General features: G+C 41.4%; 1 protein-coding gene across 1 annotated transcript; it reads right to left on the bottom strand.

Annotated features, from left to right (window-relative positions):
- Positions 1 to 21,564: 21,564 nt before the first annotated feature.
- On the bottom strand, positions 21,565 to 67,036 carry CREG2 (cellular repressor of E1A stimulated genes 2). The gene is made up of 4 exons (XM_089681253.1): positions 66,522 to 67,036; positions 56,043 to 56,212; positions 37,999 to 38,112; positions 21,565 to 22,323 (listed from the first exon to the last, which is right to left on the bottom strand). Exons 1-4 carry the CDS (start codon positions 66,975 to 66,977, stop codon positions 22,182 to 22,184), a joined length of 882 nt encoding a protein of 293 aa, XP_089537379.1. The 5' UTR covers positions 66,978 to 67,036; the 3' UTR covers positions 21,565 to 22,181.
- Positions 67,037 to 115,477: the final 48,441 nt, after the last annotated feature.

Genomic DNA, 115,477 nt, shown 5'->3' with positions numbered 1-115,477 from the left:
GGAGTTACACTAATGGGGGCACCTTGTTTTCTTTTTCTAGGCCAACTAGTTTCTATACCTATTATCGGAGACAACCTAAGCTAAGCTAAAGCTGTTTGCCTTCTACTCCCTAGTGAAGGATTGCATACATATTAGTCTCCATGATTGATACATCTTTTCAAGCATAGAGGTAAACTCTTCTTATGGAATTGGGCTTATGCCATAATACCCGCGTTTCAGTGGGATACTAGCCAATTTATATTTATATATTATGGTCTTTTTTAGGCCCATATTGTTTTGGCATTATCAACTCGGATGTGGCTGGACTATTATACGGAGGTTGTAGACCAGGCCTTAAAATTTCAAGACTAGACCTACTAGCCAGGCACAAACCTTACTCTCCACCAGTTGCCCCACCCAACCTTGCCCAGGTCTGCCTCCAACCCCACCCCCATCCCGTCCCCCAACCCCACCCCAAATACACCCCCTTAAAGCTTATGAAATTACATTTTTCTTTAGAAGAAAGAGTCCAAAATATAAAAAACTGCAATTATAACATAGCTTTATTATGTCAATTTAAACAACAGCAATAACGTAATAGCAATAGGGTGCAATCAAAATATCAAGTTTTACAGCTTTAAACCTGTGGTAAACAGTTTGAAAAGGGACTTTAAAAACTAAAAGATGAAAGTTTAGTTTACAGAAGTATAGCATAAGACAAAGTGCTTATTTTGATGTAAAAAAACATGGAATAATAGTTAATGTAAACATGTTGTATTTTTTATCTCCAGCAGAGACCTTAGAGAAGTGTGGCATTAAGAAAAAAGAAAAAAGTGATTATTTTGATGGCCAAAAAACATTGCATAAAATAAATAAGAATAGTAAACATTTTGCATTTTTTATCTCCACCATCTTATTAAAAGAGAGCTTAGAGAAGTAGTGCATTAAGAAAAAACAAAAAAGTGCTCATTTGGATGCCAAACAACATGGCATAACAATAGTAAACATTTTAACAAAGATGTGCAGCTATGGTTTGTGTTGTACAGCAGGACCAAGACTTGTGTAATACCCTTTTTCTGATGCAAAATACCACTTCAATGGCTGTGTGTGGATTACATTCTATTAAATTAAGAAAAACAACACCAAAAATAATTTTTTGGATGTCAAAAAGCAGTAGGAAGCCAATTTCACATCAAGATTTGCTATGGTTTTCATTGAACAGTAGAACCAAGCCTTGTGTAACATTCCCTTTCTGATGAAAAATATCACTTACCCCAGGGTGGTGCAGAGCGGGCCTCCTGTCCCCCAAGGCGGTGGAGAGCGGGCCTCGTGTCCTCCAAGGCGGTGGAGAGTGGGCCTCTGCTCATGTCCCGCAAGGTGGTGGAGAGCAGGCCTCTCGTGACCCCAGTGGCGGCGAAGAAAAAAACAGAAGTCGGCTTCACAACGAGGCTTGGAGCGCAAGTGGAATACAAATCGATCCCAGGGGCCTGCTTATAGGCGCCTTCACATTTGAAGGCACCTATAAGAACTGGCACTGAGTATGAATAGGGAGAAAAAGATGACCATGGCTGTGCATGTGTAAGCCATACATACCCAGTAGCGGTTCTTATAGACACCTACAAATATTACTGTGAATTTTTTTACAAAACTTACAGCCTTCTACAAGCATCTTACAGCCTCCTTCTGGCTCTGGGATTACAACCGAGATCAGAATGTGGGCAGGCACAACGTTTCGGAGGACTGGCCTCCTTTGTCAAGTGTACCCAAGAAGCCGGTTCATTTCTTTCTTGGGCACACTTAACAAAGGAGGCCAGTCTCAGTTGCAATCCCAGAATTATCCTTGTACTCTGGAAGCTGCTGGTTCTTTGCCTTAACATATTACTAACCCCAGGACCCTGCATTCACTATATCTGGTCTCCCACAGCACACAAAGCACGGAAATGCAATTGTTTTAGTAAATATAAACTGCTAAATACCTTTTCTCATTAGCAGTTAGAGCAGTCTTGTGACTTCTATCATTGCCCAGCTGAGCACTGGTTAAAGCTTGTAGGAGGAGTTTTCATTCTCCTCTAACTGTCCTTTGAGACTGCAGGACCCCTGACCCTCTGTCTGGACAGTGCTGATTGGCCCTGTGCTGATCACATGCACCATCCGAAGAAAATAAACTCTCTAGCAATACACACCAAATTGAGCATGTGCAGTTTGCCCCCAAGGCTCTGTTCTATCAGAGATGAGGTGGGAACAGTAACAAAGGGGAAGATCTGAGAAGACAGGATCAAACATCCTTTTTACACAATGCAGAGAATTAACCCCTTAAGTTTCACAGTGAGTATAACAAGCATGCTTTACTGCATATACAGACTGATTTTACTGTTGTGGGTTTAGTAACACTTTAATGTAAGTAAAGATATTATGTTTACAAATAAACTTTGTTACACTTTACTAATTCAGCTCTCTGGTTACTCTGTTTCCTTTACAAGCTGCTTTGGATCCTTCCCAGATCTGGTTTACAGGAGCTGCAGTTTACAGTGTAACCTTCTTTTCCTTGATGGCTTCCACTCATCATTGCTTGGACTTGCCTTAAATCCCAGTTCTTGAAAGTGTGGTTTATTCAGCCATATACTGACATTTTCAGAATGATTTATATTCACTTTGAGCTGTGGCTCCCCTACTGTGGATTTACTGTATTGCCAGTAACAAACTGACAGTTGTAGACAGATGAAACATTTACTTTGAGCTGTGGATCTCCTGCCACACATGTTCCTTCTGTACGGCATTTGTATTGTAGAGCACTGGATATATGTTCCTTTGGTTACATATTTGTATCTCAACAATATATTTTTTGTGCTATTTGTACTATTGGGAAAGTTTCCATGTAATTTCCCGCCCCAGAAACAAAACAGCAAGTTAGAGAAAATCTCACAAAATAAGGGAAACTCCCCTCTAGTCATAAACGATTCCTTTTTTTCATTCAGCCAAAAGACTGAACAGGAAAAAAAATAACAGATTCCTATATCCACACAAACAAAATGGATGGAGGAATCTCCCCGCTGGGACATTTTATTCTGACAGTGGCACCTGCCATTCTCAGAATACACTGATTGGCTCCAGCCACTGATTGTGGAAAAATTTCCAACATGTCCCTTCAACAAAGGGCAGTTAAAAGCAGGGAAAGCCACACACTGATCCAAATTTGGCTGGTCCCTGCTGAACCAGTGTATGCCCAGCTTTAGACTGTTGTCCTGTGTAGAAAATGTCCCCATTGGAGGATTTTCCTTTTCCTCTTGTGGGGACAACTCTAACATTTTGGGATTCCCTTCTTCTATTTCGGTGACAATAGCCAAAGGACAAACAAAATAATGACTCTCCCCAGTGGGGACACAGACAGCATTCAAAACTTAACAGAGGGTCAACTCTTCTTTATGCCCTCCAAAAGTAAAAAAAAATTGCTTGGAGATACAATTTAGCTCTCCCGAAATCTTTCCAAGACAACAAAAAACATCCTTCACATACACTTTAAGGTTCCATTCACTCGCGACTGGAGTGTGGCTTTGGTCCAACTTTACACTCTCATTAGGCTGCATCTATCAAAGTAGGGCAGTCACCTTTCCAGAGTCACTGTGATCTGAACAGGTGCCATTGAAAACAATGGGCTGCAACTTATCATGCAACATCAAGTGTCCAATGTCCCATGACAAGTCTCACAAGTGTGAATGGAGCCTAATTAATAAAAATGAATAAAACATTTTATAATGCAGTTTAGTAAATTACTTCAAGTTGGCATCCTTCTCCATGGACCTGGAAGCGCTGGAATAACTAGTTTAGAAACACCAAACTGCCTTTGGGAATTTGATTATTAGGGGTTTACTCAGAATGAAAACACTAGGCTGCACTAAGGGTCATGGAATCCTTTGTAAACATCACTGTGCCTGAAAGAAAATATGCAGGCAGCCCTTATAATTATAATTCCAACCTGCCTATCTGTCATCTAGACTAGAAAATCAGGTTTTCTAATGTGGTGGTGTCTGCTTCTTAGGTCATACGTGAAAACAGACAAAATAATACATAGTTATACATAAACAAAGATGAAACAGTGAGTGCAAAAATCGTAGAATCTAATATTAGCATATGAATCAACCTTTCTCAATTTTTTTAACATGGGGGAACCCTTGAATCAACCTTCTGGTCTCAGAGAACATCAACTAATAATTACTATATCTACAGCTCTGTGTGCATTAGATGGTCACTGGGAAGAATGCTTGTTACATTTGTGGCTATTGGGAAAAATCCCCCCTACAGATAGCAAAAAAAAAAAATCATAGTTGTCAGTGGTTACTCATGCAAGAGGCGGATGTTGTTCATTGCTCAAGAAACCCCCTATAAACCTCTAAAGAAACCCTGGTTCGGAAAGGCTGACATAGAGTAGGAGAACAAACCATACCAGTGCAATTTGGAAATTAACATATCAAAGTCCTTATGTGCAATTTGGACAAACTCTGCTCCTCATATGTGTTCATCCCATTGTGGGGCATACAGTACACAGTAGAGGCCCTGCAAACATGGGCATCGTAATGTGGCTTTTTATACACATTCCTAACCCACACCAAAGACTCCATAACTAATGTAACAGAAAGAATACTTACTGAACAATACACGCATGCCCTCAATTAAATGTTTGAATTGCTTTGCGCTGATCAATGCTAAATAAAATGCTTTCTGCATTTTGTGTTGAGATTCACACTGTGGCCATTGTTCTCCTAAATGCTGTAACCAAACTGAAGAATGTTGAGGCCAGGGCCAGAGGTGGGATGTTCTAACATGAGTTCTGGGTGCTCTTTAAAATGTTGTGCTTACAATACCTCATTGAGCTCTTCAGAGTCTAGTCATCTAGGAAATAAACATAGGCTTAGTCACATGAAGCACAATCTAAGGGTGTGTGGGTTAATTACGTCTGTGCTTGTGTCTGAGCTTGGTCACCCATGACTAATATGACAGACAGATGTCCTATTAAGGATGGTAGGTTTACAGCAAGTGCAGTATTGGACATTGATGGATGGACGTGCATGGAAGAATTACACTGCATTTGACCAGGACCTGGGAAAGCAAGAATAGTCAATTTTGTGTGGCTACCTTGACCATAGACTTAATCCTTGCACACACAGGCTGAATGCAACAGGTACAGTAGATACAGGCCGACATTCGGCCCATGTGCGCAGGCCCTTGTTTGGTCCAATCTATAGCCAGCTTCTGTCAAATTAGTATGCTGGAAAACCAGCAGCTGATTGAAATCTGATCAGTGCTGTCAGCCAATGGCTGCCAGCACTGACCGGTATGTTCTAGCAGGAGGGCGGTCCCACTTTCAGAACACAATAGCTCAGTGCAGAGACTGCTGTACTTACATTGCATCATTAGTACAGAGACTTCCTCGTGTACACTTACCACATGTACCAGATTTTAGTCACTTGAAGCTTGATCCCAGGGTGTATGGGTTTATTACTTCTGTGCTTGTGTATGAATTTGGTCACACATGACTATTATGGCACGCAGATGGCCTATTAAGAATGGCAAGTTTCCAGTAAGTGCCATATTGGGTTGGAAGTGCTTGCAAAACGTAACAGTCTTTGATCAGGACCTGGGGAGACAAGATTAGTCCAGGTGTGGTTTCACTAACACTGTTTTATTTGTTCAGGTGTGGTTTCACTAACACTGATTTGTTTGTTTATTTAGTCACTGTTAAGAGACCCACCACCATGAGATAATTTTTGAACTGTACAGTAAATTATAGTTGTAGCGAAAAATTGCCCTATACCAATAGGCACATTTGTACTGTTTTCAATAGCTAATCACTTTGAAGTATCAATTACACAGGCTGGATTTTCCCAGCTGGTCACTATTGTTCTCCCTATATAACAATAACACTGGGAGCACATTCTTAGGGTATAAACATGCATACTCAGCCAATACAAGTATGCATGTTTATTTCACAATCAAAACAATCATTCTGAAAGATGATTGTTGACTGCTCAGAGCAAGTGACCTTCACCTTATTTTTATGGGCACCATTGGGTTAACTAAAAGTTTTATGTAAAACAATAGGTGTTTATCATACTAGGGGTATGTTCCTACAAGCAAAAGAAAAAACACAATTTAATTTATCCAGGCTTGTTTCTTAAATGTGCATATTTAAATGGGTATAAATAAAAAATGTCATAATAACAGTATAAATGAGTATATGGTTATCATGTAATAGGACTTTGCACATGTGTCTGATCTTGCCAGCTAAATTTAGATCAGGCCTAAAATGAATTTTTGTTTGCTAGTAACTGATGATTGTATTGGGACTGAATAATTACCTTATAAACATCATTGAAAAGACACCGCATGCTTCACTCAGCATAAAGTAGTTGGAATCTGTCAAGAACAATTAGTACATTAGGGAACAGTGCCATATCCTAAACTCTCAGCTGTTCAATGTACCACTAGTGAATGAACAAAAATGCATTTACTGTTGCTTGACTGTTCTATGTATCCTTTCTTCTAGTACTGATACTTTTCAGGAGGTGTGAATTTGTGGGCAGAACAGTGGACGTTTTATCCTTGATGGTTCTGATCCTAGTTGCCCATAGGCAGTATACACCTATGTACTGTATGTCTGAAAAGTTTCAGTGCCCCTTTTCAAACAACTGGTTGATTAGTGTGCTGACAATACATTTTGAGGCCAACTTCGATATCCAATGTCAGTCATGAAAAATGTGTGTTGGGTTGTGAGCATTAACTCAGGCACTGTAACCACTGCTGTATCTAAAGCAGCCAGAGCAGAGGTCCCTCAGGAACTTATGTTGAGGATTTTGAAACTTGAATTGGGTGGTTGGAGTCCTAAAGACAAATGCTAAGTTCTTAAAAAAAAAAAGACACATTATTATTATTATACAGGATTTATAAATGCTGCAGTGTTGTCTCTGGGTCCCATAAAATGGTCTATTCTTACAGGTTTGTGTGGAGATGGGTGTATTGGGGTATATTAGTCACTTGTTAGGCAGCTCATCTGTGAAGACAAGATTGGAGAACCACACCCAAATATAAGAGTCAAAGCATTACATCTATTACATTCCATAAAAAAGTCAGATAAAATTTGTGTATTTGTGTAGGCAACATGTTTTGGGGGCATGGGAATGCCCCCCCTTATCATGGCTGAGTCAACAGAAATTATACATTTAGACGTGAGCCAACATATCAAAATGTTATAATAGACTTTATATAACAAACCCTCTTGTGATTACCTTGTGTGGGGACCAATGGGGCAATAGAGGGGAGAGCAACTACTTAGGAATCAATTCAAGTATAGTTGAAGTCAAAACTTTTTCTTAGTTTTGATAGAGTGAAGAGGGATTAGAACACCTGTCAGTTTTATTGCTGTCTGTGCCCCGTAAAGGAGATTCACCCTCTATATTTGTCCTGTTTACCATTTTGATTAAAAGTAAAATAAAACCCCCCACTTTGCATTGTTCCTAGAAAAGTAATAGAGTGAAAATCTTCCAATGGGGACACTAGTTCTGATGACCTGAGGGTCCCCAAGGAATTCCTGATCACTGATACCAATTATGGACACCCTCCAATCCACTGACATCAACAATGGGGCACCATTTCTCCCACTTACACCAATAAAGGGGCATAATTCCACCAAATTATACCAATGATTGGGCACTACTCTTCCCCCTAATACCAAATATGGTGATGTTTACTCCCACTAATGCCAGGAAAATGTTCGCTTCTGCTGGCCAAAGTAAGTCCCCCCAAAGTCTGAAGGACAATAAACTGGCCCTTTGTTTAGAAAGATTGGAGACCCTTGGTCTAGATTACAGCATGGGGATTAACAGCTGTGTAGTGCTCCTGCTGCTGATCAGACTATATTTTTACAATCTCCATTAAACAAACATACTGGAATCCATGAGACTCGCCTAGATTTCTTCTTCTGATTTTCTCTTGGGATCCCTAACCTATAAGGCATTCACAGATTACACGCAAGTGATGGTGTGTTGGATATTATACATACAGCATATCTATCTATCTATCTATCTATATTATACACACCTCTCTCCAGAAGAAGTTAAATTGTTCACACAACATGTGAAGAATACATACAGCCTTCCCATCATAGTGTTGATGTTGATGAATTTATATTGTTTCATTGTTTTGCAGGGCATCATCAGAACATATTTGATGGGTGATAGACGTGTGGATGAATACTGTACAAATACTTTTATTAATAAAAATAAACTTATTAACAAAAATAATATTATAAACAAGATAATCTTTTATTGGACAACAAAAAATAATTTTTTAACAGTATAATTAGTTTACATTACATTACATTACTTGTACTTTAAAAGTCTCATTTTGGTTTCTTGGGTTTGGCTTTTGTATACTAGACTTGCAGTACATCAATTTGAACATCTGACATCCAATTCACATTTTTGTACAAATTCTAAATGCTGTACACAATAAACTAAACCAAAACGTATAACATGCCAAGATTGTAAATGGCAAGAAGGTATATAATTCATCAGTAGATTTATAAGATAATTGTTATAAATTGAGACAGACTGATAAAAATAAACTGTAGATAGTTATAAATATGTGAAGTGGTTTTAGGGCACAATATTTAACAAAAGGTATGTGAGTACAGGAATATCAAGAAAACAATTGTCACAAGTTAACTATGTGTCACTCGGTTTCTAGATATCACTGTGCTCATAAATTTGTTTTACTAAATATAATGACAGACATACCTAACTGCAATGATACACCTAACCACTCCCTGCACGTGTATCATTGCTCACTGTGACTTTTGTGGTTTTATGTATTATTATGTATGCCCTCCCTTTTAGATTGTAAGCTCCAAGGAGCAGGGCCCTCCTAACCCTCTTGTATTGAACTGTATTGTTGCTGTATTGTCTCCCGTTATATTGTAAAGCGCTGAGCAATCTGTTGGTGCTATATAAATCCTGTATAATAATAATAATCTTTACTAAAACATTAGTACCATGTTTTAAAAGAACATTCATATAAACAGTATGGTAGGGATATTATTACAATGTGATTTGTATAAGTAGGGAAAATACTGGTAGGAGAAGTTATCATTGCCCCCAAGCTATGTTCATATATGTGCTCTGAAATCACAGAAGACAAACTCATCTTTCCAATTGCATACTTGTTCTTACTTGTTCAGCTAGGAGGCAATATTTAACACTTGTATTGAAACACATCCTAGATACAGATGCTACAGCAATGCTGCCTATACACTATGAAGCATATTTATAAGGCAGTGAATGTGACTTTCACTAAGTATTTATTGATGGTGAATCAATCATTCTCATTTAAAACACATGCACCTGGAGGATTCACCTGTAGTGAATGTTTGTTGAATGTCTGATTCACTGCTTTATAAATACGCCCCTATGGTATTTTGGCAGGAGATGCAACTAACGTAAAGACGTTTTGCAATAAGGGAGTTGGGTATGATTTTGCAAAGCACAGGCAACAAGTGCTCATTAGCAAAGCAATGTATAGCAAACATGTTCCGAGTTTATTATTGAATGATAGGTGGTATGGAAAATCACAATTTATTCTGGTATTTAAATCATCTATTTTGTCTTATATAAGCGAAAGCCAATAGCTGTTTTATTTTATGGGTTAATCCTTCTGGCCATCTATTAGGGCTCATTTACCAATATTCAATACCTTTTGTATCATTAGCATATACCCTTATAGAATGTGAACGCCATCACCTTTTATAGCATTGGCATGTACCCCTATAGACAAAGGTAATCCAATGCATTTTCTGTCATTGGCATATACCCCTATAGACTGGGAACTCCAATGTCTTTTGTATCATTAGCATATACCCCTATAGGCCGGGAACGCCAACGCCTTTTGTTTCATTGGCATATACCCCTATAGGGCGGGAACTCCAATGCATTTTCTATCATTGGCATATACTTGTAGTGAACGCCAAAACCTTTTATATAATTGGCATATACCCCTATAGACTGGGTACTCCAACACCTTTTTTTATCATTGGCATATGCCCCTATAGACTGGGAACTCCAGCACCTTTGGTATCATTGGCATATACTCCTATAGGCCAGGAACGCCAATGCCTTTTGTATCATTGGCATATACCCCTATAGGCTGGGAACTCCAACGCCTTTTGTATCTTTGGAATATACCCTTTAGACTATGAATACCAACACCTTTTATATCATTGACATATATCCCTATAGACTGGGAACTCCACACCTTTTGTATCTTTGGCATATACCCCTATAGACTGGGAAATTCAACACCCTTTGTGTATTGTTTTACGTGTGGCTAGAACACAAGAAAGTATTGTACTATTGTTTGGCCCACAGAGGAGAGACTGATAAAGCCTCAGAAAAGGGACCTAGTCTGGTAATTTTGAATGTACTCCTTGGGTGGGCAACCTCAGCATTCCAGCTGTGGTGAATATACAAATCCCATCATGCCTCTGCTTCTGGGAGTCATGTATGTGGCTGTCAAAATCTTGCAATATCTCATGGTACTTGTAGTTTCAAAAGTGCTGAGGTTGCCTATGCCTAATGAACTGTTTTCATAACACAACAAAGTGCAGCGCAGAGTTGCTTTGGGCTCTCCTTTGCATTCCAATAGACTTGTACAAGAAGGAAAACATATCTTAGACAAACAAATTCCTATGTACTCACACCTTCAGTAATTCATAAACTTGTAAATTCTAATTTGTAAAGCATGTGTTTTAAAATGTGTATAAAGCTAGTTAAACATTCAACACAGTTTAGTGCTTTTAGATCAGAGAATTCACAACTTGAATGCACTTTGCCCTGAACCAGCTAGCCACATGCTAGTATTTACAAACAAATATTTTTGGTTATTTGTGTATATGAACTAAAGAATATTCTCTCTTGGATACCCACAGAACAGATAAATATTTGCTTAAAGCTGAACTCCAGGAGTTCAGCCACTTTCTAAAATGTGCTGGCTTTCTATGGGTAAAGTCCAATTAAGTGCATGCCTCCTCCTGGACTTATCTATTTTATTTAAAATGGAAAGTTTTACTAAGCACCGGGAATACATCTATTGCTACACTCCTGGTGCTCTGACATGAGCGGTACTGCTTTCTCAAGCAGCAGTTGTTCTGTGTACCCACTCCTCTGCTGTCCATTCACAGAAGGCTTTGGGTTTTTTTTTTTGCAGGAGTTGCAGGAGCCAAAGGAGCTGCAGGAGTCAAGACCCAAAGGTCCAGTGTTATAGCACCAGAGGTATAGCAATAGTAAAACAGTAATTTATAGAGATAAGTCCATGAGGTGGCATGCACCTCATTGGACCTAATCCATAGTAATTACACAGCACAATAGCACATTTTAGTGAGTGACTGAATTTCAGGAGTTTAGCTTTAAAAACCTCTCTTTCTCCACTACTGCATGTGGACTGGTAGAGGCTGACAAGGGGCATGAAAGCATATGCTACTATGTTTAGTACAGAAAATCCACTATACATCAGTAGTGGCCAGCTTATATTATATAGATTACCTTAAAGCAGAAATCTAGTCTAATACTATCTAGTCATAAAAATGTTCCCTCTCCACTCCTGCTGATGTGTATACTTACCTGATTTTAGTCTGCTCGGGTCCAGTCACATGATTCGCAGCTCTGGATTCCTTGTGTCTGAGAGTGTTGGCAGCTGCAGGAGAGCGGAGAGAGTGCCTACAATGGCTGGGACATGGGAGCCTATGGGTGATGTCACCACCACCAGAATTTCCAGCCGTTGTTGAGTGCTCCCTCCTCTCCCCTGCAGCCACCACTTATGGGCACAGGGGATCATGTGACTGAACTGGAGCGGACTAAAATAGGTAATTATACAGATCTTTTTTTTCACAGGTTAATCAGTATAGGTAGAAGGAGGGGGAAGGGAACATTTTTTAGACTAGTTAATGTTAGGCTGGAATTCTAGGGTAAGAGTAACCCCACTTTTGTTGGAAAAAATAGTGCATATAATTTTGCAACACAAGCCATATTGTAATATGTTACAAAAATAACCTTTCCAGGAGGTGTTCTGAACACAGAAGGTGTACTGAACAATCCCAAAAATGCAATTTCCTGCTTGTGTGATTGACTCACTAATTTTACCACAAGTCTGCACTAAGAAACAAATCAGATTTTGGGCATCCTCTGAAACAAAATTTAGCTTTTGGTGAGATACTCCCAAAGAGTTAAGCATGTCTAAATTGATTCAGACCACTTTCCTCATTAGAGCCCTGCAAGTGCAGCAGCTGATCAACAATGAAAAAGTAATTCCCATTCACATTCACATTCACTTTGCACATGAACACAGACAGACAGCTATTTCTACAGAATAAAAAAGGTAGGAATTTACAAGAAAGTTTATTAAAACTCCTGCAATGCACATAGATCACCAAGAAGGGAATGTTTTTTTCGAGGGGAATGTTTTTTTCTCAACAAAAGTGGAGTTACTCTTTTAAGTACAGCCCTTGACATCACCAAAGTGCGGCATATAATATTGAGTTAAGGTTTTGCTATAGAAAGTTGACAAAAACAAAATATGCTAAAGAATATTTCTCTTTTAAAATACAAATCACCAGCGCCAAAAAAACGTGAAATTATATACCAAATAAATGCTGCTGCTCATTAGTGTAAACACCAAAAAAATACATAAAATATCAAAACAGCGCAAATATGTGAAAATTAATAAATACACACTGCAATAAAAAATATATAAAATGAAAAAAATAAAAAAGAATTATTAATAATAAGTCCCATTCCAAATCAATAGTGAAAAATAAAAAAATAAATTATATTCCTGAAAGTCCTTTTCCCCAAAAACTTTTTGACCCGTGTTTCCATCATCTCTATTTATCTTATTAACTTGTTCTACTGCGTCGATTAAAATTTCTTTCCTATAACCTTTTTCTTTAAATCTTTGTAGCACTATTTTTGATTGTACCTCAAAATCATTGTTGTCATCACGACGCAGTAGAACAAGTTAATAAGATAAATAGAGATGATTTATTACATAAAAAATGAAAGTTAAACACCAATGGGGATCTAGCCTTCATTACAAGTTTTTCCAACCAATCTAAACTAATTGGAAATATTATTAGCAGTCACTGGCCTATATTAAAAAGAGATGATGTATTAAAAAAGTTATTGCCAAAGAAACCAAAATTCATTTATAGGAAACCACCAACCCTGAGGAATAAGTTGGTAAAAAAATGTTCCAGATGCACCCTTGAAAAAACTAACTTTTTTGGATAGAGCCGTTTTTTCAAATGTAGGATATGTTTGGCATGTAGAAATATGAAGGTTGACAAGAATAAGAGTTATACGCAATTTCAGCTACGAACTAATGGGATGTCTCATAAGATTAGATAATTTATTTCATGTGATAGTACTTATGTCACATATGTAATGGAATGTCCTTGTCATCTCCAGTATATAGGTAGAACCACTAGAAAATTGTCCACAAGATTAGGGGAACACATTAGGAACATTAAAAAGGGTTACAAATATCATAGTCTATCGCATCATTATAGAATATTTCATGATAGAGATCCATCATCTTTGATGTTTTGTGGCATAGATAGAGTCAAAACCCCTTAGAGGGGGGGTGATGTGGTTAAATCTGTGTCACAGAATGAAACAAAATGGATATACCAGTTAGGTACTTTGGCACCTAAAGGGTTAAATGCAGAAATCGACATAAACTGTTTTTGGTCAAATTGGTAATAGCCTTATCTGGGTGCTTACATAGGGGTGAATGCATTCAATTTATATATATATCTTTTTATTTTAATTTATTCATTTTTATTATTTATTTTTTTTTCACCATTATCTGATGAGTGTGGTGTTTTATTTGAGCACTATCTCAGTGGAAACACGAGTAAAAAAGTTTTTTTGGGAAAAGGACTTTCAGGAATTAATTTTTTTATATTTTTTTATTTTTATTTTTCACTATTGATTTGGAGTGGGACTTTATATTAATAATTCTTTTTTATTTTTTTCATTTTATATATTTTTTATTGCAGTGTGTATTTAATATTTCTCTTTTGCTTGCTTTAGTATACAACAAAACAAACACTACTGTTGAGCGCAGTACAACTAAGTGCCAAAGGGCCCCAGTTTGAGCACCAAGGGTATCGTGATTTTCTTTTTTTTTTAACCAAAGACATACAACTCTAAGAAACTAAATACTCATTTACAGTGTTTAGGGTAAAATGGTAGTATAGAACTTTGGGGAATCACACACAATGCAGCCACCAGTTGATTAACCAGCATCAAACCTATAGGAAACTTGCGCTGAACAGGGGATGGGCATATCACTTGGAAAAGCTCTTCAGCTGGGTACTCAAGTACATTTCCTTGTGTATAATCAGTTAAATTAATCAGTCCTTAAAGTAGAATTCCAGGAAAAAACGTTTTTGTACCATGTAGTGTGGCTGTGCCTGCACTGCATGGGTTGACTGCTTGTTTTTGTCTAGGGGTGATAAGAGTGGAGATATACTCATCTAATCTGCTGATCCTCCAAGCTCACGACCGGACCCTGCCGTTTCTGCCCCCTGCAGTCTTGTGAATGGTCCAAAGACCAGCTCCGGATGTGAGGACAGCAGGAACAGTCCACTGTTGGATGTGGGAGACCACCATTTTCAGGAAGTTTGAGGGATTGGGTATCTATATCCTTTCAGAGGCCCCCTGGACAAAACAAGCAGCTAACTCATGCGGTGGGGGCTCAGTCCCACTGCATGGGCCAAAACATTTTACCCCAGAGTTCTGCTTTAAAATCTTATGGTACTTTTCCATAGCAGATGACTCGTATCCAAGCATTTGGGCTAGCACCTAAGACCAGATACTTTTTCCTGTTTCCTGCCCATCTGATGCAATCATGAAACCAAATAATTATAAAGCTAGAATAGTAAAGGATTATACTCTGGATATACCTTAATCATGTTTGAGCTTTAATTTATTTGTGCTCAGTAATAAAATATGTGATGTCAATATTAAAAGCACATTTCAGAATGTGCTTCCTGTTTGAAGTATGCTGTCAGATTTATTAATAAGATAGAAATGTGATGCCTAGTGTAAAGACATAACATTTATTCTCTAAAGGCAGCATTCAGTACAGTATGATACAAATTAAATTTACAGGCAAACGATTCACAATTTTATTAGTTCAGCTGAAAAAAATCAATCATTCATAACAATGGCACATGAAAGCAATACATACTTTTATGTATGTTTAGCAGAAAGTAAGGCTCTTGTTTAAAGCTAAAATATGTAATAAATCTTAACACATTAGTATGATTCCACAATGGGTTGTAGAAGATAGTCCAATCAAAAATGACTGGAGAGCACTATCACTAGAAATCCACTGGTATTTCAGAAAACCATCAAAAATCATACTCACCTTATGTCAACAGCTACATGTGCATATACTGTTATGCCGCCCCGAGAAAGGTTTTCAAAAGAAATGTGTTTACATTTTAAAGGGAGTATTGTAACTACCTACACTGTCAGAGCTGTACTTGCAATACTGAAAGACACAACCCCAGGACTGTCCTAAAAAACAGAAAAAAAACATAGATCCTGACATCAGAGCACTATATAGAACAACAATTTGCTGTAAACAATAGTAGAAAATTAGAAACCTACTCTCATCATTTTATCTGCAATCTAAAACGGACCACACAATCTTAGATTTTAGAATCGAACAGATTCCTCCACTAAACAGTATGGATGACCAAATCCCCCACTGCTCCTATTGTATTCTGCCATACCTCTGGTGGCTGTCAGAATACCTGAACACCTGCTGCATCTGACTGGATGCAGCCATTGTTCAGCTGACAATTTTTGATTCGGCTCCTTCCATTTTTCAGTTGATGGATGTCAGGTGGGAAGGTGGCCACAGGGTCAGCCACAGAGTGAATTCTATTCTGTTCATCAAAAACTAGTCAAAATTTGCATAGTGTATGGCCAGCCTAGGTTGATTCTTTCTAAGTTATTCCACTTTGTACATTAGTTCTACACTTTAAAAAAAATTGTAAAACTTTTCATGCCAATGTATGGGAAAGGAACGTTATGTAATAAAGTGTAAAACAAAACGTGAGTTTCATCAGGCAAGCTGCATATTTGGAGGGGGGAATGCTGTGTCAGGGGGAAAAGAGTGATTGGGTGGGCAAAAATTATCCCAGGCACACAACTATCCCCTATAAATGCTCAGCCAATGAGCTTAATGGAGAATTCAAGCCAGAAATAACAAGATAAAAACAAATAGCCTATTAATAGTTAGTCCTTAGTATGACAGCTATCATCATTCAACCCATTTTTTCTTAGACCAGATCATCCTGGATCTGCCTCAGCCAGTGACTGGACACTGAAGGGAGAAGCAGCACACTGATGAGCTCATCTCTCTGTCACTCTGTGTTGTCTTCATATCAAACAACAACAAAGAAAAATTCCAGGCTCACCTACCAGCCAGCCTGCAACAAACCGAATTGTCCTGTCTAACAGTTCACATTAAACCAGGGGTTTAGTTTGCACACATTTGCAAAAATATGCATAAGCTGCAGGGTCATTTCATGGCAACCTAGTGTACTACAGTCCTAACTCTATATCAGCAATCTTTTTGTCAGCACATTAATAGACTGTCTTTCGTCAGCTGCTACATCTTCTTACACTCGGCTGATGCCAAGCCAAACTGATGTACTTACACTGCTTGTATTTAGGAAAATACATTTCTTAACATATCAGTTATTACATATCCCCTCACCCTGCTCTATACTTACTTGGATCCTCACTCAATCCAACGCTGTGTGATTCTGCATTTGCTCCTCTCTCTCTGCTCACAGAGGCAGCAGCAGGAACCATTGGCTCCTGCTGCTGTCAATCAAATCCTGTGAACAGAGAGCAGGTGGCAGGCTGAGCTGTGCTGTGTGTGTTCAGAAACACACACAGCCTGGCTTGGGATCCAGTGGCTTGCTATAGAGGCAGGGGCCTGTAGCACCAGCGGGACCCCAGAAGGGGAGGACTGGGGCTGCTCTGTGCATTAGCATTGCACAGAGCAGGTAAGCATTCCACATTTGTTATTTTAATTAAAAAACAAAAACACTCTTGTGATTCAAAATCCAATCAACAAATCAAACAAGAAAAAAAACAAACCTTTGAAATACTTCAATCTGTGTCTATCTGCCTAGAGTTCAGCTTTGAATTTCTTTGAAAATGTAATACAAAATACATCAACTAAAACTATAGTACAGCAAATTTTGCTTTTGAGTGTTGATTTAAAAAAAAAACGTTTGTTCTGCTTGTAATATTTTTTTCATTAGCGACTTTTTGTGAAGGATGAGAGAAAATAAATGGACTTGCTACATGTATGTGTTCTCAAGACCAAGTAATACCAAGAGCTCAAACAGCCTCTTTTTGTAGAGTTGAGTTAATAATCATGGGGAAACTTGGATAGGGCTGTGTGTGGATAACTGCACAGATGTCTGCCAAAACACCTCATTTCTTGGTCTGATGTCAATAGTACAGGAAGACAGCAGAAAATCTCTCAGTAAAGATACAGTGATTAAAAAAAAGAAACTTACAAAGCTTCTAACCATCCCCCATTGTTCAGAATTGAAAAACAAAATATTTTGGCTGCAGTTTGATGTTAACAGCTACAACATAAGATAACTGTTAGAATTTCTGTTCTTAATATCATTCTAATTAATGTTATACATACAGTACATTCTGCTTAGACATTCACTTTGTCTGTTCATATAAAGATTAGAGAGAATGGGGGCTGCAGACCTACTCTATGTGCAAAAATATCAAAGGTACTACACTGCTTTATTTACAATACTGTAACATAAATGAGTTGATAGCAACATCACCAAAAGAAAACTCCCCAAATGGCAAAACTATAATAAACTCACTCCTTATGTCACACCTGAGCTGTTTGTTAACCTTTTATAATAGATAATGTACATGTAAAGTTACCGAGGGCAGACAGTCAGACGGAGCATGCAGATAAATGTTTAAAGGGACACCAGGGGTGTCAAACAGGTGGCCCTCCAGCTGTTGCAAAACTACAAGTCCCATCATGCCTCTATCTTTGGGAGTTATGCTTGTAACTGTCAATCTTGCAATGCCTCATGGGACTTGTAGTTTGGCAACAGCTGGAGGGCCACCAGTTTGACACCTGTGGTCTACACCAAAATAAATGGGATCCCAGGCAGTGAACAAAAAAAAGCAGGTCAGACTGCCATACTCCATGTTAGAGCTGTCACCTGAAGTGCAACAAAATATTCTCAGTCTTCTGAGCTGAATAACGTCCAGAGTTATTCAACCTGAAGGAATGCAGACATACTATGAATGCAAACTGTCATGGCCCAGCCCCCAAAAAGTGGCATCACCACAGTGCCTTCATTCATAGAGTATTGATGCAAAGAGCAGTGCTGACATCTCCAAGGACAGTCCACTGCTTGAAAACAACAGAACCCTGACTTGCCATGTGACCAGCAGGAAGACATCTAGAAAAGCTAAGCACATTAAATAAAAAGGGTACATACATACTGGGGAAGCCTCCATGGGAGAGACAGAACGTGAGGTCAGGCAATTGACAGGGCACAACTGTTAGATATTTGGTAACCTGTAACCACTTACCTATTAGCTGAATCAGCAGACTGACAGTACGTAAAGCTAAACAAGGAGCAAATATAGGTTTGATTTAATATCTGAGTTTGAAATTTCTGCATAAGTTAAAGTGAAACTATGGTGCTGTAGGAGAGCAGAGAAGAAGTGGTTAACGTAATATAAAACTATAATGTATGCATACTTGCACACTAAGGCAAGGGCTCTCCCATGCAGCAGTTATGCAAATCATTCTCGGTTCTTTTTAAAACATACAGTGCCCCACATGAAAGTGCTGTGCTAAGAACTGCTTTTTGTTGCTCACAGCAAACTGTCACCCTTCAAATGTATTTTTTAGGGAAAGTCTGAATTTTGACATATCCAGGGAGATTAACAAAGCAAGTGTGTTTTTTTGTGTGAATATAGGTTGATTTATACTATGCACCAAATAAAAAATGTCAGTTTTATGTCTTGGTATGCAAGCCATGCCAAATCACAATAAAGTTGCTGAGCAACTGTTTCTATAAGTATCTGATCATGTGGTCCAAAATAATGCATTTGGGCCAATATTCTAATTTAAAAACAGTTCTAATATATATACCATTACCGAAGTGGCTTAAATATTGTAATGAGGAGGAGAAGACAGTGATGATTAGCAAAAAAAAAAAATGTATGTTCAGATTTACACTAAACCTTTGGTGCATGCTAAAATAAGCACGCTCTAATCTGCCACCTAAGCACCATGCAACAAATTAACAAACTGTCGCGTGCAACTTTTAGATGGAACTAAGCCAAGGAAGCTGCCATTGTAGCTTCTGTTTGATGCAACTGCTCTAGTGCTGCACATGTGATCAGTTATGTCTGCAGCCATTTGATGATTTGACAGTTTGGTTGAGAGCACAAGCAAATGTATCAGTTAGCTTTCCCAGCATGCTGGGAATGTATCTGTTTTTTTAAACTGTTATCAATAGGTTTAGTTCCATTTTAATTTGTCACAGGAAGCACTAATTAAGCAGGTATATAGAAACTGGCAGATTTTACAGCATGCGCAAGTCTTTGTTAATCACCCCTAGCATGTATAACTATGCTCTGGAAAATGACAGTTGGAGAATGAATGTGAAAATCTGATTTGGTGTAGATGAGCAATATGAAACAGTTCCTTTTCAAAAAGGAATACAGGACAGAATGTTTTTATATGGTAATTGCATCACATACAGTGGATATAAAAAGTCTACACACCCCTGTTAAAATGTCAGGTTTCTGCGATATAAAAAAAAATTAGACAAAAATAAATAATTTCAGAACTTTTTCCACCTTTAATGTGACCTGTAAACTCTACAACTCAATTGAAAAAAAAAAACCCTGAAATCTTTTATGGGGGGAAGTAAACATAAAAAACAAAAATAATGTGTTTGCATAAGTGTGCACACCCTCTTATAACTGGGGATTCTGTGTTCAGAATTAAGCAATCAAATTCAAAATCATGCTAAATAGGAGTCAGTACACACTTGCCATCATTTAAAGTGCCTCTGATTAATCCCTACTAAAGTTAAGCTGTTCTAGTAGATCTTTCCTGACATTTTCTTAGTTGCATCCTTCAGCAAAATCCATGGTCCGCAGAGAGCTTCCAAAGCATCACAGGGATCTTTGTTGATCTATCATTGTTAAAAGGTATCAGTCCGGAGAAGCGCACAAAAAAATTTCCAAGGCATTAGATATACCATGGAATACAGTGAAGGCAGTCATCATCGAGTGGAGAAAATATGGTACAACAGTGACATTACCAAGAACTGGACGTCCCTCCAAAATTGATGAAAAGACGAGAAGAAAGACTGGTCTGGGAGGCTGCCAAGAGGCTGAAGACAGTCATCATCAAGTGGAGAAAATATGGTGCAACAGTGACATTACCAAGAACTGGACGTCCCTCCAAAATTGATGAAAATTAATGTTACATTAAAAGGTGGAAAAAGTTCTGAAATGATTTATCTTTGTCTCATTTTTTTACATCACAGAAACCTGACATTTTAACAGGTGTGTGTAGACTTTTTATATCCACTGTAGTAACCAACCAGACTCTGTATTCTGCTTGTTTTTTACTACCCTTCTCCCCCCCCCCAACCTCTAACCCAGCCTTTTTTAATTAGGGTGCCAGGTACCAAAGGGGGGGGGGCCTTCAGGTTTCTTCAGGAGTGTATTGGCAAAATGTTGGATCAAACCTGCCTTTTAGTTACACAAGGCCACAGGTTTTCATTGTGCATCATTACAACCTTCCCCTCTCTGTCAGCACAGGGACATTAGCTGAATGAGGGAAACAAACAGAGGGAGAAGAGTAACATTGGAATACTAGTCAGTACCAGTGATAAAAGGTGTATTTGCTTTGGAAGAAAAAATGAGCTCTAACTTTGGAATTCAGCATGTGTGGATGTTGCTGCAATATATAAAACTATTGCTTTAGCTTTTTTTTACATTTTAGAATGTGGTGGCTCAAGATTGTGCATAGTTTTAAAGTGTGCGTTGACTGAAAAAAGGTTAAGAAACATTGCTCTAACTCTACTAGGCAATTTTCCCCTTACCTTGTGAACCCAGATATACTCACCTCCTTATGGTCCCCACCAGGAATTGGGGGGGGGTTTAAGTTCAGCAAATGGAGCCCAAGATTGACAGTTCTCTACCGCCCCCTTCCCCATGATGATGAGGTGAAGACTCGGGCTGTGGTGCCCTGTGACCATAGCTTAAGGTAAGTAAAAAAGGGCATTTAGATAGGGATTTTGTTGTTTGATCCAATGACCAGAAAAATGATCCCGAATTAGGGCTTTAAGCTGTAAAAATGAAAGATAGAAGCTGACTGGTTGCAATTCACAGCTGTTCCAGATTCTGCTCCAGGATTAATAAATTCCCCTCTGTGTAGAACCAGACATGCTAACGTTGTAGCACCATCCTGTAATTTCAGCTGATGATCATGATAATACACGTTGAGTTGCAGACAATCTGATTTGCTACCCTGGTTAAACTATTTCCAATAATTTACATATTTCTATTGTGTAAGATTGGGTGATATTTCAAAGACTTATTACCCAGCTGGCCAGACTGGGGCTAGAAAATAGGAGGAAGCCATGTCCTTGTGTGTGTCCAGCATTGGATGAAATGGGACCGGGTAAAATAACAACCAGTCCTTAGCATTTCTACTGTCATAAATATCTTAAACCAGCTAACCAATACATCAGAATGCCTGGCAGTCTTCAAGGTTTGTAAAGGAACCTGTAAATACTGGTAATGTTTGACATCATTTAACAATATTCACATTTTTAAATATATATATCACCATGAACCAAATACTTGTATTAAAACTGTCTGAAATATAACACTATCTACAGCTTTTTGTACTTTGGATGTAACAGCCTGTCAACAGTCATCTTGTTAAGCAAAATGATATCAGCATTATGTTTTTAATCAATGATGTTCCAAATAATTTCCAGTGAGTGGGGTCATACTCCATGCTGTTTGAGAGTAATCCAATCTAGATCAGTTTGGGTTTACTTTGTAGTAATCCTCCAGCAAGAGGCTGTGTACTCCTCCATAGCAGTCTGTGACATAGATATGTTCTGCTATCAGCTTCATTAACAGGCAGTTGTAATCCTGAGACCATTTCTGCATATCAGGATGTCTGGAAAAGAAACAAAAGGCAACTGAACATGTTTACAACTAGGATGAATGTTAAAGTGTATGTAAACCCTAACAATAAACTTCTTGTTTGCTCCCTTTTTGTCTTTTTATTATAGCATTGAAAGCAATTTGTTATATCTGTTTGATAAGTGAAAAAATACCTAGTAAAATTCTCAGAACATCAGAACTGTCCTGTCTCTTCTCTATACTTTTTGTGTTCTCAAACAGCTCTTCTATTTCTTATCTTGGACTACAAAATGATTAGCCTTTATGCTGTAGACATCTGAGAGGCGGAGTGATTGAGTAGTTTAGCAAAAGATAATGGCAAAGCTGCCACCACTCAGTCCACATAAAAGCTGTGTGTTGTCAGAAAGTATTCACAGCACTTAACTTTTGCCACATTTTGTTATGTTACAGCCTTAGGCCCCATGTACACAGGACGTTTCTGAACGATGGAAACTGACTGCTGGAAAACGTAGGTTAAAAAACGCCTGTTTAGCCACATTTGCATAACGTGTTTATGCGTGTTTGTGTTTAGAAGCGTTTTTAAAGATAAGCACAGGAGAACCTCCCAAATGCCCAGAATGCCCTGAAAAGTGGTAAATTATTAACTACATCAGTTAATACACACAGTAGAAGCAGAGATAGCAGTATGTGATGAGATAATTAGGTGTGAGTTGCTCATTAACATTTCTTTTATTTCCAAGGGTGGAAAGGTGTCTGGTGGAGTGAGTCATTAAGGTCACCTGGCAGGGGGTCTTCATGAGGAATTTGAGGTGTGAATGTGCATTAACATATCTTTTGTTTCCAAGGGTGGGAGAGGTCTGAGGTGTGAATTGGTCATTCCAATGTGTAACAAGCTTGGTAGGAACATCCTGTGTTAAGCGTTTTGTCCATCTGAGCACCTAGAAAATGCTTTCAATGCATTTTTTATGATGAAAAAAGGCTCTGGACAGCATTGGGAACTGGAAGAGTTAAAAAAATTTCAAACGCTTATAAATGCGATTTACAAGTGTTTTGCGTTTGAACCGCTGATAAAATCGACGTCTGAACACAAGTTTGTTGCGTTCAAAAAAACAACTGTAAACTCAACTGCCTGTAAATGACTGTAAACGAAGATGTGTGCATGGACACATAAGAAAACATTAGGGTGAGTTCAGGGGCTAATGAAAAAAACATGCACTGTTAACTGTGGAACCTAATATAGACAGGTTTATGCCTATCCTAATCATGTCCAATCAACTGAATTTCCCACAGGTGGACTTCAATCAAGTTGTGGAAACATCTCAAGGATGATCTGTGGGAACAGGATGCGCCACAGCTCAATTGTGAGTGTCATGGCAAAGGCTGTGAATACTCTTGTACATGTGTTTTTTTTTTCATTTGTTTTTTTTCAATTGCAAAGATTTCAAACAAAAATTTCTTTCACATTGTCATTATGGGGTATTGTTTGTAGAATGTTGAGGAAAAAAATGAATTTAATCCATTTTAGAATGGGCTGTAACATTAAAAAATGTGGCAAATGTTAAGCGCTGTAAATACTTTCTGGATGCACTGTGTATATATATGTATATATATACATATATATATATATATATATATATATATATATATATACATATATACACACACACACATATATACACACACAGTATATATATATATATATATATATATATATATATATATATAGTATATATATATCTATATATCAACCTAAACTCAGAGACTGCTACTAGTTCAACATTGGTTACAGTATAGCAGTATTCATGATAAATGTCTTGATAAATTCATGAGACATGATATGCCTCCTTGGCAAACTCAAGATAATTGAAATCATAATCTTCAGTATTTCAGGGCTGCACCTCTGAATGAAATTGACATTATATTAAATCTTCTTAAATAACCAGGTTAAATTATTTTGAGAGAAGGATATTGAAATTGACAGTCATTCTTGCACTGAATATTTTCAGAGACCTGGAGCAAGTCTACAGCTGACTATTCATGGAAAGCATATGGGCCTTATTTATCAAAATATCCACAAAGGAAGTACTGTACTGTACTGCTATCCATTGCAGCATGGGGAAGGAAAAGAAGGCTTTGTCCCTGAAGTACATCAATTATGGTTCTTTTTCTTTAAACTAAAAAATAAGGTCTGCCATTAAGTGCTGAACTTAAAGTGATATTAAAGGCAATAAAAAAAATAAAATAACACACATTTTATACCCTGTTTCCCCTAAAATAAGGCATACCCCGAAAATAAGACCTAGTGCTATTTTTGGGAATTGCTAAAGTATAAGACCTAGTTATGATCAGGGCTTTTTTTCAGCCGGAACATGGCTGAACGCCATTCCGCCACCTCCGACACTGGCCCTGCGCACACCAATATCTACTGTCTCTTATAAACACAGAAGCACGGCTGAAGTGACAGCTCCATCCACTCCCACAGAACCTCCCTACCTCTGTACTCACTGTGGGACAGGGAAGAAACAGATATCTGCGGGTGCAGTATGCAGTGTGTTTAGGGGCGGGGCATCTCCTGCAGCCTAATGCATGGAAGCTGATGCCCTAGGGGTGAAGAGGCGGAGCGGTGAGTAAGTGCGCTGGGTGCACTGTGTGGGAAGATAGGACCTGTAGTTACTATAGAGAGGGGCCGGCTGCTGACAGCTGTGTTTTGAAAAGCTAGCTAACCATATGAGGGCAGTGGAGGGGGGATGCAAAGGTGAGCTGCAGTCAGGTGTTGCAGAAGTAAACTGAGTCAGGTGAGTTGCAGACAGGGTGCATAGGTGAGCTGCGGCTGGGGGGGGGGGGGGGTGCAGAGGTGAGCTGAGTTGCAACCCACCTTTGCACCCCCCAGTCACAGCTCAGCTCTGCACCCCCTGGCCACAACTCACCTCTGCAACGCACATCTGCAACTCACCCCTGCACCCTGTCTGTGGCTCATCTCTGCACCCTGTCTGAAACTCACCTGTCAAGTCACCCCCGCAAAATCTGACTGCAGGTCAAAACTGTCATCAGCCAGCCCTCTCCATAGTAACCCTCATCCACGACTGCCTGCAGATCACCTCTCCACCCTCTATCCACACCTGGACATTTAAGAAATAAGACCTACCCTGAAAATAAGACCTAGTGTGTTTTTTTGAGCCAAAAAAAATATAAGACAGTGTTTTATTTTCAGGAAAACTTACTTACCTGTTCTGTGCAGTGGTTTTGCACAGAGTAGCCTCGATCCTCCTATTCTCAGGCCTCTGCCAGCACTCCAGGACCCCTCCCTCCTGCCAAGTGCCCCCAGAGCAAGCAGCTTGCTATGGAGGCACCCAAGACTCATTTCCGAGCGTTTTTTTTCACACACAGAGCCGTTGCTTGGCTCCCCCTCTCTCTCTCCTCATTGGCTGTGACTGACAGTAGTGGGAGCTGATGGCTCCCACTGCTGTCTTAGCTAATGAGGAGGGCTAGTCCCCGGAGAACTGAGGCTCTTGTGCACATTGTTGGATCGTGATGGGGCTCAGGTAAGTATTAGGGGGGCTGGGGGGGGGGCTGCTGCACACAGAAGGTTTTTTATCATCATGCATAGAATGCATGAAGATAAAAAAAAACCTTGAGCCTTTACAATCACTTTGAATAAACAGAGGTTTACGGAGTCAGGGTACTGAAACTAGGAACTAATAACAATGTTATAGGCTGAACAAAGCATCAGCATGATGCCAATGCTGGTTATATACTTACCTATTTTCATATATGAGATGAATTTTTTTATACTCAATTTTTACAGATTTAGTTTTCTATTTTTTTCTTGTTTTATATTAGATGTATATTAGCCAATAGAAGAAGCTCTCAGTAGCTCAGTGAAATTTCCTTTCCCTCATCCAAGTTGCTGTTGAGATTAGATATCAGCTGCATAGGGAGTAAATAGTTTTTCAATGGGGTTGATTTTCTACAGGAACACATGGAGCAAATAGATGTCCACTTCAATTATCCAATCATGTGTAATAAAAGTAAAAAGTAAGAAAAAAAATATTTTTTATTTACCTTGCACATTGATTTCTTAAGTGAAGCTTGCTTCATCTTATTTACTAAACTCTGTGAACATTCGTTTTGCTAGCCAAATAGAGCTACTCTTTTAGTAAATGATCCCCATATACTTGCATTATGAGAATGAGCAGGAAAGCACAACTGCTGTGTAGCAAATCCGGAAGAAGAGCATGTAAAGCAAAAATGGCTGCAACCATGTACATACTGTAAATAATTCAAATACATATAAGCAAACTTTTTAAAACAATAACACATTAATTGAATTTACATAATCCCTTTTCTATGTTTAAATTAGGACCTTTGTATAACTGAAAATTTTGGGTTTCAAATGTAAAAATATTCGATCTCATTGATAGTGATGATCAACACTGAAAATATTTAGCTGCTGTTATAACTGGTTTTGACATTTTCTAAGAAAACTTTAGTGAAAACCACTGACACATGCAGGACTACGCAATAATGCCCTGAAGATAGGAAGCTTTTCAGTTTCAGCATATTTTATTACTGGGAAGAACACTGCTATACAATGCACAAAAGATACACTTATTGCACAATTCAAAAGCAAAAAAAAGTAAAGAGGTCGGGGATTTTAAAGTTGCTATTTGAACACTGGAAATTCTACAAAAAATACTGCTGCTTAAAGTGTTACTAACCCCACAACAGTAAAATCAGTCTGTATATGCAGTAGAGCATGCTTGTTATACTCACTGTGGAACCTAAGGGGTTAATCCAGGGGTTCTCAAACTTTTTAAACAGGGGGCCAGTTCACGGACCTTCACATTGTTGGGGGGCTGGATTATACTGTTGTTTGAAGCAAATATGAGCAAATTCCTATGCACACCGCACATACCTTGTTTGTAGTGCAAAAAAACAGGAAAAAAATGCAATTATTTAAAATGCACTGTACACTGTAACGTACTGGAAACGGCAATGCACTGTACACTATAAAGTACTGGAAACGGCAATGCACTGTACACTGTAACGTACTGGAAACCGCAATGCACTGTACACTGTAACGTACTGGAAACCGCAATGCACTGTACACTGTAACGCACTGGAAACCACAATGCACTGTACACTGTAACGTACTGGAAACCGCAATGCACTGTACACTGTAACGTACTGGAAATGGCAATGCACTGTACTCTGTAACGTACTGGAAACGGCAATGCACTGTACTCTGTAACGTACTGGAAACCACAATGCACTGTACTCTGTAACGTACTGGAAACGGCAATGCACTGTACTCTGTAACGTACTGGAAACCGCAATGCACTGTACACTGTAACGTACTGGAAATGGCAATGCACTGTACTCTGTAACGTACTGGAAACGGCAATGCACTGTACTCTGTAACGTACTGGAAACCACAATGCACTGTACTCTGTAACGTACTGGAAACGGCAATGCACTGTACTCTGTAACGTACTGGAAACCGCAATGCACTGTACTCTGTAACGTACTGGAAACCGCAATGCACTGTACACTGTAACGCACTGGAAACCACAATGCACTGTACACTGTAACGTACTGGAAACCGCAATGCACTGTACACTGTAACGTACTGGAAATGGCAATGCACTGTACTCTGTAACGTACTGGAAACGGCAATGCACTGTACTCTGTAACGTACTGGAAACCACAATGCACTGTACTCTGTAACGTACTGGAAACGGCAATGCACTGTACTCTGTAACGTACTGGAAACCGCAATGCACTGTACTCTGTAACGTACTGGAAACTGCAATGCACTGTACTCTGTAACATACTGGAAACCGCAATGCACTGTACTCTGTAACGTACTGGAAACGGCAATGCACTGTACACTGTAACGTACTGGAAACCGCAATGCACTGTACTCTGTAACGTACTGGAAACCGCAATGCACTGTACTCTGTAATGTACTGGAAACCGCAATGCACTGTACTCTGTAACGTACTGGAAACGGCAATGCACTGTACACTGTAACGTACTGGAAACCGCAATGCACTGTACTCTGTAACGTACTGGAAACCGCAATGCACTGTACTCTGTAACGTACTGGAAACCGCAATGCACTGTACTCTGTAACGTACTGGAAACCGCAATGCACTGTACACTGTAACGTACTGGAAACCGCAATGCACTGTACACTGTAACGCACTGGAAACCGCAATACACTGTACTCTGTATCGCACTGGACACCGCAATGCACTGTACTCTGTAACGCACTGGACACCGCAATGCACTGTATACTGTAACGCACTTGACACCGCAATGCACCGTACACTGTAATACACCAGACACCACAACGCACTGTACACTGTAACGCACTGTACTCTAATACACCAGACACCACAATGCACTGTACACTGATACAATGGACACCGCAATGCACTGAACACTGTAACGCACTGGAAACCGCAATGCACTGTAACACACTGGACACCGCGATGCACTGAACACTGTAACGCACTGGACACCGCAATGCACTGAACACTGTAACGCACTGGACTCCGCAATGCACTGTACTTTGTAACGAACCGGACACCGCAATGCACTGTACTCTGTAACGCACTGGACACCGTAATGCACTGTAATCTGTAACGAACTGGACACCACAATGCACTGTACTCTGTAACGCACTGGACACCGTAATGCACTGTACTCTGTAATGAACTGGACACCACAATGCACTGTACTCTTTAACGCACTGGACACCGCAACGCACTGAACACTGTAATGCACTGGACACCGCAATACACTGTACACTGTAACACACTAGACACTGCAATGCACTGAACACTGTAACGTACTGGACACCGCAATACACTGTACACTGTAACACATTAGACACCACAATGCACTGAACACTGTAAAGTACTGGACACCGCAATACACTGTACACTGTAACACACTAGACACTGCAATGCACTGAACACTGTAACGTACTGGACACAGCAATACACTGTACACTGTAACACACTGGACACCGCAATGCACTATACTCTGTAACGCACTGAACACCACAATGCACTGTACTCTGTAACGCACTGGACACCGCAATGCACTGAACACTGTAACGCACTGGACATCGCAATGCACTGTACTCTGTAACGCACTTGACACCGCAATGCACCGTACACTGTAATACACCAGACACCACAACGCACTGTACACTGTAACGCACTGTACTCTAATACACCAGACACCACAATGCACTGTACACTGATACAATGGACACCGCAATGCACTGAACACTGTAACGCACTGGAAACCGCAATGCACTGTAACACACTGGACACCGCAATGCACTGAACACTGTAACGCACTGGACACCGCAATGCACTGAACACTGTAACGCACTGGACTCCGCAATGCACTGTACTTTGTAACGAACCGGACACCGCAATGCACTGTACTCTGTAACGCACTGGACACCGTAATGCACTGTAATCTGTAACGAACTGGACTCCGCAATGCACTGTACTCTGTAACGCACTGGACACCGTAATGCACTGTACTCTGTAACGAACTGGACACCACAATGCACTGTACTCTTTAACGCACTGGACACCGCAATGCACTGAACACTGTAACGCACTGGACACCGCAACGCACTGAACACTGTAATGCACTGGACACCGCAATACACTGTACGTTGTAACACAGTAGACACCGCAATGCACTGAACACTGTAACGTACTGGACACCGCAATACACTGTACACTGTAACACACTAGACACTGCAATGCACTGAACACTGTAACGTACTGGACACAGCAATACACTGTACACTGTAACACAATGGACAACGCAATGCACTATACTCTGTAACGCACTGAACACCACAATGCACTGTACTCTGTAACGCACTGGACACCGCAATGCACTGAACACTGTAACGCACTGGACATCGCAATGCACTGTACTCTGTAACGCACTTGACACCGCAATGCACCGTACACTGTAATACACCAGACACCACAACGCACTGTACACTGTAACGCACTGTACTCTAATACACCAGACACCACAATGCACTGTACACTGATACAATGGACACCGCAATGCACTGAACACTGTAACGCACTGGAAACCGCAATGCACTGTAACACACTGGACACCGCGATGCACTGAACACTGTAACGCACTGGACACCGCAATGCACTGAACACTGTAACGCACTGGACTCCGCAATGCACTGTACTTTGTAACGAACCGGACACCGCAATGCACTGTACTCTGTAACGCACTGGACACCGTAATGCACTGTAATCTGTAACGAACTGGACACCACAATGCACTGTACTCTGTAACGCACTGGACACCGTAATGCACTGTACTCTGTAATGAACTGGACACCACAATGCACTGTACTCTTTAACGCACTGGACACCGCAACGCACTGAACACTGTAATGCACTGGACACCGCAATACACTGTACACTGTAACACACTAGACACTGCAATGCACTGAACACTGTAACGTACTGGACACCGCAATACACTGTACACTGTAACACATTAGACACCGCAATGCACTGAACACTGTAAAGTACTGGACACCGCAATACACTGTACACTGTAACACATTAGACACCGCAATGCACTGAACACTGTAAAGTACTGGACACCGCAATACACTGTACACTGTAACACACTAGACACTGCAATGCACTGAACACTGTAACGTACTGGACACAGCAATACACTGTACACTGTAACACACTGGACACCGCAATGCACTATACTCTGTAACGCACTGAACACCACAATGCACTGTACTCTGTAACGCACTGGACATCGCAATGCACTGTACTCTGTAACGCACTTGACACCGCAATGCACCGTACACTGTAATACACCAGACACCACAATGCACTGTACACTGATACAATGGACACTGCAATGCACTGAACACTGTAACGCACTGGAAACCGCAATGCACTGTAACACACTGGACACCGCAATGCACTGAACACTGTAACGCACTGGACACCGCAATGCACTGAACACTGTAACGCACTGGACTCCGCAATGCACTGTACTTTGTAACGAACCGGACACCGCAATGCACTGTACTCTGTAACGCACTGGACACCGTAATGCACTGTAATCTGTAACGAACTGGACTCCGCAATGCACTGTACTCTGTAACGCACTGGACACCGTAATGCACTGTACTCTGTAACGAACTGGACACCACAATGCACTGTACTCTTTAACGCACTGGACACCGCAATGCACTGAACACTGTAACGCACTGGACACCGCAACGCACTGAACACTGTAATGCACTGGACACCGCAATACACTGTACGTTGTAACACAGTAGACACCGCAATGCACTGAACACTGTAACGTACTGGACACCGCAATACACTGTACACTGTAACACACTAGACACTGCAATGCACTGAACACTGTAACGTACTGGACACAGCAATACACTGTACACTGTAACACAATGGACAACGCAATGCACTATACTCTGTAACGCACTGAACACCACAATGCACTGTACTCTGTAACGCACTGGACGCCGCAATGCACTGAACACTGTAACGCACTGGACACCGCAACGCACTGAACACTGTAACAACTGGACACCGCAATACACTGTACACTGTAACACACTAGACACCGCAATGCACTATACCAGTGGTCGGCAAGCCGCGGCTCGCGAGCCACATGCGGCTCTTTACAAGGTTAAATGCGGCTCTTCTGTGTGCCGGGCGCCCGCTCCCCTCCCTCCTCTCCCTCCTCTCGGACGGGCGTGTGCAGGGCGGCCGCCCCCTCACCTCCCCTCCCCTCCCTCCTCTCGGACGGCCGCCCGCTCCCCTCCCTCCTCTCGGGCGGCCGCCCCAAAAGTCAGGACTCTGCAGCTGTCAGGATGTAGGCGGGGCAGCCAGGATGTAGGCGGGGCAGCGTGACGAACTCCTCTCCTCTCACAGTCCGCCCTGAAGACCAGAACGGCGCGGGAAGCACGGCGAGAGGAACGTGCGGAGCAAAGGTAAGTGAATTGACACAGGGGGGACTTACTATATGGGGGATGAATTACTATATGGGGGACTTACTATATGGGGGGACTTACTATATGGGGGGGGACTTACTATATGGGGGTTGAATTACTATATGGGGGACTTACTATATGGGGGGGGACTTACTATATGGGGGGGGGGCTTACTATATGGGTTGGAACTTACTATATGGGGGACTTACTATATGGGGGACTTACTATATGGGGGATGAATTACTATATGGGGGGGGACTTACTATATGGGAGATGAATTACTATATGGGAGATGAATTACTATGGGGGGGATGAATTACTATGGGGGATGAATTACTATATGGGGGATGAATTACTATGGGGGATGAATTACTATGGGGGATGAATTACTATATGGGGGATGAATTACTATGGGGGATGAATTAATATGGGGGATGAATTACTATATGTGGGATGAATTACTATATGGGGGATGAATTACTATGGGGGATGAATTACTATATGGGGGATGAATTACTATATGGGGGATGAATTACTATGGGGGATGAATTACTATATGGGGGATGAATTACTATATGGGGGATGAATTACTATGGGGGATGAATTAATATGGGGGATGAATTAATATGGGGGATGAATTACTATATGGGGGATGAATTACTATGGGGGATGAATTACTATATGGGGATGACTTACTATATGGGGGATGAATTACTCTATGGGGGATGAATTACTATATGGGGGATGAATTACTATGGGGGATGAATTACTATATGGGAGATGTATTTTCAGTTTTAAAAATGTGGCTCTCAAAATAAATTTCAATCGTGGTTTTGGCGAGATTTGGCTCAGTTGAAAAAAAAGGTTGCCCACCACTGCACTATACTCTGTAATGCACTGGACACCACAAAGCATTGTACTCTGTGACACACTGAACACCACAATGCACTGGACACTGTAATGCACTGGACACCACAATGCATTGTACACTGTAGCACACTGGACACCGCAATGCACTATACTCTGTAACGCACTGAACACCACAATGCACTGTACTCTGTAACGCACTATACTCTGATACACTGGACACCACAATGCACTGTACACTGATACACTGGACACCGCAATGCACTGTACTCTGATACACTGGAAACTGCAATGCACTGTACTCTGATACACTGGACACCACAATGCACTGTACACTGATACACTGGACACTGCAATGCACTGTATCTGCTGCCTGGTGTGCTCTCCTCCGTTCCTGTCCTGTTGCTCCTCTAGCTGCAGCAAGTGAAAACCAGGGCTTGCAGGCTGCCACTCGTTGGGTCCTCGCAGCCGAGGACCCAGTGAGCAGCCTAGCTATTTGCTGGCTGGCGCCATTTTTTTTTCTGGCTGGCGGGATAAATGTCTTTGGTGGGCTCTATCCAGCCTGTGGGCCGCAGTTTGAGGACCTCTGGGTTAATTCATTGCATTGTGTAAAAGGCTGTTTGATCATATCTTCTCTGATCCTCCCCTTCTACTACTGTTCCCAATCCATATGCTGATAGTATAGAGCTCTGGGACTCACTCTGCACATGCGCAGTTTGGTGTGTATTGCTAGAGACTTTTTTTTCTTTGGGAGGGTGCATGTGATCAGCACAGGGCCAATCAGCCCTGTCCAGACAGAGCGTCAGGGGTCCTGAGGCTTCATAGGACAGCCAGAGCAGAATGAAAACTCCTCCTCCAAGGTTTAATCAGTGCTCTGCTGGACACTGATAGAAGTTTTACAGGACTGCTCTAACTGCTGATGAGAAAAGGTATTTAGCAGTTTATATTTACTAAAATAATTGCACTTCCATGTTGTGTGTACTGTGAGAGACCAGATTTAGTGAATGCAGGGTCCTGGGTTTAGTAACACTTTAAGTTTCTATTGATTGCAAGCTGAAACTTAGTTTCATGAGCAGTGTCAACTAAAAGTAGAACTAAACATTTGCAAAAAAAACCCAAAACATTTCTAATACAGGGATAATTCCCAATACAGAGGAACTGCCTAATAATTTCTGAAAAAATTATATTGCAAATAGGAACTTACAAAATCTTGCCTTCGTGCACATTACATCCATTACTTCTGTTTTTCAGCACCAGCACTCTAACCACCGATGCCTGTTCAAAAATACCACACATGCCCCTAAACATACTACTTATATCCCAGCGACCCAGTGCCTTGCCACCAGTTCATATGACTGCAATGGGGAGGGACACTATAGAAGTTACTGTTATACTGGTCAGATGTGCGTAGTTTAGAACAGGGACAAGCAATGCATACTGACAACCATGCTCCTGTCAGAGGGTGATGTCACCAGGGGAAAGGAAGCATAAATGGGCCTTGCCATTCAGTAGGGAAATAAGCAAAGTAGGCCACTGAAGAAGCACAAGACAGGAAAGACAGCAGGAAAGGCAACACAACGACTGAATTAAAAAAATTGCTTTTCCATACACTTTAATTTTCCCCTCCTATACAGTGCCTAATACCATGACATTTATACTAGGAATATTTCATTTCATAATGGATTTATTTTTATGATGGCCCAGGATATAACAATTTTATATCAAATATAATGGCAAATCTTTTATCAAGCATATCGAGAGGAATTTAACAAATAGAGTATATATATTTACTAACACACGCACACATGCACACGTACAAGCACAAATAAATACATATAAGTATGCAAATCTTGTGATTGTATAACCTAATTATAATAGATGTAGCATCCCTAGTGTTTTATTACTTGTAATCTCATTTATTGCACATAAATGTCATTTATACCATATCTTTTACTGAGAGCGTTTATTTTATGATTCATTGATATTTACATATTTTTTACACTTAAATATTTTGTTAAAAATAAAGAACAGCAAGCAAGATATACTATTTTGTGTAAACTAGTCTCTTTTATAGACACAAGAGTGATTACACTAAACTGCATGTGAGTTTTACGACCTAGTCTAAAGTAATGACTGCAAGCTTCTACAAAAACACATGACTGGCAACTGAAATGAGGGTTTATATCCACAAAAAAGTAAGGAGTATATAATGGTGCTACAAGCCAAAGCAAGTATTAACATACATACTAGTAAGAAGGAAAATCAGTGCAAACCCCACCTGTACTTAAAGCGGAGTTCCACCCATTTTTAAAAGTTGCTTTCATCTACATGCCTCCCGCAGTGTATTCCTAAATGGATATTAATATATATTTTTTTTATGTATGAATACTTTCGTTTTATCTGTGTATGCAACACTTCCGGTCTGGCCGCCTAGGCCAGTGGTCGGCAAGCTGCGGCTCACGAGCCACATGCGGCTCTTTACACATTTTAATGCGGCTCTTCTGTGTGCCGGGCGCCCGCTCCCCTCCCTCCTCTCGGGCGGCCGCCCCAAAAGTCAGGACTCTGCAGCTAGCCCAGCAATGGGCAAACTAAGGCCCGCGGGCCGTATTTGGCCCGGCGGACCTTTTAATCCGGCCTGCGGAGCGTTGCAAACATTGGCTGTCAGGATGTAGGCAGGGCAGCGTGACGAACTCCCCTCACAGTCCGCCCTGAAGACCGGAACGGCGCGGGAACACGGTGAGAGGAACGCGCGGAGCAAAGGTAAGTGAATTGACACAATATGGGGAATGAATTACTATAGGGGGGATGAATTACTATAGGGGGGGTGAATTACTATATGGGGGATGAATTACTATGGGGGATGAATTACTATGGGGGATGAATTACTATATGGGAGATGAATTACTATATGGGGGATGAATTACTATGGGGGATGAATTACTATATGGGGGATTAATTACTATATGGGGGATGAATTACTATGGGGGATGAATTACTATATGGGGGATGAATTACTATGGGGGATGAATTACTATGGGGGATGAATTACTATATGGGGGATGTATTTTCAGTTTTAAAAATGTGGCTCTCAAAATAAATTTCAATCGTGGTTTTGGCGAAATTTGGCTCAGTTGAAAAAAAAGGTTGCCCACCACTGGCCTAGGCGATGTCATCATATGGTTATTCCCATGGACTCCTGGGATATTGGTGTCATCTATTCCAGGAGTCCAAGCGAATTGACTAAAAATTAAAAATCGCGTTATTTCCCAGACCACATCCAACGTCCGTGTCTTCTGATTGACAGGTTGCCATAACAACAGGGCGGGAACTTCCACTGATGCCACTATTGCTATGCCAACCTTCAATCAACAAACTGCGCCACGCAGTGTCATTACTGCCCAGGCGTGAGATCGGGAAGTCCATGCTGGGTAGCCAACTGCACCGAATCCCAGAAGTGAACAGGAGCGGGCTTCAGGTGCCCACATCTACCATGGCCCCTGCCTGCTGACAAGATTGTGTGATCGATTACAGATGTATGAATACAGTTATAACAACAGCCAATTATTTCAGTACAAGTAATAACAATCATGATGGTGCTTTTAAAAAAAAAATTGCTGTGGAGACTGGATCGCCGCTTTAAGGAAGACTTGTCCCATTTATAGAAAATGTGGACCTTAAAGCTGAACTTCAGAAAACCTAAAAATCCTCCCTTGCAGAGGAGGTTGTGCCAATAATGAAAGAGTTAACTGCTCATTTTTCTCTTGGGGATTTGTAAAAATGTATTTACTTACCCAACCCTCTGGTCCTGCAGGTTCATTTGCACTGCTAGACTGGTCCCTATAGCCTCTCCCCCCCCAATAAAAACAAATGCAGGATATTAAGCCCTTCAATTGACGTGAGGACCATGAGGAACAGACCACTGTTAGAACATGGCGGAGTGCCTTCTGTTGGAGGACCAGTGGATCAGACAAGTAAAAGTCCCTTTACTGTTCCCTAAACAAAATGAGCAGTTAATCCTTGCAGCGAATGTTTAGGTTTCTATAGTTTCGGCATTATTGGCAAATAATGCGTGATAATGTTTTGGAGGTTACACCCAAATTTGCCTCAAAAGGAGCTCATGCTTTGACATTCAAGCTACAAAATGCTCAGGTCTGAATGGGGCCTAACAGTGCATTCACACTTGCGTATGTACCCTGCCAATGATTACCTGGGAGAACCCCAGTGGGGGTTCCCATGATTAGCTGCGAGTTGATAGCCCTATTAAAAGGAATGGGAGACTGCAGGCTCTTGCAACTAATCGTATCCACTCATGTGGAATCTCTCAAATACATGCGAGTGATCGGCCCTGGGCGCAGGTAGTCTGCGTCCAGGGCTGATAATTGGCTGCAAGTGGACACAATTCGCTTCGAGAGTCGGCAGCCTTCTTGCAATGGGGCTGCTTACTTGTGGCTAATCATGGGAAACTCGGCTGGGGTTCTCGCAGGTAATCGCGGGCAGGGTGCATTCCAAAGTGTGAATGAACCTTTAAAGTTTTTGCTATAAATGACATGTTTTTTTTCCTGAATTTTAACTGAAGAAAAATTAGTAATACAGAATAGGTTTGCTCAGATTATAATACTAAATATCATGTTTAATCATTTTGTTTGCTTCTGACTTCATAAGTATAGAAAATGGTATGTTTAGGAAAATCAAATTAGCTAAGCAGGAAGATTCTACAGATATGCTATATTTATCTGGAGATTATATATAATATATATATATTTAGAACCACAGGAAACAAACCTGCCAAACAGAGCTTTCTTGGCAAAGTCGACTCCATCTGGTGGTACAGTTACCATCTGGCCTATGAGGGTCAGTGCCGCACACTGTGGCTCCTGTGGCTGTGTAAGCACCTTTCTGTAAGTAGAGAAAACAGTGTGATCTTATGTCACATGTATATTTAAAAAAACACCAATTTATATTACATAACACAAATATTAGTATGCTGCAGTGTCCTAAAATAATGCATAATGATATTACTAGGGAAGTTTTTCAGAAACATTTCTGTGCACTGAAATCATATTTTATTATAAATTATTATTTCAGTATTTACCATGAAGTATTTTATACAACTTCCATTTTTTTTAATTTTGCTCTTTTATATTTTTTTCATTATACTAAATGTGGAGTTTTGTACATATGCCACTAATATGGGCTCTCGGTGGCTCAGTTCTATCACTCTGCTTCCTGCATAAAATCTGTCATGAAAGAAACAAGGATGCTGCTATTTCTGACCTCTTATTCTGAAAATGCTAGCTGCCTGGAGGTCAAGTGGACTCTCTTGCTTTAGTTCTTGAGAAAGAAGTGTGTAGTTAACCCCCTTTCAATGTTCTCCAACTTTGCAGGCCTGCATACTTCTTCTGGGTTAGTGATTCATAAGGCATTCTAGTGGGAGGATCAGCACAACACCCAAATAACTAACCTTTTCATAAGGCCAACAGTGACAGCTTTTATAAATTACTGACTGGGTGCAATTAATCTTTCTCCTAAAATTTTCTAAGATAAGATATTAGCCACCTAAGGAGCGCATTGTTTTCAGTGATTCACCTGACTCAACTGGTGTGACCCAGGTATACCCATCTACTGTCTGGAGAAGTCAGGCCAGAAGTGGTCATCATGAAAGAACTGCGCCCAAAAAGCCATACCTCTGAGGTGCATTCCAGTAGTTCCAGCACTTCCGGTCCGGACTTCCGGTCTCGATGATAACGTGTGTTCCACTCCTTCCTGACAGCTGCCGGGGGTCCACAAGTTTCTCCCAATCACCTTCTCGATGGCACACAAAACCATTTCACTTTCAACTGTGATCAGCTGTGATCATTTTGATTAGCTCAGCATGAAAAGGGCTTTCCTGGAGCATTTCAGTCCCTAATTGTGCAACTGAAGTAAACAATCAACTATGGGTGGCAAGGCACTGTCAAAAGCTCTCTGATATAAAGTTGTGGACTAGCACAAGTCAGGAGATGGATACAAAAAATGTCAAAGGCTTTCTTAGTACCTAGAAGCACAGTGAAGTCTATTATTAAGAAATGGAAGGCATTTGGTACAACAGAGACCCTCCCTGCAACAGGATGTTGCTCCAAACTGGATGAAAGAGCCAGGAGGAAACTGGTCAGAGAGGCTACAAAGAGGCCTAAAGCAACTCTGAAGCAGTTGCAGGAATTTATGACAAAGAGTGGTCATTGTGTGCATGTGACAACAATATTACAAATTCTCCACAAATGTGGCTTGTATGGGAAGGTTGCAATAAAAAAGCCTCTCCTCAAGAAAGGCCACATGCTGCCACGACCGAGCTTTGCCAAAATGCACCTTGAAGATTCTGAGGCCACATGGAAAAAGGTGTTCTGGTCAAAGGAGACTAAAATTGAATGATATGATCTCAAAACTAAACTGTATTTCTGGCCGAAATCCAATACAGCTCACCATCCAAATAACACCATTCCTACAGTAAAGCATGGAGGTGGTAATATCCTGTTATGGGGATTGTAGCACTTATCAGAATAGAAGGAACAACAAATGGGGCAAATACCGTCAAATTTGCTGCCTTCTTCCAGAAAGATGTCAATGGGGAGAAGGTTTACCTTCTAACGTTACAATGACTCAAAGCACACAGCAAAAATGGCCACACAGTGGTTGAAGGAGAAAAGGGTGAATGTCCTTGCAAGACCTAGTCACAGCCCAGACTTAATATTTATTGAAAATGACTTGAAGACTGCAGTCCACAAATGGCCACAGTCACATTTAAGTGAACTTGAGCAATTTTGCAAAGAAGAGTGGGCAAATATTGCAATGTCTAGATGTGCAAAGTTAGTAGAGACATATCCCAACAAACTAATGGTTGTAATTAAAGCAGAAGGTGGTTCAACAAAATACTAAAACAAGGGGGCAATCCTTTTTCCAACTCAGTGATTTTGTTTTTTTAATTTTTTTCCTGACACGTTGGTTTTATATCTTTCACTTGGAAACCAATCAGCTTCCAGGTTTTACTGCCAAAGCTTAATTGAACAAGCTGTGGTTAGAAGCTGATTTGTTTATCTGCAGAAGTGAGCCTGATTCTGCACTCTCCAGCTTTAGTAAATAAACCCCAAAGTGTCTGTCTTCATTTTAGGCTGCTAAGCAAAACGTGATTATTTTAAAGGGGGTGATTCTTTTCTATACCCAATATATATACAGTTGTGTTCAAAATAATAGCAGTGTGTTGAAAAAAGTGAATAAAGCTCAAACTCCTTCTAACAGCTTTTATTTCCATACACACAAATGCATTGGGAACACTACACATTCTATTCCAAATCAAAACATGAAGAAAAATAGATCAAATTTGTGTTGTTCCTCTAAAGAAAATTGAAGAAAAGTGAATATTAGACTGTTAAAAAAAATAGCAGTATTTGTATTCTTCTTTACAAACTCAAACATTCACTATATAAACTGAAAAATGTTTGAAGATTTTGCTTTCCTTTGAATCACTTAATTAATATTTAGTTGTATAACTACTGTTTCTGAGAACTGCTGTACATCTGTGTTGCATGGAGTCAACCAACTTCTGGCACCTGTGAACAGGTATTCCAGCCCAGGATGATTGGACTACATTCCACAGTTCTTCTCTATCTCTTGGTTTTGCCTCAGAAACTGCATTTTTTATGTCACCCCACAAGTTTTCTATTGGATTAGGATCCGGGGATTGGGCTGGCCACTCTATAACGTCAATCTTGTTGGTCTGGAACCAAGATGTTGCACGTTTACTGGTGTGTTTGGGGTCGTTGTCTTGTTGGAATACTCATTTCAAGGGCATTTCCTCTTCAGCATAAGGCATCATGACCTCTTCAAGTATTCTGATGTATTCAAACTGATCCATGATCCCTGGTATACGATAAACAGGCCCAACACCGTAGTATGAGAAACATCCCCAGATCATGATGCTTGCGCAACCATGCTTCACTGTCTTCACAGTGTACTGTGGCTTGAATTCAGTGTTTCGGGGTCGTCTGACAAACTGTCTCTGGCCACTAGACCAAAAAAGAACAATCTTACTTTCATCAGTCCACAAAATGTTGCACCATTTCTCTTTAGGCCAGTCAATGTACTCTTTGGCAAATTGTAACCTCTTCAGCACATGTCTTTTTTTCAACAGTGGGACTTTGCGGGGGCTTCTTACAGATAGCTTGGCTTCACATAGGCGTCTTCTAATTGTAACAGTACTCACAGGTAACTTTACACCTTCTTTGATCTTCTTGGAGCTGATTGTTTGCTGAGTCCTTGCCATTTTGGCTATTCTTCTATCCATTCGAATGGTAGTTTTTCGCTTTCTTCCACGTCTTTCAGGTTTTGGTTGCCATTTTAAAGCATTTGTGATCATTTTAGCTGAGCAGCCTATCATTTTCTGCACTTCTTTATGTGTTTTCCCCTCTCCAATCAACTTTTTAATCAAGGCACGCTGTTCTTCTGAACAATGTCTGGAACAGCCCATTTTCCTCAGAATTTCAGAGAGAAATGCACTGTAACCAGCATGTACAACATTTGCTGCCTTCCTTCCTTAAATAAGGGCAATAGTTGCCACCTGTTTTTCAAAGACCTCACTAATAGAACTCCACACTGCTATTATTTTGAACATGCCCCTTTCAATTAGTTATTCAATTACACAGAATCAGCAGCATGCATGTCATGACTGTTGGGTCTGTTGGATTTCTATTACTCTACTACACCTGCTAATAAATTATCTGCCATGTAGAAATATCATTTCTACCAAAAACAGTGATTGATCAGGTTAGTGATGTCTGACTGCTATTATTTTGAACACAACTGTATATATATATATATATATATCACCGTTTGTTCTTGGAGCTCGCATCCTGTGTATATCAAATGCTTTATCACATGCAGTACTTCTACAGTGATTCTAAAAGTTCCATTTACACTACATTCTACACATTATAAAGTACTGTTTTCCCCTCACACACCTTGTCCTTTTTTTTTTTACTGTTTTTATTGCCATATGTAATGTAATGAATGGTACAAAAAAACAATATACAGGTGACATATTCCAACACATACATTAGACAATGCACAGCAGGATTACAGTTCGATACCAGCACCCATAACAAACATGTTCCATACTATGCCTCCTCCACACTTCCAAAAGAAAAAGGGTACAAGGTATCTCAGCCAATGTAGCATAGTACTGTTAACATCATACATTGCTTTTCTGTATATTCTATCTTGATATACATAAAGAAAAAACATAAAAGACAGAAAACAAAAACAAAACTGAAAAACAGACAAAGATTCAAAAACATTCTGGAGTGTACGAAAGCCCATCCCAATCAATGCATCAAAAATAAACAAAAAACAATGCCATATCCCAGATATACCCTAGGCAAGCAGGAATATTGGTCACCCAGAGCCCCGACTTGCACAGGAGCTTGCATCTAAACAAAACATTATTCCCCTACGGCAGTGGTCGGCAAGCCGCGGCTCGCGAGCCACATGCGGCTCCTTACACGCTTTAATGCAGCTCTTGTGTGCCGGGCGCCCGCTCCCCTCCCTCCTCTCGGGCGGCAGGGACTCTGCAGCATGATCCAAAAAAAAAAACAGCCAGGGCAGCGTGCTCAAATGCAATGATTGGCCAGTGATTGGCTGTCAGGATGTGTGTAGGCGGGGCAGCGTGACGAACGTGAGAGGAGCTAGGCTCCTCTCACAGTCCGCCCTGAAGACCGGAACGGCGCGGGAACACGCGGAGAGGAACGCGCGGAGCAAAGTTAAGTGAATTGACACAGGGGGGACTTGGCTTACTACTTGCTACTTACTTACTACTGCTATATGAGGGATGAATTAATATGGGGGATGAATTACTATAGGGGGGATGAATTACTATGGGGGATGAATTACTATGGGGGATGAATTACTATATGGGGGATGAATTACTATGGGGGATGAATTACTATATGGGGGATGAATTACTATGGGGGATGAATTACTATGGGGGATGAATTACTATAGGGGGGATGAATTACTATATGGGGGATGAATTACTATATGGGGGATGAATTACTATGGGGGATGAATTACTATATGGGGGATGAATTACTATAGGGGGGATGAATTACTATATGGGGGATGAATTACTATGGGGGATGAATTACTATATGGGGGATGAATTACTATATGGGGGATGAATTACTATGGGGGATGAATTACTATATGGGGGATGAATTACTATGGGGGATGAATTACTATGGGGGATGAATTACTATATGGGGGATGAATTACTATGGGGGATGAATTACTATATGGGGGATGAATTACTATATGGGGGATGAATTACTATGGGGGATGAATTACTATATGGGGGATGAATTACTATATGGGGGATGAATTACTATGGGGGATGAATTACTATAAAAACTTATTGAAGCTAAAAACAGTGTACCATCCTATGTATTTTCAGTTTTAAAAATGTGGCTCTCAAAATAAATTTAAATCGTGGTTTTGGCGAGATTTGGCTCAGTTGAAAAAAAAGGTTGCCCACCACTGCCCTACGGGCTTTCTACCACCATGTCTTGTGAATCTGCCCACCTGTACCATATTTTTCTAATTTTTTGGGGGGCATCCCCTAGCCTCATATGTCATTTCAAATAATGGGATGTCCAAACTAACCATTTTTTTCCATGCCACTAGACCAAGAATATTAGTATTTACCAATTTCAATGCTATCAGCTTCTGCACATAAAAGAACAGAAGCCTCAGAAAAAGTTTAGTAGCATTGTCCATCCTCAAACACCCCCAAGAGGCACACCAAAGAACTACACACATTTGGCAGATCAAATGTGTCTGCAATAAATTCTGTGACTTTAGACTAAAGAGGCCTAACTTTGGGACATTCCCACACCATATATATGAAAGATCCCTTATTGGCCTGACACTTATGACAAATTGCAGAATCTTGTTTCCCCCTTTCAAAGAGATGCTGAGGAGTATAATACATTGATGTAAATAGCGTAGCTGTATTATTTTATCTCTGGAAGAAATAACCATGCCCACATATGTATCAAGAAATTCCAGACATAATTATTCCGCTAAGTCCGATACAAAAGCTAACCACTGTTCACTGACCCGATGGCATTGCCTACTATTAATTAAAGTTAGTGCCGAGTAATAACTAGATACCAGTTTAATGTGTTCTGACTGTAACAGAAGAGTTTTTAATTTGGTATTAGTAAAAGTCACTACTCCTGGGCCATACTGACTCAACACAGCATGTTTAAGTTGGGCATTGTGAAAGTACCATGAACTTGGTATACCCTATTCAGTCCGCAGTTGTGTAAAAGATTTAAACTGACCAGTCTCATAAAGATAATGAGAATGACCTTCCTCCAACTTAGAACATTTCCCCAAAGAAGGATTATACCAGATAGGAGCATTTCGAGATAAAGACAAGGCCATATCTGAAATTTGTTTAGCAGATAATTTGAGAATCCTTCTAGATACAGATAGGATTTCTATACCCCCTGCTGAGGGAACCACTGCTCGATAGAAAAAATTTGAGAGCCTCATAAGAGGAGGCCACCTGCTGCTTCCACAGCTGTGGCTGCACTGTTCATCAGTGGAAACATTCGCCAGTGCACCTACATTAACTGCGAGGCAAAATAATACATGCGTAAATCAAGTAAGGCTAAACCACCTCTATTGACCGGCAACTGTAGAATGTCAAGCCATATTCTGGGTATCTTAGATCCTCATAAGAAAGAACTAAGGGAGTTTATATATTGGAAAATTCTCTTAGGAATGTAAATTGGAGCGTTAACTTTGTCCAACTTTAATACACCCCTTTATTTAACATTAATGAACTATAGCCTGTTTCAGGAAAAAATGCCAACCCAAGAAAGGAACCCCCTAAGACAGTGGTTCTTAACCTTTTTGGAGGTACTGAACCCCACCAGTTTCATATGCGCATTCACCAAACCCTTCTTAATTGGAAAAATAAAATATGATTTTTAAAATTCAAAACATAGGTATATATTTATACATAGGTGCACAAAATGAACAAAACCATTAAGAACAAAGAACAAAGAACCATTAAAACACGATTTTCACACAAAAACAAAATAATGAATATTTACCGCAAATCAGTGTGACTTCTGCTGTTGTCTTTCAGAGGCCAGTTCAGAAATGCGCGGCATTACCTTGGCAAGTGCCACTCTCATGTCATTTTCGCAACAAAGTCTGTTCCTTTTCTTCGTCTTTATGTCCAGCATCCTCGAAAAGGATTGCTCGCAAAGATATGTTGTAACAAACGGTATGAAAATTCATCCCCCATATAGTAATTCATCCCCCATATAGTAATTCATCCCCCATAGTAATTCATCCCTCATAGTAACTCATCCCCCATATAGTAATTCATCCCCCATAGTAATTCATCCCCGCTATAGTAATTCATCCCCCATATAGTAATTCATCCCCCATAGTAATACCTTCCCCATATAGTAATTCATCCCCCATATAGTAATTCATCCCCCATATAGTAATACATCCCCCATATAGTAATACATCCCCCATATAGTAATTCATCCCCCATATAGTAATACATCCCCCCTATAGTAATACATCCCCCATATAGTAATTCATCCCCCATATAATAATTCATCCCCCATATAGTAATTCATCCCCCATATAGTAATTCATCCCCCCTATAGTAATTCATTCCCCATATTAATTCATCCCCCATATTAAGTCCCCAAGTCCCCCCTGTGTCAATTCACTTACCTTTGCTCCGCGCGTTCCTCTCGCTGTATTCCCGCGCCGTTCCGGTCTTCAGGGCGGACTGTGAGAGGAGCCTAGCTCCTCTCACGTTCGTCACGCTGCCCCGCCTACACACATCCTGACAGCCAATCACTGGCTATCAGGATGTGAGTGGCAGCGAGACTGGCCAATCATTGCATTTGAGTCCCTGCCGCCCGAGAGGAGGGAGGGGAGCGGGCGCCCGACACACAAGAGCCGCGGCTTGCCGACCACTGGGCTAAGCGATGTTGCGTGACCACCTGCAGCCAATGATGGACAAGCGGGGCATGTCATCACAAATCATATGAGTCGGGTGTGGGTCACCTCCGCCGAATCCCCGAGACTGACTCACCGAACCCCTGGGGTTCGATCGAACCCAGGTTAAGAACCACTGCCCTAAGAGCTTGTGCCTGGAACGCCATGCTGTGTTCTTTTTGTCCATCACAGACAAAACAGCATGGCACTGGTTTATCTTTGTTGACATAACAGTCGAGAACTTAGTAGTGATTGTTAGTCTATTGCAGAAATTCTCTAGCTGGTACCAGGGATACCGTGTTTCCCCAAAAATAAAACATCCTCCGAAAATAAGACCTACTTACAGGTTTCCTTCTGGGTGAAATATAAGGCATCCCCCCGAAAATAAGGCCCCCCTAGGCTCTGTCTCGGAATGAAAATTAATTTACCATAAACTGGTTGCTAGGGCCGCCCCGACTGGCGTCTAGCAACCAGTGACGTTACGCGGAGTCCTGACGTCACTGCTATGTGGAGGCGGAGCGGAGCGGAGGTCGGAGTGAGCGGTGAACGTGGGGCGGGAGAGAGGAGGAGACTTTTGCAGATGCGTGTAGAAGAACAGGAGGATCAGAGCTGACGGGACACGGCGAAGGTGGTGAGTGCTGGTCTGTCTCTGGTGACACTGTTATGATGATTGTTATGATGATGTTCCAGAAGATGATGACATGATTGTCATTGAATAAATGAGTTAATTCTTGATACTGTAGGATTCACAGTTTGTCTGTTTTGTGTTGACAACTACCGTACTACCGTACCGTATACAGGTAATAAATTTCCTTTATTTTCATTTAACAATAAATGTGTACCGTATTCTTCTTCATGGAAAAATAAGACATCCCCTGAAAATAAGACCTAGTGTGTTTTTTTGAGCCAAAAAAAATATAAGACAGTGTCTTATTTTCGGGGAAACACGGTAGTATTGCTAGATGAAAAACAAATGACAATGTTTTTCCGAAAATAATTTACAGAAATAATATCTTACAGGAGCGTATACACATATACTATTTGACTAGCTTTAATCTGCCACAGTTATACAAAAGAATAGTTACATTTTTCTATCAAATTAAAGCAAAGAGCTTTTTTTTTAAAAAAAGACAAAATGGCATTTTAAAATCAATTTTGGAGAATTATTTGTATTGATATGGTCTGACATTCTAGGACAGAATTGTGCCCTTTTTGATCTAAGACAACTCTACATTAACTGATGGTCTTCAAAATAAGAATAGAGAATTTGAGAACATTGTCTGGTTTTATTACTTAACATGTTCCATTAAATGCCTGTAACAAATACAAACTGTCTGTCAAGGCTGTTGAATAGCCACCAGTTCTAAAGAGAAAGGGTTTGTTTGCTGCTAGGAGACAAACTTGAGAAAAACTTGTCAATAGTAGAACAATACATTTAATGGAAGGTGTAAAGGGAGTCATTTCTATTCAGAGGAAATGTCTTCTACTGTTTAACCAATGTTATCTTTTGCAAACTTTGAGTCATCAGGGCTTTTTTCTAAAGTAAGAAATAAGGTGATGTAAACCATTTAGTATTTCAAATATGATAGGAAACATACAGTAGACAATGTTTCACTTCTCACTTTCGTAAATCAGGCCAATTATGATGTAGTTTGGAAAACTGTAGATGTCTATAATAGTATTGCATTTATTTCCAATGTGGTGTTCATTGCATTTTCAGACCTTTATGCTCTTTGCAAATGCCAATCTTAGACCTGGTCATAGACATGTATAGGTGCAGTGCTATTTTTGACCAGTAGAGGGAGGGCACATACAAAAGCAATTCATGATAAAATGAATATGCAGCTGTGACAAAAGTATTTCTTTTTTGTAATAACAAAGGGCAGTAGGGTCTGTAGGCCTGGACACATTCCCCTGGTCTCAATCACACAAAGCTGTCTCCACTATTACAATTATCTATATTTCTGAAATTATCTGAATTTGAGTGGTTTCTGGGCACTTATTTTATTTATTTATTGAGTTTATATAGCGCCAAAGGGTTTGCTCAGCGCTGTACAATAGAGGGGGACAATACATGAAACAGAACAGTAACATCAAACAGTACACAAGGGGTAAGAGGGCCCTACTCTTTCGAGCTTACAATCTAGGAGGGAGGGGGTAGAGGCACAGGAGGAAACGGCTGTGGGGGATGGAGTGGTAGGAGGAGGGAAGGGCAGCGGCTGTTAGGTGAGGGTGGGGTAGGCTTCCCTGAAGAGGTGGGTTTTCAGGGAGCGCCTGAAGGTGAGGAGGGAAGGTGACAGTCTGATGGATTGGGGTAGTGAGTTCCAGAGAATGGGGGAGGACCTGGAGAAGTCTTGCAGTCGTGCGTGGGAGGAGGAGACCAGGGAGCAAGATAGAAGGAGGTCCTGTGAAGAGCGAAGGGTACGGGTAGGGTGGTACCTGGGAATCAGGTCGGTGAGGTAGTTAGGGGCAGTATTGTGAATGGCCTTATAGGTCAGGGTGAGCAATTTGAATTTAATGCGTTGGGCAATGGGGAGCCAGTGGAGGGAGAGGCAGAGGGGGGTGGCAGAGGTGGAGCGGCTGGTGAGGTGGATGAGTCTGGCCGCTGAGTTCAGGATGGTCTGAAGCGGGGAGAGCCTGCACTGGGGTAGGTCGGTGAGGAGGGAGTTGCAGTAGTCAAGGCGTGAGATAATCAGGGAGTGTACGAGTAGTTTAGTGGTGTCTGGGGTAAGGAAGGAGCGTATCTTGGCGATGTTCCGGAGGTGGAGCCTGCATGTGTTTGTGAGTGATTTGATATGAGGTTGAAAGGAAAGGTTTGAGTCCAGAATGACGCCAAGGACCTTGGCTTGCTGGGCGGGATTGATGGTGGTGTTGTTGGTAGTGATGGAAAGGATGGGGGGGGGGGGCGCGGGGGGGCACTTACTGAATATCTGCAAATAAATGCAAAGGTTGGAAACAGCCAATAGTAAGTGGCTACAGCATCAGAAGAGCCAGTCAACTCATAGATTCTCCATACGTCTTAGATGCCAAGGAAGGTTTTTTTAAGGTATCTGAATGAGTCTGGGGTTGACAAAGCATGGGTACCTTTTCTGAATGGTGACAGATGGGTAGTGGAGCAAGAGTAATGCTGTTAGAATAAAGAAAGCAGAATAAGGGGGTAGACTTACGTGTACTAGTTGTGCATTAATGAACTCTGTCATGGTCATTGCTCATGTGTGCTATGAGGCCCAGCACAAAAAAAAACCAAACTGGCCAGGTAAAAGATCTACCTGGGAATACCCGTGACATGGAACTTTCCCTGGGGTATGCTGAAGCTGCACATTGGCTATACATAATATAGGCCTCCAAAAATTAACTTCTGTCCTCAGTTCTGTGTGTCCATGGCTAGAGGAAAGGAATACATGATGAGTGTTTATAACTGTATATTGGGGGAATTCATAAAGGGTGTCATAAACACCCTTTACAATTTCTTTGGGCCTCTGCAGCAAAATTCTCAGTGTGTGCACCAGCAACAGGTACATAAATCTGTGGGAGACCAGCACTGAGGTGACAATGTATATACTGGACACTCCTCCCACAATGGGCTTCCTCCATGGCCACTGCACCACAGGTACAAGGTGAAGGAGGTTTGTAGTGGAGTGGGAGAAGCCTCATGAAGAACTGAAAGACTAGTCCCCCATCAGGGTCCACCTTGCTGTTGATTGACAGTGCACTGCAGTTGGTGGATCCATAGCTGTTATTCAGTCCAATAGCAGCTTTCAAATTTACCCACTTCCATTGGCTGTCAATCACAACCAAGGATGACCTGATGGGGAGCTAGTCTTAGTTCCCCATCAGGCTTCGCCAACCCAGATGTGGGGACTAGTTTATATTGGGTCTGCCTCCCCTGTGACCTTGTCATTCCCCACATTTTGCTAATGACATTCACCAGTATCCACAGTCCCATTGTTTACAATCAGTTTGCAGAAAGAGAATGTCTCACCCTACAGCTAAATGGGGCCAGGGATGTAGCCCTGTGTGGGAAGCTGTCACATTCATAACAGCTTCCCAGCACAGACACAGGCCCACTCTGTTCACTTTAGCAGCGGGGACCCGGAGATGTCATTCAGATGATCCTCACCGCTACAGTAAACAAAGACAGCTGAAAATGCCAGCTTGGGATAAGTCAGTGGTTGTGAGGAAACTGGTAGGTGCCAGCACCCTAACAACCAGGAGGAAGCTGTCACATTTAGCAGGCATTTGGCATTTTCACACAAGAATATGCACAGACTTTACACAGTGCAGATGTCTCCCTTACAGTATATCCCCTGCTGGTCAAATGTTCTTAGCCTATTAACTCTCATGGTTGGAAGTTCTTAAGCTATTTTTCTCTTAGGATCGACTGTTAGGGGTTGTTACATTCGCCTGGCGAAAGGCAACAAGGAATCTATTACACACATATATGTAACATTACAGAAATTATTTGTTGCGCGTGCACAAATGTTTTTACTGAATTCAAAAATAAAGAATTCCTAGACTCCATATATGGCATTTTCCTTTTTAATTCTGATACGTTTTCTCCTGTGTGATAGTTCACAAGTAAAAAATTTAATATTTTATACAAAATCTCTTTTTCCTTTCAGCCAACTGTTGTTAAACCCTGCACATAGTATAAGACTACCTGCAGTATTGTTCATTGATATTCCTTATGTTAAAGTATAACTAAGGGCCAAGCATTTTTTTTTAGTTTTGGACAGAGTGGAGAGGAATTAGAACACCTGTCAGTTTTTATTGCTGTCTGTGCTGCCATTAGGGATACACCCTCTCTATTTGTCCTGTTTACCATTATCATTGAAAGTGAAAGATCCCAAATTTTGAGTTGTCCCTGAAAAGTAATTTCTGGAAATTTCTGAAAATAGGACACACATGGCAAAAGAAAATCTGACAGGGGTTATAACCCTCCCTTGCTCTATCCAAAATGAAAAAATAAAGTTTTGCCTATAGGTCTACTTTAATGATCTTCAGATTTATTAAACCCTGAAAAATTCACAACCGTTGTAAGAAGACCTTGGGGCTTGAAATGAAAGTGAAACCATTCTAATGGAGTTGTATTACAGCATACAAGTTATATATAGAAATACACCAGTGGCTTTGGAATGTAGAGCAGTTATTTTCATGTGTGTATACAAAGACTATTATATACTGTATAAGTACAGAAGTGACAGTATGTAGACCTAGCAACCACATCTGCTGTTTACACCACATATTTGGTATCAGCAGAGTGTCCAGCAGTGTGCAAGGTTTATCAAGAACCTAATAACTCCTTTGACAGTTTATTATAATTTTATTACATCAAATATAAAAAAGCTAAATAAAAATGCAGGATTTTTTAGTCCAATATGAATGATTAAAAACTGGCCATTTTCTTTTGCAGTTTTCATAAATGTATCTCTCTGAAGCATGGGAGAGTCATAACCCCTGCCAGTTTTTTTGCCATCTGTATCTTATTGTGGAGTTTTCCCTTCACTTCCTGTCCAATAGCCAAAACAGGAAGTGAGAGGAAATCACTAAATTAAGAGACTCTCTTGCGGACCTCCAAGTAACCAGAACTAGTGTCCCCATAGGAAGATTTGCCCTCTATATATCCAGGGAGTATCCGTTTGCCTCTCGTGGGATCAGGAAGGCTTTTTTCTTCCCTGCAGGAGCAAATTGTATCCTCTGGATCAACTGTGGGTATAGGATTATAACTTTTTTTTTTTATGGTTGAACTGGATGGACTTTTGCCTTTTTTCAGCCATACTAACTATGTAACTATTACTTTTCTGGGGACAACTCAAAATTTGGGATTTTCTTTTACATTCACTTTCAATGATAATGGTAAGCAGGACAAATAGAGAGGGTGAAGCTCCCTAACGGGGGCACAGACAGCAATAAAAACTGATATAGGTTCTAATCCATCTACACCCTACCCAAAACTAAAGAAAAAGTTTTCTCTTTAGTCGTACTTTAAAGCGGAAGTTTACCTAAAAAGGGAAGTTTCTTCCCCCTCCTTCTTTTGAGAGTTTTTTTTTGGGGGGAGGGGGAGTGAGTACAAATTGCTGGCAGGTACATGCTCCCACTTCCACCTTAAATTCCAACCCCTACCTGCAACCTACGGAGACACATCAAAAGTCCCATGAGGCTGCCAATCCACTCACAAAGCGCACTGCAACTCACGCATGCGCAGTGGGAAGCTGGCTGTGAAGCTGCAAGGAATCACAGTCAGCTTTCCACAGTAAATATGCCAGAGCCAGGGACCCAAAGATTGTCAAAGAACCGTCCCAGGTGAGGACAGTGTTTGATCCCTGGACAGGTTTTTGCCTTTTTTTAAAAAAACATCAGCAGCCACAGTATCTGTAGCTGCTGACTTTTAATTTTTTCACACTGAAGAACCTAACATTAAGCAGATTTGAATGTTTTCCTTTAAAGGGTTAATTCCCCTTTTCAGAAAAAATTTAAATCCAGAAATTTAAAATCCTCGCTCTTCCCCTTCTTTCTGTAGGGCTTACGGGACAGATCGGAGCAATTCTTATTGGTCAAAGCAGTCACATGACGGTGCTGATCAGAATCAGAATTGTTCTGATCTGTCCTGGAAGCTCTACAGAAAGAAGGGGAAGAAAAGTGGGGTTTCAAATCCCTGGACTGCTACACCAGCTACTTTGGCACTGAGAGCCCATCACCATGTAGGTAAGTACAGTGGAGACTGGGGTGGGTGTGGAGGGTATAAGGTTATTTCACCTTTTAATTTTTTTCTGAAAAAGTAAACTATGTATAGTAGATACTTCCAAAGTATTTGTAAGGTACAACGCATGCGTATTTTCCTAGCAAGACTTGTAAATTTGTATTTGCCAGAAATGCATAGTTACTAATAATATACTCACTTTTCCCTTACCTTTGACTTAGATGCAAGGTATGCTTTACCATTACATTCTAAATTACATTTCTAGGAAGAATGACAATTTGACGTTGATCTGACATAGGCCGGAAAGAAGGCTGTCCTAAGAACTTTTGGAAGTGACATCACAAGACAAATGACAGAGCCAGGAAGGCTAACTGAGTCCAACTCTGCACCAATGCCTGCCCATCAATTTTCTGAAAACATCGGTTCTTTACAAATAATCATTACCTCTTAAAACGGAACTCCAGTCTCCTGTAAAAAAAATAAAAGTCAGCAGCTGAAATAACTGTAGCAGCTGACTTTTAAAAAACAGCCACTCACCTGTCCCACGATCCAGTGTTGTCATCACCCCAGCCGGGTTCACCGGTCGTCCTCTGTCCCCGGCGCTGGCATCTGAAGTGTGGGCACCCGGCTGACATGCCCCAGAAGACTGCGGTGAGGGAGGAGAACTTCCGCATCTGGTGGTCAGAGCGTAAATGGGAGCGGGTACCTGTAAAAATTGGGTACCCGCTCCCCAATGGTGCCAATTATTAACAGGAAGCAGGGGACAAGTTGTTAAAGTGTAATTTTCCCTTTTGGGGGGAGCTCCGCTTTAAAGAAAATAAGCTGTGGATAAGAGAGAGCCGTAGATAAAGAGGTACAGCTTATGTAGGAAGATTTTCTTTATCCCTGTGTATCACAAAAGGCTAATCACATCAATGGGTATTTGTAAGGGTGTCAGGACCTGGGTCTGAACCTGCAAACTCTGCAGTGTCTGGCTGTGGCTTTTCTTGCTGTGCTAAACACCTCCCTGGCTGATTCCTTGGACAACCTTAGCTTGTGTATTGTTTCTCTAGAACCTTGAACCTTTGCTCTTCCCTTGAACTGCCTGTTTGTCAGATTATTGTGCTTGCTTCAGCTGCTATCTTATTCCGTGCATACCTGCTGTTGTCCTTATCTTTGCTACCACTAGATACTGACCCTTGGCTTGTTCGTAGACTATGCTTCCGTCTGATCAGATCCAGCTACTACTTGTTACTGACCTTTGTCTTGTCTACTGACTACGCTTCTGCTTGATCCCTACCTAATATATCTGCTACCGGACCCTGGCTTGCTGACTCTGGGGTAGGGCGATCCTGAAGACTGCAATCTGATACTAACATGCAGAAAACTCATCTCCGCCATCAGGAGCTCTGGTGAATACTGGTTACTGCTTAGACCCATGCCTCAGATGAGCCTGCGTCATCCACTTGGGGGATCATATTGTACATTCTAGCCAGGGGCGTCCCTAGGGTTGGTGTCACCCAGTGTGGTAACACTGGGTGACACCCCTTCCGACGATCCCCACAGAATGGATCGGATCTGCGGATTGAGCATAATGGATCGGAGTCTGATCCATTATGCTCCCCAATCCGCAGATCTGATCCATCCTATGGGGATTGTCGGCATGCAACCTATACGCGGTGACTCCGAACTCGCTCCATTGAAAGGTAAGTTGTAAAGAAAGCCGACAATCCCCGCAGGATGGATTGGATCCATCCTGCAGGGGTCGTCGGCTTGCTTTACAATTTACCTTTTCGAGGAGTGGGTCAGGTGCTACCCCGTGCGGTCTGTGTTACCCAGTGCGGGCCGCACCGCCCGCACCTCCCTTGGGACGCCACTGTTTCTAGCTGACTACCTGTAAACCTCTCTATTGTCACAGGCACTGGTTTCCGAGCCTGACACTAGACCATGAAAAGGGTTTAATATCACTTCAACCAGTCATATTTTAAGGTACTAATTCTTCATGGTCCATGGCTGGGGCATGGCAGAAGTTTGTTCTTTGCCTACATTATGCTATAATGTTTCCTTATTCACATCTTATAAAGTTGGGGGATATGCATCTGAAGGGAACTGCTTTCACTTTTGACTGAGCCATTCTACGTGTTTCTTTACAAAGCTGTCCCACCACAATTTTAGTTTATTTTTTGTGACAAAAAAAACCCAAAACAATCTATTCACTTCTTAATAAAATCCATTAAAATACATTTCCCAATGTAACAAACCCCACTAAGGCTAGGTTCACATCTCTGCGTGCCAAGCACCATGCGGTTCAGTGTGACACAATATTACAAAAAGGTCAGGGACTTCTTTCCCTGCATTTCTCACAGGCAGGGCGACCTATTGAAATGAATGGGCACCAAGCCTAAGTCGAGGCTTTCTCATAGTGCCTTCATATAGACCGTTACTGAGATATGATGCATACAGCATTACATTGCATAGATTATATATGGCGTTCACTACAATCAAACACATCAATATACTGTATATGAAACTTAAAGTTTTCAATGAGTTTCCTTGATCACTCTCACAGTAGTATCACTCTAATTATTGGTCACACATCTTCTTTTATAACCATTTCCATACCGAAGTTCCCAAATGGGCAAGAGCCTATACCTCCAAATGGATTTACCACCCATTTAAAAAAGTATCCCTTCAGACCATCCCCAGGTCAGAATTATTTGTTCTGTTTTGAAAAGTATTTTAACATGTTTTAATAGAAACTAAATAATTTGATGCTTGTAAAGAATATATATTTCTTCATTTCGGAATGTTAAAGCCCATCAATGGTCACCTCTTAGTGAATAATCACAATCACTGAGAGCTGAAACCAATCACTTGCAAACTTAGGATATACATAAATGGCTACTCAAACATCATTTAAGGCATTAAACCACTGGGGTTGAATTGGGGCAGTTTTGGTCACCTAAGGGAAGCCTCAGCTTCCCTGCTACACTGCACAAAAATTTCAAAAGAAAGCCAAAAAGATGATGGAAATGGGATGTACTTAAAAAAAAAAAAAGATAATCTTACATGTGGTTGGGATTACCTGCACACCTCACCATCTGGATCTGCAAATGTGAAAGAAGCAACTGGATTTTTCATCAAATCAGAGAAGAAGCTTGCCTTAGGTGTAACATAAAAAAACGGAACACCAGTGCTATTATGCATAGGACCATCACTGGTTAACAGAACCTGCCCAAAAGGCAGTCCCTGGATCTGAAAAACATAAAAAATACAAGTCAAATGAATAAAACAATCACAATTTATTCATCCAAAACATATATTTTTTAAAAAAATATACAAAATACTTTACAAAAGAAACACTTATCTCATTAATTTGCTAAACAAAATCATGGCTTGCAGCTTAGCCCTTGCTTCTTGTGGAGCCCTAGGACATACCTAGTCACAGCCAAATTCCCTCACTTTTGCCATTACCTTCAGCAAGTATACAGCTAAATGGCTTCTTCTGGAGGAAAATACTGTACAAAGCAGAAGGAGGTATAGGAATTGTTCAAGGGGTATGTGAAGTAATGGGCTGGATACGTTAGCTTCAGGGGGAGTCATAAGGGTTGAGGATATTATTTCTGGAGCTGTGGTATGTAAAGGCCAGGGGCCTTGGCCCACCTATTGCACTAGGGCCAGGTGTGTCGTGCTATGCCACTGTAAGTTTTTTAGAATTACTAGATTTGTAAAAAGACTACATAGACAATGACTAAATCTTACAAATAAGCTATCCACCAGCTGAAGCTTAGTAGACGTTGGGTGATGCGGCAGGACAATGACCCTAAACATCGAAGTAAATCCACCACAGACTGGCTTCAGAAAAAGAAAATGCTCCTTCTGGAGTAACCCATAAGAGCCCAGACTTTAACCTCAGAGATGCTGTTGAATGACCTCAAGAGAGTTGTTCACACCAGATGTATCCTACAAATGTGTTTGAGCTGAGCAGTTTTGTAAAGAGGAATGGTCAAAAATGTCTCCTGTTGTGAAGGTCTGATGCAGAGCTACTGAAAGCACTTGCTGAAAATCATTGCTACCAAAAGAGGGTTTGACCAGCTATTAACGCCAAGGGTTCAATTACTTTTAACCTTCAGCACTGTATATGTTTAATACGTGTGTTCAATAAAGGCACAAGAAATTAGATATTTATAAAAGTGCTCATGCGCTATTGGACATGCAATAATAAGTATGCAAAAACAAAATAAACTCTTGCAGCAGTCCTGTAATTGTGTTCCGTGCCACAATACATATGAACTAAAAACAAAACAGACTGCGCATCAATATAATCATGTGCATATATATATATACACAGCATAAAATGCCATTAATAAAAAAGTCCCAAATTAGTGAAACAAGTGCATGTGCTCGACTTAATTGCAGTGTCTTGGTTCATCAATCATCTCAAAGTGCTCCACAAGCTGCCCCACATGGACTCACCCTTAGCCAATGACCATCTATCTCTAGAGTGGTCTGTAACGCTTTAGGGACAGTCTCCAATGAGCCAGTTATCTCCAGATCTCCGCAAGTTTGGGATAAATATGTCACCACAAAAAAAGCAAAGAAAGAGGATCTTCCATAGTGTAAAATTGGTAATTTTATTGGGGGTAAATGTATTTAAATCTCACTCACAAATAAAGTGCCTATGCCCCGCACCTGGTGTACTCAGCCTTGTTACCCCTACTACATGGATGCTGCTGTGCTAGACGCTCCTTGGAGTGGCGTGCATTCCACATGAGGGAGTCTATTCCACATTTTCACAGCTCTCACTGTGAAGAAACCTTTCTGTGTTTGTAGATTAAATTTCTTTTCCTCCAGAGGTAAAGAGTGCCCCCTTGTCCTCTGTGATGACCTCAGAGTGAATAGCTCTACACCCAGTTCACTATATGAACCATTGATGTATTTATACATGTTGATCACATTCCCCCTTAATCTCCTCTTCTCAAGAGAGAATAAATTCAGTTCCTCTAATCTTTCCTCATAGCTGATCTCATCCATGGTTCTTATCAGTTTGGTTGCCCTTCTCTGTACTTTCTCCAGTTCCCCAATGTTCTTTCTGTGAATCGGTGCCCAAAACTGAACTGCATATTCCAGATGAGGTCTTACTAATGATTTGTACAGGGTAATATGATATCTCTCTCTCTGGAGTCTATACCTATTTTAATACAAGAGAGGATTTTGCTCGCTTTAGAAACCGCAGCTTGGCATTGCATGCCATTATTAAGCTTGTGATCTACCAGAACTCCCAGATCCTTCTCCACCATTGATTCCTCCAGTTGTACTCCCCCTAGTATGTATGATGCATGCATATTCTTAGCCCCCAAGTGCATAACCTTACATTTATCAACATTAAACCTCATTTGCCACATAGTTTCCCAATTAAACAGTGCATTGAGGTCGGCTTGTAAGTTGGAGACATCCTGTAAAGACGTTATTCCACTGCACAGCTTGGTGTCATCTGCAAAGACTGAAATGGGATTTTTATTCTCAGACCCTATATCGTTTATAAATATGTTAAAAAGTAAGGGTCCCAACACTGAACCTTGGGGTACACCACTAATGACCCCAGACCATTCAGAGTATGAATCATTAACCACTACTTTTTGAATACGATCTTTTAGCCAGTTTTCTACCCATTTACATACGGATTTTTCCAAGCCTGTAGACTTTACCTTACAATTAGCTGTGTGTGGGGAACTGTGTCCAATGCTTTTGCAAAATCCAAGTATACCACATCCACCGCCACCCCTCTGTCCAAGGTTTTGCTCAACTCCTCATAAAAAGAAATCAGATTTGTTTGACAACTTCTGTCTTTCATGAATCCATGCTGTCTGTTGCTTAAAATATTTTTTTCCAGCAGGAACTCATCTATGTGGTCTTTTATTAAACTCTCCAGTATCTTCCCAACTATAGAAGTTAAAATAACAGGTCTATAATTACTTGGTAAAGATTTTGACCCCTTTTTAAAAATTGGCACCACATTGGCCTTACGCCAATCCAGTGGTACTATGCCAGTCATTAAAGAGTCCCTAAAAATTATGAACAATGGCTTTGAAATGACAGAGCTCAATTCTTTAAGGACCCGTGGCTGTATGCCATCCAGTCCAAGTGCTTTATTTACCTTTATTCTGTCTAAATATTTTTGGATCATATTGATTGTGAGCCAATGTGGATCATCTGGAGCTGTGTCAATACCATGCCCATTATGGACAAGAGCTCCTCCATGCTCCTTTGTGTACACAGAGCTGAAAAAGGTATTTAATAAATTTGCCTTCTCTTTGTCTCCAGTCTCCCACTCTAGATTATTTTGTAAAGGGCCTACATGCTCGGACCGGACCTTTTTACTATTAACCACTTCCTGTCCGGCCCATGTATATAAAAGGCCAGACAGAGGCAGTGCGGGGTCGGGTGCTGTTTATAAATGGCCTCCCCGCACCCTGATTGTGCGTGCTCCCTGGGAGCACGCATCACTGCGATCCGATACTGATCCGGACAAGTGGTCTGTTTCCATCTGACAGCCCATAGAGGCTAGTGGGCCATGTCCGCTCTGCATACGCGTAGCGGACACAGACCTGTCATCCGCTTGTCCAGCGGGGATCACCAGCAAATCCCCCACTGGGAAAGCAGATCCCCCCCCCGTGTGAAAGGGGCCTTACTGCAGAAAACCTGTCAATTCTGAGGGGTTCACATACTTTTCCTTACCACTGTATATATTGCATTACATGCACAAATACTGTTGTATTATACTTATGTATTATATCCTAAGAAATGTGTCGCCAAAAACATCTGCTATTACACAAGGCAATGCAAACTTTTGCCTAGTGGGAAAGAAAAAACTAAATCCAGCCTTACTAACACAACATATGATAACACCTACAGTATATACGTAAAGTAGTATGACATACTGTATTAGTATCATAAAAAGGTCTGCTAGGGTAGCAAGTCATGTGACTTACAAGTTTTAGTGAGATCTAGAAGGTTTTGTACATATTAAAACCAAATACATTTTATGTTCATTCTCCACATAAGTATATTGACTATAGCCATCTAATTGACTATAGCCAGACCCAGTGCACAGCACTTCTGGTATCCCTTTAGAACAGTGGTTCTCAACCTTCCTAATGCCGCGACCCTTTCATACAGTTCATGTTGTGGTGACCCCCAACCATAAAATTATTTACCCAGTAATTATAAGTCATGAAGTGTCGTTTTACCTCCAATACTGCTGCTTTCTACACAGTAGCTGCTTTCTACACAGCAGCTGCTCTTTACACATTGGAAATATGTGTTTTCCTGATGGTCTTAAGTGACCCCTGTGAAAGGGTCGTTCGACCCCCAAAGGGGTCGCGACCCACAGGTTGAGAACCACTGCTTTAGAAGTATAGTACTCACTATAAAACAGCCATTCTCAACCAGTGTTCCTCCAGAAGTGTGTAGGGGTTCCTTGGGCTATGGCTGCCTATAAACCACTTGACATCCAGAAGATTTACCCCTCTTTATAACCAGGCCATATTTTGCTATGCGGCACTGCACTATTTTAACTGACAATTGCGTGGTCATGCAACACTATACCCAAATAAGTTTATATAATTTTTTTTCACACAAATAGAGCTTTCTTTTGGTGGAATTTGATCAACACTGGGGTTTTTATTTTTTATTATATAAATGAAAAAAAACTGAAAAAATGTGAACCCCCCCCCAATATTTTTTACTTTTTGCTACAAAACATATCCTATAAAAAAACTAAATCAAATTTCTTCATAGATTTAGTACAAAATGTATTATGCTACATGTCTTTGGTGAACAAAATTCCTAATAAGTGTATATTAATTGTTATAGCATGAACAAACAATGGTATATATTGGAATTTTTTTTCTTTATCTTAACCTAGTAATGGCAGCGATCACCGTGGTGGGCAATCTGACACTAGCTGACACTGGCTAGGGGGTACACTAACTGACTAATTGACACTGACATCAAAAGTAACACTAATGCAGTGATCAGTGCTAATACTATACACTGTCACTGTGCTAATGACACTGGTTAGGAAGGGGTTAACATTTAGGGGTGATCAAGGGGTTAACTGTGTGCCTACCAAGTGTTAGTGAATGTAATATGTGGTGCTTTTACTAAGGGATCTTGCTGTTTTTTCCCTGCTTAGCAGGGAATAAAAAAACAGCAAGATCTCCTGTCACTGTACCGAGCTCTGTGTTGTTTACAATCACAGAGCTCTGTTCTGTGAATCACTGAGCCAGTCAGTAGCTCCCTGGCGATCAGTCATTGCCTGGGACCCACTGATTGGCTTGTGCTGTAATGAATCACAGCACAGCTGGGTCAGCGGGCACACTTAGCACATATTAGATATGCGATCCAGTGCACAGCATTCTTCTTTAACCTATTCACGCCAACAGTACGCAAATATGCGGCCTCTAGGCAGCTGGGACTTGATGCTGAGCAGCCACATATTTGCGTACCATGTGTAAACAAACATGTGCTGAGAGCGTGCTCCCAGTACATATGTCGGTGTCCCACGGAAAGGTCCCGATCTCTCATTGCGACAACCAATCACGTGACCCTACACCCTGCCCTGCCTCCCGGCATCAGAAACCCCTTAAAAAGCCAGATTGAACGCTATAGTCACTTTTGCACAATGTCCTTTTGTCTCTTTCGATCAGTTGACCATGTCGCACTTATGGTTATCAGACGTTTTCCTGGAAAACTGCATATACCATCCTAACCTTTGATACTGTACCTCGTGACAACGCAAATAAATTGGCAGCTTCAGGCAAACAGGCGCCAGCTAAGTGGGCACCAACAATTTGAGTGAATGATGAAAGTGAGGCTTCTCACCTGTTAGCTAGGTGTCTCATCACACAGCAGAAGCAAAAGAATGTTACATCACTTCTGCTTTCAACACACAACATTAAGAATAAAAGTGCAGCGCTAAGAAAAATTATATGATCATGCGTCCAGTGTTCAAAATTAGCAATAAGTAATCATGAGTAAATAATGACCAATATCTTAAAATAAAGGTGATAGTCTGTGCAGATATAAATTCTCTGTAAAAAATCCAGTGGTGGTGTTCCGAATAGTGTAGTAAGATTACGCACTCGCCAGATGCGACCAGTCTACGACAGGTAGAGGCAAATCAGAGGCCTGGTGATTGCTGTGACCGCCAGAGCTGCTGCGACCCCACACTGACTCATCTGTGCGGCCCGATAGGCCTTCTCCGGTCACTGGAGGGGAGGATGCGGCAGGCAGGGCCTCCGTACACACAGGACAGGTGGTCAAGCATCTAAATGGATTCTGAGCAGCTGTTTCAGAGAAGCTACTACCGGAACAGTTACAACAGTATTACTAGTGCAAGCAGTGATGAGGAACTCCTGGATGGAGCTGGGGGAATGATGGACTTCCATACCCTGGAAGATGACCACTTGCTAGATGGTGATACCTTACTTGCTATTTATCCATAGAGCCTGCCTGATCCAGCCATCTAAAGATTCCAGAGAAGGGAGTTCCTGTACACAGGCATCTGCACCCATCCATCCCTTAAAGGGACCTCTGGTCAGCTGGATCTTTACACTTCCCTGTGCACTCCAGACATCACTACCCACCCAGAGGGAGGATTATCTCTGCCCCAGACCAGATCCTTTAAAGGAGACTTCTGCTGGTTTACATAATGCGTACTTACATTACGCATCTAGTGAGTGCGTAATCTTACTACACTATTCGGAACACCACCACTGGATATTTTACAGAGAATTTATATCTGCACAGACTATCTTTTTTTTTTTAAGATATTGGTCATTATTTACTCATGATTACTTATTGCTAATTTTTCACACTGGACGCATGATCATATAATTTTTCTTAGCACTGCACTTTTATTCTTAATGTTTTCATAAGGTTTTATATTGGTTGCCTTGAGTGCTATAGCTGCTTACTAGAGAGCGCTCATTTTTTCATTGTATTTCAACGCGCAACGTTGTCACTTTCACACCTGTAATCATGTAGTGTTTCCATTTTTTGTCTAACCCCTGTATGACACAGTGATTTGAAATATACCTTAATTTAGATGGAGCAATATGGGGATTTGTTTTATGTATTTGGTTTTAAATTGTGATGTCTATGTGTTTTTTGTACAATAAAGTGGATTGGTATGATGCATTGGTGTAAATTCATGTGATCATTTAACGGGACCCAGTTCAGATTTGGTGGAGTCCATAATTAGTTTTTATTTTTTGTTCTTTCATGTATTGTTTGCTAGATAAAACGGTGAAAAAATTAATTTAAATAACCAAAAAAAATGTCTTTTAAGAATTTTCTCTTTCCATCAACAGTGAAGAAAGAGAAAATTCTTAAAAGACATTTTTTTCGGTTATTTAAATACATTTTTTCACTGTTTTATTTATCACTGTTTGATTTGGATATTTAATTTGATAGAGCTAACTTTTTTTGTTTTATGATTGTAACCTTTATTTAAGGGTAAGGTTTAGCAGCTTATGTTAATTGATCACATGTGAACACTTTTGGCGCTATTTTCATTTATATTTTTTTCATTGTTTGCTAGAGACTCCCTAATCACTTTGTAAATATTAAAGTCCATTATTCATGGAGTCGGTTTATCTTTGAGGACCTGGAGGGGATTTTGTGAATTTTCTTTAAAAAAAACAAATTGCTGTACCTGTTTAAAACTGTAGTGGCTTTAAATTGTTAGTAACTAATATAAAGTCCATCTAAATCCAGTAGTCCATCTGACACTACTACCTCTACTGATTGGCAGTGCTGCTGTCCAAGGGTCATTGCTCCTTTATCTAGATAAAGAGAGCCCCTTATAGAGTAGGTGTGTTACTGATCAGATCACCAGGTGAAAATAAAGGAAAAGAAGCCCACAAAAAATACTAATGCAGCCAGCACCTCTAGGGTTGGTAAACTGCAATTTATCACATTTTTGATTTTGGAGTTTCTGATACTTGCCTAAGCCTGATCTAAATCCAGCATTGTATCTCTCTCTCCCCACTGGACATGGAGGCAGCAGTGGGAGCCCTTGGCTCTTGCTGCTGTCAATCATAGCCTCTGAAGAGGGAGCAGAGGGTGGGGTTGAGCTGAGCTGTTTGTGTCTATAGGCACACATTGGCCCAGTTCAGGATCAAGCCTGCATAAATGCTCTCCAGAGTTGCCAACCGTCCGGAAATTTGTAAATTTCAACCAATTTACAGACTGTCTGTAAATGTCCATTATGAACAGCGGCCACCTGTAAAAAATTTGGCCGTGGGCTCGTGCTCGGATGTACTTGGAACCTGGGGAGGGAGGGTGTGGGCCAGGCATGCAAGCGCAGTGATTTTGGTACCATTTACAATTGACTGAGGACTCGAGGAGGCGGAGTGAAGATGCAGGAGGAGGACCATACAGCTGGGCCTGATGGAACTTTGACTAAGTTCAGCACACCACTGGCCGCCCATCTGATATGCCAGAATTCTACCGCTGCCTGGACCGGTGGACAGTAACCGACCGAGAAGAGGAGCAGTGTGGGTGAGGAGGAAGGGGAGGACACTGCCTGTCCATAATCTCTGTCCATCACTTGTATCATGTCCGCAGTCTCTGTCCATCACTTGTGTCATGCCCACAGTCTCTGTCCACCTCTTGCATCATGTCTGCAGTCTCTGACCATCTCTTGTATCATGTCTGCAGTCTATGACCATCTCTTGTATCCTGTCCGCAATCTCTGACCATCTCTTGTATCCTGTCCGCAATCTCTGACCATCTCTTTTACCCTGTCCGCAGTCTCTGACCATCTCATGTATCATGTCTGCAGTCTCTGATCATCTCTTGTATCATCTCCACAGTTTCTGACCATCTCTGGTACCATGTCTGTGCAGTATCTGAGGGGGAGCCTGGAGAGAATTCAAGAACAGGAGCGCCAGTGGAACGGGGGTCACAGGAGAAGTCAGACATGTGTGGACTGTGGGGAGGAGAATACAGGATGAAACCAGAGCCGCCAAGCTGGAGCCCAGAGAGGACCATCTGAATGAGCCCTGCGCAGCGTATTTGAGAGGAAGTCAGTGACAGCACTGCCAGGCTAGTCCGAGGGGGTGTCACTGACGTAACAGGGAAGTGAATATAGTAACATAAGGGGGGGGCACTGATATAAAGGTTCCCCCTTATACCAGTAACCCCCCCTTACCTTAATGTATTCACTCTGTGGAAGATGGTCTGTGGTCCCCAGAGCCCCCCCCCACCCCCCCCCACATCAGAGTTCCCAGTGGTCCCCCTTAAATCAGTGTCTTCAGAGTTCCCATTTACATCATAGTCTGCAAAATTCCCCCTTACAGTGCAAAGGGGGACTCTGGAGACCCTGATGTAAATAGGAACTCTGATGTAAAGGGCAAAGCTGCAGACCCTGGTGTAAGTGGGAACTCTGATGTAAAGGGCAAAGCTGCAGACCCTGATGTAAGTGGGAACTCTGATGTAAAGGGCAAAGCTGCAAACCCTGATGTAAGTGGGAACATCTGATGTGGGGGGGTACTGTGAACTCTGATGTAAGGAGGAGCTCTGGTGACCAGAGACCACCTTATATCAAAGTTCCCCTTTACACCAAAGCCTGCAGCAATCCCCTTTGGTTCACAGTGTTCCCCTTTACATCATTGGACCCCTTGTACTGTAAAGGGGAACCCTGCAGACTCTGATGTAAGGGGGAATGCTGGGCTATGTTAACCTTACCTTCTTGTAAATGGAGAAATATGTTTTTTGACTCTTGTTATAATTCAAACACATTGCTAATTGCACTAGCAATATGTGTGTAGATTAAATATTAATATTTGCACTGTTTTGCACAAAATGGCCATTTATGTACTTTTTTTGAAGTGTCAGTAAAAAATGTGGCTCTGCCAGTAAATTTCATGATTCTTGGCAATAAAAAAATATTGGTGCTGTCAGTAAATGTTGAGTGTCCTGTCAGTAAATTTCACTTTAGGGGGGTTGGCAACACTGATGCCCCCTTAGCAAGTGGTGGGGACACTTGGAAGAGGGAAGGAGCCAAGATCCCCAGCGAGGGACCCCAGGAAAGAAGGATGAGGGTTGCTCTGTACAAAACCATTGCACAGAACAAGTAAGTATGGCATGTTTGTTATTAAAACAATGTATTTAAAATTATGTTTGTAAAGAAAAAATGTGTGTACAGTCACTTTAAGCTGATGTTTAGGATACCAGCCCCAAAATGAGGAAAGGACACAATCCAAGTAACATTATGAATGGAATCCAAAGTGTGATCATCTGGAGATGCAGCATCAATAGGATTCTACCAGAGGAGTTTATTAAAACTGGAGCAGCTGTGCAAGGCAACCAATCAGCTTCTAGCTTCAGCTCGCTCAGGTTAGCTTTGAAAATGAAAGCTAGAATCTGTTTGGTTGCCATGCAAGGCCGCTGCAGTTTCTGTATACATGATCCTGGTTAGACAATGTGATGAGTGGGACAGGAGCTGCTCTTACAGTACATAACATAGACACATGGTGCAGAGGAAGGCACTCACCATCTCCTGGGATGAAATGGTAGCTAGGACCCCCCATTTGCTCTTGTGGACCAGTGTTCGGGCATTGGTGGCCAGCTTGGTCTGGAAGAGAGATGCAGGAGAAGGAGGGCTCTCAGTGCCTGCACTGCTCTCCCTCTTGTAGGAGAACATTCTGGAGGGTGAGGAGATCTGCTCAGTAATGTCAGGCCCTGGCCTGGCCTTCATCTCCCTGTCCTCTTTGTAGGCAGAGGATGGGTAGCTCTGCTTCCATATGCTGATTGTATCTTCCAGCAGAGAAGGAAGAGCATCTTCTGTGGAGGAGCTGTCCAGTTCCTCCTCCACTTCATTGGTGACTGACCAGGACACTGAATTGACAATCACATATGCTCCAACATAGGACAGCAGTCCGCACCCCAGGAGGCAGAACAAACAGGATGCACGGCCAGTGGTTCTATAGTCCAAGCTGTACGCAGACATTTTCAGATCCTCTACGATGCTGGAATCCACATTCGTCTGCCTTGCTTTGGGAGGTGTGCCTCTGCTGAGCGCCGACTGACACCTAGTGGACAAACTGCACATAACACCGATATACACACCACACATGGTACTCGTTCACTAGGCTCCATAAAGTGGTATCAAACCCAAACCCAGAAATGTGATACACTTAGGGACAGGGGCGGACTGACCATTTGGAAACTCGGGTACTGCCCGAGGGCCCGGGGTCAGTAGGGGGCCCCATGAGATGCCCCTGGTACCTTTTTCATAGGCTTTTTTGAGTTTGGGCAATGACACAGGGGCCCCATGATCCCCTATTGCCCGGGGGCCCCATGAGTTGTCAGTACGCCCCTGCTTAGGGATGCCACCTCATTAGTTTAAAACCGAACACATTATTTACACAGGTTCTGTGACTGATTAAGATGTTAATTAAACTCATTTAGAGCCTTATCTGCATTACATTAGCCTTAGAACCTGTTTAATTATTGTGTTTGGTTTTAAAGGGATGAGGTGGCAACCCTAAATACACTATATTGCCAAAAGTATTGGGATGCCTGCCTTTACTCGCACGTGAACTTTATTGGCATCCCAGTCTAACTCCATAGGGTTCAATATTGAGTTGGCCCACCCTTTACAGCTATAACAGCTTCAACTCCTCTGGGAAGGCTGTCCACAAGGTTTAGGAGTGTGTCTATGGGAATGTTTGACCATTCTTCCAGAAGTGCATTTGTGAGGTCAGGCACTGATGTCAGATGAGAAGGCCTGGCTCACAGTCTCCGCTCTAATTTATCCCAAACGTGTTCTATCGGGTTGAGGTCAGGACTCTGTGCAGGCCAGTCAAGTTCCTGCACCCCAAACTCGCTCATCCATGTCCTTATGGACCTTGCTTTGTGCACTGGTGTGCAGTAATGTTGGAACAGGAAGGGGCCATCAGTATGAAATTGTCCACAATGTCTTGGTATGCTGACACCTTAAGAGTTCCTTCACTGGAACTAAGGGGACAAGCCAAACCCCTGAAAAACAACCCCACACCATAATCCCCCCTCCACCAAACTTTACACTTGGCACAATGACATCAGGCAAGTACCGTTCTCCTGGCAACTGCCAAACCCAGACACGTCCATCGGATTGCCAGACAGAGAAGTGTGATTCGTCACGCCAGAGAACACATCTCCACTGCTCTAGAGGTCAGTGGCTTTGTGCTTTACACCATTGCATCCGACACTTTGCGTTGCACTTGGTGATGTAAGGCTTGGATGTAGCTGCTTGGCCATGGAAACCCATTTAATGAAGCTCTCTACGCACTGTTGTTCTGCTAATCTGAAGGCCACAGGACATTTGGAGGTCTTTAGCTATTGACTCTGCAGACATTTGGCGACTTCTGTGCACTGTGCTTTTCAGCATGCGCTGACCCCACTCTGTCATTTTACGTGACCTACCACTTGGTGGCTGAGTTGCTGTTGTTCCCAGTTGCTTCCACTTTGTTATATTACCACTAACAGTTGACAGTGGAATATTTAGTAGCAAGGAAATTTCACTGATGGACAGGTGACAACCTATCACAGTACCACGCTTAAATTCACTGAGCTCCTGAGAGCGCCCCATTCTTTCACAAATGCTTGTTGTGGCGGAACCGTTCCGCCTGGGCTTCCTCGTGCGGAGCGATGCATCTCAGCCAATGGTTCCCTTTTCTGGCAAGTCTTCCAGTGCTCTGTCAAGGCAGGTATTAGAGCTCAAAACCAATCCTTCCCTGATATCCCAAACCACAAGTCGGAACTTCATGTAGGGTGAAATTAATCAATCTTTATTAAACACAGCTCAGTATATACAGCTTCACCACCAACAGACAGCCTGGCACCTGGTTTTCCCCACTCACAACAAAACCCTACAACCAACAATACAGTATGAACTCTATAGAAGTGAAAGACTACAATGTCACATTTCCCTAAACAAACAGTGTAGAATGCCTGTCTACATAACAGCTGCTAACCAGGGGCGGACTGACCATTTGGAAACTCGGACACTGCCCCAGGGCCTGGGGTCAGTAGGGGGCCCCATGAGATGCCCCTGATACCTTTTTCATAGGCTTTTTTGAGTTTGGGCAAGGACACAGGGGCCCCATGATCCCCTATTGCCCGGGGGCCCCATGAGTTGTCAGTCCGCCCATGCTGCTAACATATACAGCTTTACCAAGGGGAGAAAACTGAAACAGAAAGGGCAAAATGTTATCACAAAGGGACGGTTCGTCACACTTGTATTTGCAGTCTGCATGCCTAGGTGTTTGAATTTAAACACCTGTGGCCATGGAGGTGATTGGAACACCTGAATCCAATGATTTGGAGGGGTGTCCCAATACTTTTGACAATATAGTGTATATTGCAGCTTAGTAATCATTAGATGTGGTGACTGTACTCATTTTCTTTTTTGGGGGTTTTTCCCTTCTGTTTTCGCTTGGTGATCCTGCCAGTAACACACCACCTGTATTAGAGTGCCTTCACTCTGGATGAAGGAGCACAGGGGGCATATTTGGACAGCCAAATTGTCAGTGTGGGGGAGGTGAATGTATTAACCTAACATGTAAAAGACAAGCTTTCAAGAGTTTTCCTTTATTCCTCAGATATTGCTTCAGACCTGAGAAAGAGAGGAAAACTCTCAAAAGCTTTTCTTTATAGCTTAAACAATTTCAGCAAACATCAAGGCAGTGTAAATAATTCCCTATGTTAAATATGTCACTAATGGAGACCAATGAACAGACCCTGAGTGTTTGTTTGTGTAACTATCTAATACTAAGTGCAATGTTTCAATTTGACACAGCCAGCCACTTTCTACCTACTTCAAAATGAATGGGGTCTTTTCGTGTCTGAGGGGGAAGATGCCGGATATGATGGGGGTCTCTGTTTTTCTTTTACTTCATACCAGTGATGGTCAACTGCTGAGATGTTGAGGAATTGCAGACATACTACAGGAGATGATCAGAGACTGCAGACACACTACAGGAGATGGTCAGAGACTTCAGACACACTACAGGAGATGGTCAGAGACTGCAGACACACTACATGAGATGGTCAGAGACTTCAGACACACTACAGGAGATGGTCAGGGATTGCACACATACTAAAAGAGATGGTCAGGGATTGCACACATACTAAAAGAGATGGTCAGGGATTGCACACATACTAAAAGAGATGGTCAGAGAGTGCAGACATAATACATGAGATGTTCAGAGATTGCAGACATAATACAGGAGATGGTCAGAGACTGCAGACATACTACAGGAGACGGTCAGAGACTGCAAACATTCTACAGGAGACGGTCAGAGAATGCAGACATACTACAGAAGACGGTCAGAGACTGCAGGCATACTACACGAGACAGTCAGAGACTACAGACATAATGCAGCAGATGGTCAGAGACTGCATGTATGATGCAGGAGATGGTCATAGACAGCCGACATGATCCAGGAGATGGTCAGAGACTGCAGACATGATACAGGAGATGGTCATAGACTGCCGACACGATAGAGGAGATGGTCATAGACTGTTGACATGATACAGATGGTCATAGACTGCTGACATGATACAGGATATGGTCAGAGACTGCAGACATGATACAGGAGATGGTCAGAGACTGCAGACATGATACAGGACATGGTCATGCTCCATAAGTAATCATTGGCTGAGCAGACAGCCGTGGATAGCCACTTACAGGTGCTTTCATTCACACCATCAGTAGTTTCCTGTGGGAATGTAGCCTTATTCAGTGACCCCTGCTCTTAGCTCCAGCACTGCATCTACCATTAAGCACATGGCAGGATCTAAGGGGGGTGCTGGGTTGGGCTGTGCCCCCCCCAGATTTCAGTTGCACCCCCCAAATGCCAGTGACCCCTATTTCTCTCTTGTGCTGACCCCTGTACACTGCCCTGCTGACCCCTGTGCTCTGACCTTGACTAAGAAGTGGAATGCACAGAGATAGCAGGTGAAGCAAGCAGCAGCACACAGGGCACACATTCTAAGGGGGAAGCCTGATATATATAGGCACTCTAAGGGGGAACTCCTGCATTGGGCACTCTAAGGGATCACTCCTGCTCTGCACTCCAGCTCATCACTGTGCCTCTTGTACCTAATGTGTGCTTTAGAGGTCCTCGTTCTTTTGAAACACCATGTTCAACCATGCACCCCTTGAGTAACATCAGATCAGGCTCAAGAACATTTTCACATCTTTACTGAATAATTTCCACAATAGTACAGAATAAAGTGCAAGCTCAGTCCTCTTAACTAGCTCATTTGTGGCTGCCCAGGCATACCTGTACAGGTGCAAGTCCAAGACTGGTAAAGTCCATTCAGTGGCAAGTCCCTTGAGGGTCAAAGGTGAATATGGCTACTACATGCTTTTTAGTGTTTGAACCCTCTTGCTTCCCATGCGGTCCTGCTGGTGGCTCTCTGAGTCCAGCCCTCCACCTGTTTATATGTAGACCACGGAGGAGGGCAGAACCCAAAGAGCCCTGGAAACCAGTAGACCCAAAGCTTAACCCTTCCCTATCCTGGCAACTCATACTCTCTAGCAAACAGCAGTCTACTTGTAGGCACCTGCCTACTCGCCATTGAGCGCTCTTGTAGTTCATTGACTCTTCCTGCCATTCAGTAACTGTCTACCTGTACGGGAGGTAGGGGCAAACAGCTTTTTGAGAGTCTGCAGGATCCTGGTGTTGCATCTATGATCTGCAAAATGGTAGCTGAAGACATGCAAATGTGTGCCAGTGCCAATTCCAGCAAGCTAAACAAAAATAGCCAGTTTCATGTCAAGATTGTGAAGAGCACAAGGGACACTGAGCTGGGTTCTCTTTGTTTAGTTTGCTTTTTTATTATACCCTTCCCAGTCTTTGGTCTTTCAACAAATATAGAAAGTGGGTTATACATGCACATAAATATCTAATCAACTAACTGTATAAGTGATAAAAACAATGTTAAGGCCTAGCTGAGTAAACATATACTGTAAGATAGTCATCTGATTAGAATACTAGCATATTCATGCTCTAGATGCTAAATTTTGTTCATGAGGTAAGGATCAGCTTCTGCAATGTCCTTTGAGAGTGGAAAACTTAATTCTTTGTCTAGGTAAAGAATAACTAAAGGCAAAACTTTTTTCAGCTTTGGACAGAGAAGAGAGGAATTAGAACACCTGTCAGTTTTTAATGCTATCTGTGCTCCTTTTAGGGAGATTCACCCTCTCTATTTGTCCTGTTTACTGTCATCATTGAAAGTAAAAGAAGATCCCAATTTTTGGGTTGTCTCCAGAACAGTAAGAGTGGAATGAGGACATTAGTTCTAATGAGGACATTAGTTCTGGAAACCCATAAGGGCCCCAAAGGATCCCCTTAATTTGCAGGGATTTCATCTTTCCTGTTTTGGCTATAGGGCAGGAAGTGAAGTTAAATCTCCCCAATGGCATACAGATGGAAAAAAAACTGACAAAGGTTATAAACCTCCGTTACTCCTTCCAAAATAAAAAAAAATAAAAAGTTTTGCCTATAATTCTATTCGAAATTGAACAGTAGCTGATACTGAGCACTAATGGTATACAGCCCAATGACTAGTGACCAGTAAAGTATTAAAAATTAGCAAGGATGATAACAATGTTATCCAGAGTAAAAAAGAAGGATTTTATTATCCACTTGAAAGGAATTAAAACCATTGTTCATAGTCATATGTCTAATGTAAACGAAGGAAAAAGTGGATGGTATAGCCCAAATGTGTGAATGTGGTCAATAAAATTGGCTTACTGCTGAGGAAACAGGTACATCCAGACCAGGATGCAGAAGGAATCCTGTGGGCTGCTCTGCTGGAAGATAGGTCGCCAACTGTGAGAAGGTACCACTCACAGAACAGGCTGGTGCTTTTGGATGTCCCCGGAACTCACGCACTGGAAATAACATCGGCGCGTGCCGAAAGTGACATCAGTGAAGCACAGAAACCAGCAGATGGACACTGATGGATGGACAGAGAAGCCAAAGTGCCTGGGTTGGACCACAACAATATCTGGTTGCTATGACTATGCGTTTTGTACAGATACATGCTTTGTCAAAGTCAGCGTCAAAGGCGACCTATCTTCCAGCAGAGCAGCCCACAGGATTCCTCTCCACCACCTCCTGCACCCTGGTCCGGATGTACCTGTTTCCTCAGCAGTAAGCCAATTTTATTGACCACATTCACACATTTGGGCTATACCACCCACTATTTCCTTTGTTTACATTGGACATATGACTATGAACAATGGTTTTAATTCCTTTCAAGTGGATAATAAAATCCTTCCTTTTTTTACTCTGGATAACTTTGTCATCATCCTTGCTAATTTGTTAATAATTTACTGGTCACTATTAATTTGGCACTATACCAGTAGTGCTCAGTATCAGCTACTGTTCTATTGACAAATGTCTCCTATGGTTTATTGAGCAGCTGTGGTTATAGCCTTCGCAAGCTACAAGACCTCTTTTTTGGTTACCAGCGCCCAAGAAGTTTGTTAGTTTCTATTCTAAATTGCAATATACCAGTGGATGACCATTACTTACCAGTTGTACACAGCAAAGGTGTTTATCAGATAGGCAGCACAGAGCTTCGTCTGCTCTATACAAATGGTGACAACTCCCCGTGTACTAGTTATTTAGATCAGTTTCTCAGTTCACAACTCCTAGTGCAGGATGGGTTTGGTACAGGCTTAGATAACAAAAAGTAAGATTTGGTCACCACCTTGGCATATATGAGCTCTCTTTTTATTTCCTGTGAAAACTGATGCATAGCAGACATCCAAAGTAACATTTTCCCAAGACCCTAGTTGATGGATGTGCTGTTTTTTTCCTTTAGACTCTTCCTTCCTTTATGTGGCTGTTGTAAGATTCCCTGATAGGAATGCTGTATGTGGAATGTGCCAGTGGACCATCTCTACAGGGAATGCTAATATTACTGTCATTTCCCAGCTATGTAACAGAAGAAAAATTCCCCTCTTAAGAGCAGAATAACGTTACATGGGAAACAATCCATCTATGAACTATTAATGAATTCTGCTGTGAGAAATCATTCTGGACACAATATTATGCTTTCACTGTAGTAACCTTTCAAAAGGAAATTGAAATTCTGTTTTATCACTGTTTATTTTTGCTCTGGTATTTCTTAATTTTCCTATTTATTTTTACTTTGCTATTTCCCTATTTGGGCATGTAAATGTAGTGCTATATATGTGCTGCTTCTCTATGTTTTAAATTCATAATTGTATACTTTACTGAATTAAAAACTGCAGCATGTAGCAACACTGAGAGTCAGGCAAGTTGTGCTATTTTTTTTATACCTTGATTTTTAGCCTCCAAAAAATAGTAAATTATACTACCAGTCCATGGGAGAGTTGGACAGGGATTTCTATCCCCATTAACACACACTTTAAGAAGTAGATTACTCTACCTACCATTAAAGAGGTAAAGCTATTATTAAATACATTTCAAAAAGAGAATTATCAGATAATGACTGCACAGCTCTTATGTCTAAAATATGTATAAAAAAAGCCAATAAAAAAAAAGATGAAACCTCATAATAGATCATAAGGAATACACATCAAAAAGTAATACTACCAAGGTATATAAGAAAACCACCAGTGCAGATAGCGGAGGTAAAGCTATGCCATGGTAAGGATTTAATTTGTCACTTTTCAGTTTTAAAATGTTACAAGTTTTAAAATCTGACATCGCCATAAGTATTTGCAAAAGCTACTAAATCTGGATTTTATTTTTAATTTATATTCCATTCAATTCAATATAGTTCATACATGGAGGTTTAAGCTATTTCAGTGTCAGCACATATAACTATATGCAATAAACAAAAAATGAAATATGTAGAACAATTTATAATATATATTAGTGAGTCATTAAAATCTGTACATACTGTATAATGAACACCAAAAATTAAATCAATTAGCATAAACAATATAGTCTATATTTTATATAACCATCCTTTTTTGGTAGTAGAAATAATTAGTAATGTCAATTAGCGTGTGCAAAAGACATCAAAGCAGTCTACGCGTTTTGTAGGAACACCTGCTTCTTCAGGACTGTGATGACCCCTCATGAGTAGAACAATAACGTGTCCCAAGTGATTAAGCAAGATGGACCAAGTCCAAGGTCAACAAGATAGCAAAATTTAAATATACATTCTTTATGTGTTAATTTGATAATACTAAACACTGCAAGTCAAATATATACGAGACGGAAAAAATAGCACCCACTTATCTTGTACTGGACAATAGCAGCCGCTTGATTAACTTAAAACTGAGCATGACCAGTTGATTCTAAGTGTGGTGTTTGCATTTGGAATCTATTGTTGTGAATCTACATCATGCGTTCAAAGGAGCTGTCCATGCAAGTGAAACAGGCCATTGTAAGGCTTCCAAAACTAAACAAATCCATCAGAGAGATAGCAGCAACATTAGGAGTGTCCAAATCAACAATCTGGTACATACTGAGGAAAGAGGAATGCACTAGTGAGCTCAGCAACATAAAAAGGCATGGACGTCCACAGAAGACAACAGGGGTGGATGATCGCAGAATCCTTTCTATGGTAAAGAAAAACCCATTCACAACATCCAGGCAATGAAGGACACTCTCCAGGAGGTGGGCGTATCATTGTCAAAGTCTACAATCAAGAGAAGTCTTCACAAGAGCAAATACAGAGGGTTCACCACAAGGTGCAAACCATTCATAGGCCTGAAGAATAGAAAAGCCAGATTAGACTTTGCCAAAAAAAATCTAAAAAAGCCAGACCAGTTCTGGAAAAGCATTCTTTGGACGGATGAAACTAAGATTAATCTGTACCAGCATGACGGGAAGAAAAAAAGCGTGGAGAAGGCTTGGAACAGCCCATGATCCAAAGCACACAATGTCATCTGAAAAATATGGTGGAGGCAGTGTGATGGGATGGGCATGCATGGCTTCCAGTGGCACTGGGTCATTGGTGTTTATTGATGATGTGACAGAAGACAGAAGCAGCCGGATGAATTCTGCAGTGTTTACAGATTTACTGTCAGCCCAGATTCAGCCAAATGCAGCAAAGTTGATTGGACAGCGCTTCACAGTACAGATGGACAATGATCCAAAACACACTGCAAAAGCAACCCAGGAGCTTTTGAAGGAAAAGAAATGGAATATTCTGCAATGGCCGAGTCAATCACCTGATCTCAACCCAATTGAACATGCATTTCACTTGCTGTAGGCAAAACTAAAGGCAGAAAGACCCACAAAGAGCAACTGAAGACAGCTGCAGTTAGAGCCTGGAAAGGTTTTAAGTTAATTCCTTCTTTCTGATGCTGGAAAGCATCAGAAAGGATGAAACCCAGTCTTTGGTAATGTCCATGGGTTCCAGATTTCAGGCAGTCATTGCCAGTAAAGTATTCTCAACAAAATATTAAAAATTAACATTTTATTGATGATTATATTCATTTGTCCAATTACTTTTGGTCCCTTGAAAAAGGGGGGATGGCTACTCTTAAGAGCTGTAATTCCTAAACCCTTCCTCCAATTTGGATGTACATACCCTCAAATTAAACCTGAGAGTGTGCACTTTCAGCTCATATCCATTATACAACTATAGCTTGAATATGTTTTGGTAAATACCTGAAAAAAACTGCCGACGGTATGCAAATATGCCTCCGATGGCTAGGCCTTGATGCCGAGTGGCTGCATATTTGTGTATCAAAAGTAAACAAATGCTAAGAGAGCGCGCCCTGCACGCCCCCAGCACATTTACCGGCGCTTCAGGGAAATATCTTGATTGCTACTTGCGATCGGGACCTTTACAATCATGTGACATTCAATCACATGACCCTAAACCCTGCACCGCCTCCCGGCGTCACATACCCCTTAAAGGGCAAGGAGGTGCTGGCCCCAAGGGGTTAATCAATGCAATGCATTTTACTTAGCATTCTTAGGATGTAACAAATTGTAAATGTAAAAAACTTCTTATCGATGAACCATATACAAAACAAGTATTTCACTCCGGAACGGAAAATCTATGAACAAATTTTTTGCTGAACCAGAGCTGAACAGGATGGATGTCACTTTGTGACTTTCATGTCCGTTCAGTTTTTGTTTGCATTTTGATAGTGGACAGTTGCAGACCTGTGTTGGATCTATGTACTACAGGATGTGAATGGACTTGTGTCAGTTTACATCAGGCTACCTCTGATCTGTCATGTTTAAGTCTGGAAAAATGTAATGTTTTATCTGGATCTGAACGAACTTGGAGTTTGGCAGATGTTAATGGACAAAAGTTTTTTTTACATCCGCTGCTCATAGACCTACATGGAGCTTCTGATCAGGATGCCCTTGAAAATCTGACAGGCAGACCTGATTGGAAAGCCCAGGTGAAAGAGTCCTAAATGTGAATGTCCACCCTCCTTATCAAATCACACCCTGGAATTCATTAAGAGTGTCATAGACACTCTTTAGAATTTTGTCAGGTCTCCACACAGCAATTGTCAGTGTTTGTGACAGATTCATGTACTTGTTAGATTGAGGTACATAAATCTGTCAAAGGTCGACACTGAGGTCAGAGTTTCCATATTGGAGTGTTCACTCTCAACTACAAGGCAGGCAGACCTGATGGAGAACTAGTATCTCAGAGTTCCCCATGAGGCTCCACCTACTGTTGGTGTGCCCCTGGTTACTGAGACATTGGAAGCTTACGTCCTAGCAACCAACAAAGTAAATGCAAAGCACACGAAATGCACAGTTAACAACTCAACATCTCCCCCCTCTTTCCCTCATCCCGATAACTGTCTGTGTATGCCAGCTTTAGGTTGGTCTCATTTACCTCCAATTTCATTATCTATAAACTATAGATAATTATGTTTGAATTTTTCACATCCACAACAACATCATACAAGTGACACAAATAAGAACTATATGAATCTGTCACATGTGTTGGACCAGTTACCTACACTGTCACAATACTTTTATGTATTTGGCTCAGGATGTTTTAAAGGGCCAATACTACCAGATATGTGTCATAATTGCTTTACTGAATTCCTCCCAGGAAAAGATGAGAAAACCTGCAGCGTTTGTATCCGTTTAGTAGATGAACCTTGAAGAGTATGTCACAGAAACTGTATCTTTTATTGCAGGAGTGAAATGTGACTTATAGTTCAGTGCAAAAGCAGACTACAATTATTCAATCAGGAAGTACGATTCTGGGGGCATTTTGTATACCAACGGTGTATATTTCTGATTTGCCATACTAAAAGGAAATAAAATTAGAATTTTTTTACATATTCAGTAAATCACATTGGCTGCACATTAAAATGGAAAATTATTTTTAAATTACATTCAATTCCAAAATTGCGTGGGTACAATAAATAAATGATTAAAATAATGAGACAAATGTGGTGTAAATATTTTTTTTGATTAATTACATGTGTAGTTCCCCTTATATAAAATGTCTGTGTCACTGATTGTTAGGGATCGTTATGTCACTTCCATTCTTGCACTGGCATTTGACAGATGTTGTTTATACAGTACTGCTGTGCAGGTAGAATTATAGAGATTAATATTAAAATTAATCAGTATGAAATGTTTTTCAGATTCAAAGGCACACTATGGTATCACACAACTGCTGAGTAGCACAGATATAACAGATTATTATTATTATACAGGATTTAGATAGTGCCAACAGTTTGTGCAGCGCTTTACAACGTGAGGACAGACAGTACACTTACAATACAATTCAATACAGGAGGAATCAGAATTAGAGCTTACAATCTAAAAGGGAGGATCAAGCGATACAAAAAGGTCATAACTGTGGGGGATGAGCTGATGGAGAAAATAAAAGTACGGATGTTAGGTAGGAACAGGATAGGCTTCTAGGCACAGAAGGGTTTTCAGGGATCGTCTAAAAGTGGACAGAGTAGGAGATAGTCAGACTCTCACAACAGAGGAAGGAAGAACTAATGAATAAACAATCATTTATTAGGTTGGGGGCACAAGAAGCAGCAGATGTGGGGTAGGAGGCGGTTTGATTGTGGTATTTTTTTCCCTTTCATTCTCTACTCCTCCCACCCCTTGCTAATCCATACATTCAATACTGGAGGCGCCAGAACTGCGTTGCCCCGCATTCCCACTGAAAAAAGCCCTGGTTTTATCCTCCTCAATTTCAGCATGTTTCTTAATTTCCAAAAAGAGGTAAAAAAAATTAATTCACCATAAAGTTTCTACTTTCCAAAAAGGGGTAATTTCAGGGTTGTTTTTCTTTTTTGAAAACTTTTTTTTAAGAAATAGTAGCAGATCTGCCCCGGCATATTCATTTTCTAGGTTGAATAACAGAAAGTAAAGGAAACTTTTTGCAACATTGTTGGTCTTTTGTTCTTGACATACTAAAAAATATATTTAAAAACAGCAGTTGATAAATACCGCTGATGGAAAGCTCTGTCTGAAAAAAAAATATATAAAATTCATTTGGGAACACTATTACATGACCGAGTAGACATGTGCAGTTCATTTCATTCTAAATCGAAATTTGGAAAAATTTACCGTTATTCTTAGATTCGGATGTATCCGAATTCCGAATTACAATAGTAATGAATTTAAAAGTATCTAAAATATTCAAAAACAAATTCAAATTCGAAAATCAATACGAATTTGAAAACAAGAATAGAATAAAATAGAACAGAAAATAAATAAATAGAAAAGAATAGCATAGAATAGAAAATAAAATAAAATAATAGAAAAGAATAGAGAAAAAAAGAACAGAACAGAAAATAAAAGAATAGAACAGAATACAGTAGAAAATAATAGAGTAAAACAGAACAAAATAGAATAGAAAATAAAGGAATACAAAATAATTGAAGCCATTAGAATATAATAGAAAAGATTAGAATATAAAATCAAAGAATGCAATAGAAAAGAATAGAAAATATTAGAAAAGAACATCAAAGAATGGAATAGAAAAGAATAGAATCAATTAGAATAGAATAGAAAATCAAAGAATAGAATAGAACATAATAAGGTAAAACCACAAAATAGAACAGGAAAAAAAAGGCAAAGAATAGAATAGAATAGAAAATCAAAGAATAGAATATAAAAGAATAGAAAATATTAGAATAGAGAATCAAAGAATAGAATAGAATAGAAAAACAATTGAATAGAATAAAATAGGAAGAATATAACTGCCTTCCGAAATTCGAATTTTGAATAGAATGAATTTGAATTCAAACAGAATACATAACAATAGAATATAAAATAGAAAAGAATAGAGAAGATTAGAAAAGACTATAATACTTTTAAAAACACAAAAAATTGTGAGCTGTGCTATGGTGACGTGAGTAGTGATCAACAAAGGAACTGTGAAAATAGAAATTTCCAATATGGTCACGCAACTCTTCATATATCCCATATACTATCAAAACCACATATGGATTGTAATGTTAGAATTATTATCAAATCTGTTAGAATTATTTTCAAATCTGTAAAATTATCTTCGGTCGAATTTGAATAAACAAAACGAATTCCGAAAAACAAAGTAAACAAATTGAACTAATCGAATGAAACGAAATTAGTGAAATAACAAAACAAAACAATTTTTTTTTTCATTTTGCACATGTCTATGACCGAGTATTGTCTGTCAGATGATCACATCACTGAAAACCGAAAAATGGACAAGTAATGAAGAGGTATATACAAGCTGGTTGTGTGGACAGTATGGCAACTTTCTGACTCAACAAAATCCACAGGCAGTGTCAACTTACCAAGACAACTTAGAGGTGATTCACACCAGAAGAGCACTGGAACGCATGGGTTCAAATTCACGTGTTCCTGTGTGGTACATTTTCACTGCCCATTCATTTGGGTGGATACCAAAGTTAACAATACTTTGGTACCCACATGCAGAACAGAAGGGCAGTGCATTTGACCATGGTGCAGGAAAAGCCCACAAAACAAGATTTTCTTGCCCTGATTTCTGGTGTGAACTGGCCCTCAGAGTTAAGTCCAGCATGGTTTATTGGTATGCAGAGATGCTGATGGAAACCATTTGGCCCCATACAGCCAACCTGACAGCCAAAACACAGTTTACTATGGTTCAGTTATGAATGAACACAGTGGGTTAGCAGTACTGATCACTCATTGTGTTCATTCCGGTAAAAAAAGGGACTGGTAAATGTGAAATATTTAGCGTAACAGCTGTTTTTGTTGACTATTTTTTTTGGACTGTGATCTTTACCCCTGCATAGGAATCCTACTGGTTTTTGCTGTTCATACTGACCAAAAAAAGTTGGCAGGAAGCCTTTAACCCTACATGTGGCTTGGTTGACCTTTCTGCGAGCTTCCCTTGAAGTTGGACTTCACTATATGTATATAAAGTGTGTGTGTATATACAGACAAACCTCAATAAAATTCAAGGAACACCTGGAGAACACATCAGATCTCAATGGGGAAAAATATCATGCTGGATATCTTCAGTATACTGATATGGACAGGGTAATGTATTGGGAACGTAAGGATGCCCCATACTTCGATGGAAAAGATTTATCAACCTACAAAGGACTGAACTCAAAGACACCTCAAAAATCAAAGTGAAAAAAAGATGCAATTGCTGAAATTTCATTGCAGCAACTCAAAATGGTACTCAGTAGTTTGTATGGCCCCCACGTGCTTATATGCATGCCTGACAACGTCCGGCCATGCTCCTAATGAGATGACGGATGGGGTATTTCCTCCCAGATCTGGACCAGGTCATCACTGAGCTCCTGGACAGTCTGAGGTGCAACCTGGTGGCATTGGTTGGACCGAAACTTAATTTCCAAGAGGTGTTCTATTGGATTTAGGTCAGGCTAGCATGGGGGCCATTCAATGATATCAATTCCTTCATCCTCCAGGAACTGCCTGCACACTCTTGCCACATGAGGCCGGGCATTGACGTGCACCAGGAGGAACCCAGGACCCACTGCACAGTGTAGGGTCTGACAATCGGTCCAAGGATTTCATCCCGATACCTAATGGAAGTCAGAGTGCCATTGTCTAGCCTGTAGAAGTATGTGCGTCTCTCCATAGATATGTCTCCCCAGACCATCACTGACCCACCACCAAAACAGTCATGCTGAACGATGTTACAGGCAGCATAACGTTCTCCATGGCTTCTTCCGACCCTTTCACGTCTATCACATGTGCTCAGGGTGAACCTGCTCTCATCTGTGAAAAGCACAGGGCGCCAGTGGCGGACCTGCCAATTCTGGTGTTCAATGGTAAATGCCAATCATGCTCTATGGTGCCGGGCAGTGAGAACAGGGCCCACTAGAGGACGTTGGGCCCTCAGGCCACCGTCATGAAGTCTGTTTCTGATTGTTTGGTCAGAGACAATCTCACCAGTGGCCTGCTGGAGGTCATTTTGTAGGGCTCTGGCAGTGCTCATCCTGTTCCTCCTTGTACAAAGGAGCAGATACCGATCCTGCTGATGGGTTAAGGACCTTCTACGGCCCTGTCCTGCTCTCCTAGAGTAACTGCCTGTCCCCTGGAATCTCCTCCATGCTCTTGAGACTGTGCTGGGAGACACAGCAAACCTTCTGGCAATGGCACGTATTGATGTGCCATCCTGGAGGATATGGACTGCCTGTGTAACCTCTTTAGGGTCCAGGTATCACCCCATGCTACCAGTAGTGACACTGATCCTAGCCAAATGCAAAACTAGTGAAAAACAATCAAAAAAGATGAGTAGGGAAAAAAATGTCAGTGGCCTCCACCTGTAAAGCCATTCCTGTTTTGGGGGTCATCTCATTGTTGCCCATCTAGTGCACCTGTTGTTAATTTCATTAACACCAAAGCAGCTGAAACTGATTAACAACCCCCTCTGCTACTTAACCAGTTCCGCTCCACCCTATAGCAGAAATGCTGCTACAGAGTGGCACGGGTTTGCAAAATCAAGTATACATACGTGATTTTGCAGATCTGGGTAGGAGGCACGTGTGTCCTACCCGCTCCGCCATTTGCGGCCTCGGCTGTCAATCACCAGATCCCGCCCGGTGATTACTCGCCGGCACCTGGTGATCGCCGAGTATCTCCGACGGGGGGAGAGACCTGTGTGTAAACAATACAAATCTCTCTCCTGTCAGCTCCTGCACACTGCTTTGTATGGCTCTGCATAGTAGAGCCCTACAAAGCAGTGTGCTTACAGTGAAGCACACACACAGCCCCCCCACACAGTGAAACAGCACAGATTTAACCCTTTGATCGCCCAAGATGTTAACCCCTTCATGCCCAGTGCTATTAGTACAGTGTCTGTGTTTTTTCTTAGCATAGATCACTGTATTGGTGTCACTGGGGATGTCAGTGACACCAAGTCAGTTCCCCCCAGTGTCAGAATGCCAGCTGCTGTCCCTCTATAAGTTGCTGATCACTGCCATTACTAGTAAAAATTTTTTTTAAAAATTCCAGTATATATACACCGCCATTTGTAAACGCTATAACAAACCAATTAATTTACATATATTGGGATTTTGTTTAGCAAAGACATATAGCAGAATACATTTTGGCCTAAATTTATGACGAAATTAGATTTTTAGAATTTTTTTTACTGGACATGTTTAACAGCAAAAAGTCAAAAATATTGTTTTTTTTTTCTCAAAATTGTCAGTCTGTTTTTATTTATAGCGCAAAAAAATAAAAAACGCACAGGCGATGAAATACCACTGAAAGACACATTTCATTTGGGTGCAGTGTTGCATGACCGCGTAATTGGCAGTTAAAATAACGTAGCGCCATATCGCAAAAAATGTCCTGGTCAGGAAGGGGGGTAAATCCTCTGGAGGGCAAGTGGTTAGCTGACCAGATCAATATCCCCAGAGTTTAATTGACTTGATGCTATACTCTGATTATATATATATACATATATAGATATAGATATATATATATGGCTTTTTATTGTTTTACAGCTTTAGTGACATCACTTACCTGTAATAAAGTATGTCCCAGGTTGTGCAGCCAGTTGGATCCTGAAAAAAATCTTCACTACAGGGGTGTCCTGTCTTCTTCCTGTGGCAGAACTGCTGGGGCTACCCCTCTGTTCTCCTCCTCTGTTGAGAAAAGTTATTTTATTTCTTTCACTGTCTGTGTCAAGATCTGTGAATGGGGTTGTGTTGAATGAATCACAAGAATCTTTCCTATTCAGAGATTGTTACAGGCAGTAAAAGCAATCAAAGAGGTTTTCTCAATGGAAGAGGAGGAAGGAGGAGCAGGTATTTTTTTCACAGCAGTTTAGCTTGGAGCCTGAAGCTATTAACCCCGTGCATGCCAGAAGTTCAACCACAGGAAGAGGACAGGGCATCCCTGTAGTGAATATTACTACAAAATCCAGCTACCTTCACCTTGTAGGTCTAACATTGTTACAGGTAAATTAGTTTAAGATCTGAAGCAAAAAAAAAAAGCTAAACAGTTGCTGGTCAAGTATCTGGGTGGATCCCGATATTATTGTGGGGATCCCTGCAGAGCCTGGACTGGCTCTGTGACGTCAGATGACAGTGGACTTTAGCCTGCTGTTAGCTGAATCTTTTATTGCACATTGTTAAGTAAAATAATGTTCTTAATCTCCCATGTAATGCAACGTGTGGTGGCAAACAGGGTGGACTTAAACGCACTCACTACGTGCCACCAGCAGACACCAAGCTATCAAAAACAGCTCTCAGTCTGTACTAATGATTGGGAAGGAGCAGGATCGGCTCCAGATTATGTGACCACTGTGGCAGCCAATCACATTGTTCATATGATTAGGCAGACCCTCCAACCCCCCAGGAGGCATAATAGCCCATTTAATAGGACTTCAGAGGTGGTTAGGAAGGGGTTAACCTGCCCATAGCAACCTTCCTAGTAAGTGGAAGAATCTGTGCAGCTGACACATAAACCCCCCCAAAAAACACATAACAGCATTCTTTACTTATCTGTCCATCTATTCATTTATTCATTTCAGTAATATTATTAAATAATTTATGTGCATTTACTCATCTGCATTGTCTTAGCATACCTGACACAGAAAATGTTATTTATAGGTTCGCTCTAATCTGGTGTGCCTCTGTACTAAATTTATGTTACCATGGCAATACTTGTGGAACACCCTGCGGGAGGATAAAGTATAAGAGAATCATCTTTGTGGTGGCCAATATAATATATTTTATTATCACCATTGTCAGCCAAACTTCATTACACTGGCCTTATACAGACTATGAGTGAAGCTTAATGGGTATAGTGCCTTCAAGGAAATCTAAAAGGAGACTGCCAAATGACCTCCTTATGCAAATGCTGGTATAAGTCAAATGACAATAAGGACTAATAGATCGGGCTTCACACTACCTCCCAAAATTCAGGAAGTGAGAAAGCTATAAACACTTAGCGGGACTTTTTGAGTGCTCAAAGATTATATTTTTGAAAACCAATATGAAAACATAATTTTTTGCTTTGCACAATAAATATCAAAACGCTATATGAATAAACAATTTCTAATGTATCCCTCCCCCCCCAAAAAAACAAAACAAAGAAAAAAAACAAAGAGGGATACAGACTCATGAATGAACATCCTTCCCTGAGTATGGCTTGTGATAATAGTGCACTTGGACGCTGACAATCATTTTTGTATCATACTCAACAAATATAATTCCACTCCATCTCCCCCTCCTCCCTGTGAATGGAATGTGGTCTGTATGTGAACTGGGGTCACAAGTGCATAAGGCACAGCTGAATAAACTTCATGGTTGTAGTTCCTAATTAAGCCTGGTGCCAGAGGGTCTGACAAACACTTTTCTTGGCCCGTCGTAAAACTATAACTCAGTCGGTCACGATCTGTAAGCATGACAGTAGGGGCCATCAAACGTACATCCCACATGAGTCACTTTTCATACAAATTCATAAACTTCAACAGGAACTGGGCACATTGATATAAAGCATATATTCAGATAGGTCATTTTAATATGAGTCACATGACACCTTACATCCCTAGGTAGCGTCTACAAGAGAGTAGAAAGCAATATATTTTTATCCGGAGTGGCAGGAAATGCCATATTTGATATCTGGACGATCAGAATATGATTCTGCATATTAATCTGCCAGTTGCTAGGATGCTACCTGTACCTATTGAAGGTTATTGACCATTGTATAAACTTGGAAGGGATTTGGTCATAGCCTGGGTCCCCGCCTAACACCCATCCCCAAATGAGGCGATTGGCCCTTTGCTTTCAGGAGACACACCTGGGGGATACTAGAAAAAAGGCTGACATGCCTGGAGAGAGTTAGAAGAGATTTCTCCCTTTTAACACCAGAAACCATCTTTGGGAGACAGGCAACCTTTTTGTTCGGACGTTTGGACTCTGCTTAAACCAATGACTTTTTTCAAGTATCCTACCTTCTGAAACTTCTTTCTTTTATTTCTCTGTTGTTTTATTACTCTCTTCATATATATATATTTGTTACATCTTTTCTGTAAATATTTTAATTGCACCATTTTGACCTTTTTAGTAATAAATCTCATTTTCTGAAAAGTGTTCAAACTGTCTCTAAATCTTCTAATGCAAACTAAAAGAATCCCTGTCTCTGAGGAGTGCTACTGTATGTATTAACCCTCTGCATACATCTGTCTGCGGTGGCCGTGTGTATACAGACGCTTATTCAAATATCATAGTGTTACTGCTAAGATTTGTGAGTTTCCTCCTTCTCTGTAAAAAGGTGGTGGTGGCAGTGTGAAGGGTTAATTGCGTGATTAACCTGACCCAGTAACAATCACTCTCAGGCTGCTGGCAAATAGATTGTGGTCCAGTGAGCTGGAAAACCTTTGTGCAGGGCGTAGCTGAGAGTGGCATTGTTACGCAAGTAACAGCGCAGTCTTAGATCAGCTGGTCCTTCAGTCACAAGTTGGTGAGAAGGGCTGGGGTCTGACACCGTGCTCCATCAAAGGGCTACCCCCAGAGGAGCTTGTAAGAAGGTTAGAATGAGCTAGGTAGGTGCTATCCTGGCCAGGAGGTTAGGGGCTAATGTCTCATGGTCCTTTGACAGGATTCTTGGGTCCGACCCACTGAACTTGTGAGTATAAATTGGGACAGTGGGCTGGGCCTGTGTGCGCAGTTAGCCTGTACTCTTGGCCTTGGACTAGAGTCTGGAGGATCTGCTGTGAGAGAAGGCCAATTCACTTTCCCAGCTCTGGCTGTCTCCTGGAAAAGGTGTAGGGATGGAGCAAATATCTTTTACATCTTAAAAACTTGGGGTTCACCCTGAAGAGACCAACTTCTGGAACCTGCCTGGGCTGAATGTCACAACTACATGGACTCACCTCTGCAGGTATGCTGGGACAGCACATAGCCTGGTTAGGATTAGGAACCGGCACAACTTTGCACTTAGTCTACAGCTTGGGTCACTAGGACATAGGGTATGAAGAGTTAACATTCTAAGAGTCACCTTAATTGCACATTGCACACATGGTTGCCAAAAGCAAGGAAGGTACAGTCAGCAAGCAGCCTGTCATAAATGTGTACCTGTTATATGTGGAATTGCCTCTAGCCGCGAGGAAGACGTTGCCACTTCCTACACTGCATTCCATCTCGCTCAGCAACCGGATGGAATTGCATTGCAGAGATCCCCATCTTGTAGAGAGGTATGGAAGTTCAAGAGTTAAAGTTAAGTGCATGTTGGAGCCCACGCTATGTGCACAGCACTTAGAATGCATGAAGATAAAAAATACTAACACTGACATACAAAGCCATTCATAACACTGCCCCAAACTACCTCCCTGACCTGATACCCAAATACCACCCTACCCGTACTCTTTGCTCCTCACAAGACCTCCTACTTTCTAGCTCCCTGGTCTCCTCCCACGCCCGACTACAGGACTTCTCCAGGACTTCCCCCATCCTCTGGAACTCACTACCCCAATCCATCAGACTGTCACCTACCCTCCTCACCTTTAGGCGCACCCTGAAAACCCATCTCTTCAGGGAAGCCTACCCCACCCTCACTTAACAGCCAATCTCCTCCACTCCTCCTACCACTCCATCCCCCACAGCCACTTCCTCCTGTACCATTATCCCCTCCCTCCTAGATTGTAAGCTCGAAAGAGCAGGGCCCTCGAACCCCTCATGTATTGTTTTGTTACTGTATTGTCTCATTCTGTCCCCCACTATAATGTACAGCACTGAGCAAACCTTTTGGCGCTATATAAATACTGTATAATAATAATAACTTGAGCCTTTACAACTACTTTAAGGCCAAGGTTAGTCAAAAATGAAGAAAGCAGCACAAGAGACCTTACATACAATCATTAGGATGTGTGCCTTGTGTTGCTGTCTTCTCTGTTAGCTGAAATCATCCTCTGTCAATCCCCCCTTACCCCAGCTGCTATAATCCTCTGGTGCGGCAGGGGTTAAAGGAGCTGACATGTTAATGAAGCCAGCTGTGACAGGCACTCATCAAGAGTGTCCAACTATACATACTGTAACGGAACCGGTACCCGACCGCACTTGGGTATATTCCGTTATACTGCAGCTTCCCCTGTCCGAACACCATCCACGGACCACACCCTTGAAATCCCTCAGGAAATAGACAATACCCAGCTTTTCATAATACAGGAAGCCAACAACTCTTTATTTTACACAAATAACATGTTTTATACAGAGGGCGGGGAAACACAACCAGGAACAGGAAATACAACATCAGCCCGCCCCATCCCACCCAGACACAGAACAATGAGATGAAGCACATGGCAAAGGACATTGACCAACCCCCACACCAATACACAAACAGTACATCCCATAATAGTTGGCTGGACAGGAAGACACAGCACAATGGGGGTAGCACATGGCAAACAGACAATGGACAGCCATGTGGCCTAGACAAAGGAACACACACTATACACAAGACTCAGACATTGACATACACACCCTGTACCCCTTAACAGGCACAGGGTGGGTTAAACATAATAATTTGGGGAGATGATACAGAGGTCCCCCCACCCCCAAAAGTCACTCCCGTCACACATACCCTTTCCATCCACCTCCTCAATTCACAAAAGCCATACTATAGCTTCTGTGACTGAAACACAATCCATGAATGGAGGTGACGGACCATTCAATCATCTGCTTGTCCTCCATTCATAGATCATTACATAACCCGGTGTAAAAGAAGATTCATGTCAGAGGGAGACATTGGCTTTCTTTCAGGGGCATTGTAAGAGAAACACTGGTCTGGAAAGATATGAAAAAAACTGGAGAGAAGGTAGAAGACCAAAACCTTCCTAAACAATTAAGAGCCACAGTCCCTAAACTTGTCATCTTGAATCGTGAAGATGATTATAAATTAAGTCCTAATCGGTTCTTTACCACCTGGGAGGACAGACCCAATTGCCATGACAGCTAACAAAATCCTTTTCTACAATGTGCTTGGAGAAGAGGACTTTTGAAAAGTTCTAAAGGCAACAGATCATGTGTGAGAGGAACAAGTGGCCATGAAAATGTCCAAAGCCACTGACAGGATGCGAACGAGTACAGGATCCCACAACTGTCAAATGAATGCTCCTGATTTACAGGCTATGAGGTATGGAGCTGGCCAGAAGGGGAACCCTTCTTCAGATGATTTGTGGAATTGTTACATTATCTCCAAGTATCTCATTTTTTGCAACCTTTATTTGTCCTATGTTACCAGCTTGAACCTCTTAGAGGGAATATGTTCATCAGACCTGCATGCCCTGGTATAATCTCTAAATTATATCCCCATATTAACTTGCCACCTTCCTCACTACCACCCTATGTTTCTAAATGGGAATCTGATCAAGAAGTGCACCTGGACCAAGGCATCTGGGATGCAATATGGGCACTAACTCGCAAAACATAGTGGCACTAGAAACCAACTATAAAGTTATGACTAGATGATACCTGGTCCTGTGAGAATTTTAACATTTTTTCCCCATTTAAGCTCCTGTGTGTTTTAGAGGGTGTGGCAAACAGGGCATGGACAACCATATCTGGTGGTCCCGCCCAATTGTGAAGTGTTTCTGTGTTGATGTTTTCTGTATTATATCTACTTTGGTCTGTACTCCCAATTGTGCTTTTTCTACAATCCTCTTAACAGTAATAAATTAGGCCCCCAATTTATGTTGACTTTGGGCCTTTACTGGCAAAAATATATTCACCAATGTCATATACACAATAGAGCTGCAAACATATATTCACCAATGCCAAATACACAGTAGAGCTGCAAACATATATTCACCAATGTCATATACACAATAGAGCTACAAACATATATTCACCAATGTCATATACACAATAGAGCTGCAAACATATATTCACCAATGTCATATACACAGTAGAGCTGCAAACATATATTCACCAATGTCATATACACAATAGAGCTACAAACATATATTCACCAATGTCATTTACACAGTAGAGCTGCAGACATATATTCGCCAATGCCAAATACATAGTAGAACTGCAAACATACATTCACCAATGTCATATAAACAATAGAGCTGCAACCATATATTCACCAATGTCATATACACAATAGATCTGCAAACATATATTCACCAATGTCAAATCCACAATAGAAATGCAAACATATATTTGCAAATGTCATATACAAAATGGAGCCGCATGGAAAATTGCTATGGTGCACAAATAAACACCAAGACGGCTGTTGGAGGAGGTGCTAGAGCAGCTGTGATACCGGAAATACGTCATGACATTTATGGAAGGACGTTTTCACACCCCTGGAAGTGGTAGTGGGGAGTGTGAGTGGATGGGAGTGTAGTTAGGAGAGTTTAGAGGTAATTTGCAAGTCTATTTTTTAGCTTTGTGAATTGTTCTTTTGTGGAATTCCAGACAACATCTGGACATGACGAGATCCCTGTTCTAGACCAAGGAGCTGATCTTAATTTGCAGGGGAAACATTACTAGAAATTGTTGTATTTTCTGTTGCAAACATGTCCGATTCCTAGATACACTGAGGTACATAGCAGTGGTTCAAGGTATTCCATAGAAGTTATTGTTCTTCCTAACTATACAGCTGCACAGACACAAGCATACACCCAGGGCCACTGTTAGATATCACGGGGCCCCGTACAGCATACCTGACAGCCCCCCACTGCCAGAGAAAATATCCAAATTATATTTATGGTAAAAATACACTAAAAACATTATTAATGGACAGAATCCCAACCATATTCCTGTGAAATCTAAATGATAAAACTGTACTGAGTTCATAAATAAAGCTATGTGTGTAATTGAGGTCTTGGGGCTCATTCACATGGGTGCTGTGGCCTGTAGAGTGGGAATCCGTGGTTTGTTTTTGTGGCTCTCACCGTTTGGAGGCAACCTATGTTACACTATGGAAATGCTGCAGGTCCTAATTTGACAACCATATGGGTGCAGGTGTACAGCCCTGAACACAAACCGTGAGCATTCAGGGCCACTTCCCCACGCCTTCACACCTGTCAGATTAAAACCTGTGTTCATACAGTTGCTGTGTCCCCATAGTGTAACAGGTGGCTACAGCCACATGAACAACCCACTCATTCATGCTGTATAGGCCAGAGGACCTGTGTGAATGTGGCATTTTTAAAAAATGTTTCCTCAGCTCATTAATTTCAATGGGCTGCCTAACGTGTGGCAACATGCAAAAATACTGCAGACTTATTATTTTAAAAGTGTGTTGTACCTAACCGCACAGTAGTGTGGTGCCATGCGTTTTGGTGGCTGTGAATGTATCTGTGTTTACTAGACGTGTGGAGGTGCAATTAAGTTTTCATCCTGGTACCTGCGCACACCTGCAAAGGGCATTGCATTTCTTTGCTGTGCAGGAAAATGCGTGCTCTTGCATGTGTTTCTGCACCACAAATGGTGTGAACAAGTCCTAAGGGCCAGTTCACAGTATAGAAACACAGTCTAGATGTGTTCCAGATGTGTTTTTGCATGCACTTTTTTGATGCATGTTTAGCATGTTCCAGTGCATTTTGGATGCATTTTTGACGGGTTCCAGTGCATTTTGGATATGTTTTTCATGTGTTCCATTGCATTTTGGATGCGTTTTTGCCGTGTTCCAGTGCATTTTTTTATGCATTCCAGTAAATTTTTTCCCCTTTCTTTTTTTTAAATTTAATTAGGGATGTGTGCGTTCCAGGGCGTTTTACCATGTCCAAGTACAGTTCTATGCATAAACAATGCAGCCTGTTCGATTTTTTTGGCAGCACCTGCAACGCACTGGAACTGCAAGCGCTGATGTGAACTATGACATTGACAACCATATAACCTTCTTTCTGTACGTTTTGGATGCAAAAAAGCAACTGAAACACATGTAGTGTGAACTGGCCCTAAAGGTTATTATAGGTAAGGGAATGGGACTGACCAGGAATTGTGAGTTCAATCAGACTACAATCAGGGATCGTAATAATGCGAGATCTGAGCTGTAGGTGATAGGAAATGAGACACATTAACCTGATCAGTAAATAAATAGTTAAATAAAAAGAGTGGGGCGGTGATACATAGATTTGCAGACGGAACAGGTGATGACAGGGGGGGTGGGGGAGGGGGTCAAGTTGTATAAGGAGAGAGGTTTAAGAGCTCGTTCAAACTTGACTTTATTTCTAACTCTTGCCAAACGCCCCTATAGCATTTGACAGGCGTTTGGGCAGTGGTTTTAATGCTCCCCAAATGCCCTATGCATGGTTTTGAGGCATGTGATAAGCGTTTGCCAAGCATTAAAACTGCTCCACAAATGCTTGTAATGAAGTTAAATAGTATTAACGCTCCGCAAATGCCTCGCAACTGCGTCGCAAACGCCAGCCAGGTGTTTGAGGAGTGGCACCATAGACTTGAATGGGAGGCTTCAACTCCTCCTGACTCAACATGAGGCGCCGTGACGCAACGCTAACGCTTCAGTGTGAACAGCACTGTGTGCTGCCATGTGCAAAATTTTCATAGGCATTTGAGAAGCATTAAAAAAGTTTCAAATTTGTCAGAAGAACAGGACGCAGGTAAGATTCACTCCCACTGATTAATATTCCTGGCACTGACCATTTTGGGCATTCATAAATGTCAAGGAGATTACAATCTAAGGCCAGAAACTCAGACATATACTAGGCCCAATTAACCTAACAGCATGTCTTTGGAGTGTTGGCAGAAACACACCTGTGCAGAGAAAGCATGCAAATTCCAGACAGGTCATCCATAACTTGGATTAGAACCCGTGACCCAAGTGCTGTAAGTCCTGAGTATTAACTACTAAGCTACTGTAGGAGACTGAGTTTGAGCTGGAACGTAGAATAGTTACATGATTAAAGAGAATGAAGATATATAATTATATTGGGAAATTAGAACTAGACATTCAAATTATTTGAGATATAAGTGTGAAAATGTTTGACATTTGAAAACAGATTGTATGACATTCACTAGGAAATGCATTAGTTGGCCAATCATTTTTGGAGAAAGAGCAAAAAAAAAAATTATAATATAGGTGTGCTTTTTATTTTAAATCATAAGTATTCTCATATGCAAATAGAAAACCACCAACCGGACAAAGTCCACAGTTGTGCGCCACCTAGCGAACATATCCGGCATTGCATCTAGAAATGTGCCTGACATGATTCTGGATTTACTAACATGAAAGAGTCTACAAAGTAGACTCTTTTCAATGAGCTTGCTAGATGCCTTTCTGATGGCTGACAGGTCTAGATTGATTGAATTGAGTCTGCCTGAATGTTCAGCATCTGCTGGTAGACTCAATTCTTAGTAAATCAGGGCCCAAATGTCTTCCTCTGCCTTATTCTTATTGTTAATCACTTGTATGCTAAATTTTGTTATGCCATTGTTAATCCATTTTATGCTTGCCTAGTTACCAACCATATTGGGTGACAATATATTACATTTGCCTTTACCATCTGGTTTGTACCTGTTTCTTTGACATAGCACTACTACCAGGTATAAATTATTACCTTCAGTGATTTCCTGTGATATTCTATGTTTGCACACCCAACCTGTTATGTTAGAGGGGCTGAGATTTTTTGGAAAAGGTCAAAGCAAAGAACAGAGGACCCATCCTAATCAGCAGCTCCTACAGGGTTAGCACTACACATAGAACAAGGCTAGTTTTAGCAGTTGTTTTATATCTTTATAATGTAAATATCTATTAACAATTACAGTACGGGTAAAGCCTAAGGTGAAGGTTTTAGTACCTAATGGGATCAAAGCCCCTAACTAAAACAAGTCAAATGCTCATATTCAGTATAGTAGAATACATTAAAATAGTGATGTAAAAATGCACTAACCCACAGATTTTGAGATGGGAAAGGCATTGTTTTGTGCATTTCACATGCATTTGAAATGCACATCAAATGCAGGTCAGCAGATTTCAATTTACTTTAATGGTATAGTATGGATGACCTTTCTGAGGCTGTTTGATCTGCTTTGAATTGCATTTCATTGAAAGCAATAACTCCTGTGAGGATAGGTTTATATTGCAGGCAAAGCAAGTCAAATGAAGCCTTTTGCTGTGTTTCTCATTGAAAATATTGCATTGTTTTGTTTACCGCTACATATACATTTTTATTTGCATTGCCTAAAAAAGTATGCTAAATTTTCATACATGCTATAAAAAGAAAGTGACAACAGTGACCAGCAGGGGGAGAGAAAGCAGCAGTACTGTATATCTACTGCATAACTCAATTCTTGCTTTTAAACAACACAAGATTAGATTATGAAGATGTAAAAGATCTAAATAACTGTAATTTGTTGACACTTGTTCTCTGAAATATTTGCTGAAAACAAATGATTACTAAAAGCTATATTAAACCTAAAAGCAAACATTTACTATATTGCAGCATACCAATTCTTAGATGTGATGGTTGTATTACTTTTCTTATTCAGGCTTTCCTTCTTCAATTTTTCACCTGGTGATCCAGACAATAAATCTGTTGCTTTTCAAAAGAACAATTCAGCCTGTAAGATCAGGGAGGGTAGAGAAGAACTACAGTCAGGTACAATGCTGGATCGATATAGGTAAGTGTTCGGGAGGGGGGTGGAGGGAACAGGCTGTGGAAAGATTTTTTACCTTAATTTTTACCTTCTCTCTCTGTCTCATGTTTCTCTTCTTTCTTTCTTTCTTTCTTTCTTTCTTTCTTTCTTTCTTTCTTTCTTTCTTTCTTTCTTTCTTTCTTTCTTTCTTTCTCTCCCTGTATTCCCTTTTTCCTTTCTCTGTCTCCTGTTTCCCTCCTTCCTTCTTTCTATACTTCTCTCTTTCATTCTCTCTCCTTCCTATCTCTCCCTCTTTCTTTCTTTCTTTCTTTCTTTCTTTCTTTCTCTCCTGTTTCCCTCCTTCCTTCTTTACATCTTTCTTTCTCTCCTTCTTTTCCTCCTTCCTTCTTTCTATACTTCTCTCTTTCATTCTCTCTCCTTCCTATCTCTCCCTCTTTCTTTCTTTCTTTCTTTCTTTCTTTCTTTCTTTCTTTCTTTCTTTCTTTCTTTCCCTCCTTCCTTCCTTCTTTCCCTCCTTTTCTTTCCCACCCTTCTTTCTTTTTTTCCCTCTTTTTTTTTCACTTCAACTACACTTCTACTTAATCCCAACCTGTAAACATTTGTTACTGAACTTTGGCTTGTTTCCTCGACTACACTTCTGCGTGATCCTTACCTGCTCCATCTGCCACCAGATCCTGGCTTGCTCACCTTCTGGTGAATCGATTCTGAGGTCGATGACCTTGTATTAACATGCTGCAAAATACATTTCCACCATCAGGAGATCTACTGGCTGCTAACTACTGGTAACTAAGTCTGACCCCTGACTATGACAATTGTAGTACTATGGGTATACAGTATACTCTGCGTTAAACAAAAAGAGGAAATCCTAGTTGGCTTTGCTTAGGTTTGTGGGTTAGAGGCAGATAACTAGTAAGCTGCCCAAAGCACCCCTTTATTTGTTCCCAGAGAAGGGTGGTTTGCCCAGGGGTTCTCATCACTACAGACACCTTCCATGTCTCAAGCATTCATTATCTCCCATCCATTAGGAAAGAACCTGAGTTATTGAAGTTATTGTCATTATAGTGGACAATCTGTGTTCAAGCCTGCAGCTGAACAGCAGAAAATGATCTGGTCAACTGCACTTCAATTCATGCCTCATTACTGCAGATAATGACTTATCTGCTATTTTGTTAGTGATATGAGGCATACACCAACTTGTTTATTCATTTATTCTAAGGACAGTGCTTGCTGTATTCCAAACTAATTTTACATGACTGCCTCTTGAAACTAGTAACCACAGCATGCATAAATACATAATACTCATAATATTCATGATGTTGAAAAGTCAGAGTTATAGTACATTTATTGACACTCTAAACTTATAATAATTTTAATTTCACTCTATAATATCTTTGGTGATTCTGCAGTGTGTATGAGAATGCCTGAACGCTTAGAACATTTTCAACTAGCCCCACTCACACCTGTGCAACGTGTCATTTTGTTGCTTGTTTGTTGCATAACAACTTGACAAATGTGCCAGAGTAGTTCTTGCAGTCTTTTCTGGTTCAGTCTTGCTTGTTTTTGTGATGCGTGTTTTGGCATTATGTGCACCATAAGCAACACTAAGGCGTGAATGCATATCCTAAAGTCCAACTGAATTTTCATTTTAACTCAGCTAAATACATTCAAGGTGCATTAAAACAAAAGGTATTTAACCACTTGCCGCCCTGCTCCTGTAGGTATAATGTGGATGCGATTGTGTCTGTTCCTGTTTAGGAGCACGTAGCACACATGCTGGGGCACGCAGCATGCCAATCCTGTGACCGCTGTGTCCACCAGACACAGTTGATCACTGTGACCGGTAACTGAGTATCATGTGATCACTATAATTGGTCATAGCCATCACATGATAACAAAGTAAACAACCTGTCATGAATGGTTTTCAATTCATGAACAGCTTGCTTAATATTGTGATCTGTGATTGGCCCACAGCAATCGCACTGTACCTGACTACTTGTACCATGTGATTAGCTGTAGCCAAAATCAGATCACAACCATGGCAAGCTGTTTATGAACGGGAAACCCATTCATCACAGCTAAAGCTATTGCCGTTACAGTGATCATCGCAGTTGCAGTGTAAAAAAAAAATCACTGATCACCCCCCCCCCCCCCCCCAAGTACTACAATGTCACTATGGTGACACTGAGCTACTCAGATGATAGGATGTAAAAAAAATAGTAAAAGAAGAAAAGAAAATGTTAAAGATAATAATAATACTGCCATCAGTCAGTATTCCTCATCACTGCTACACTAATCATATGGTGACTGCGACGAGGTCAGTACATCAGAATTGATACATTTTCAGATATATACTGTACAGAATACCACAGTTTGTAGACGCTATAACTTTTACACAAACCTATTAGTAAACACTTATTGAGATTTCTTTTAACCAAAGACACGTAGCAGAATACATTTTGGCCTATATTTTATGAAGAAATGTGACTTTATTGGATATATTTTATAACAGAAAGTAGAAAATATCAGGGTTTTTTTTTTTAAATGTCGGTCTTTTTTCATTTATATAATAAAAAATAAAAACCCAGTGGTGATCAAATACAACCAAAAAGCTCTATTTGTGTGAAAAAAATATAAATTTCATTTGGGTACAGTGTTGCATGACTGCGCAATTGTCAGTTAAAGTTGCGAAATGTCAAGTAGCAAAAACGGGCTTGGTGATGAAGGGGGTAAAACCTCCTGGAGCTCAAGTGGTTAAAGTTTGTTTTCCTTAGAAGGTACTCAAAGCCTGCAGTAGTGCTGCTGAGTGTGACAGGGGGTTTAATTCCTGCAGCAAGATGCAACAAAGCATCATGGCTGCAACAAGTGTACACACCCAGCTGTGTTCCCAGCTAAAAGGGGAGCAATTGAAGGGTGAAAAAATGGTACTTACATCCCCCATATGTATGCTGGTTAAATGTCTTTGCTTTAGGGGGCTCATTCAGATGTGTATCATACCCTTATACTGCATTTTTAAAGCCTCATAATCATCCTTCAGGGCCTGCCATGAATATTACAATGGCACCACACAGCACTGTTCACACAGGTGCAGTAGCATTTTGTTGTTTTATAAATTAAGCAGTATGTCGCTTTCATGAGGCTAGATGCTTGTCAGCCCCCTCCATTAATTTCTATGGTAATGCTCCATAACATTACCTTAACTGTACCTATAGCAGTTATGGTGTGCTAGTGAAGCATTTATAAAGTGTTAGCTGAGTGCTGGGGGAGAGACAGTGGAGGGTCCTGTATCCCAGAATGCACTGTTGTAAATGCTATAGGTGGGTTAATGAGCATTGCTTCATTCCTCAACACACATGTAAACGAGCCCTAAAAGAGCATAAATAGTGGAGGAGGAGGAGCTGGTGCTGGCATCTCCCTAAACCACGCATGCACACCTCGTGTCACCCTCTGGCGGCCTGCCTGTACTGCACTGTGTGTCTGCAGTGCTGTATTTATATGGGGGCGAAAAGGACAAATGCCCCTTGACAGAAGTGGCCGTCCTCTACCCTCTATACAAAAGAAAATAAAACAATACAAAAAAGATTATATAAAATAATAACAAATAAATAATAAGAAAATAATATGAAATATATAATATTAAAAATGGCTTTCTTTGATTAAATGTATCTTGGGAAGTAATATTTTGCCGGCCATCATCTGTAAAAGTTTTTACCCTGGACTGTTATATTGTATCATATTTAAAAGCGAATTTTGGCAGCTCAGACGAATCTCATATAGCGCCTATGCACTTAAGGAAGGTCGCCTATGACTGCATGTGTATGTGTACGCGTGACCTCAGAATTACATTGTGTCACAGTGGCTAAATGGTTAGCACTTCTGCCTGGCAGTACTAGAGTCATTGGTTCAAATTTCAACCATGGCACCACCTGCCTGGAGTTTGCATGTTCTCCCTGTGCCTGCGTGGGTTTCCTCTGGGTACTCCGGTTTCCTCCCATGCGCCAAAGACATGCTGGTAGGTTAATTGGATCCTGTCTAAATTGGCCCTAGTATGTGTATGTATGAATGTGAGTTAGGGACCTTAGATTGTACACCCCTTGAGGGTTAGGGACTGATGTGAATGTACAATATATATATATGTATGTAAAAGTGCTGCGTAAATTAAGAGCACTATATAAGTACCTGAAATAAATAAATAAATAATATATAAAATAAATAAACCAACACTGTGTATGCGGGGGCCTCCAAATCTGAAATGTCCTGGGCCCCCCAAAGTCTAAATCTGGCCCTATGTTGACACATGACAGGAACTAGATGAGAAATTCTTTGGGATAACTTTATCAAATCCAAATCCATCTTCATTCATATATTTTTCAGTTAATAGGCACTAGCTACATCTTCTATACACTGATAGAATGATCCATGGGTTAGGGGGTACAATGCTTGCCTTGCCCCAGGTGCTGGAAATCCACGCTGCCCTACTATTTTCTAATATTTTTATTTTTAAGTATTCTTTATGAGTAATGATAAGAACAGTATGCAGAGCTGAGATACACTTAGCTTTCCTGAAATACCTGGAAATCATCTGCAGCCCAATCAAACAATAACAAGGCAAGTCAATGGATCGTTGTCTGACCATATCTACTACTAGGATTTATGATTCAGATGGTCAAATGTGACTTTTTGTGCATGAACCTTTAATATTTCAGAAGATGATTAGTCTATTTGAAATGTGCTGTGTAGTTGGCACTTTGTGTAGAGTTATACTCAGAACTACAGTTGAAGCTCAACTAGTCTGACATATGCTTGTATGTCAACAAAGTGCAGATGGTGACTAAAAGTGTAAAAAAAAAACATCTGCCAGGTATGCAGAGTTATAAAGAAAGGTGAAAGCACTATTAAAATTGAAGTATCAAACTCTGAGACCAAAGGTCATTAACTGCACAAGCTGTAAGCCATTGTCTAGCTGGATTTAGACTTATGTATTTGGTTTTTAAAATGTAGATTGCACCAATGGTATCAAAGTACTATGAAAAATAGAGATCACTGTCATTGATGTGCAGTTCTTAGTTTATCCTGTCAGGGCTTTACAATGGATGAATGAGCCTGTTGTATCAGATGGAGCAATAGGTTTTCTAACCTGTTCGGTGGAATATTCCCCCAAACACCTGCAGAGGCTGAACCGACAAGGTTGGAGACATTCTATACTCCTAAACAGGGGCGAACTGACAATTCATGGGGCCCCCGGGCAATAGGGGATCATAAGGCCCCTGTGTCCTTGCCCAAACTCAAAAAAGCCTATGAAAAAGGTACAAGGGGCATCTCATGGGGCCCCCTACTGACCCCGGGCCCTCGGGCAGTGCCCGAGTTTTCAAATGGCCAGTCCGCCCCTGCTCCTGAAATCAGATTGGGAGAATGTCAGCTCATATATATGGTTAACTTTGATACATACGCATTGATTTGATAAAGAGGCAGCTATCACGAAACGTTTTCATGGTGACAGGGGATGCTTAGTGTAACCCAGAAGTGTTGTTTCTCTGCTGCCTGGAGTCCAGTCTGTTTCCTGGCTTTATCCCTGAACAGAACCTGCTGTCATCTCGCCACTCTGCCTTTATTTGCCTGTCACTGTGGTAGTGTGCTTAAACTGGTCATACCTTATACAATGTTCTTGTTCAATTTCCTTTAGATATTCCCTCAACTATGCAGTGCAAGGGTCTGCCTGATTGCATACAAATTGAAAGGGTTTAGGTTTGACCTCATATTATATGGTTTTGGTAAATTTTACAAGAAAATTGTAAAATGTATAGCCAGCCTTACTCACACACGGATTACAGATAGCTATGTGACTTTTAATCCCTTTTTCCTTTTCCTTTACTGCATTCCAGGAGCATTTGGATGGTCTTAAAACACGTACAGAGCTGCTTTCTTACATGTGAGTGTACACCAGTGGTCTCCCAACTGAGGCCTGGGGATCGAATGTGGCCCTTTGCTTGCCTTTATCCAGCCTTTGGAGCACTATTCTTCCCACTGACACCAGTGATGGGGTACCATTCCTACCAAAGACACCAACAATTGGGGCACTATTCCCGCCACTGATACTAATACTGGGGCATTATTCCTTCCATTAAAACAATTTATGGAGTATTGCTTACTTCCATTGACAGCAGGACCATGCTGCCGAAAGACCATGATTTTGCCCTTTGCTTAAAAAGTTTGAAGGCCTCTGGTGTATACTATATTCATGTGATTTACTACGTGTAAGCAGGTGCAGTTTACCCTACCTTCTGTAGGTGACGCTGTGTTGCTGACCTCTGTATAGTGGGAATAGAGAAGGGCAGAACCTTGTTCCTCTGCAGTTTCCATAGGTGTCACCAGGAGAGCAGTGGTCTGATTGGATGCTGCAAAGCTGAATGACCCCAGCAGCTATCTTTAGTAAGGGTAAAGCTAATAAATAGCAGTGCCTCACTGCAGTTGGTTGTGAAGTGGTTAGAGTAGACAGGATCAATGCTGGATAAGGACAACATACTTAGTCTTAGGGAAAAGTTCCTGATGAGGAGGGACAGACTAGGGACACTGCTGCCAGCTCTGCTATTTCTAGGCCTCCTGTGATGTGACTGAGGACCTGCATTAGTTTTCTGATTGCTTCTTGCACCACTACTCTACCTACAGCCACCCCTCTATTCAGATGCTGAACCAGTAATGTAAGCCTTACAAACGTGACAACCGTCAATGGCTGGAAACATGCCAATGTGTGGCTAACATTGCTGAGAACAGGTGCGAATACCAAGCGCAATGAGGTTCCAGAGGATATGTAGATAACTACAGTATGGGCAGCTCCAAAAACTTACCTGGCCAGCAATGAGACATGAGCACAAAACAGCAAAAACAGGAGCTCTCCCAACACTGTGAAAGTCAATAGAGTCACAAGCCCAGGAACAGATAGAATTGAAATCCCCTTTAATGTTTGGTTAAAAAGCATGGCATGTAGGGTTGCCCAGATTGATATATCACCAAGCCAGTGGAGAGGAGAAACACATATTCCCAGAAGCTGGAGGATGACACATGATCCTGGACCCAACAGTAGGTTGCTCAGCCCAGGAGCCTCAGGACAGTGAGAGGGGTGTGTGGATGGCTGCCGCTGGGGTCATTAAAATGGCACATCTGCCAGAAGTCACATGCCCTCCAGCTTTGGGCTGGAGAATCTGGGATAGAGATATTTTTAAGAGATGGCCAGTGAGATCTTCAGATCTCACCTTCATAAACTGGCTATCTCTGTAAATGTGAATGACAGAAGGGTGTGTCCTGTGATGAGTGAAAGGATCTAGATAACCTCCATTTTGTTGATGTACGTCATTTTAAGTATTAAGTTAGGTTTTTGCGGATATATTAGAAGTTTAATGAAACTGTTTTAGTTTGCTCAAGGATTAATCAACAAAAGATAACATGACCCTGAAGCTTTCTCTGTTCGACTAATTCTCAGAAAGCTAGCGAAAACAATTTATACCAAGAAATGTATATGTCATGTTTCATGTAGTTAGCTCATGATGGAAAATTACAAGTTACAGTTTTGAAACTCGCTGCCCCCCCCCCCCCCCCTTATTTTTTCTGTATCCTATATAATCTTAGTAATGTCTAATAAACTTTGAACATCTCCGAACATAAGCTGCCGTTATTTCCGTGTTCAAGGGGTGTTCCCAGAATTCTGCTGATAAACCAGGAATCTCTCCACAGACCTGGGGTCTCTGAGGGGATAAAGAAAATCATCCTTTCAGCGAGAAGTGAAGAAAATGTTCTCTGCTCCTCACCTCGGCTTCATAAACTGGCACACTTGAGAGATCAGCTGTGATCATCAGGATCTTGGCTTTTCTCTCTTTCATAAATAGACACCATAGTGTGAGCCTTGTTTCACAGGGTATCCATGCACTGGGTATTTTCACAGTGGCAGGGCATCGCACTGCCACAGCATCTTTTTGCCCAAAAGCATTCCTTTGAGTAGTGATGGAATTGAATTCAAGATATAGCATTTGTTTAAAAAACCCTATCTGCACAATCCATTAGTCTACGAGGAGAGAAAATGGTGGTAGGGCCAAGAGCCAACTTCTTAATGCAAATCAATATTTTCATATTAGATTGTCTCATAGATTTGGGGATCTCAGGACATTCTTGGTAGAAATTGCAGAAATGCATAGGCTCGCACCACTGATTGAGCGGTCTAATATGCTGATGGCAGTTTATGCACAGATGTGTGAGTGCAGAAATAATTATTTAGGTTTTGACACTGCTGATTTTCCTTTACAATGATTCAGTAGCAACAGCATGAATTTGTAAGGGTAAAGGAAATTTTAAATAGTTTTATTCTCCCCTCCAGCGCCCTTATCTTGTTTTATGGACGATAAATTAGCTTTTATGGTGTGGGTCAATAGTGAAATCTTGTCTCCAGCAGTCAGGTGATCCTTATCTGAAAACATTCTGCATAGCGAGATATGAGGATCTGTGCAATCCATTCTGGTAACTGATACAGTTTATGTTAAGCACGTGGTTAGTTTCTCATGCCTCCGACACTCTGCAAAATAATTGTAATACTTTCTATAATCTGTTAATATATCACATGTGTATGGTTAATGTTAAAAGACCATGCAATATAAAACGTAGGTTCTCATATACTGTATTTAACCCATTCACTTGCAATTTTTTTTGCATTTTTAACCCCATTACGCCAATCGCACGCAAATATGCGGCCTCTCAGCGTCTGTGCCTTGACGCCGAGCGGCCACATATTTGCGTGCAATTAAAAATTGCATATGTGCTGAAAGTGTGCGCCTTGCGTGCTCCCAGCACATACAGTGAAGGAAATAAGTATTTGATCCCCTGCTGATTTTGAATGTTTGCCCACTCACAAAGAAATGATCAGTCTAAAAATCAAATGGTAGGTGTATTGTAACACTGAGAGACAGAATAGCAACAAAAAATTCACAAGAAATGCATGCGGCTCTCCTGCCTCCCCATATAGTGCTCTGCTCCAGCTCCTGGCTGAATGGCACTGACAGACTCCCAGCGCCCAGCTGGCGCCTCTCCCGCCTCCACATCTAGTCATCCACTCCAGCTCCTGGCTGTTGCTGATTCATAAAAAGGTGCCAAGCAGCGCCATGGTTTAACAACATCACAAATGCAGGTAGAGCAGTCCACATATACTGTATATGTCCCTGGGTGGCTATATCATCCTTTCACTATGTACAGTATGTCCGCGACTCCAGGAAAGGTCCCGATCTCTCCTTTCGATCAGGACCTTTTCCAATCATGTGACCGCCATGACAGCGAATCACGGTGGTCACATGACCCTAAAACCCCGCCCTGCCTTACGCCTTCTGAAACTTTAAAAGGGCCAGGAAAAGGTTAAAAAATAATTAGAAGGTCTGAAAATTTCATGAACCCCCCCAAAACATTATATATTTTCTGAAACCAGACACCCTAGAGAAAATCAAATAACAGTAATTCCAATTTTTTATGTTACACAAAATGCACTAAAGTTAATTCTAGGGCACACAAATGCAAAAAATGAGGTTGCACGGAGTAAACAAATGCCTAAACCTTAAATTTGCATGTGCCCGAGTAATGGCGACAAACCTCAGTACACTATATTTTCCATAGATGATGCTTTAAAAGCCCCTATAGGTCATCAGTTTAGTGTTACACAGGAGCTATGGTGCAAGAATTATTGCTCTCACTCCAGCATGTGTGGTGATATGTAATGTGTATTGCAATTGACATTTTCATGCTTAGGCACCCCTGACACATGCATTTACACTCATGCATGTGTGTATGTGGGGGTCCTCAAAACTTTTGGGGGGACTTTATGTGCTTGGTTGTTTCTGTAATTTTTTACAATTTTATAAAATTGTACTTTTCTCACCCCCTAAGTGATGATTTTTGGTGACAGGTTCAATTTAATTAGATATCAGGGGTCTAAAATACCCCTGATGACTCAACTGTACTTCAGTTAACCTAGCGCATTTAATTAACCTAATGATAATGCAAATCGCACTGAATTAGATTCTTTCCTGGCCCAGCTGGCCGTGGAAAGTCAAAGGTAGACCAGAAGTGATGATTTACATGTCATTTCATGGTCGGCAACAAAAAACAAGAAGTATGTTGGAGTTTGTGTAGATAGAATGCATGAAGGTAAAAAACCTTGAGCCTTTACAACCACTTTAACCACTTGCTCTCCAGAGGATTTACCCCCCTTCCTGACCAGGCCATTTTTTGTGATACGACGCTGCGTTACTTTAACTGACAATTGCGCGGTCATGCAATGCTGCACCCAAATTAAATTTACGTCCTTTTTTCCCACAAATGGAGTTTTCTTTTGGTGGTATTTGAGCGCCTCTGCATTTTTTATTTTTTGCACTATAAACAAAAAAAGGCAGACAATTTTGAAAAAAAAACAAGATTTTTGACTTTTTGCTATAAAACATATCCAGTAAAAAAACGTAAAAAAGAAAATTTCATCATAAATTTAAACCAAAATGTATTCTGCTACATGTCTTTGCTAAAAAAAAAATTTCAATAGCTGTAAATTAATTGGTTTACCTGAAATTTATAGCATCTACAAATGGCGGTATATATACTGGAAATGTTTTTTTTTTAGTAATGGTGGCAATCAGCGACCGCTGCGGGTATTCTGACACTGGGGTGGGGACTGACTAGCTGGCACTGACATCCCCACTGGCACTAATACAGTGATTAGTGCTAATAAAATGCACTGACACTATACTAATGACAGTGGGCAGGAAGGGGTTAACATCTGGGGCAATCAAAGGGTTATCTGTGTGCTGTTTTACTATGTGTGCTGTGTGTTTTACTATGTAAGCATGCTACTTTGTATTGATCTGCTATGCAGAGAAATACAAAGCAGCATGTCGGTGCTGACAGGGGAGAGATCTGTGTTGTTTACATACAGACCTCTACCCTGTCAAAGTTCCTCAGCAATTGCCAGGTGTCGGCGGGGAATCTCCAGCTGGGACCCAGTGATCGACAGCTGTAGTTGCCAGTGGTCGCGTGGATAGGGTGGTGCGCGCACCCCCTACATGGAAATGAAAAATCACGTATATATATATGCCCTGTAGCAGTAGTTCTGCTATAAGGCAGTCGGGAAGCGGTTACACCTGCACCAGTTGTTATTGTTCTTCCTGGTAGAACTGTTTTCTGCATTATATCCATCCATCTTCTGGTATCTATAGGCAGCCTTGAGTTCTGTGATTTTCAAGTGTGCATACCTCCCAACAGTCCCACATTGGGTGTTCCTGCCGTTCCTGACTTGGTTTTAAGGGTACAGGTTTTAGGGTGGTCATTCAGCTTCCTTACCTAGTGAGTCATGGACCCAAAATAAGCACGCTGGATCGATCTTCAGACTTTTCAAACTTCACCTGCTACATGCTCATTCCAGCTCAGTGACTCCTTTAACACAGCTCTAGATTGCAAGTAAAATCAGAGAGCTAGAAATCCTATGAAGAAAATTTTTATAAAGTCTACCTTTCTATGCCAAAAAAAATCAGTGTGTTTTTAACCTCTTTCATACAGGGTACTTTTACCCCTTCCTGCCCAGGCCAATTTTCAGGTTTCAGCGCTCTCACACTTTGAATGACAATTGCGCGGCCATACAATATTGTACCCAAACTAAAATTTTATCATTTTCTTCACACAACTAGAACTTTCTTTTGGTGGTATTTAATCTCCACTGGGGTTTTTATTTTTTGCTAAATTAACAAAAAAAACCCACATTTTTCTTTGTTTCCATTATAAAAGTTTGCAAATAAATAATTGTTCTTCATAAATTTAGGCCAAGATGTATTCTGCTACATGTCTTTGGTGAAAATAACCCAAATTAGGATGTATTTTTTAGTTTGTAGGAAAGTTATAGAGTTCACAAATTATGGGATATACAGTATCTGAAAATTGATCAATCCTGAAGCACTGACAGCCAATCTAATTTCTTGAGGTCCAAGAATGTCAGAACAGTACAAATATCCCCCAAATGACCCCTTTTTGCAGAGCAGACAGACCAACGTATTTCATAAGAGGCATGGCGAGTTTTTTGAAGTTGTGTTTTTTTGTGATAATTTTTCAGAAAATCAAAAAAATTCTTTACACTATTTTTTTTTTTACATACTGTCACTAGTGCAGTACAGCATCATCATATAACTGGCATGGCGGTGATCAGGGACACTGACTGGTGACAGTATGAAAAAAAATTATAATTTTTTTTAAAACATTTTACATTTTTTTTATTATTTTTAATTTTTTTTTACATTTTTTCTTTTTTTAAGATTTTTTTTCATATTTCACTATGACCAAAGTAGTACAATGTTACCATAGTAACATTGTACTACTTTGGGGAAGTGATCAGTATTTTTTTTTCTTTTTTTACACAATTTGCTTATAGCAAAGAATTACTTTGCTACAGTATAAGCAAGCATTTACCTGAATGACATCGATTCATTCAGGGTTTTTTGTTTTTTTTTTGTGCTTAGCTGTGATTTGGCCACGGCTAATCACATGACACAGCTGGGCTGTGATTGGCCCTGCTTGTGCATGTGATCGCTGTGACCATTCACAGCTAGACACACTTGTATACAATGGATGGCATGAATGAAGCCATCCATTGTATACAACTGTCATGTGACCTGCTGTGATTGGTCATAGCAGGTCACATGGTACCGGCAACGGGGCCGGTACTCAGATCTGTCATCGGCCGTGTCAGAGGTACACGGCCGGTGACAGATCGCGCCGCTGCACGGCTCTACAGGCGCGCAAACTGTACATGCCCGAAAGGACGCCATATGGCGTCCACCCGGAAAGGTGAGGGATTTTGCCGGCCGCCATTTGGCCATAGGCCGGGCAGGAAGAGGTTAAAGAGTACTATAACTTCTAAATTGAAGTAACAACCCGGGTGATTAAAACTAAGCAAATATTGAAAAAATGCACAAGCACAGTCAGTGACAAATGTCAAAACAATCAACAATCAGTAGATCTGGAGATAGAGGCAGCTTGAGTTATATTTAAATCTCAATTGTCCATAACAAAGTTAAAGCGGAACTAAATCTGTCAATTTAACTGTTTAACAAAAAAACTGTTAAATTCAAGGCATGCTGGGAATGCTAACTGTCACATTTGCTTTAAATGGCTGCAGTCATAACTGATCACATGTATAGCACCATGGCAGTTGCAGATAAAACAGAGACTAAGATGGCAGCTTCCTTGGCTGCAAAGGATAGGAGGGTTTTGTTCTGCTTTAAAGCTGAATTTTACCCATAACAACGTGATAAAAATAAAGTTCTTTAGCAAGGAACATGCATTCCACATTACTAATTATGCTACCAAAAGTAGTGTGTGCTGTAAATTGTCTCCAGCTTTATTCCTGTTTCTTTTTGCTGGAGGCAGAGCTCCTGAGCAGCAGTAAATCATAATGTGGAACTAAACCCATCTATTTAACTAGGATAAAACCAATCAGCGCAATTAGATCCCTATATATCAATAACTCCAATATTGTTGCAAACTGAACACTCAGGTAAATTTTGCAATGCCTAAGGCATGGTGTAGTTATTGGCAGTCACATTCAACTCAACTTGTATTGTAATGTTGAAGATGTTTCATAGAGTGTCAGAAAGATAGCCAAGCATTTATATCCTAGTAAGACATTCAACACTTTGGAGTCTATTTATAATAAAAAACCCTTAATCAGAAAAATCATGCATTATGGTCACTGGATGGTGCTTACGATCATAGGAAACAATCAAATTGGACAAAATACGGAGAATTTTTGGTGTGGCAAATGTTTGTCACATTTGTACAGCGAATGTTTTATAAATAGACCCCTTACTGTTTGAATGCACTCTGACTTTATTTGTGTCATGTACAGGGGCGGACTGACCATTTGAGCACTCGGGCACTGCCCGAGGGCCCGGGTTTGTAGGGGGCCCCATGAAATGCCCCTGGTACCTTTTTCATAGGCTTTTTTGAGTTTGGGCAAGGACACAGGGGCCCCATGATCCCCTATTGCCCAGGGGCCCCATGAGTTGTCAGTCTGCCCCTGCTTCACAGCCAATATCTTATAGTTGTTTTTTTGTGTCCTAAAGAAGCTTTCCCAGCTCAGCAGAAAAGCCCATACTCAGCAAGAGGCTGTAGATGAAGATGAAGAATGAGGATCACATAACTCCTGGCTTTTCATACATACAGCTCTACAATCACATAGTTGCCAACTGTCACGGATTGCCTGGGACAGTCACAGATTTTAAAGCCCTTTCACGGCCATTCTTTGCACCGGAATGAGAAAATTGGAAATATTCCCGGATAGTGTGTCCCCTGTGCCTGGTGGCTGATGCCCTAGCTCTGCTCTGCTTTTTACATTGTTGCTCAGGTGCCGGTGCACAGGGGAACACATGATGGGGAGAACCAAGATGTGAGGATAGATCACTCCTCCTCCCTTCTTCCTCCTCCCCCAGCATCTCTGTCCAGGCCAGGGGCGGACTGACAATTCATGGGGCACCCGGGCAATAGGGGATCATGGGGCCCCTGTGTCCTTGCCCAAACTAAAAAAATCCTATGAAAAAGGTACCAGGGGCATCTCATGGGGCCCCCTACTGACCCCGGGCCCTCGGGCAGTGCCCGAGTTTCCAAATGGTCAGTCCGCCCCTGCTCCAGGCTCTCTAATTGCGCACTCCCTATGAGGCTTTGCAGTGTGAGTGGGTGCAAGGGAGTGCGGCCAGCCTCACGAATAATCACGTCCAGCCCCTCCTTCTTTTAGCTAGTGCAGTGTGAGCAAGTGCTGTAGCGGTGGGACGTATGTAGTGTATGTAGTATATGTAGTATGTGTGTACGTATGTGGTATATGTAGTATATGTGTATGTAGGATGCGTGTACGTATGCGGTATATGTAGTATATGTGTATGTAGGATGTGTGTACGTATGTAGTATATGTAGTGTATGTGTATGTAGGATGTGTGTACGTATGTAGTATATGTGTATGTAGGATGTGTGTACGTATGTGGTATATGTGTATGTAGGATGTCTGTACGTATGTAGTATATGTAGTATATGTGTATGTAGGATGTGTGTACGTATGTAGTATATGAGTATGTGGGATGTGTGTACGTATGTGGTATATGTGTATGTAGGATGTGTGTACATATGTGGTATATGTGTATGTAGGATGTATGTACGTATGTAGTATATGTGTATGTAGGATGTGTGTATGTATGTGGTATATGTGTATGCAGGATGTGTGTACGTATGTAATATATGTGTATGTAGGATGTGTGTATGTATGTGGTATATGTGTATGTAGGATGTGTGTATGTATGTGGTATATGTATATGTAGTATATGTGTATGTAGGATGTGTGTACGTATGTAGTATATGAGTATGTGGGATGTGTGTATGTATGTGGTATATGTGTATGTAGGATGTGTATACGTATGTAGTATTTGTGTATGTAGGATGTGTATGTATGTGGTATATGTGTATGTAGGATGTGTGTATGTATGTGGTATATGTGTATGTAGGATGTGTGTATGTATGTGGTATATGTGTATGTAGAATGTGTGTACGTATTTGGTATATGTGAATGCAGTATGTGTGTATGTAGTACGTGTGTATGTAGTATGATAGGGGGTGCAGTGGTGTAACAGGTGCTCAGGAGGGGGCGCTGAGATGGAACAGGAGGGGGGTGCAGAGGTGGAACAGGGGCTCAGGAGAGGGTGCAGTGGTGGAACATAAAGGGGTGGATCTCTATATACTACTGACCCCTGTACACTGCCCTACATACTACTGACCTCTGTACACTGCCCTATACGGTATATTATTGATCCCTGTATACTGCCCTAAATACTACTGACCCCTGTACACTGCCCTACATACTACTTACCCCTGTACACTGCCCTACATACTACTTACCCCTGTATACTGCCCTACATACTACTGACCCCTGTACACTGCCCTACATCCTACTGACCTCTGTACACTGCCCTACATACTACTGACCTCTGTTCGCTGCCCTATATACTACTGACCCCTGTGCACTGCCCTACATACTACTGACCTCTGTACAGTGCCCTATAAACTACCGACCCCTGTACTCTGCCCTACATTCTACTGACCCCTGTACACTGCCCTACATCCTACTGATCTCTGTACACTGCCCAACATACTTATGACCCCTGTACACTGCCCTACATACTACTGACCTCTGTACACTGCCCTACATACTACTGAGCCCTGTACACTGCCCTACATACTATTGATCTCTATACACTGCCCTATATACTACTGACTCCTATACACTGCCATACATACTTCTGACCCCTGGACACTGCCCTACATACTTCTGACCCCTGTACACTGCCCTACATACTTCTGACCCCTGTACACTGCCTTACATACTACCGACCTCTATACACTGTCCTACATACTACTGATCTCTGTACACTGCCCTACATACTACTGGCCCCTGTACACTGCCCTACATACTACAGACCCCTGTACACTGCCCTACATACTACTGACCCCTGTACACTGCCCTACATACTACTGACCTCTGTACACTGTCCTACATACTACTGACCTTTATACACTGCCCTACATACTACTGACCTCTGTACACTGCCCTACATACTACTGACCTCCGTACACTGTCCTACATACTACTGACCCCTGTACACTGCCCTACATACTACTGACCTCCGTACACTGCCCTACATACTACTGACCCTTGTACACTGCCCTACATACGACTGACCTCTGTACACTGTCCTACATACTACTGACCCCTGCACACTGCCCTACATACTACTGACCTCTGTACAATACTCTACCTACAGAATATTCCCTATTTAACATTACCACATTCTCCACTATGTAAGTCATCTCAGACTCTATTTAACCACACCCCTTTAAGCCATGCCCAATATGTAGCCTAGTTGTAACCATGTTCATTTCTCAAATTTTCTATGAATGTTGAGCTACACCCACAATTGAATTCCCCGACCCTAATTCAAATGTTACTCCACCTGAGTGTCCCTAAAATGTCTTGGGAAATGTTGGCAACTATGCAATCAGCAGGGAATATGACTGTTGCTTTATGAAAGTAAAAGTTTTCCTTAAAGCTGAAATGTGGGTTAAGTGAAAAATTGAAGAATGACACTATGATTGCAGTTGGGGATCAGTAGTAGAGTCAGGATTTCAGCCTACAGCTTAGTTTTAAATCCAAACTTCTAGAGTAGTGGATAATGTGAATGCAGGGGCTGACTGACTATTTGGAAACTCAGACACTCCCCGAGGGCCCAGGGTCAGTAGGGGGCCCCATGAGATGCCCCTGGTACCTTTTTCATAGGCTTTTTTGAGTTTGGGCAAGGACAAAGGGGCCCCATGATCCCCTATTGCCCGGGGGCCCCATGAGTTGTCAGTCCGCCCCTGTGTGAATGGTTAATTTACTTCACATAAGAACATTAAGACTTGGAGGAGAGAAAGGAGGACCTCTCCCTGTTTCTATACCCACATCATGATTACGGTAGTCTAGAAAATAATAGAAATCTTATTGGGTCCTAAAGATCATCATAAAGCATTCAAATGAAATTTCCATGTCTGAGGATGTACAATTCAATCCAAACTGAATGGAACACATTTCTTCATCTATCTTGGATGAGAAAGATATAGCCATCTTTCAATAGCCTGTCAGGTCCGGCTAGATGAACAGCCATTAAAACTGTGTACGTTTACAGAACAGGGATTTTCACTTACAGGTCTGCCAAGTAAAAATGGCATTTGCAGTGGGACATTTTCATACATTTTGCAGAGAGTATTGCTTGGCAGCAACCTAACTGTGCTTTATACATCAAGTCATTATTGTAGTACTTCAAATGCTTACTAAAGCCAGCAAAACCACGCTGACGAGCCACAGAGTCTGAAAGAGTGGGGTCCACAGGTAGGTGTTCTGGTTCAGCAAAGGCTCAGTGATTTATTTAAGCTCTGGAAGGTTTAAGGCCCTTCATGACAAGCCATTTTTTGCTGTTCGGCACTGCGCTACTTTAACTGGTAATTGCACTGTTCTGCAATGCTGTATGCAAATTAAATTTATATAATTTTTTTCCCACACAAATATAGCTTTCTTTTGGTGGTATTTGAGCACCGCTGGTTGTTTTGTTTTTTATGATATAAATTAAAAAAGACTGAAAATTAAAAATAAATCAATTAAATGATTTCTGCTTGTAGAATTTTCTGAGACACATATAATACTTTAGTGTCTATAGGCTATTTTTCTTGTGAAATTAAAGAGCCGTTGAAATAAAAAATAAAGTGTGATTTTATTTTATCACACAATGGCTTAAAATAACAATGTAAAGCGTATCATGAACAGTTCCATGTAAATGTCAAAGCAGAAGTTATAAAGATATGTCACCATTATATCCGTTGTCTCATGTGCTTTTTGTCTTGTTCAATGCAGTTGAGTCTGACCACGTGGTGCTTGTCCTTCAGAGTCTTTGGAAGTAGACGTTAGTGACTATTTCTTGTCTTACAGCATGCACTTGTTTCAGCTTCTCAGCTTTGCTTATGCGTATCTGTTAGGATCCGCCAGGCGGAGCCCTCCGTCTGCCAGCTGGTAGACCTACCCAGAGCGTGGGGTCTAAGCCCGGGCTGTGCTTTCACCAGGGCCCCTGATGGTGGGGATGGACTTGAAACAGTCCCGGGCCAGGTCACGACCTCTGAGCGGGCCACCAGCGGCCGAGGAGGCCTCCGGGGATGTATGTAGGTACCAGGAGAGCCAGCTGTGAAGAGGATGGCGGCCCCAGCAGGGTGGTACGGATAGTGGCCCCGTGGGGTAAGCGGGGTACCGAATCGGCGGGCTAGGAGTAGTCGGGTCACACGCAGGGTCAGCCAGGTAAATCAATCCGTAGGAACAGTCGGGATAAGCCGAGTCAAAACGCAGGAGCAGGCAGAATAGTCAGAACAAAGCCGGGTCAATCACAGGAGCGGGTAGCGTAGTCAGGGTCAAAAAACAGGGTCACAGCAGGAGCAGGTATTCAGGATCACATATAGACCTTGCGGCAATTTGTGACAGTGCAGGGCATCTTTAAATAGTGCGCCCTGCACTGTCATTGGCTGGCTAGGACGCGCCCCCGGCTGTTATTGGATGCCTGAGGCGCGCCCGCGGTTTCTACTGCGCATGCGCGGCGTCCTGTCAGCCGCGGCTCGCCGGGACCTAGTTCCTGTGTCCCGGCATGATCTGCCGCCAATGCGCATGCGCGGGGGACAGAACCGCGATTGCGGCAGACGGAGCCGGGATCCCTGACATTGCCCCCCCCCAACGGGCACCCTCCGGGAGCCCCACTGATCTCTCCACCGCGGGTGAGCACGACAAAACTCCCGGACGAGCCTGGGCGCGTGAACGTCCTGGGCGGGTTCCCAGGAGTTCTCCTCAGGACCATAACCCTTCCATTTTATCAGGAACTGAGTCTGGCCCCCCCTCCTTCGGCAACTGAGGATAGCCTCCACCTCAAATTCCTCCTGGTCACCTATGGCGATTGCCTCGGGAGGTCTGGATTCTCGGTCTGGGAAGGGATCCGGTCTGGACGGCTTCAGGAGAGATACATGAAACACAGGATGTATTTTGAAAGTCTGCGGAAGCTCGAGTTCGTAGGCCACCTCGTTGACCATTCGTTTAACAGGAAATGGGCCAATGTACTTGGGTCCCAGCTTCTTTGAGGGGCACAGCATCTTCAAGTTGGCTGTTGCCAGCCAAACCAGATCTCCTGGTTGAAGCAGTAAATCTCCTCTTCTCTTTCTGTCGAAAGCCTTCTTACTGTCCTCCTGGGCCTTAGCGATGGCTTCCTGAATAGCCTTGTTGTTGACGGAAAAGAAGTTCAAGATGTCTTGCGACGCCGGTACCAGATTTTCAGGCATTAGATCAGGGAGGAATGTGGGGTGATACCCGTAATTAGAAAAGAATGGCGATTGACCCGTAGCTGAGTGACTTGAGTTGTTGTATGAGAACTCCGCAGAAGGCAACAACGTCAGCCAGTCATCCTGGAGATAGGAGGTGTAGCATCGTAAATACTGTTCCAGCGTTTGGTTGGTCCTCTCGGTTTGACCGTTGGTCTGCGGGTGGTAGGCGGATGAGAGCGACAGCTTGATTCCCAGCGCTTTACATAGGGCGTTCCAGAACCTGGAGGTGAATTGCACCCCCCGATCCGACACAATGTCTTCGGGGACTCCATGAAGCCTTACCACTTCCCGAATGAAGATCCGTGCCGTTTCCGGTGCCGATGGGGTCTTCTCCAGGGGCACGAAATGCGCCATCTTCGAGAAGCGGTCGACGATCACCATTATCGCTGTGTGGCCTTGGGATGGTGGGAGTTCGACCACAAAATCCATGGCTATCATTTGCCAGGCCCGCTTGGGTATAGGTAATGGACGTAACAATC

This window comes from Staurois parvus, unplaced genomic scaffold (genome assembly GCF_062004578.1).
Source record: "Staurois parvus isolate SC_StPar_1 unplaced genomic scaffold, SC_StPar_1.0 ptg000262l, whole genome shotgun sequence".
Taxonomy (NCBI): Eukaryota; Metazoa; Chordata; class Amphibia; order Anura; family Ranidae; genus Staurois; species Staurois parvus.
This window is presented reverse-complemented; position numbering and strand designations above follow the sequence as displayed.

Excerpts from the sequence above, each read along its gene's own strand:
- CREG2 (XM_089681253.1), bottom strand. The coding sequence starts at position 66,977 with ATGTCTGCGTACAGCTTGGACTATAGAACCACTGGCCGTGCATCCTGT. Across the intron at positions 56,213-66,521 it reads CCATTTCATCCCAGGAGATG|ATCCAGGGACTGCCTTTTGG; the intron begins GTGAGTGCCTTC and ends TATGTTTTTCAG. Across the intron at positions 22,324-37,998 it reads AAGAAAGCTCTGTTTGGCAG|ACATCCTGATATGCAGAAAT; the intron begins GTTTGTTTCCTG and ends TTTCTTTTCCAG.